Genomic DNA, 129,017 nt, shown 5'->3' with positions numbered 1-129,017 from the left:
TGATACTGAGCATCCCTCCGATACCAGTGCAATAAAAATAAATATATAGAAATAATTGTATTATTTTTTTAAACATCTGTATACTTTTATTGTTTAATGTCGTGTTTGAACTTGTTTTCGTTCTTTTAGATTTAAATGAAGAATACAGCATTAAAAAGTGTGATTGCAAAATAGCTTTAGTTACACTCAGCTAGCAGCACACTTGTTGTTTGCTTAGGTCACAGGAAAAAGGCTGTTAGTTTCTGTTTGGAAGGAGATGAAGGTCGTTTTTTGTCAGGGTTTATGAATCATGGGATCACAAGTGCATTGAATGGCGTACTTGCCGATACCCATTAGCGTATTTTAGACTGACCTGTATCGGTGTCAGAACGACTTTTGTTTGCAACCATCAACAGAGATGCGTTTTGCACATGAAACCTTTTAATGTTAGTGTCATGCACTCTGTCATGTTTTCATCTGAAAACTACAAACAGCAGAATAATGTGGGAGTTGTAGTCCATGTCTTCATGTAGTGTTCACAGCAGAGGAAGTGCATCAAAACTCAGTCAGCTCAGAGCTGAAGAAAACAAAAGTCCTCCCATGATGAGCACCAGCTTCACCCCCATCGACTCCCGTGCTCCTTCCCTGAGAACTGCTGCTGCTGCTGCTGCTGCTGCAGGATGCCGTCCGGCCCGTAGAAGTACCCGGAGGAGGACGGGGGCAGGCCTCCGAGCTGCCGGATGGACTTGCACATGGGGCAGGGGTAGTCGGACAAGCCCTCGATGTCCTCGAAGGCCAGGTTGACGATCTGGTCGCAGCAGGGGTCGCAGTACAGGTGTCCGCAGGAGAGGCGCTTCAGGCGGGCCTCGTACGAGATGCAGCACTGGCAGTGAGGCACGTCGGGGCCCAGAGACAGAGAGCCGGTCAGGGAGCTGCTCTCCAGGCTGCCGCCATGACTGGAGCTCTGCTTAGTGGGAGACCTGAAGAGAAGGAGAACCGGTCAGGTGGAGACTAGAGAATCACAGTCGAGCTGAAATGAGTTTAAAGGGCAGCACAATTCATGTGCAGCAGTTTGCCTGCCAACAAATGACCCATTGGTGGGTGACTGGATCTTCTATTTTTGTTGCCGTGGTATCCAAACAGGTGGTGTTGTAGTCTGGACCATACTAACCAGAGTGATCTGAGACCAAGACAGGACATTTAGGGATCGAGACCGAGTCAAGACCAAGACCATTAATAAAATAATCATCATCATGTGTGCGGCGGGCGTTCCTGTCGGGTCTTTCTCTAAGTCCGTAACATCTGGGGTAAGGTTGCGGACATAACCGTGGGATAAAAATCCAACTATGAATGAACTGAAGTCCTTCTTTGTTTTAGAAAAAGGCCTTTTCCTTCTACTCTACAGTGATGACGTGACAAACAGCCTATCAGTGGTGGTCTTGATTTAAAATCAGGAGTCCACCCAGTCTGAGACCGAGACAAGGCCGAGTAAAAAGTGGTCTTGAGACCAAGACCGAGTTTGTGTACTACAACAGAAACAGGTATGGACTTTGTTTGATTTTTACACGTATCATATCAAAGTTTAAAATGCGGGCGTCATGACAACCCTATTGGCCTGTCGTTCGGACAGAGAAAGCTATTAAAAGACCTCAGAACTGGCTCAGAGAGATTCTCTAAAAACTAATCCATCACGAGAGTTGTTCTCATAAAGCTGGCAGGCCAATAAACCAGCTGATAAGAACTGATCACAGACAGCGTGAGAACACCTTGCTCTGGTTGGAGGGCCCCCCCCCACATACTCGAGAATCGCCACTGTCCAGAAGAAGACTTTATGACACCTTTGTTTGAAAAAACCCAAAAACCAAAAAAAGACTTCGAACTGAGAATAAAACGAGAAAGAGGAGGCCAGTTATCTCTCCATCAATGGACTAAACCAGTCTGGATTCGGGACTTCCTGGTGCCCTCTGTACACAGATTGAACTGATTTGCTTCTGTGAAATAAAACTAAACAGGTAAAACAAGACCTGAGGTGAGCTCAGGGAGGGCGGAGCTAAGTGTTGCTTCATCATTTTTTTAACTGATGGAGGACTGAGATTAAGAGAGAAAAAAACCTGCACTGTGAGGACAGTGTGTTAGGCCGGGGCTTCCCATGCCAAGGACCCCCATATAGCATTAACCACAGGTGGGGGACCCCCTCTTTCATCATTTCTTAAATTCCTTGGACATCACGATGGAAAAGAAATATCAACCTTGAGACCAAGAACATAAGCCATACTTTATGTGAACTGTCTCATACTGACTAGTTTTTGATGCCAGCTTGGTCTTCTGTGGTTTTGGCGCTCAGTCTTGTTCAGGTCTCCTGCTGGTCTATTCTTTTAGTGATGTTTCCAGATAACGGGGAGGCAGGTACAGCTAGTTTTCAGAGGAGCAAGAATCCTCTAAAAAGACTGACTAAGATTTATTTGCTTGTTTCACAAAGAATGTTTTTTTATTTGTGTTCCATTGTACTCCCTTCTCTCCTCAAAGTTTCGGCAACACCCCTAGCACTCTCTGGCGACGCCCCAGGGGGTCTGGACCCCCACTTTGAAAAAACACAGTGTTAGATTACTGTTAGTAAAAGGTGCACCTGTAAGGAACACTAATGGAACCTGAGCAGATGTGCACTTATTTAACCTAAGGACTATTTTAATGTGTGAGAAACTCAATTACATTAATTCTGACACTTGGTTCCTTACTGGTGAGATTACACATTTAGGCCTACAGTTGTTTTTGTCACATAAAATGGACTTCAGGGCCTTAAATCAGAGCTAATAATGAGTCAGAAAAACCAGTTGTCATAACAACAGTGAAGTGAAGGTGTCCAGAAACCTAACTGTGTCAGTCTTGACTCACACATTAATGTCTTCAGCGTGATTTTTTTTTTTTTTTTTTTTTTTTAACAATCAAGAATCATACAAAATAATTAGTTAATCATAAAATGTATTCATTTTTAAAATTGCTAAACTAGCTACGGGAGCCGATGTCAGCCAAAACTGAGGACGTTTGTGGTCTTTAGGTGACGAAATCCAGGTTTACACCTTTAATATTTACAGTCTATGTTTTATACTCACCTTGTCGACGATGAATCTTTAAAGCAGTCGAAGCTGAGAGCTGCGAGGATCCTCCACAGCAGGTCCATGCCGGTTCCTCTCATTTTAACATCCAGATTTCATCGACCTGCTTTCTGACCAGCGTCATATTTGTTTTCTGTTTTTTTTAAGAGAGTACGACACACCGCTGCTGCTGCGTCTCTGTTGTCTTCAAACACACACACACAAACACACCAAAAAAAAAAAATAAAATAAAAAAAAAAAATAACCATCCAGCACCACCCCTCTCCCACGCCACGTTTTTGTTAAATAAACGAGTGGAAAGGAGGAACCACCACCATCATCGTCTTCATCTGCAGGCATGTGAGAGGACGTAAACAAAGCGCCACTTTCATTCCGTGTCTCAGTCTGAGCGTGTTTGGTTTGAGGAGGTTTCGGTGCTTTTCTCCCTCCGTCGTGTTTCTCCGCTGCACCACCAGCAGCAGCAGCTGTAGCAGTATTTACAGAGAGTGACCACACGGGGGCGCTAAATTTCCATCTGCATCAATCAGAGAGAAAATCACGCACGTCTGACTGAAATCTCACCAATGAGCTCGAAGTGGAGCAGGACATTAAAATACTCATGAGGATAATTAAAAAAAAAAAAAAAAAAGCGTCACACTAGGAGCGTCATTACAGTGAAATACACCTGACCTCACTACACCTCTGGATTTAGACCCCGTATAGGTGTAGGATGCTGGATTACATACAAAGGCTATTTATTATCCGTCACTTGTGTGAATGTCTTACTTTAGCTTTACTGTTGTCGTTGTTGTTTCAGTTATTACAGTAATTGTAATATTGTATGTTGCTATGTAGGCCTAAAGCACTTTGTGACTCATGTCAATGAAAAGTGGTGTAGGCCTAAATAAACCTCATTTTACTAACTTGATTTATATTTTCTTTGGAATGAATATATTATATTAGATACATTGATTCTTCTGGTTGACTCGGTCTTAAGTAGCATTACCTCAAAAAGCCACCAGATGGCGACATGTATTCGCCTTGAATCTGAAAAACTGAAGAGAAGCAAACTTTCTCTTTTCTCCATTTTCTCTCCAAGTAACTACAATATTTCCACCTGTATGGATTGGGTATTCAACATCTGCATATTAAAATCAGAGGCCTGAGCTGGACCTTTAGGTGCTCATTAAGTCACCCACAATAACGACAGCATCAGGCCCACGGTACTAATCACATTAAAATACTATAGGCCTATAGCCACATGCTGTCATTGTTAAAATATCCTGAAAACTGGTATCCACCTTGGGAAACCTGCCAGACACTTACAAACAAACTACGCACACACACACAATAAACTCACAAAAAATCTGATTCATTACCATAAATCTTTGTATTGCACGATCTTTATTAGCATATTACAAACTACAAGAGAGCATTGACGCCTAAAGGGCAGATTACAGATCACCAACACCCCTACATAAATGACCACATGGTATCCCCCAGAAGCTTTAAAGTTGTGCTCAGCTGCTCCGTGGTCAGTTTGTCTGAACACCTGAACCCTCAGAAGAAGAGACACACCTGAGGTGAGCGACCTGAAGACTTTACAAACGTCATCACAAACTGTTTGTGAACGAGGTCAGAAAGCTGCAGCAACACTTGTAGTTGGTGAAGAAGATGTGACAAAACACTCTACATCTCCCTAGCGCATAACACCTGTGCCACATGTACACAAACATACAATTGGGATAGAGTAAACATGACTATTGACAAAGACAGTGACTGAGTGTACCTATGTGTTTGGTAGGTCAAACAACATCACGTAGTGCGCAAAATACTTAGATGTCCTTATGCAAAGACTCCATTCATCTTGTTAAAAATGAGGGTTAGCGAACCAACATGCTCTCTTATGATTAATGTTCACATTAAATGCATCTGGGGCAAGATGATCTCATGATAAAATGTCCCTAGATCATTAGATTGATGTTGGTGATGATTCAGGCATGAGTTAAGTTCCTCTAACTTATGAGATCTGCAGATTTATTAGACATTAGCAAAGCAACAAATGTGAGATAGGTCCAATCAGTGTGTTTCACTGCATATATTTTAATGAATGAATTATGGCTGTAATGAAAAAAGAAATAAGAAAAAGATTGACCTTTTCTCAGTCGACCTGAAAGTGTCTTCTGTCAGCACAATGTCACAGGTATCTGGTGTGTAGGCTTAAATTGGCAATCAGCACTGGACCTGTTAGACTTTAGACTGATAGGGGATAATGCTTCCCTTAAAATCCTAAATAATAGACTATAGAGCACCAGAAGTCACTCCCAATTTTCTTATAAATCAAATGGAGTGAGAAGTGGACTCATATACAGTTATTTTGTTCTGGTAGCATTATCTGATACGGGTAGTCTATGCTATCATTTTGTGTTATGGTTATGGCAGCAGACAGGCCATCTTGACAGAACCGGATAACCAGTTCTCCAAATGGTGTTACACGCTATTCTGTCCACAAGAGGGCGCTCAAATACACACAAACTGAAAGACCTGACAGTTCGATTCAGCATTTTCTTTTACATTAACAGCTGTTTGGTAAAATGTTTATGGTGAAAAATTCTTATTTTTCATTGCAGCCTTTAAGATGAGTATACCTCATATCTGCTACGTCACTGAAACATTCAGTAATTTGAGATCAAATTGTTGATCAAATCAAGATCATATCAAATTGTTGTTAAGATCAAATTGTTACAGATTGTTACTGTCTGTCTCTGTCTTTATTTCAGTTGAATTCCTGCTCTCCTCACTTCTCTATCCTGTCTTCTATGTAATCTGTGTATGTTTGGAATTGTGTTTCTCTTGAATTGGTTTCACCTTTTTTCCACAATAAAGTTAAAAAAAAGGAGAAACTCATCGTGCCTACCTGTCGATCAAATCATCTGCTCCCCTAATCATGCTAATGTAGGCCTACTGCATGAGTGACTCTTTGCCTTGTTCAAATCAAAATGGATGCTGTACAGTTTTTAAGGATTAAAACAAACGACCTATAGAGATCAAGACCATGTTTAGTGCCAGATTGTAAACATTTTAATTTCTGCTGCAAAATTGACTTTTTATTGGGAAAACTTTGTTTTTTTGTAGCCAGCCTCAAGTGGACACTGAAGGATCGGCCTCACGTTTCAGCACCGGAGGCCGTCGCTTGGTAGCAATGAAAATATTTAAGCGATCAAGTCCACATGGTAGAAGATCCCAGAGTACATCCCGGCCCTGCTGAAGCTGATGTACAGTATTTTCTCTCCTAGGAACGCCCAAAGAACAGCTTGGAGACGTTAGCCAGGACAGGGATGTCTGGACTGACCCGCCAACACATCCAACAGATCAAGAAATCTGACCAATGGATGACACTCCTCAAGTTAGTGACTTATTTATTTTACTACAAGAGCAGCTAAATGACATTAAGTGAGCTACGGTAAGCTCTCAGAGGAAACATGCTGTTAGTCTGGAGCTGTATTGACTTGGAGGTTAACGAGCTGTGTCACATCCTGGTTATATAGACGGTCCTAATTGTCCTGTGCACTTTCATACAAAGCCTTCTGTGGTTTTATTACCACATTTATAACAGCAGATAAGAGCGGGCGGAGACAAATCATTTAATTGGCCCTTACTGCATTCAGGAAATGTGATCCTGTTTGTAAATGTTTTTGTGTTCCAGTCAGGTGTGACCTCATGCTTTGTTGTTAATGCAGGTAAAGAGGACACAAAATAATCAGACAGCTGCAGATAAACACACACAGACTGAAGAGCTTGCTGTGTGTTTCTGAAGGTGCATGTTGGTTTGTAGAGATGTAGAGGATGTGGTTTTGAGGACTTCAGTCGGGTCAGCTGCTTGGACGCTGCAGGGAAACAATCAGCTGTGTTCATCTGTCAGATTACAAACAGGTTCCTGTGCAGGACAGAGGATGGAGAGGTCGCGCCTATATCTTTCCTCCTCTTTATTCACGTCTTTCTTCAGCTCTTTGTGTAGTTTGAAATATTCATGGTGATGGATTCATCGATGCCAGTAACACATGAAATCCTGATGTATTGGTAGATTCTGGAGTATGATTGATGCTGATTTTTGAGCTGATTTTTACAGACATGATAAATGACCGTTTCTCTTTGGCCCGAATTCATTTATCATTTTATACTAATTCACAACAAACAAACAATTTATTCTTTGAAGCTGTCAGTATTTTGGCATTGCCTTTGGACGTAGCTGTGTGTCCTATTACTTTGCTTATCTGTCCTTTACTTGTGGACGTACTTTCTACCTAGGAATCCCTCAATTTAAATCTCAATCCTGTCACTAACCCGGAAACTTGGCAAATGTCAATATTTTTCTAGCTTCAGGTCCCACCACCATCTCCGTTATGAAACATCACGACACAAATGACTGATATATTTCAATCAATCCGGTTTATTAAATGATGAATATGCGTTTTGGGCTTCAGATGGTACAAAACATGTGACATAACAAAGAAATGGAACAAAACAAACATGGTTAAAAGGCGCTACAGAGACTTCTTTTTCCTGGCACATATTAACGACCCAATAACAAACTGCTCCAAGACCCTCTTTTGGGTCCCGACCTAGCAGTTGAGAACCACTGCTTTCGCTTGACTTTGAACCTGCAGTACAAATGTTTAACTATCTTTATATATTTTTGTACTTGATCTGCAGAGCATGGGTATGTATCTCAGGCTGTTTCAAACCACATAACAACTCCTCACTGTACAATCTTTGTTTTTGTATTATCTTGGGAGTGGTGACGTTTAAATCCTGCGACCAATTGTGAATGTGACCCCCTACACAAAGAGTTGTTATAAAGGCAAAAATTCTCATCATATCGTCGGACTCTAATTCTTCTTCCACCACAGCTGCGTTGTTTTCTTTGTCATGTCTCCTGAGACAAACCGAACTTTGAATGTTAAATGTTACATCAGAGGAAAATGGCTGCTTTGATTACAAAGAGTAGCAGAAGAAATAAAAGATATGCTCAGCCTTAGAGCTTCTGTAAGGTACTTTTGATTTCTGCAAATGTGATGCCCCCTGTGGTACATTTTATGTATTTGCTGATTTAATCTGTAAATGTTTCAGTTCTTCACAGGAGATTTAAGTTTGATTTAAAATGAAGCACATTTCCCCCGCTCTCCTTCCTGATTCAATTCATGGATGACCTTTGAGTCTCTGCAGGATTTAGAGCCGGCTCTGGAGGGCCCCGCTGTTCCCAGCCCACACTAGCCTTTGGTCGATCAGCAGTCCAGGTTATTTATAGGCGTAAACCACCTCAACATCCTCCCTCCGCCTGGATAGATACAGGGTTTCGAGGAGAACACAATCACCCCCCTCATCTTGCTAATGTCCAGCAGGATGTGGACCTCCCTCTCTTCTTGGCCTGCTGGTCAGGTAATGTGTTATCCAGGAAACAAGTGGAGTGTTCACCTGCATGCCAATGAGCTCGTCTACCAACAGCAGAGGCTAGTATGGTGTTAAATGCACTGCAGGGACTTGAACGCGTCACAAGGTTGTTTCTGCTCCTATACAGTTGTCTGTCTGTGTGTCTTCTTTACACACAGCAAAACTGAAATCTGTCAACCGGGGGTCCAACATGTGTTAATTGACAATCAGATCCATCAGTGTTGGGGAAGGAGTATTGAGAGAGGAGCTTTTATTTGTTTTCTCCATGCATCACAACATCGTGAAGAACAGATTTTCTTCAGACGTAATTGTGCAACTAAAAGACCACCACCCCACATAAGTCACTGTCTTGGTCATGTCTCTGTCTCGGTGCACTCTGGTCTCTGGTATGTCTACAGTCCACTACAAATCAATGCAACGGTGTACAAGGCAGAATGAGAAAGTGATTCTCAGGGAATCTGTAATTACCTTAACACAGCTTCCAAATAAATACAAAACAATTATACCAAACTCAAAGCAGTCCCTGAGCCCAATGACATATTTGGTGAACAGAGGCAGATTGTCCAGTAAAGGACTAGAGAAGTCAAGTACAGTACAACAGTGTGCTGGTGAACTCCTAGTTTAGGTGTCCAGTGGTTAATACTTAATAATAAAACATACAGGAAGTAAAACTTTCCACAGCTGTGAATGTCTCTCATTGTCGCTCAATCAGCTGTTGGATCGTTGATTACAGTCAGACAGACGGGCGGAGGCTCTGCTGTTTGCAGATAGCCGCCTGTGAGTCCAGCTGATCAATAGATGACCCGATCAGACAAAAGCAGCTGAAAGCCTGGAGGGAGGTGAAAGAACTCGTCTGATCATGATGATAATCTGACGACAGCTGCAGCGTCAGTGAGGGTCTGACTGAGAGTCTGAACGGCTGAAGGGACAGAGGGTGAATGAATGAGGTCAGACCGTTTGAGACCAATCAGAGACGGTGATTTCAGAAGAAAGAGCCAGGCTTTTATGTTTATTTCCAAAAGGCATGAATGGAAATCTTCACTGAGTGAGTTTTTAAACAACCGCTCACTGATTTGCTTGAACGGTTTCCGTTCATTTTCTTAGAATGATCCAGTTTATGTTTTCTTTTCATCAGGCAATAAAGCAACACCATATTATATAACACTTTTATCATTTTTAAATCACCACTCCTCCAATGATTTTATTTCTGAAATATTAATATTTAGTCTAGGCAAATGTGAGGAGGAAAAGTTGAAGATAAGAAGGAAACGTGTTTAACTTCCACTTAATGCTATGTAATGTAACTGTCATGCTTGTTCTTCGGTAATATAACAAAACAAGCCAACACAACACAACTACATTACTGATTTAAAAAAGCTCTATTTTCTTGCTCCCTGCTCGACCTAATTCATCACAACACGGCTGCTCGTTACCTGCTTTTACTGGGAGAGGAGGGCGGAAATGAGTGACACTGACAGAACTGATAAATATAAGGATTAAATGAAGAAAAGATGGAAAACATAAAGCTGTATGCCAGTTTTCTTTATATATTTGGTGGTAGAATTGGTTGCAATTCTGTTTTCAGCAGAAGTAATAAGCTCTTTTCATACGTACAGTAATGTAGTTCAGCAGCTTGCGGTGAAGATAGTGGAACATTAAGCAGGTACTGGATATCCTTTATTGATGTGGGCATTAACAGAGCTTTAAAAAAAGGAAATATTGGACTTTATCCGGTCGCTTACTACCAAAGTATTAAATGAAAGCTTTGGATTGTCTGCTCAGTGTTTCCTGTAAAACAACAAAGGAACAGACGATTTATTGATAGACATTTTAAAAATGATGGAGTGAAAAAAAAAGCAGAATAGGGAGAAGGACAAAAAGGAAAGAGTAAAAAGGGAAAGGGAAGGAATAACAGCGAAAGACTTGGTTAATGACTGTTAAATAAGGGTTTAGGTTTAGCATGATGACTCTCATGAAGGCCTCAATACATCAGTCTAACGCACATGATTGGATATATCAAGTATTTCTTGTGAGGAACATTAAATTAACATATGTACAGAATTCATCTTGGAATAGAAAATAACCTCAAACAACTCTGTTAATGTTTGGTTCTTCCTGCTGACCTGTGGCTCTCATATTAATGATTTCTATGTTCATTAACACTGCAGTGACATTTGTATCATTAATAGGATTTCAGTTTTTTTCCACCAGGGGCATCCTTGATTTTTCTTTTTTTCTTTCTTCTTCTATTCTAACATGGCCAATTATAGGCACGAGCCAAAGCACGTGCAGGGAGAGGCTCGTCTTGCACACTTCGTTGCACCAGCCATTGGGTGCATATGGAGCAAATCACAGTATGAAGCACAGCGAGCATGAGCATGCATGGACGGTGCGTCTCTCTCCCCCCCCACACACACACACCTGATTCAGTGCATCATCCCTTAGAAAGTGTGACGCAAATTCGATTTTTAGGCCCTCAAATTGTTGAAATAATTAGCAGCCAGAAAAATACCACCTTCATCTTGTGTTTTCATGCAACCTTGCAAACCCCCCTCATCCCTGTGAGAGGAATGGTGTCTGCTGGAGGAGGGATGGGAGCAAAGGAGGAGGTGGAGGAGGGGGCGGTGTCTCCATCCAAGAGGGATGTTGTGTAGTAAGTGAAGGGGGCGGAGGAGGGAGGGAGCAGCTCTGTGCTTCTACGTCAGTGTACATCACAGGGACACACAGGACAATTTTGCTTCAGGTACTCGGGGTGACTCCCTGCACAGAAAAATCCCAACTCCGGTCACCTTACAAAGCTCCGACCTTCCCACTAAAAGGTAAGAAAATGATGACTCCTCTGTGGATGCGCATTTTAACCCTAATCTTCCTGAAATGCGGTAATTCAGCCAATTTCCTGTGCTGCTGTCGTGCATCCGAAATGACGATAAAAGCCAGATTTGCACGTCTAGAAGATACAACTCGACATTTATTTAGCACTAAAATCGAGTTAACGGGCCTCTGCTGCGTAACGCGATGACCCCCAAACCCGCACCCGAGGGGAACCAAGAAACAAGTCGACCTCTGATGGGGGGAAAATGTTCACAATTTGTTAGAAATGTTGCAGTGAAATAAGATTGTAACGTGGCTGACTGCGGATTTTTTGGCCAAATGTGCGCCGTCGGTCCTGGTCTTGTTGGGAGGTCTTGTGCGTTAAAAGACAACCATCATCCATCAAAGCGCAGAGGATTCACCCTGAGTAAGAGGAAGCAGAGAAGGAGGAAAGGCTAAGAGGTTACGAGTGTTGTGTTTTCATGTCTTTTAACAGCACATATGTGCAGCTTCACACCTTCGATCCAGTTTTTTGATTCTGGTTTCGTGATCGATTCTGGCACCGATGCCCTTGCTCACCATATTCCGCGTTTTCTCTCTTCAACGCACACGGTCATAAATGGGTACATCTCTCCCTTACTGCACTTATTCTTAGATTAAAAGAGTTGTCCCTTTCTATGTATTGCATTCAATTTGTGCAACATCAAGCAAAGCTCAGTAGCATCCGTGCAGCTGGGTATCCGGTCCTGCGTCGTGCGCCAACATGACCTTGTAGAAACCCAGCGGGGAGAATATGATGGAGAAAGAGTGATGAGCAGTTTTTTTTTTTCTCCCTGCTTTTCCTCTGTGGTCTTGCTTTGCGGTGGTTTCTGTCAGTGGAGCTTCAATGACTTTGCCCAAAGAGGAAGGATATTTGATATTGTTAGTTTCTCTTATTTTGAAGAAGCATGATGAGTAAAATAAGGCTGCCTGAAATTAGATAAAGCACGGATTTAGTATATTGTGTGTTTGTAAGTGATGCATTGTAAACTTTGCATGTGTGATGGCTCGTCCCTGTGGCAGCCATGATGCAGCTCAGGCAGTTTCTGAGCTATATATGCACCCAGCCCACACGAAAGGGTGGCAGTGAAGAGAGCAGCTACTCATGCAAACCTGCAGGATTCTGACAGTGAAAAAGATGAATGTTTTTGATTCAAAGCTTGGCACACTTTCCGACTCTTAATTAGCAGGTACCAGCTTGCATTGGCTTCATCTTTCCCTTGACAATACAGTTGAGCAGCTCCTCTTTAAGAGCAGTAAGAAGATCCATGTCACAGTTTTTTTTGGTCTTTTGGTAAAACATTGATCTTCATTAAATGTGCCCAAAGAGGATCCACTTTTAATTAACCGTTCTGCTGCAGTAAATACTGAGTTTTTTTTCACTTCATGTAATCCATTATCTACACCTGTGCTGTGTGAAGCGCTTTTTTTGCTGAAGCCTTTGGACATGCAGGTGTTGGGTGGGCGTTTCCTCTAGGGGAGCGAGCACGTTAGAATATATTAACAGAGCTGAGCAGGGGACCATATAAACATTGCAGATCATCTTCTAGGTATTTTTCTTTACAACTGGGGGCTTGATCAAGGCTCCCGATTTATGTGCTCACACTGAACAACCTGATTGTCAGGAGCGACATGAGAACTCACACTGTGTGAGATAAATCAGGACGGAGCATTTAGGATTGTCCATAGATCCATATATATTATAGTTGTCTCATATACACACACCTGCAAAAGCGCTCTCACTCTCTCTCACACACAGATACTCAGTTACACTGATAGAGCTGATAAGCTTGGGCAGCTAAATTATAACAATTACTCCCTTGAGGTCCACAGATATTTCCTGCCAACGTTTTTTTTAATGATGGAGGGTGGAGGGGGGAAGATGGATTAAACAGGCATGCATGCTGTTGCCATGGTGATTTCAGATGCTGTCTGTTGGTTTGTGAAGGCACAATCAGAAAAAAAAGTCCTGGAATTAGGGAATCGGCTCATGGCTCTGTTCTCACTGTGCAAGTGTGTGAAGCGGCACATCCCTAAAAGCATCATCAGGGTCAAATCATCTGGCCAGTCTGGAGCAACTGATCGTGCCTCAGTGTACACTGCAAAACTGGAGAATTCAAAACCAGACGTAAAACTCAAAAATCTGGTGGAATCGGCTTTACTTTGTAAGAAATCATGATGGCTATTTTAAACTGTTTTCCAGACCTTTTTAGGGCTAAATGATTGGGAATGAATCCAGAATAATAAGCAGGTTAATCAATACCTCAGCCTGTGGTCTAAGCCTGAAGAGAATCAATAACATGTTGAATTGTGTGGTTAAAATGTCTCTGCCCCGAGGCCTCACTCAGCATCACACAGCACAACAGAAGCAGAGTGACTCTGCATCTGTGCTGCAGGTGCTGCTAACGCTCCCATTAAAAGCTGCGCTCACACAGCTTTAACACACAGGAGCTCCATTTGACGGCAGGAGGAGCTGAGGGAGCTGCTCTGTTTGGTGTTCTCATTTTCTGCCCACTGCCCAGCTGATTGGGCCGCGCTCCGGTCCGTCCGCAGAGATTAGCCCTGTCACAAGTTACAACTAGCCCTCCCTGCGGCTGGGAGCAATGGTTCCCTGATACATTAGCATAAAATCTAAAGAAAGAAAAACAATTGGTGGTGCAGCAGAGCCCAGCTATCCGCCTCATCTACCTGGAGTACTGTATTAAAACAGTCAGATTGGTCTATTAGGAAACACTCAGTCATTCTTACTGCATGTTTTGTTTTCTGGACTGATCTGTTTTAGGCTGCGATGCTGCTGAAGTGCTCCTCTCTGCTGAAGATTTATTGCGAGACTGAGAGGAAATCAATGGTCGTTTCTGTCGTCTCCAGATGGGAGGGTCGAAGCAGCGATTAGTGTCAACCACATAACTCTCCATTAACAACCGACAGTGTTTCTTCTATACGACAGAAGGCTGTCTCGTGCTTCTGTCCTCTGCTTTTATAAACAAATGTATACAATTAAAATTAATTGGCGGCATCTGTTACTTGTTTTTATATTTGTTATTTCTCATCAAAAAATAGTAATGTAAAAAAGATATTAGAAAGGACCACCAATGTAACTGTAATCTATATCAGGTTAATGGTATAAGGGCAACAAGCTAATTATTGCTGCTAAAAATGCTATAAATTTTAGTTTTTTTCTTTAAAAAATTGAAATTGCATAAAAGGATATAGATTGAATTGGCAGGCTATTTAGTGAGCTATACTTATTTGCTTTTATTTCCTGAGGTTATTGATAATAATGCTGATATCCTGTGTGATAAATATGGAGCTCATGCTGGACACCCATTAGGCCCCGTGTCCACCTAGCGTTTTTTCCCGTGCAGAAACGTGCTGGCTCTATGCTAAGAAGTGTTCGCATTAAGCATTTGTGCGCTGAGAAGGAATGCGCTGCACGCCCGTCCTGTCTCTATGACAACAGTTTGTTGAAAACGGCCGCTGTATGATCGACAACGCTATGTTGCTTTTTACTGCATGTTTTCTATTTATTTATTTTTCCGATCAGACACGTAGCAAAGAGGATGTGGGTACAAGACACGATCCGTAGGCTGTAAGAAGCATACATGTGGAAAAGAGCACCAGCTTATCAACAGCTCCTTTCTGATAAGTTTAAAGATTTTCATCTTGAGCGCTTGGAGCGGCCGCACAAAAAAGGTGGAGTGCTTGGAAAAAGAAGCTGGGTGGACATGAGGCCTTAGCTTAGCCTAGCAAAAACAAAATGGAATCTGTACAAAATCTAACTCCATGTAAAACCCCCCAAAAATTACATTCTTTGTTGTTATGGATCAAACAAATTACATACGTATAGTTTTAATACGTGTTACTTAAGGATGCTGGCAGTCATATTTTAGCTGTTTCCCCCTCAAGACTTATGCTAGGCTGAGCTAATAGCACACTGGCTCAAGCTCTCTTACCCAAAAAGTTATGGGAGTTCAACCTTAAAAGCAAATTTCCCTTTTATTACTAAACATCCTAATCCTTTACACTGTTAAATGTTGTGTCTAACTCCCTTGTTTTTGTATCTAATTGCCCTTTTATGAACTATGACTAATTAAACATGTGAAATAAAGCATCTCCTCGTTTACAAGACTAGCGTAGGGTAGCTTGATGTGGATGTGATAATGAGACGACACACTGCAGCTCCAGCAGAAAGACAAACAGGCTTTGAGGCAGAGTGAGTTAAGAGCAAAGCTTGTAGTGACAACAATATAATTCACTAAACCATAAAGAGCTTCCGCAGAGCAACTGCACAATGAAGTGGTTGTTAGTGTAACTCCAATGCCTCTGGGAATTTTTCACAATAATGGCAAATGTATAGAAGGCTTAAGGCTTTACACTTTGAACCTGATTTAAATATATCAACATCTACTAGATGGAAAGTGTGTACACCAAATGATGCTTTTTAACTCCTGAGGTTTCATTTGGCACCGCAGTCACATTTTATTGTCATGCATTTTGATTAAGACGTTCCTTTTGTCTTTGCTTGATCTGTAATAACTTTGGTTAGCCCTGACTTCATTATGTAAGTGAGCAACGCCGACAGAATCGGCTTGAAACATGAAACATAACTCTTGCATAACCCTACGAGATACATTTACAATTTGTTTTATTATTGTTGTTGTATTTTAGGATCCCAATTAGCATTTACACAAGCTAATGGCGATGCTATCTCTAAATAAATGCATACATTTAAATGAAGTTTACAGCATGGGCTAAAAAAGCCATTTTGGTTCTTGTAGATCATTTCTTTATTGGTAAAATCTGCATGTAGGGGTTCATTCTTGTTTATATAACTTATTGTTAGTAAAGTAAAGGGTGTTGGATTTCACTTATGGGCAGGCGTGTTGTAGCTGTTTCCCAGGACGCTAGGCTTCACTAAATCACATCTTTGGACTTAAACGTTTTTTTGTTACTGTTGTTTTCATCATGTCCTATGGGAGGCTTGGCTTCACTTGAGCTACATACCTTTACTGAACTAAAACTGTCAGTTTGTGTTGTTTTCATTGTTTGGAATCAGCGAGCTCAATGACGAGCGAGGTGAGCTACATTGGCATGTTTCAGCAACCAAGATATTAATTCAGCTGCTCCAACGCCACCTCTCTGCCTGCTTATTTTAGCTGGAATAGTTGGTGTTAGAATTTCCTGTACGTCGTCCGCCATGATTGGGCTTCATAGCACCTCTTCAGAGACCAATGAGTGGCGTCACTCAGACTACGTCCATATTTATACACTCTATGTAAGGGATGCAGACTCAGGAAATGTTAAGGTACTGATAGCTGAAGGGAAGGGGGAATAATGTACTCCTGTAAAGTTGGCAGCAAATTGCAAGCTTATGCACATCCTCCCCCCTGTGAGTCACACTGTTAATGATTATTTCTTCATATTAAATGCAGTTTTACATGTTTGAATTGCTGGTTCTGAGTGGATCCAACTCCAGAGAGACATTTTGAAATGACTGCAGGTTACAACACTTTAAACGTGTAAACCAGAGGTGATGAATTCTGATGTACTAGACGTTAAAAGATAACATTAAATCGAGCTGCTGCATGGGGCTGTTAACTACTACATTGTGCAGAACTGTTTTTCTCTGACATGCTACACTGAACTGCACCTCTCAGCTGCCCTCAGTCTGACTCCTTCAGTCCATTTTACAGCGAGCAAAGCCAAAATGGATGCAGAGAGCTGACGTCACTGTGTTTGACATGGTGTTGCTAGCCGCCTCGGTGCCACCAGGGTGACGGTGCACACCCAGCGCCCAAAAGGGGGAATAATGACGGGACTCATGTTAGGCTGCAGATTCTCCCAACGGGGACTCTGCAGCCAGGGAGGAGCAACGACCCAGTGAGCCTAACAACCAATCATGACACCCTCCTCTCTGGCTGCTGCTCTGCCATTAGCCTGGATGGGCCTGGAGCCGTGCAGGAACACGGTGCAGCTGAATAAAACTGTCACTTCCTGCGTGGCTCTGTGCAGATGTCGCCCTGTGGTCGGCGAAGAAGAGCAGGAATTGGAGCCAGGCTTCCGTGTGAAGAGTTTTTCTTTTTTATCGCACCTATACATCACTGCTGAGGGACGAGTCGGCTCGAGCACCTCTGTCCTTGTGGCCAGAAAACAAGACATGAATAATGGATGGATCCCTCACACAGCTCTGCGGGACTCCCCTTGAGGCTCAGGCCAGAGTAGCTGATAGAAAAGTGATGGATGAGGACGGATGTGAAATACTGGTCGATTGGTTAAAATACACAGTTTCCACAGGAGGCTTTGGCTGGACCAGGAAATTACTAAAAACTTGTGTTTGTGTTGTGTATTGTGTGTGTTTATATATTTAAAATGATACCAAACGTTACACCCAGTTTTTCTTAATTGGAATTTCAATAATTCCATCATTTAGGAGACTCTTTAAGAGATTGCAAACTCATTTCTGCCATATTCCCGGACTTGTTTTGTCATGTTGGTGAGCTAAAGTATGACTGAGTTTGATGGGAATAACATGTCTGGAATTTATTAAGATAGATATATAGAGAGAGAGAGAGAGAGAGAGAGAGAGAGAGAGAGAGAGAGAGAGAGAGAGATATATATATATATATATATATATATATATATATGGCAAATGTTGGACAAATAAATAAAAGACCTGGTGATAGCGCTAAATGAATGTCATCTTGTGTATGGTAATCCATCCAATAGCTGTTGAGACATAACACTCATTGAAATGGCAGCCTCCATTGCTGGGTTTCAAAACCCTGCTTTAAAAACCAGTGGGTGACTTTACTGAAACTACATCCATGTTTTATAAAGTTTAAGCTTAGGAATATGTATACATATGTTTCATTACAGAGGGAGATATTTTTTAACCCAAAGAGCCACCCTGCTAACACGTCTAAAGAGGTATTTAAAACAGGGCGTGTAAAGCTTTCATGAGCGGCATATAAGTTGAACAACCAGGTCTGTAGTGTGTCTCATCTCCTCTGTCAGCAGTTTAAACAGCTTGTTTTCCGATGCTCAGCAGTATGACCTCTACTATGGTTGAGGTTATGTATATTTATATAGACAGCTGCCTTGCTTTTCTTTTCCACCTTGGTGAGCTGATCTGAAGTGACCATACGGCTGAATTTAATCGCTCGGTGTGGCCTGGGCTCAGAGTGCTTTATCGTAGGCGTAGCTGTTTGTTAACTGAGTCTTGTGGGGGAAAAATCCTCAAACAGAGCGAGCGTGTAGGCCGTGTTGACCCGACCCAGATTGCAAAACTCCTGATGCACTCATGAGAGCAGAGAGGACGCTCCTACTGAGCACTCAGGAGCTATGCAGCATGAATATAAAGTCAGATTTTGATGTTGTGTGCTTCAACAGTCCTTGTTAGCATGTTGGTGGGCTGTGCAGAATAATGGATCAATAGGCATGTTTTCTGTTGTTTTTCAGTCAGGATAAAAAGCGTTAGAATACAAAACTATCCTAACAACAGTTTTTTTTAGCGAAGACTAGAATGAAGTGAATGCAGCAGTATAACATCATCCATGAATGCTGAGTTTTGCTAACCTTGAGTTTGACATTATAGATCATAATTCCAATGGTGGAAAATGTTGCCATGACGTCACACACACGATGGGTGGCCCAAATGTTGTTATTGTGTCTTACTGTTCTGCTCCAGGTTTAAGTCATGTTAACGTCAACAAATCTGAGCAATTGTTTACATCTCAAAGCTTCACGATTGATAAGAAAGTACAGAGACGATGGATACAGAAAATCCGCTAACGTTAGCATTCAGCCACTTCCTGGTTAACATTTACGTTTCAGGATCACAGATATGATACTGTATGAAGGGCGTTTATTATTTCTAGATATTAATGATCATTTAGAGCAAAATTATTTGAGCCTGAGGTATATCTTGCTGGATGTAGCTTGCTTGCTGGGAAGCTAAAGATTAGCAAGGGGTTGGAAAATACCATATTATCACAGTATGGTAATATATCCAAATCTATTTTATTAGCTGGTTTAATAGAAAAAAAAGGGAACACTGACATCTTGGATGCCATGTTAGTACAATTAACCACAAAGCAGACCATATCATCTGAAATCTCCAAACAGCATCAACAACACAAAAATCCACCCACTCAAAGTGGACAGACCCTAAATGATGCATCACTTTATAAAATTGAGCGGGTTGAGTTATATCAAAATGAATTCCTGGTTAATTTTTTAGATGTATTTTTGGGCTTTTTGTGCCTTTATTGTAGAGATAGGATGGTGGATAGAGTCGGAAATCAGGGAAAGAATCATTTAAGGATACCTTTCCGATAGAACAGGACAGCTGTCATTAAAAGTAACACATGAACACTAAGATTCCTTCAAGTGTTTGTGTCAGCGTCCGTCTGCCTGCACCCCCCACCCCCCCAAAGCTGTTAAGAGCGAATGACCTACAAAACCAAAATCCTTCCTTTTTATCAGATGAAATTAGTTAATTTCTCCTCTAAAGTCTGACATTTTAACATGGGGCCTAACGGGGATGACTCACTTTTGGAGCCAGCCTCAAGTGGACACTCGAGGAACTGCAGTTTTCTGGTCCTTTAGCATTGACCTTATTTTTTTAAGCCCTGGAGTCAGGCACATTGTTTAGAGACAGCTCTGCTGTAAAGTGATCATGACACATGAGTCACAGGCGCGTTGGGGCTGAGTCGAAGTGCTGATGTTTTTCATACCACAAGGCGTCTCTCTGCAAATTGGTTTGGTGTCGCTCAAAGGAATGAGAAGAGTATTGTTCAAAAATAATCAACCTCAGTCATTCACTCTATAGAGAAAATATTTTAGGAATAAAACTTCTACAAGCTCATATCCTGGAAAAATACTGAATTAGACATTTTAGGGGATGAATTGTTTTTCATGCCAAATTTGAAATGTACAGTATGTACTCTTTGAATTTAATTCAGTGTCTTCCATTGTCGGTGTGGTCGTGATCAGGATTGTGCTGCTGAGCCTCAGGGACGATTTATCAGAGGAGAAAATCACTGCGGGCGTCATGACGAGAAATCAAAGATGTCAAGTGAAATTAATTCAGCTCTGCATGACATTATCAGCCATCTGCAGGTCTGAGGACTCACCATTAAGGGAATCATACCATCTATACCCCTCTCTCTCTCTCTCTCTCTCTCTCTCTCTCTCTCTCTCTCTCTCTGTTTTCTATCTAATTCTCACTTTATCATCTCTGTCACACTCTCACTGCTGCGTCTGTGCTGTCAAAAGAGCATCAAGATTTAATTCAGTGTGTGAATGAAAGTGGAGAAAAGTATGGAGCAGCAACAGAAAACTCCGGTTCAAAGACGGTGTGTAAACTGTAAGACTGGGACTAAGAAACACGGATAGTAAAAGTCTGTCGAAGAATTAGACAATGTGATGTGTACAATCTGGACCATACCCTGCAGAGATTTTTGCAGAAGTTCAATAAAATTAGGGTCCGACTGATATTGGATTTTTTGGCCTACACCGATATAAAATTCAGATATCGATATATCGGCCGATATCTTTCTCAGCTTTATCTTCGATCTTTAGATATAGATATACACAGACATTTTATGCGTTGATCCCTCAAATTATTTTTCAAATTCACAGATAAAAGTAGCTGATACAATAGTCACTTGATACGCTAATATCGACTAATATTACCAGCAGGCAGATTAATCGGTCGGGCTCTAAATAAAATCGAAACATATAATTGTGTTTCCAGTTCTGTACAATAACTCCAATAATCTCACCTACCAAGGCCACCCGACAGCTGGAAGCAACTAAATCTGTATCTCTTGAAATATGATCAAATTGTGATTCCTGATTTACTGTCATTTTTATCTATAATGCATATTTTCCATATCATGATGTGTATTCAACTTGGAAAACACCCTTTGATTGATGGAAAATTGATCAACAATTACTATCTGGTCATTAGAATCCTGGTTTATGTCTTTGTTTTTTCTATTCTGTGTGATTGACAACTGATTGTCTTTTCCTTTTAGACCATTAGTCAGAGAAAAGAGGACACTTAAAGGCATCACTGCAGACTTGAGAGTTATGACATGCATGTTTTTTTTTATCATTATCTGACACCGTGTTGAGGAAGAACAAAGCACAGAAATGATCCAAGGATTAGTTGGTAATGATACTAACTTGTATGTAGAGTTCTAGTTTGCATGCATGAAGCTGTGGGTTAGTTTGTATAAGGTGTGAATCTACGGGCTGATGAAAGCTGAGGTTATATTTGGAGATGGGAATGACTCACACTGGCAGAAAACGAAAGGCTGTTAATTGGATTCGGCTTGAACAGAATGTGAGAAATTCAAATTGAAAATAATCGACCTGAGGAACAGAGAGTAAAGAAACATTTCAGAGGCGGTTTCATCTTTCAGCAGTAAAATCGAGATATCTGTAGCGCTATTTAAAACACATTAAGCCCAGAGAATATACGTTTAAATAAATTCTTTCTGCTTTTGAAATCTTGCTTTCACACCCTGATGTTTGTTTTCACCAAATATCCTGAAGTCTCTACCGTGTCAGGGTTGTTGATGCTTCTTCCTGCTGTTGCTTTGGGTTTGTTTGTCTTTTGCTCTGCAGAAAAGATTGTTCAACATTGATTTGACTTTTTACTGCCTGTCACTGCTTGATGTCTACAAGCTCACAGATGTTTTCACACAAGTAGAACTATGACACACAACACAGGATACAGCAATTGATTGTTGGATCGGGCCATATTTGTGCTAATAACTTAGTAGTAGTATTAGTCTGACCTCATCAATGCTCAGACTGCAGGTGAGAAAAATAAAGAAGAAGAAAATATAGTCGAGCTGTCAAAGAGATAAAAAGAGCAGAGCGTGTGGTGGTATTGCATCAAAGACAGTTTTATTCAGAGGATGTTGTTTGATGGGTCTAAGGGTTTAAAGGTCTCAGTGCTGTATATGAACCGTTCACTGGTTTCTTCTTCCTCATCCATCTTCCCAGAGCCCGGCAGCCTCCTGCCAGCAGCTGTCTGCTGCTAAACGGCGGCGCTTGCATTTCCACTAAATAAGATATCCCGCTACTATCATCGGGTGCCAAAGCCTGACGTCAAAAGGAAAATGTATTTCGAGTAGCTTCTTTTATCAGCTGCTCTTAACGTCTGACTTTTAACAGTGCAACAAAGAGTGATTGTGAAAAGCTCAAGGCTATCAGCGAGACTTATGAATGGCCGTAATTCACTGGTGTTGAAAGAACGGCCTTGTCAGAGTCGGACTAATGCGGTTACAAGTCCCTCAGTGACAGCAGGAGATCTACTCTGCTGCTCTGAAAGGTAAATAGTCAAACTGTGGACAGACTTTATACCCTCTAACTCTTAGAGCTTCTCTACTCAATCATACAATATACTTAAAATGCTTAAAGAAATATCTTCTCAGTTTTCACATCAACATAAAGCTAACGCACACACCCAATGGTTCATCTCACCATAGTTTCTGCTGCTTCTGGATCTTTGTGAGCCTCCCTTTAGCCTCATATGTTTGTTGCACAAGTGTTTGTGTAAGTGCGTGCGTGTGTGTGAGCGTGTGAAGTTGTACTTCCCGTCCCTCGTGTGTCTACTCTGCTCACTGGAAGAAAATGAGATAACATAATTAAGTCTTTCATCAGCAGCGAGCGACAACGGGCACTTTTGCTCGGTCCTCCTCCCTCCAGAGTTTTAATTTATTATCAATTTACTCTTCATTGAAGACGCCAGAGCGGTCTGCAAAACCACTTTGTTTCACCATAACTCTTTATGCAATGAGCGCATGTATCTCTCTTTATCCGAAAACGAAATTAGTCTCCATTGAAGACCATTTGCATACAAAACTGGAGTAAGATGTTTTTCTATATTACGCTCATGAGTGACGATGGAGCTTTTTTTCATGCGGTGCTGAAGTGGCCACAGCTGCACGGTAACCCTGCATGTGCACGCCAGGACTTGTTTGTTATTCATAGGCCGGGAATAAGTCAACACCCACTGTCATCTCAGCTCTTGAAACGCTAATCGAATGTTGATTGGCTGCCTCGTTGCATTTAGCTGTGGTCTTGGTACAAAGGTTGTGACCATGGCGACGCACCAGGATCACCCAACCGGCTGTCTCCTCAGCGAGAAATGGAGAAGTGATTGAGTCTCTGTGCAGAGAGGAGCGATAAAGATTCCAGCTGTCCGTCTTTTTGAAGTTAGAGACTTGAAATGAGGATTTATTAGCTAGCTGAAGAGGTAGAAGGTGATACGGATACAGAGAAAAAGGATCTGCAGCCACACTATGAACAATGTTGTGTTCTTATTTGAAATGACCTCTTAAAACACTCATTCCTTAGGGTATTAACAGCCGTCATTATACTTGATCAAGGTAGGCAGATCCCTAAAAATATTAATTTAAATATTAAGTTTCTTACCCATGATTGTTTTTTATTATAACTTACTTAAGTCTAACAGTAGACAAGGTTAGATTTGAAGACTGGTTGGGATGGACTAAGGGATTCAACACAACACTTTAAACCCAGGAGACCAGGGTTTGAGTCACAGAAATGTATAATGTAACCCCAGCCTGATCTTCTCTTAAACCGTCTTCTCTTAAATACTAAATGGACTTGTACATCGCTTGTCCGTTTTCTGAATACTCAGACACAACATGTCACTTTCACCCACTCACACCACATGCTCACTTCAGTGGCAGAGGCCGCTACACCGTAATTGCCGTATATCATCCACTGATAAATCTTTATTATCTTAATCAGGGTTGTGTGCTTTTCGTTTACTAAATGATTGAACTTCATCACCCTCGCTACTGAGGCGGTTAAACCAATTATTGATATTTTGGCCTTCAATGCTAGTCAAATGTTATGCTCGCCACCAGACGGAGCTGTAGCCACGGACCGGCTGTAGCTCCTGTTCATAGGTCTTCTCTCCCCGCTCTACTAACCGGATGTAAACAAGCACCACCTATGCTCTTCAGGTGCTGACGTTCACTTGAGTGTATAAGAATGTCAAACGAGAGATGCATAATGGTGCCCTCTGCTGTTTCAAAGAAGGTATTGCAATTCATTTGTCAGCGTACCGATGTGACCCTTGACACGTTTGAATCGATTTATAACTGCCTCGTGATGCATCGTTACATAGTTAAGTTAAAATCAGGATTTTCTAAAGGACGTAGTTCACAGAATACATTAAAAACTATTCTTGAAATTAAATTCAGCTGTTTTTTTGTCCGTACCCCAAGGCAGAAGACAAGAAGTCTTGTGGTAAATATTGTTGGAGGAGGACGCTCATTAATATTTCACATAAAACGTCACAAAGAGTAAAACCTTCAGGAAGTCAAAGTGGATCAGTTTTGTACAGTATGATAGTGTTTTTAATTTCTACTGTGGTGTGAGGGTGAATATGGTTTCACTGCAGTTGACTATTAATCCTAACAATGCATTGTAACAGGAGTGATGATGATGTCATTGCCCTTCACCTGTTCTCGTTGTACAACATATTTACAAGCCGTAAATCCTCTTTATTTGTCTTCTCTTGTGAGCAGTGTATGCTGGGTAAATGCCAAAACTGATGTCGATGCAAACTGAAGTAATTGCTTGTTTTTGCTAGCTGCTGTCATTCAAAATTAATTCTCACACTGTTTAGTATTTTCAGCGTCTAGCCAACTTTCCATGAATATTTAAACACACCACTGATTCTCCGTCCTTCTCTTATTTAGTTATGAAAAAGGCAAACAGGGACATTCCCTCTTTTCCTGCACAGATCTTATCTTTAATGCATTCTGCCTGCTCTGTATGTTCAGTGAACCATTGCGTGTAGGCAACAGAACATGCACATACTCTCTGCGCCGTCATGTAGACTGAACTACAAATGTCTTGGGGGACGTTGAATTTGAAGCCATGGGGTTTGCTACTCGCTGCTCTTCTGGCAGCTTGTTTTTTTAGCGATGAAATCCAATTTTCTGCAGCAGGATGGAGCTGAGAGGAGAGAGAGAAGGGCCGACCATCATGGCTGATGGTAATGCGCACTAAACGGGGAAATCACTTTCAACAGGGCGTTTAAAACATAGATTAGATAAGTGAAGCCAGGTATTTAGACTCTTTAGGGAACCTGTCCACTGTATTTCACAGGAGAAATCATCAGGGATTTACTTTTTACTTCTAAACATACGCTTTTTATGGTGCCCGTCTTTAGTAGTAATTAGATGCGTAATAAAGTATGAAAATTAGCTTTTGTTTTGGCACATTCTGACACTGCATCAGATTTGGCTAAAATGCAACAGAACATGCGAGTCAAGCTGAGACCATGGCTGTCATCCAACTGAACACATACGTTTGTGTTTAACCTGTCTGCTGTGTGAGCGAAGACTTGTAGGTTCTTCTTTCTCGTTAAAGGCTCATGGTTGAATCTCAATCATGCAAGTGAAAACTAAAATGCGCATTCATAGGATCTGATCCAGGCCGAGGCAAAGCACCAAATGTCTTCACAATATTTTCTCAAGATGTGACGCTGCCATTCAGAGTGACAAAGTGTGGCAAAAGAGCTGCAGCTTTCTTCCAAAGATGCCACAAAATGAGTAATTGTCAGATGGATAAATGTATAGATGGTTTACTAAATGGTGTCAGATTAGCTGCAGGAGGTCTTGCAGTCTTCACTCATATAAACGGAGTTCGGGAACATTTGTTAGGCTGAAACTCTTAAGCAGCAGCACATCTCTTTTATGGTGCTGCTGTGAAGTCAGGGAGTAATCGAGCCTAACCTAAAGGCAGCGACTCTGAGGAACACAGAGGTCCATTTATTCCCCCGCCGCCTGAAGTATTCATGTTTTTCATCCTCAAAATGTTGCAGTTCAGAAACTTGTAAAGCCCCTGCCTGCCTGAGGTCATAAAGGGAAGAGACATTCGATCAGTCAAACCTGCTGGTGTGGTTTGTGACGTTTGCTTTACATTTCAGTAGAAATTCAGACAATGAAGGGAAGAACCCTAAAAACAGATACACATTTTTACATCACTGTGCAGCCTGGCTCTCAGAAAATGTCATTAGGCTTTACCGGGGCGAGACAGGAACGACGGGGGAGTGCAGCGCTGTATGTGTGTGTGCATGTCTGACTGTGCGTGTATGTGGAGCTCCCGTTGTGTCGTGCTCTCTCCAGCTTCTTGGACACCGTAAGGAAATATGAATTCAAAGACTGGGACAACGATATCACACCACTGCAGAATCAGTATGAATATCTTAAGGCGTTAGGAGGGTTGATGGGTTTGTTAGTCATCGTGCTGTGAAAAGCGCTTTAGTAAACTTGAAAGGCTCGGTAAAAGCCTCATATCATATTTATCCTCCTTATGTTTCAGTATGTTAGTCTGCACCTTGATGTAAAGCTTTGAGATAATCTGATGTGATTTGTAAGAATTCAAATGATATTAAATCAAAAATCAGATTTATTTTTGTTGCTTTCATTTCTGACATCTAGTTGCATCACGCTGACTCTGCAGACATTACACATTCGGCTATCATCGGATCAAAGCGATACCGAAATAGATTTAGCTTCTGTGATCTGTATTTATTTAATGCTCAGTAGAAATCCTCCTGGCTGAGGGGAGATCCAAGAAAACCCCATCTTCTCTGGTTTCAGCATCAGCTGGCTCTCAGTGAGCACGTTCTTAGAAACGGAGTCGTCCCAGCAGACCTGCGGGTCGTGTGATGTTAGCTCGGCAGCACTCAGTGTCTGTTCAACCCCCTCGAGGCTGCGCAGGAAGCTTTCAGAGGTTCCCTCCCTCCTGCCTTTACACCGCCTGCTACCCCTCCTCCTCTTTTTACTAAGCTGTTGTTGTCTTGCTATAATAAGATTGCGTCATGTTTCACAAATGTTGTAAAAAGACATTTTAATGAACACCAATAATAATAGGGTCACTGAGGCGGACATTGCTGCAGGTCTATTGGATATTTGACTGTGAAAGTAAACACCTCGACTCCATCATGCCTTGTATAAACTACATGGCTCATTGATTTATTGATCAGTACACTGACACTGCAGTCTGATCACTGCATTCATGTGCTCCTCAGATGGTCTGCAGTTTCCTCGTTCACCTGCTTTCAATTCTGAACATTTGAATTTTTGTAACAACAACAAACAACATGGATGCTACAGAGAAGTTGTGCCAACTATTGCATATTTCTCATTCTGATTCTGTTCTTGTTGCCAAGGAGTCAAGAAGGACGGCTCCCATTCTCATTTAGAGTTGACAATAATTAACTAAGAGTCTTTAACTACTGCGGATGAAATCGAGGTGTCATTTCAGCTGGAAATAGTGGTAAACTGCTTTTGTCCACATTTTTCAGACTCCAAGGATGTGTTTTTTCAGAAATAGCTAAAATTGTAAATGTAGAGTCCAACTGTATAGGCTATGTGGTGTGCTACAATGGAGATCTCAACAGCATAGCTAGTATAAAAAGCTCAGTTCTTTTATTCTTGTATAGCCATTATTCCTCCTACATTATGGCATGTATTAGAATATAATGATCCATATATTTTACTTTAAAAGTATCCTCTGATATTAGCAAATATCTCATTTTATGATATTTCTCCTGAAGCAGGATGTTTGGGAGGGATAGAAGTTAAATATTTGGCAGGTTTGGACCGGTGCAAACAGGGAGGATGACTCAGAAAAACTGGATGTTTGCCTGCATTGCTCTTGCAATACCCTCCCCTCGCAGATATTACTGTGGGCAGTGGATCAAGGAGAGTATGAATATTTCACATTGTGCGGATCGCCTCTCATTTTGCTTTAAAATCCATGAAATTGGTGGTTTCATTGGTGCTGTCTGCTGTTGGATTTTCTCTTTCCTATTGGAGAAGGTTCTGGGGTTTTTTCAGATAATCATTTATGTGACTCATCAGCTGTTTATAGGAAGGACAAGGAAAGGGATGTTGTTGGAAAACTAATGGAGCAAGTCATATATTGCAGCGTGTACAATGATTTTGATAGGAATTAAAAAATAAGGCAAGGATAAAATATAGATGCTTTTAATCTTAACTGGATAAAAAATTGTGCACAGGGAGAAAAGGATGAACATTGTGTTGCCTTTGGGGTGATTCTACATTCTGCAGTACATTGTTTTTCAGTGTTAATGGCCGTGTTGTTGGGTGCTGCTAGCTCCCTCAAGCTGAACATTTCCCCCTCCCCCCCATGCTGAGCTGCTGCTGCCGCTCTTTAAAGACACTATAGGAAGCTGCTAGAACGACTTCAGTGTTGGCTACAGCTGCATCCAGACCCAGAGACCGGCTCGCTGGGGAAACATCGTCTGTGTTTGGTCTCATGAGTATACACACATGCAGGAGTTATGGTATTGTAGCAGACAAACCGTAATAGTGTATCGTCTGGGCGGCCTTGGATGGCTCGAGAAGAGATGAGGGCTTTAGTAGATCAAGGTGCAGTTCGGTTCAGAGTCAAAACACAATCTGTGTAAAAGCCGAGATGTGTTGCAAAAACTGCACTATAGTTTCTACTGGAGCTATTCTATTTTTATCAGATAGTTTTTTTGGACTGCAAATGGAATAACAACACATTACCCTGTCCCGTTCTGTGTTTTTTGCAGATTCTGCTTTGTTTACGTTAAAGCTACAACAGGAACAATTCATATCATAGCATGTCAAATGCTCCCTGAAACAAACATGCTAATGGTGTTCTCCCTGCTGAGTTTGTTTGGTCCATTAGTAGTGTAGCTGCCGTCTTCTTGGCGCAGCATGCTCTCACCATGGAGGCAAACAAGGGCAGCATCACACTGACTGACCGAGTGTCGTGGAAAAGAGCAGGGTAGCCCGCTGATTGATTCACAATAGCTCTTTTTGTGCTCTGTTGTGTTTCTCTGTACTATTAGCTTTTTTTTACGACTCTTTTTTTCTCTTCTAAAGTAGGATATTAAAAGTAGTGATTAGAAGAGAGTGTGTGAGCAAGAATGAGGAAGAGAGGATGACTCATGGACGAGTAAAAGTAAGGAAGATCATTTCAAAAGTGCTGAGACAAACTGTAAATAATAGACTTAAAAAGTATGGTATGAAAACAAATGATCCTTGGGAATATTACTCCAGGGAATTATTCTGTTAGCATATCTTTTTTAACCCTCTTACTGCCCTCTTACCTAATGTAAGGAAGCCCTCGGCGGACATGCATCTAATCATTTGAGTTTTACTCGTTTTCCTGTGACTATGAGTACATTTAAGAAATGTTTTTCGAGATCTTGACTTATTCATCTTGATTTCTCAGGATAGCAAATCTTATTTCCCAGTGATATTGACTTAGTTTAGTCTCTTTCTCTAAATCTTGAGAAATTAAGCCGTTATTTTGGGTAACCAGCATTGTTATCGTGAAATAACAAGATAAATATGTTTGAGATCTCGAAAAAACAGGATGAAGAAAACGGAATAAAATAAAATGCATGGTTGTAAGGCTTTCGTACTAATGAGCTTAGTCCTTAAATTACAATGCATTTCACAAATTTCACTTGATGGGGCGGCAGTTGTTCAGTCTGTAGGGACTTGGGTTGGAAACCAGAGGGTCACCCGCTTTACTGTATGTCCCGGTGCGGACGTAAAATAGAGAAGTTGTTCTGGTAGCTGGAGAGGTGCCAGGGCACTTCCCGACTACTGCTGAGGTGCCCTTGATCAAGGCACTGAACCTCCAACTGCTCTGGTGTGCTCCCTGTGTAGCAGCCCCACTCTGACATCTCTCCACTAATGCATGTTCACAGGTCCTGTGTATGTGTGTGATTCGGGCCTATGTGTGTCTTTAAAATAACAGAGTGTAAAACCAGAATTTCCCCTCATTGATTAATAAAGTATTTCAAAATGAAATCAAAAATCAAAATGTGTCGAGGTCAGAATGAAAAGTCTTTAGTGTCCGTTCATGTCAGGTTTTAATGTGAGTTCACAGGTTGTAATCATGTGTGTCCTCAGTAGGAGCTTCTATAAACACTGACCTATGCTGCACCACGCTGCAGCCCTGCTTGTTAATTACACATGTCTGTGCCGCAGCTGGATCCATTAAATGTCGTCTCTGCGGCGTGCCACTGTAAATGCCACGCTGTGAATTGTGCTGAGCTGAGGATGAGATAACTGCTGTTCAGTCAATACAGGCCACTGAGCTTCTGCACTAAGATGTCAGGCCCTTAAAGCTGTCATGTCCTTTCTGCTCGGCCATTAGTGCTGAGCCAGATAACGTGTCCTGCAAATGGCAACGTCGAAGTGAAAGCCAATGGTCCTTTTGTAATTCAGAGGAAATTGGCTGTGATGTAGATCTTTTAAAAATGTGCTTACAATGGATGTTTCTTTCTCGCAAGCTGTCAGTGTGATGAATAGTTCTAACACACAGTTTGTTTTTTTTGTTTTTTTTTTTGTTCACAGGATTTGATTTCCAAATCCACGCTGGCCAAAGATCAGCAGTGCAGAGGAGCAGGGAGCCGTCCGTGGTGCTGAATTCACCAGCTAACAGAAATCCCCATTTCACACTCATGAGCTTGGACCGCTCGTGATAGCCCCCGATTCCTAGCAGCGACTGACCACCACCCCAAAATCCACGATGGAGGACGATGGTCGATACAGAGACGGCCGCCAGGATTTCATCCGTGGCGCCAAGGACATCGCCAAGGTGGCAAAGAAACAGGTTGGCAAGAAGGTGGGGCGCGGCGTGGACAAAGTGGCCGATGAGTACAGCAAGCGCTCCTACAAACGCTTCGAAGAGGAAGACGATGATGAAGACTACGGAGGCGTGCCGAGTAACGATGGTGGATATTACCGCAACGACAGCCGAGCCAATGACGACGAAGGTCACAGTGATTCCACTGAAGGACACGACGAAGACGATGAGATCTACGAAGGTGAATACCAGGGAATCCCAAGGGCCGACTCCAGTAAACCTGGCGGTATGGACGGGGTGACGGCGCCGGCGCAGCAGTTCAGGGATCTTTCAGCCTACGAGGCCGAGAGGAGGAAAGACCAGGAGGAGCTGGCCCAGCAATACGAGGCCATCCTGCAGGAGTGCGGCCACGGGAAGTTCCAGTGGACGCTCTACTTTGTCCTCGGGCTGGCGTTGATGGCAGATGGCGTGGAGATCTTTGTGGTCGGCTTCGTGCTACCCTTTGCAGAGAAGGACATGTGTCTATCTGAGCCTAACAAGGGCATGCTGGGTAAGATTTACTGATATCATATTAATGCTTTCAAGTAGAAACAAACAAGAATAATTTTGATCCCCAGGGATCAGGACGCTGCCGCTTCAATCATTAGAAGCTGTCAGCTTCTCAAATATTAACAACAGGAGTTGGGTGAAGTCGGAAAGGTCTTCACCAAAGCAGCGTTTTAAACCCTCATGTTTTACGACCAGCTAATTGATGAACCCATCAGCTGTTGTCTGCCTCCATCAAAGCATTTAAGAGTGATGAACAATTCGGATTATTTACATAAACAAGACAGATAGTTGTGCCAAAACTTCCTTCAACCATGCCTGCTGAACAAATCCAAAGACATCCAAAGTTCTGCCCCTCTCCTACAGATTTGGTTTGAAGACATGACAAAATTACTCTCAATGACGGAGAGAAATCAGTCAAACAAAAGGAATTAAATCCTACCTGGATACTCTACCAACGTACCATTCCAAAAAAAATAACTCAATAGCAGGAAATTATACATCCAAGAGTATAAATGACAAACAAATTATCTCTGTGTGTTGCAAAGCCAATGTTTGAAAAAGTAAACCTAATACCCAATTTCTACAAACCCCTGAGCTACAGTCTTGTGCCACCCTGAAGGGACACAGAGGCAGACTGCTCAGTTTAAACTGCAGCCTCCTTGCCTTTGCATCTTTTATGCGCTTCAATGTAGATAATAGGCAGATGGTGATTGGAGGAAGTGTGAGGAGGAAAGAAGGACAGACTGAACACAGACAAGGTTTATTGGTCCAGAGGTGTTGTTCAGGGGGAATCTTAAAAACCACGACTGACCATAATTACTGTAAAACAGTTTTAAAAGACACAACAGCACATGGTAAGAGATATTACACACAGGACAACTTTGCTTTGCCAATATAGTCAGGATTGCTAATTTTTCACTGATACTGATACACTTCTACAGCCTCCTTAACCACCTGAGAAATCCTTAATTTTGTAGTTGCAACAGGATGTGTCTTGAAACTGCCGCCATGACAGACACGACATGTTAATCATTGCCATGGAAACAACAGAAATTACGTCAAAGACCACTGCAAGAGGAAGGGGGAATTGCTACTGAAAGCTGCCGTACTGTTGCTGTATGCGCTGCTGTGATAAAAACGTCGTGTGAGTTATACTTGGATACATCGTCGGTAAAATTATTCTATTCCTCAGGTCGGTTTCACCTGGTCGTCATGGCAACGGTCAACTCTTGGCAGATGAATTTAAATAATGTGCGTGTAACAGAACTTTTAACTTTTTTAGGAAAGCAAAGAAATTTCATCTCTAAACGATTATATTTATGACTATCATTCATTCATGTTTGTTGCCAAAACACATCACGATGACCCTTATGCCTTTGCCTTATATATAGATATATATATATATCTATATATATATATATATAGATATATGTATAGATTGATAGTACTGACTCGACCTTAAACACATCATAAAGTAACCTTTCCTCACCTCATTTAGGTAGCTGTCTAGTTTTAAATCCCGTCTGTTACAACACTTTTTTAACTAACATTTGGGTGAGCTTGCTACGGCTGATTTGATTGGTCGAGGAGGATGTTTGTCACCTAGGAGCCAGAGTTGATTGAGTTTTTTTCAAGCAGAAACGAGAAGGGCTAGTTTGATTCACGATGCTGATGTGTTCAAAACCTGTTGGCTGGCAATTCAATTACATTCAAGAACTTTGTCAGAAAATCAGATAGACCTTGACCTGAGGACTTGCGTGGCTCGATAGCAGCATCGATAAGCTCAAAACCTTATTGATTTTTATGGTTTTGAAAAGGACAGAACTGGGTCCTTATGGATCTAGATTTCAATCCATTCTTTATTTGCTGTTGAGCAACTGTTTTCTTTCCGCTCATCTTCTGTCTTTATGTCCTGTTGCTGTTTCTTTTCATCTCAGTGAGTGTATGCCACCGCCTCACGTTTTATCTTGGCAGTTACCTTTGCAGCTTATCCTCCAGTAATTGCTTTTCTGCAGCCTCGTTGGCAAAGGAACCACAGCTATTTAACATTCAACTGCCCGTGCAGTCTGTGATCAGCCGTTGGACTTTTAATCGAACTCTCGGCCAATGCAAACACAATGTCCTCTGCTTCACTTCAGCTGGAGGGTGTGAGGGGGCGTGAAGGTGACTACATGGGCTCCGTGTTTTGTATTCCTCTTCCTCATGTTTGTCTCCTTAACAGTTAAAGCTGTTTTTGTGTGTGTGCCGTGAGGTGGGCAAACCCTTCTTGATCATTTCCCATCCAATCATAGTCTAAACCTGCTTCACTGCCAATTAACATCTCTCATTGGCTGCCAAGCAGAGGGGAGGGGCCAGAGTACTCTTTTTTTTAAAAGAAGCTGTTGATAATGAGGAGATTGGACAACAAAGTTGCTGTCAAATATGGACAAAGCTTGAGTGACATCATCCATTGGTTTCTGTAAGGCTGGTTAAGAAGTCGATCAACGGCGATTGCCATGTTGGAAATGCTGACTCATTCAAACTCTGGTTAAGCTAATGACAGGCAAGGAGGTGAAGCTGAGGCAGGCCATAAGCTTCCGGACAAACCACTACAACCATAGACTGTAAATATTAATGGAAGAAGCCTGAGTGATGTCACCCATCTATTACCACACCCATCGTCATGCTGGAAATGCTGTCTCACCCTAACTTTCAGTCAAAAAGAGCCGGAGCTGATCAGAACAATATCGTTGATTGTACCAGGCTACAAACATGTTGATTGCTGATGATGTTGGCTTTATTGAATGTGGTGTGTATACTATCTTTGATGCTTCTGCAGCCCACTTCAAGCCGACACTTGACCAACTGCAGGATTTTACACTTCTGTATTGGCTATATTTTTCGACACTGGAGGTTGCTGCTTGGCTATAACACGGCTGCTTGCAGTTCAGATCAGTGACGCCCCTAATCGTGTGCAACTCTTATCCTTTAAAAACAAAATGTGTGAGTCGTAAAAAATAATTCACCCCCTACAATGTGTGCCGATAAAGACATTAACTAATCAGACCAAAATTGTTTTTTGTAGCAGGCTTTAAACAGGTTCAGACATTTCGATTTGGGTCATGTATGAAACTTCTTCGTCTCTCTCAAGCGGGTACGAGAGGAACTGCTGAGTTTTGCACTCCGCATTGGCTTAATGTTTAAACACCAGAGGTTGCTGCTTGGTTGTGATTAATCTTAACATCCAAAATAAAAATAAAACTATTGAAATTTATATTTTTGCCATTTGTTATGTCCTCATCTCAAATGTATGATTTGCGATAATTGACAAAATAATTTGGTCAAAATGTGTATTGATCTTCATGAATCCAAATAATAGTGACAAAAAAGATCAATATCACAATGTAGGACATCAGATGTTCAGATGTTTTATGTAATTTTGGTGAATGAGGTGAGATTACATAACTTCTATTGAACTGACCGAGTTAGTTTGCACTGTTGAACTGTCCTGCTGCCACATCGATGAGCATGGACTGATGTCTCCCTGCAGATGGTGAAGCCTGACTATTGATCATCTGTGCTGTTTAAATGAACATCATGTATCCAGCATTAATGCCGACTGGAAGGTTATTGTTTAATAACAGTGACGCTCAAAGCTGCCACAGCGCAGCCTTAACTATTGTCCCTCCTGCCAAACTAATTCAGATTTATCCCTATTTTTTTAAAGGTCACAGGGTGTGCTGAAAGTGCAAGATGTTTGGATCCATATTTTCTCCTTTAACCTTTGATACAGACATGTTTCCTGATTAAGTACAATATGTTCTTTTCAGTTCCATTATCTGCTGCTGGTCAGTGAGCTGCAGCGCTGCATCAGCGGGGAATGTTTGTGCCATGTGTGCGTGTGTGTCCTTTTTCCTGTTGGCATTTTTGTGTCTATTTGTTTGCTCATGTCCAAAGATCTATTTAACAATCAAGTTAAACTTAGAATATTGTGCAGAAATAACCTGCAGGTTTCATGAAGTATAAGGAAATACACATGATCTGACATGAAAGTATGTCACCGTTCCACCCATGCGGCAGCAGTTAACGTGCATTTTAAGCTTTATTGGTTACTGGGTTGTGTGATTTTCACAGAGAGCCATGCATAGGATGAGGTATTGATTGCACTGCTGACATGTTCATTGACCGGCGTCTGTGAGGCTAAATGTGTCTGTCTGCTCAAACATCCATAAAATTCTGCATGTGTGTTACCAAGGCATATTTGGTCACCTTTTTTGACCAGATACATTTTAGGAACCGCTAGTAGCACCCTGCTCGAGGATCTCAGGCTGCGGTCAGGCTCATAGGGAGCTAGCAAATAGCAGCTATAGAGAGAGGCCTGGTCATTTAAGGCTTCAAGATCCTATAATCAGTTCTAAAACTCACAGGTAGCCGGTGAGGAGAAGCTGCTCTATTTATTAATCAGCTCACTTTGTTAACTTAATCACATCTTTTTTATAGTCCCTCAAGTGGTCAAAAATGAAACTGAAGGTTGACATGTATCTTTCGAAACAGATTTCTGCATATAAATACAGTACAGTATAATGTAGCCTATCAGAAGATGGCACTTTGGTTTAAGGAAAGTGTAACAAAGGGAAGCAATTCAGTTAAAGATATTAGAAAAGTAGGAATGTGATTGATATTTTTTTCTTTCGCTCATTTTTTGTGTCGAATAGAGTGCAGTATTTCCCTCTAAACTGTGGCAGGGTAAAAGTAGAAGCAATTCAAAACACTGAAGTACAGCCAACCCTCTTAAATTTGGGTGCTTACAATATTATTTTAAGTAAATATACTTTGTTCACAACAGGTCAGGTACATCCCTCCCTTCTTGCTCTTTGGCTCAGTCTGTGCTATGGGGGAGCCAGTAGGGAGACACTACCATCCCCAATTCCCTCCCCCTCTTCCTCTTTCTGTTACGCAACATCCCTGACTCATGCTACAGAGCCTCCTTTGCTCATGCCTCTCTGCATCCCATGATTCTTCTTAGTGTCCTCAACCCCACCCCCACCCAATGCTCACCCTCTTCTCCCTCTCAACGAGGTCTAAATGGAGCTTTCTATGCCGTCACAGAGCGAGCCACTTTAACTTGACGCACTGTGGCGGAATCATACATTGTGTGCGTGTATTTGTACTGTATGTGTGTGACAGTGAGCTTCTGCACACGTGTGAGCTGTAATCGGCTGCAGAATATTAACTCCCTCACAGCAGAGGATATCGAGATGTACCCAGTGGGGGGGATTCAGATGCAGAAATAAAGAAAAGACCCTAATCTTTTCTACTATTTAAACAGAATTGTGTGTTTTAACGTGGATTCCTAGCATTTTAATGTATTTTTAAAAGGCCAACTTCATGACATCTTTCATGCAGAACAAATTATTTCAAAGATGAGCAAATTAAAAACAGAAAACTGGATAAAATAATCCTTTATTGATCCCCAGAGGGGAAAATTAGGCTTTTAAAATGTGAGCAGTGATGCCTGTGGTGCCTGTGGTGCACATCACTGAGACACTTTCACATTCAGCAGAGAACCGCTGAGTGGTTGTCATTGATTTGTCCTTGCTGTGAAGCTGCAGAGGTTGTATCTGCATGCAGCGTCGGTTCAACCATCATGTGAAGATGAAGCTGAGGGTTTTCTTCTGCTACACAGGAAGGAGATTTCTAGAAAAGTGCAGGATAAGCAGAAGCCTTTTGAATGTCAAGTACACTTCACACTGTTGTGCCTTTTTCTCTTACTGCAACAGTTTTGTGGATTAAGGTAACATAACATGTGTTATGCATATAGACTTCTGCACATTATCCTTCAGATATGAAGCCCTTTCTCTGTTTGGTGCCTCTGTGGCTGCCATCTTTGCTCAGCTTCAAGCTAAATGATGTTCCTAGGGGTGGGACAAAATAATGTTCCCCATCAAATAATGCTCCCCGGTACAGAATCACTTCATGTTACACCACTATCCACTCCATATGCAGTTTAAGAAAAGGGGAAGAACGTTTCATAATTTTTATCCAAATTTGAAACGCACAGTATGTAAAATCAGCTGCAAGGAGTCTCTCAATCAAAACATTAACAGAGATGATGACAAGGCTAGCGGGGAATCATTGGAGTTCTGTTGGCTCCCCAAAACAATGTCTGTGAAGTTTGATCATGCCTATAAACCCCATTATATTTCAGCCCTGATCAGAACAGGCTGTTTCTGTGTCTGACCACGCCCCCTCTCTGGAAGGCTTTGGCTATGGCTTTCGGAGTGTGATCCACCTGGGGGAGGGTTTACTGCCCTTTGTGATGTCATGAAGGGAAAATCTCCAAACGGCCTGTTTGAGCACACATTTTCTGAAAAGTGGAGCAGGCAAAAGACAGAGAGGATGGCCTTTTCTCATAATTGAGGGATTTGTTGATGGACTAGGGACACATATTGGTGTTATAAAAACATGGTAAAGTGTATTTTACATAATGTGTTACCTTTAATAAACATAATCAGAAACTACATATCAGTGATACAGAAGGATATGAGGTATGGAGAGAAGATGGTTTAGAAGAACTACCTGTGTCTTATCAGTGTTTTTTCTCTGCTCCTGTGGGAGACGCTTGCAGGGGGAAAAACTTTTGGAAAACCAGGTTAGACTCTGCAGCCTGCTGCTATAATTAGCCGTTTCCCTTAACTAAATCGTGGTGAACATTATTCCAGACTAGAATCAGTGTCAGTGTGAATTAAGGATGCATGTTTTAGTGTTCAGCTCGCTTTGCAAAGAGGAATATACAGGCCACGAGGCGGCAGATGGTCTCATTTTATTCACCCTGCTGGCAATATTGTTCGGTTTGAATTTCAAACATGGAGCGGTGACTTAAAAGGCTCCGTACCCTCTTATTAGTGTTTGATCTGTTTTTTTGGATTGAAACTGTTATTAGACATACAGTGTTAATTTCTGTCTGAAATGAACAGGAACATGAGCAATTTATTTCTCAGTCTTATCAAGAGTAACCAACAGTAACAGAGTTAAAAGAGTACAAACCCACACTGTGAACAACGAATAAGCACCTGAGTGATAATTTGATTAAATGCAAAACAAACAGGAGATACAGAGATGTTGTTATTTATTTTCCTGCTCTTAATTAGCAGAAGCAGTAATGTGAGTGTTTCAAACCAATTGAAAACAGATTAAAGGGACTCTGAGCATGAGCCAATCAAAGCTTTGTGTTTATTTGCATGCTTGTTACATTAATATGTAACCCTAAACTGTAGGTAGGTGTGGATGTGAGTGCCACTGGTTGTTTGTTTCTGTATTCCAGCCCTGTGATTGACTCGCGATCAGTCCTGGGTGCACCCCCGCCTCTCGCCCCAATGACAGCTGGGATGGGCTCCAGCCCTCGAGCAGAATGAGGGAGGTGTGTGTATATCTGAAGAGAGCATTGTTTTGATCTCAAAATCTGCTGTGAAAGTCGCCTTAGTACAACTTTTATGTAGCCAGATTAAGACTAGAAAAAGTGCTTTACAAGCTCAAGTCCATTTACAATTTGAATGACTTATAACAGGTCAGAGACGGCAACAGATACTGACTTTTTCCCTTTTTTGGTCAGAGCATTTGATTTATTAATTGCTGTCGTGATTTGAAGACAGTTTCAGCAAATATAGCAAAAATGGAATGCCTATACTCTCTTTAATCAGTGGCTGCATTGTTTTTATTAAAACATGCATTGACCAATTCATCAGCGCATAGTGAGGCCGCTGCTTAAACAGTTTTTACATGTATTCATGGTTTTCAGTCATCAGCAGTGAGGAGTGTGATGTCTGACCGGCCGAGTCCTCTGATGGGTGATTGCATCCTCCTCCAGCTCATTCAAAAAGCCCCGTGCGTTCTGGCAGAAAAGGGAAAACCGGCTATTTATAGCCCCCTCTACCCTGCCCCCCCTCCCTCAGCCAACATGTACACAGACACACAACCCTGCAGTGGAACACACTTTGTCTTTCCATGTTCGTACACAAACACACACACACAAGCATACACAAATACACACACTACCCTGGAGCCGTTTGGAGCTCTGTCACAGCTCAGACAGGCCACCATCCTCCCCTTCTCTTCTCTTCTCTTTTTTTTTCCACTAACTCGTCATCCTCTCCTCCCCCCTCTTCCTCTCTGGAGTGCGGAAATGCTCAGTGGTTTGAAGACTCCAGCCTATTTGTCTCTCTCTTTCTGGCCGCCCCTCATTTTGTTTCAGACAAACCAAATAGGATTCAACAGTGTCTTGTATGCATTCTAAAAAGGATTCAAGAGAGAGCTTTACTTGGTTTGGAGTTGGCGCACTAAAACCTTTAACTAAAACTATTGCTTTGATAATAAAAAAAAGACACTGTGACGAATGTTGAGGTTAAAGGGCGATTAAGGTCTGAGGAGGTTTGAAATGTATCAGATGTCATAAAAACATTTAAAATATACAATTTACCAAATATTATCCCCAAACTCTTGTATTTTAAAAAAGTATATATTTTGGGGCTTCTTGTGTCGGAAATCAGGGAGAGAGAGGGAGAGTGGGTAACGACATGCGGGAAAGGAGCAACAGGTCAGAATTGAACACGGGCCGCAGCCTCCGCACATGCGCGCCAACCACTGCAGTACTCTTGTACCTTTAAGTAGATTGGTGCTCTCAGGTAGAATCCAATGAAAGTACTGGAGTACACAAATCACTTGAGGCAAATTTATTTTTCGGGGCAAAGCTAGCGGAGGTAACGTGTGGTGGAGGTAATGTAATCCACAAATTACCCTAAAATGTCGTCTCTACCTTCTCCATAATGAAATCCTCAGGAGAAATGTGTTGTGTTTGCGTCATGAATGAATTTATCTTCCCAGAACCCCATTACTAGTCATGACATATGACTGTGCAAAAAGAAATCCCCATGCTGACCCCTTGTTTCTGCAAAAAATAAGATCCTGCATGTGGTAAATGGATAGTGATATTAAGCTTGTATGGCGCTAATCTAGTCTTCAGAATACTCAAATAGCTTTTACACCACATTCACACAATGTTGCTATGTAAAGTGAGCATCAGTATTAACTAACCCCATTCATACACATTCACACGCTGCTGACGAAGCAGCGGGAGCAATTTGGGGTTAAGTGTCTTGCCCAAAGATACATCAGACATGTTGCTGAGCTGGGGATCGACCCCCGACCTTCCTGTTGAGAGAAAAAACGACTCTACCAACTGACCAAAGCTGCCCATATTGGAAGTAGTTTCTTGACAGGATCATTTGCACCAAATTAATTAGCCTGAAGTGACTCGTATGCTCCAGAACTTTTTTTGGATTGTGCCTGAGAAATGGAGTCCATTTAATTATAATGTGGACGTCTGTTCTTTTTTTTTTACTGAATAAAATACTGAATTTAAGGTGTGAAATTATTCATTAAAATATGAATTAGCAGAATGTGTTGCCTTTAAACATGGTTCTGACATTTGAATCTGCTTGCTGCTGTTATAATATTACTTTGAAAAGAAAATGCCAGATGTTCTGTTAGCCGCAGGAAAAACACTTTGAGGTGCAAAGAGTCGCAGCTGTAAAAGTGTTTGACACCCTTTGCCTCGTTTCTGGTGTTTTGTGCCGCTCAATTTGAGGTCACTCCAGTGTTGTCAATACATTGAAGCTCACATAAACTTAGCCTGCAGCGTCTGGTGAAGGTGGCAAAGCTGTTTGGGTTACGGTGGCCACTAAGGGCCATGCGGTAGATTATGTAACAAATCAGTCGGGCAAGAGGGCATAAAAGTTTCTTAATGAGTGCGTATCCTTTTCATAAGGGCACAACTATCTTGTGGAATAAAAAAATAAAGGACATGCTGCTGTGTAGCGACTGCCTTGTTTTTTTTTTGCATTTTTGATGATATTTTTTTCTTCCTTAAACAGTTTGCAGTGAATCTTAGTTAGTCTTAGTTATATGTGTTATCTGGAGGGGCAAATTTGAACATATGTAAGTTCTAACTTACAACAGACTTTACGCTCTTCTAACATTTGAAGTTGTTGCATCAGCTGAGATAGTTCCAACGTAGGCAGAAGTGAAGTCATCGAGGAGGAGAATGAGGGTTTAACCGGCTGTTTAGCGCCGTTAATGTGTTCTCCGTGATAGATTACATCCCTCAGAAATGTTTGATTTATAATCACGCTGTCAGTTTCCATGAGCAGAGATCATTCCATCTGTCCAACAACAGAGTACCGTTAAATCACCTTTTTGTTTTGGTTGAAGATTTCATCACTCAATGTCACTTGTTTTTTTTTGGATCAATGACAGTGAACAGAAGTTATTTTCAGATGCTGATCAGAGTCACTTAGACACATGTTGCAGCACTGGAACAAACACTTCTAAAAAATGCTTTTCACTGATTGGGAAGGGAAGTCCAAGGCAGGAAGTGAAGATGTCATATCTTTATTTTGTTTGGTTTGAACACACCACAAGTTAGAGCCTACAGAACATACTGTAGTGTGAACTTTACACCATAACTTCAGAGACAACTGAAATCTTCTGGGATTGCCTTTCACACTTCCACTCAGCAGGAAATTGTGTCTGCTGTTTTCTCACCGCTAGGAAATACTCTGTTTCGTTGAGGACATAGGATGCACATGCAGGAAGAGTAGTCTTCAGTTATTTTTGTCATTTCTGTGTTAATATCACTACAACATGCATAAGGCTGTTTCAACAATACAAACACGAGTAGATGACATTTAAAGAGACGACTGAGGCGACAACTTAAAGAGGAAAAAGCAGGAAAATCTCACTCTACCTGAACAAAATCATCACCCAGCCCACCTGCTCGACGTGAATGTTCAAGATATTTACCTGCTGTTTTCACGCTTTGACACACTTTAACTTTATGCAGAATCTTTACTGAGAGGGATGGTAGGAAAAAGTCTGTATAACATTCGGGTTAACAGATTTGGCTGTTTATGTTCACACTTATACCTCCTCTGGACAATTTCAGGAGTGCAGTGCATGTGTGAAAGTGTCTGCAGACGAAGTTGAGCTCGAGGCAGAGAGAGGCAGCAATAGTGATCCAGCGACGGTGAATGTTAAACAGCCTGACAGTTCAGCAACACAGCAGATAGATTCTCCGACAGCTGCACATGGGGAGATACTGACAGTTTGGTCTCTCCTGGTCACTGTGGTTTGTCTGTCTGTCTGTCTGTCGGCCTGTTCTTCTGTCTCTCTCTCTGCTGCTGCATTGCGGCGACGGCTAAGAGCCCAGCAATCATCTCTCGTTGTTGCTGCTATGAGCTGTTCTGTCAGGAGGAGAGGCTCACAGCTGTCTCCATGCTCTGCCAAACACACACACACACCACCCACGCATTGACAAAGCAGGAGTCCACACTAAGAGTACATGAGAAAATGGAAATGTTGACACAAAACACTCTCACAGGAGTTTGTATTCAAACCCACTTGGGAACATGGAAACACACTCACATATGCACACAAAGAATCCCCTGCAATCGATCAGAGGAGGGAGTGAAAGTCACCTTCTTCACATATCCAGCACTGCAGTGTTTACACAGAAATACACAGACGGACAGAGGGAACGAGGGATGACTCACACACACTGCAAACACACAAATTAAAAACACTTTAAATGTATTTTTCTATCTAATAGAAAGGGACACCCCTTTTCATATCATTCCAAAGCAAAGACTTCCAAACGACATGCTAAACTGGGATTTTCTTCTCCTAAATATTGTATTTCTTCTGAGTAATAACCATCCTAGTTTTTTTTTTGTTTTTTTTGTGAGACAGTGATTATCTGTCACAGTTTCTGTTAAAGCCTAAGGCCAGGAATCACTGTATGATTGTAAAAAAAAAAGTGGTGGGGGAATGTCTCTCACACTGTTCTAAGATACATTTTATGGTGCGTACAAATTTCAAGTAAGCAGAAAATAATTCGACCAGATGGGAGCAGCAGATCGGGATGTGATTGACCGTCGTGTACGCTGGACAGCAAACAACATGCAGCCGTGAGACTCAGAATTTGAGTCAGAATCAGCACAAATATGAGTGCAAAGGACGGTATGCAAGAAGAAGATACATTTTCTTGTGTTTTGACTTACTCTGATCTTTAGCAGAATTCATGTGAGCGGGGATTTTCAAAGATGCATTAAAAAGCACAGATAAGGCAGAGTTGCCTCATCGCAGTGCATCCTGGTTAATGTAGGCCCCTCCTGTCACAGCTCAGAGAGCAGGTGACTGTCTCAGCTTTCTCGCTCAATAGAGCACACACTGAGGAAATCGTTTGCTTTAACTGACTACGTTTATCATCAACACTGATTGCACATCCAGATACAAAATAAAACGGAACATTTCAGGTCAGTGAGATACGGTTGAAAGCTCGGGAACAAGTGAGCCGTGAGTGGGCATATTTGTTTGTCGATTGATCGGCCAGCGTTTGCCAGCAGTAATGAGGCAGTAATATGGCACAAGATGTTCAGTTACATCGATTTTAAATGGTCTGAATGCTGGACTCAGGTACAATATAAGATGTAGAAAATTGGACTGGATTGAATATCTGGAGAGATTAGAGACCAACATTAAGGGTTCAATGGACAATAATATAGGATAGATTAAAGAATAGTTTATTTTTGCAGTCATTGAACAGAGCATAAGATTTGAACACAGATGTCACAGCCTCCTTATTCATTCAGGGTGATCTCACCAATAACTCGTGTCACTGCAGACTCAGGCAGCGTGGAGACTGCTGACGGGATGTCAATAAGGCAGCAATTGCAAAGGGAGCAAAGTGTGTGTGTGTGAGTGAGTGTGTGTGTGTGGTGGCGCAGAGGGAGAGAGGCAGGCTTGGATAAGTTCATGAGTTGTGAGTCATGTTAGCACCTCGGATCAAACGGCTGGGTCGACACACTGCTGTTTGTTTCTGTTAGCAGCCGCTTACAGAGACTTCTAGTAACCGCGGGAAAGAAGGCACCGGCTTTATTTACATTCATCCTTTAAAAAAGATGATTGTTTATAGATCAGTTAGACATTTTAACCTCTGTTTGGTGCTTTTTTTTTTTTAATGCTCATTGTAAAGCTACAGCCAGTGGGAGCTAAGCTAGGCTATTAAAACTGCCGGTGTCTGTCCAACGATATCAAATCCAATTACCAGCGCTGAATTCAACCAGCTGTAGAATAGATATTCTTATGTAAATGATGAATGTTTCACTCCCCTCAGTGTTCACCGCATAGAAAGCTTCCTGCTCATGTACCAGCAATCCGTATCCTGTGTATTGGAGAAAGTTATCTACGCTTTGAACTTTCACCAAAACTGATCACACTGACTCTTGATTTAAATGCCCGACTGTGTCGTAAAGCCCTCTGGTGACCCCCCCCCCCCCCCCCCCCTCTTAATTTCCACATACTCCGTACCGTCAGCGCCTCGAAAGGTCTAGCTCTAGTCAATACAGATGATGCAGCAGACCGAAACTGGAATAAAATAAAACCCCAAAACATCCATTTAAATCTTCAAGCTTTACATTCAGTTGACTAAAGGGCTGATTTGTATTATCACTACTTTTAAAGCACTCCTGGGTCTGATTCCAACACATTTTTTTAGGGACAGAACTTCCATCAAAATATTAAAAAAGTGAAATTCAACCAGCAGACCTGAACAGAAATCTGTCTATATAATCTATGTAAATGTGCAATGTTCTAGGTTATAAGGCTGTCGTCAGTGTACTCTTGACCACACCACCTCGCTCACCGTTGTGATATACGAGTCAGGTGATTCAGCTGTCGCTCTGTTTTGTGTTTTGTGTGCTAACTACTGGAGTAGCCCAACAAAGCAGCTAAATCAGCTTAAGAGTGGAAGTAATATCAACGAATTACCTGATGAATAAAACCTCATTATCATGTCCTTTGTCTCTCTTCTCTTCCTCATTATATCTCCCGTTACAATCCCCTGCCATTCCCCTCTTCTTCCCCTCCTCGTTCTTTTCCTCCACCCCTCTCTCGCTCTCTCTCTCTCTCTCTCTCTCCTTCAGGTCTGATCGTGTACCTGGGGATGATGGTCGGAGCCTTCATTTGGGGCGGCCTGGCCGATCGGATCGGCCGACGGCAGACCCTCCTCATCTCCCTCTCCATCAACAGCGTGTTCGCCTTCTTCTCGTCCTTCGTCCAGGGCTACATCTCCTTCCTCTTCTGCCGCCTGGCCTCCGGTGTGGGGTGAGGACAAGAATGAGTCACACATGCACACACACACACACACACACACACACACACACACACACACACACACACTGCAGCCAGGCCTGGAAATGAAACAGTCACGACCGCTGTGGTGCATCATTTGACTTGACAACTAGAGCAGTACAACATGTCAGAGGACAGATACAAATGCTGTGTTTTTAACAGAATAAAATCCCACCCTCAGATTCTTGGATGTTTTGAATGTTCTGGAGCTGTTTTCCATTTAAGTGTAGGAATGTGCTTTTCGATGGTCCCAGTTCCTTCAAATGGTTTTGTCTACTTGCACTTAAGAAGGTAATTTCATTAACTAACATCCCGAATCTCCACACGATGAGCCTGAACTAAATGGTTTTTTTTTTGTAGAAGGGTTTAATGGCGCATCAGGTCTTCTCGTCTCCTCGTGTTTCTGCTTGTGTGGCTGAATGCTGGTGGCTGTGGTACAACGTCAGCAAAATGGCGGCCGATGCTCTGATTTTCAAACTCTGATGGGAAAACATGACTTCCACCAGACTTTAGATGTTTTAAGTACAATATGTAAATATTACCTTATCTTGTTTGAGCGACACTATAACCTTAACATATGTATCACATCATGATGTTGATATTTTGTCAGTTATGCAAAGACATCAAATGTGTACCGACAAAAGAAGCAAAGCCTCGATAACACATCTTATTTTCGATGATTTGCACTGTTTTTGAGCTACTCTGCATGGCGTGCCTCTTTGGATGACAGTGTCAGTTTGTCCAACACTTTTTTTTTTTTTTTTTACCCAAATCTGTACAATGTGTCTGTCTGCGTTCAAACGTGCAGCTCATCCCAAAAACTTCAGCTCATGAGTATTGTGTGAACAAGACTTAATAAGCAATCGTTTGCACACAGATACACCAAAATGAAATGTGTGATATAGTGAACATGACCCATTTCATATCTGCATGTTAGCACATGCACTCTGAGTATGGTAGCATGCTAATATTAGCGTTTGGCTGAAAGCAACTGTTGTGTTTTTATTGATGCTTTATAATAATAATTAAATGTATAAAGCCCTTTCAAAAATGATTTTCAAATTGCTTTACAATAAAATAAACAGCAAATAAGGCAAGTTGTAGATAAGCAAAAAAAAAGAATAATTTAAATCCGTTATTATCAATATAAAACTTGCTAGCATGTCTGTTGACTATTGTTGAAACTACCACTAGGGGGCATCAAAATCAAACATTTGAATTATTTAGAAAACGATTTATAAATGAAATTATAACCTGGAAGTCAAAACCTATTTTCTTCTTTCTTCAGTTGATTAGTTTGTAAAGTGTAGCTCCGATGAATGCCCAGCTCAGCAATCACAAAACAACAGCTTGAAACTCTAAACTCTCTTTATTGTTTTGAACTGTGAATTGGGGCTTTTCTCTGTGGCTATTTCTGCCGTTTGCAGCGTGCTGAACTTGTCCAAATTGAGTCATCATGTTAACCACACTGCCCCATTTTAACTGGCAGAGCTCTGAGTTTGAACCTGTTCCCAGAATCTGTTCGGGTCGTAAACTGTTGTGATGGAAGATGTACAACGAGGCCGTAAAGAAGCCGCTATGGATCGCAGTCCGCTGGGCTTTAATGGACGGCTTTTAAGACTTTAATGTTCATTCTTCATCAACCACAAGGCTTTATCTGACTTTTGTATATCACTCATTCTCCCTCCTGATGCTTTAACTTTTGATTGAAATTCATGTTCTCCACAGCATCGGCGGCTCCATCCCCATCGTGTTTTCCTATTACTCTGAGTTCCTGGCCCAGGAGAAGCGAGGAGAGCATCTGAGCTGGCTCTGCATGTTTTGGATGATCGGCGGTATCTACGCCTCTGCCATGGCCTGGGCCATAATCCCACACTATGGTGAGAGACACACACAGATCACTCGGTCAGGAAACCATTGTCAGAGTCAATATGTGCATGTTAGTCAGCGGATTAGTCAGTAAGTCATTTTTATATTTTTTAGTTTACATGAAAACGTAGAGATGGGATGCTAGGGCTGTTTGTCAATCAACAGTGGAGAGAAGTAACTAACCTCCTTCCCTCACTAGTTACAGGAAGCTTCTCATGCTCACAATTCAGGTCTAGCAGCTGCATCTCAGCTCATCTTTTCAGTCCTCTCCCTCTCTCCTCCTCTGTCAGGCTGGAGTTTCCAGATGGGTTCGGCCTACCAGTTCCACAGCTGGCGTGTCTTTGTGTTGGTGTGTGCCTTACCCGCTGTGGCGGCCATCTCTGCCCTCACCACCATGCCTGAGAGCCCGCGCTTCTACCTGGAGGTCAGCTCGCTGCACACTCAGACCTTGTGGAAAATGTTATCAGAATGCCTCTTCACTTCATGAATACATAAAGAGCCTTGAAACAGAAAGCATCAGTGCGCCTGCAAATCAGAAGACACCGTGCTGCAGACAAAGTGCTGCATACTCGTTTTCCAGAATATTTTGAATAGATAAATAAAAGTGCGTGTGTAAATCTTGGAGCAGACTAAACAGGGGACTGTAATGTGAAAAAGAGTATATCTGAAGTCTTTTACCTTTCACTGTGTTTCGAATTCTGACAGAGTAAAGAGTGAACTGGAAACTTGGAGATAGATTTTGGGATTCGTTGATGAAGGAATCATTTAAAGCTGTTTTACAGTATAAGGTCTCCTGGTTTGTTGGGTATTTTTTGCTGTCCAGTATGATTCTGATCCCAATATTAAACTTGGATCAAAATCATTAAATATTTAACAGTATTTTCCATCCTTTTTTATATCTCAGCCACTTTTATCAAACTGTAAATACATCAACATATACTTCCCTTGTTTTATCAACAGAAGGTATTTCGTTGTTATTTTTGCCGCTTACACACATTTCAATCAGGGGGACTTCAGTAAGAGTGAACAATCATATGAACAAGTTTAGGAAAGATAAACGTGCAATGTCTTTGGTGATTAGACGCCTTCATGTTTTCATGTACTTTTCATGGACTACCCTTTTCATGAAAGGGTAGTCAGACAGACAGCAGGATAGGAAACCCCCTGTTGGAGTCTAGACACTGGTGGTGGTGGAAGTATGCAGGATGAGTGATAAGGAATTAGGAGGAGCTGGTTATGGACACTGTTGAGACGGTATGGAGGTGACTGGGGCTGGAGGAGGGTCGCAGCGATCAAACTAAAACGACAAACTGACAGCGAAAGAGAGGAGATCAGATTTTTCAAAATATGACGGCAGCAGGATGATTGGTCAAAATAAAGTCCTTTCAGTTTGCGGTTTGCTGACAGTCTTTGATGGCTCTTTCTTTGGATGTCACTGAAGTTCTGTACGAGACTGAGTTGGTTGTCTAGCGTCACTCCAAGATATTTGAAACTGTCACCTATTTCCACTGTTTGGGTATTGGTCTTTTCCAGTATTTATGCTAAATTGGGCTTACTGTTACTCAAATCAACGGTCCATCATTCAATCCCTGACCAGAAAAAAAACAACACAACTATTAAGAGATGCTAAAATATTGAGCTCAGCTTAGGTTAACAACGGCTACTGGTAAAAGAGACACAACTATTACATTTGTTTTTCATTTTTCTCCTTCAGAACGGGAAGCACGACGAGGCGTGGATGATTCTGAAGCAGGTCCATGACACCAACATGAGAGCCAAGGGCTACCCAGAGAGGGTCTTCTCTGTAAGTGACAGCAAAGAAGAACTGCGGTCTGCATGCAGTTAAAATTGTCTTCACACAGGGCATGTGTTGCTGCCTGCAGGCTGATACAAAGCAGCAGGTTCTGAGCTCTGTGCTGCATAAATTAGCATATTAAACATTTTAAACAGACTTTCTTTAAACTACTGTAATCTCTTAAAGCTCCCAGCCACACGGTTTGTGTTAATGTTTAATGAAAGGTATTAGAACAGGAATGAAAATCACAGTGTTAATGCTGAGATTCAACTTCGGGTGAAAAGGAACCATTCAATTGTTTGTGATTTTTGTTCCTTAACTGCAGAGCCGTTTTGCTAGATGGTTTGAAAAATATGGGAACAAATAATTATAATTAAAACTCCATGAATTATAATCAGCTTCTGTAAATTTTAGCTTTACAAATGAAACAGAAAAGAAAAATGGGACTATGATAGATCAATTATACATTGTGCATATCTGTTATCATACATTCTCCAATGTGTTTAAAGCATTATTGGCCATTATTACTCCATTTTGTTTTCTTATTACCTTTTCTAAAAGTAATAAGTGTAAATGACTAGAAAACAGTAATTGATATTATATATCTAATGATTGAATGTCTGTTTCCAGGTTGTTGTTTTTTTGTCCTGCACCTGTATCTTTTCAGTTGCATGTGTGCCCACTAGTTTTTTTCTCTTTTTGATGTTTCCAGGTGACCACAATCAAAACGGTGAAGCAGATGGATGAACTGGTGGACCTGGGCGATGGGGCCGCCTGGCATCAGAAATGGAGGGTCAAGCTAACTACGCTTTTCCACCAGGTGACAAACCCTGACATGTTATTTATCTTACAGATTGTTATTTAGGAAGATTAACTGCTGAGATGAAACAACAAGGTGTCACAGTGAGGACGGACAAGGACCAAAGAATCCATTTATGTTGGCAAAGTTGCAGGCTCGTATGAAATCCTGTTTGTTTTCAGAATGAAACCTGACCAATATATAATATGCGATGTCACTTTGTTAAAAAGAGGGAGTTCACTGCTTGCTATGGTTCTAGTCCTGGTGTGGATCAAAGTATGAGAGTTAGTCTGGTTGCCAGGTCCCTTGAGCAAAAAACTCCCCGTGTAGCAGCTGCACTCTGACACCTCTCCATGTCCACAGGTCCTGTTTGTATGTGTTTGTATTTGTGTCATAACGGAGTGTAAAACCAGAATCTTCCCTCTGGTAGTGTTGTACTACTCGAAATGGGACCGGTCTCGAGACCACTATTTGAAGGTCTCAGTCTCGTCTTGAGCTCAGGCTGGGCGGACTCCGGATTTTAAATCAAGACCGGTCAAGACCACCACTGCTAGGCTACTTTTTCCACGTCATCACTGTGATTAGAAGGAAAACGCCCTTTCTAAAAGAATGAATAACTTCATTTCATTCATAATTTGATGTTTATCCCCCCGAGTCAAGACCGGTCTCGATACCTGAATATCTTGGTCTTGGTCTCGGAGCACTCTAGTCTTCGGTATGTCTTGGTCTTGGTTAGTCTGTCTTGACTACAACACTACCCTCTGGGATTATTAAAATATGTAAAATAGATATATTTTATAAATCTATATTTACCTGAACTGACATTAGGTGAATGAAACGATGCAATAAGGAATTCTAAACCTTGTCATTTATTAACACATTCACCAAGTGAACAAACATTAATGCCAAATGAAAGTTGGGAAGAACTTTCTGAGTTTTGACTTTATTTATGTGACAGTCAAAGTCTTCATCTTTTGTGGACTGTGTGTATTTAGTGACAGGATTTGTTTGCTTTATGACTAGGAGGGGATTCTGGGAGTTTTGTGTTGATTTATTGCAGCTGCTGCTTGTTTTCAGAGATGTCTGGTGTATATTGACTTTTTATTTGACTGTGCTTGCATATTTATTGTTTTCTCTTTGTGCCTCCATGTCTGTGTGTTTGTTTTCTTTCCTTTAGGTGTGGAGTAATTTCCTCACCATCTTCTCTCCAGAGTACCGCCGCACCACCTACATGATGATGGCCGTTTGGTTCTCCATGTCCTTCAGGTGAGATGAGGTTAAAGACAGGGCGAACCCCGGCAGGTTTAGATCAGTTCTTTGACATGTTGAGTAAATACTACCGCTTACTCAACATGTTCAGTTATTTGCTGAATCCAAAAATGCTCACAGCAGTAATGTGTTGATGGCTTTGCAGGTATTAGGTTACAAACTCTTTCTCAGATAGAGTTTACATCTTGTTGATGTGTTCTGCACTCTTACCCTTTCTGCCTCTCTCCTCGTCCTCTGCCTTGTCCAGCTACTACGGTCTGACAGTGTGGTTCCCCGACATGATCAAGTACCTGCAGAAACAGGAGTACGCCTCGCGCACCAAGGTGTTCGTCAAGGAGAAAGTTGAACACGTCACCTTTAACTTCACCCTGGAAAACCAGGTCCACCGCCAGGGAGAGTACTTTAACGACAAGTGAGTCAGCCGGGGAAAAAAAAAACATGCATCCCCTCAGACTCATCGTGAATTAAACCATCATAAGGATATCTGAATAAATTAAATATGTATCATATCTTCAATACTTTGTGTGTGAATATCTTTGATGATAACCGTTTAGATAAATGTATGAAATCTGCATGCCTAGCATTGCTTTGGTTGCATGAAGTTTCTGCAGACTTGTTCATATTTAATCGGCCGGACTGTGATGTTTATTGATGAAGACTTTGCGTTTTCATTTTTTTGATCTCTCTCCACTTCCAACTCCCATAATCCATCTGTTCACGTCTTGCATCATCCCTGCCTGTAACTCTATGCAGATTTATGAATTTAAAGATGAGGTCTATGGTGTTTGAAGACTCGCTGTTTGAGGAGTGTTACTTTGAAGACATCACCTCCAGCAACACCTTCTTCAAGAACTGCACCTTTATCGCCACCCTCTTCTACAACACAGGTAGGAAACACACACACGCACACACACACGCGCGCGCACACACACACACGTACACACGCACGCACACACACACACACACACACACACACACACACACACACACACACGCGGAAGGTGTAATGTTTGGTGGGGACCTATCGGCTTGCATTTGTGACATCATGACCCATTTAAATCAGCATTGTAAAAAAACTTACTTTTTTTCAGGATCTAACTATCCCCTTTTCTTTTTGTGTAAATTGCGCATGTCTCTGAATAATTGTAGCATGTTTTACATTTACAGAGACTCTGATTTTACTAAAAAAGAAATGCCACCACAAATGATACGCAGATGTTTCTCATATGGGAAAGTGTTCTGTCTATAATAATCATTTATGGAAGCGCCTTATTGTCTGTGTGATATGAAACCATGGTCACGTAAAGTTCTTGTTCTGTGGGATTTTGGGGAGCTTCTCCCAAAGCTGGCTGCTGCATCTGATGCTTCCTTCTTAAAGAAGGGTGCTTCTTTCTGCTGTGAGTGTGTGGAGTGGTAGAAAGGGGGGTCCGGTTTGAGAAAGGCTGTAGGCTCTGCCCCTCAGGCTCCTGCAGCACGAGTGGCATTAGGATCCCGTATCATAATCTTCAGAAAACACTGATTTTTACTTAGTTTACCTTTAAAATGTTCTACACTGGCTTCCATTTGATGCAGATTTATTTTGATTGAAAAGTAAAGTCATGGGAAAATGGAATAAATTCTTATTTGATGATTTTGTGTAACTCTCTTTGCCTGAGATACAACGCACTAATAACAGCAATGGCAAGATGGCGGCGCCCACAAATCGAAACTGTCGAATTGCTCTATACAATCTGTGGTAGTTGATGTCAGCCTATAATTTAGTATCATTACAATAGGACCTTATGTATCCATCAATATTAGGATAAGGTGCATGGTCAGTTTGTTCCTCTTTATTTCTCCAGATATTTAAAAAGGAAGCAAAATCAGCTCCAACTGTTTGTGCAAATGGCTCATGTCATTGTACTTTCTTTTACCCTCCTCTGACTAACTGAATGATTTTACACTTAATTCAGCTTTCAGAGCTGCAGTGTCTCCTAGCAACCCAGACTGAATCCTTTAATATTTCATTTTACAATACTGGAGCTGTCTCTCATGTCAAACCAGGGCATTGATTTTTTTTCCACTGATATGTCAAAAAAGGAAGTAGCTGAAAACTCAATCCTGTGCATTTTAGACAATGACATTGTCGACTATTTATCTGCAGCTGTGTCCGCACATACATCACTCTTGCATACAACAGATAGAAGCCAGACCTTCCACCCCCTTTTGTTAGTTGTTTGCAGTCTTAACACACGTAAAGTGATCACTCACAGCTGCTATCAGTGTCGGCCAGAAGTTCCTCATTATAGAGGAATTAAAAACATGCTTGCTTATGGACGCTTAATTGAGCTCCCTATTTTAATGCCACAGTGACCCTTATTGTCAAACTGCAGCATAATGGGAACAAACCACATGATGGATAGTTTGGCCAAAAGGAGATGGCATTATGTTTGTCTGAACTAAATTAGGTTATATGAGTCATTTAGTAGCCTATACAACTTTACATCAAAATATGAAGTTTATTCAGATTATCTTTATTTTGGACATTTTTTGTGAATTAAAATAACATGTGGTGCATTGAATTGGTTGTGAATGCATCCTAAAGCGCTAATTCAGGTGCAATTATTTGCGCCAAAAGGGATGATTTTTGACTCGTTAGTTTCAAATCAATGCAGAAAAGCCTTTTTGACTCAATATAAACCATAAAGCAGGAAATTGCAGAGTTATCAATGAGGGCTTCATAATCCTGATGGACAATGTTTACATTTCAAGAAGTTGCTTTGTAATTATGCTTAACTGGACTGCTCTTTATTGATACAGATTCAACCATGCTCCCTACCTTGTTTGTTAACCTGATAACCAAAACGCTAACTGTCATAATCAAACATTTCTGTGTTCACTCTTTATCAATCCTCTTTACTTTCCTCCCTCTCTCCCTCCCTCTCTCTCTTTTCTCCACAGATCTCTTCAAGTATAGGTTGGTCAACAGCAGGCTCATCAACAGCACGTTCCTGCACAACAAAGAGGGCTGCGTGCTTAGCGACGTCAGCGATGAAAACAATGCCTACATGGTCTACTTCGTCAGTTTCCTGGGCACCTTGGCTGTGTTGCCTGGCAACATTGTCTCTGCGCTGCTCATGGACAAGATCGGACGGCTGAGGATGCTAGGTAATATGAACGCAGAGGCCCATTCAGCATATTAAGCATGGCGGATGTTTTCCTCTGACTGCTCGCTCATGATGGGAAACTCAAGTTCTGGTAAAATGATGAACTGCTATGTGACCGAAATCTGGCAAATATTACTATTAGATGATAAGCAACTGAAAAGAGGATACATAGTGAGAGTTCACAGGGAAATATGGCAATTTCAAGATAAAAAAATATATAAGATAACACTTCAGAAACATACAGCTGAGTCCCAACAGGTAACTTTGGCATGAAACCAATTCATGGATAAACATAACAGTTAGCCAGCTACCTTAACATTTTTGAAGTCATTCCTATCTAATCATCACATGCTCTCAAAAAGTCAGGTGGTTAAATGCTGCACTAGCTTTTGTGTAACATTAGCTTTCGAAGTGATTCAAGGTCCTGTGAGGACATTTTGGTTTGTGTCTATTTTGGCAACCCCTGTTTACAAATTGGTCTATACTGATTATGTCCTGTACATCTGTTGGTAGCGTAATTTTTTTTTTCTTCTGATTTCTTTTAACGGTCAAATCTAACACGTATCAAGTATTTGCTATAGGAATTCAAAAACAGGCTGTTTTGGCAGCGCACTTTTGACAAGTTTGTCTTACGTCCACCCACCGGCAACAGAAAGCATTAAAAATAATACAGAAACAGCTGATGGTCTCCTTTACTTTTGAAGCTCATATAGCTCACTATTAATTTCAGTGTGTTTCAGAAGCTGCTTCGAACTTATGAAAGCGTTACAAATTACGGAATAGAGTATTTGGCATGCACAAACTGTAAAACAATGTTTTATTCAAAGGCCTAAATTTTAACCCTATTTATTACACCCAAACCCACACAGGTACAGGTCCCAAAAACACAATGTTTTCTTAATATTGTGTTCTTTCTTCACAATGGTCAAATGATTTGGACAGGGCACTGATGAACTGAAGGTGTTTCTTGTCTGTCTGGTTTATATGAGAGGCTTGAACAAATTATGAGTTGATAAAGGACTCCAATCCTTGCTTATTTATTCTTTACCGTTATCTTTCACCCGGTGTCTCTCTCCAGCGGGCTCCAGTGTGATCTCTTGCGTCAGCTGTTTCTTCCTGTCCTTTGGCAACAGCGAGTCGGCCATGATTGCGCTGCTTTGCCTGTTTGGGGGAATCAGCATCGCTTCCTGGAACGCCCTCGATGTGCTGACGGTGGAGCTCTACCCCTCTGACAAGAGGTAGGAAATATAGGCATGCCCTGAAATCTCCCTGACACTGTAGATTACGTGTTAAATGCTGTCACGAGACTTGCCCGTCGATGATTGGCTGGCTTACAGGGATGGATGACATTGTGTGATGAACTCATTGGTCGTCCATGTGATGCAAAGCATACAGCAGCCTTGTTGCCACCTAATGGCCTGAGAGGATCTTTTCCTAGCTCTTCATGGTCCCGCTTAGAAAAGCTGAGTTTGTAAACCCACATTTTAATTCTTTGAAAATAGCTGAATATAAAATACATTTAACATAATCACAAAATGAACCAAAACAAGAAGATGTTTCTTTGTGTGTCCATCTGTATCAATTTGGAAATCAGCGTTTGAATTTTTATTCTATAAGCTGTTGCTCCACCTTGTGGCTAAGCAGACACCCTACAAGCAATAATGTTTAGGCATCAGGGTGTCTCTCTTTTCACTTTAAGGTTAAGAGAGATCAATTCTGCATCTCAACACCAATGGTTCATTATTCTAACAGAAAATTCCCTCTGAGCTGGTCTGCTGAACACGGTCAGCCGTTGCCATGCAATGTAATATGTACTAACAGTGCGGCTTTGTGTGATTCCCCAACATTTCGTCCCTCAGCTATCCTACAAATGCAACTATGTGGTGCATTACTGTGCAGAAAACAATAACACAAGTAAATAAAACCTCAATAAACAAACCAAAACAATGATCTGGACATCAATGAAAAGGTTTAAATGGAATATAAAATTATTAAAATCATCAACAGGAATTCTATTTATTCAGTAATATACAGTAATAATCAGCCTGTCAGGCAGTTTACACAATAATTAATACTACTGTATAAGCCAGTGAGAGATTTGTATATATGTCTGACAATCAATCTGTGAAAGATTCTGTAAGACTTTGAAACTCTTCTTAAATGAGGCGTCCTTTTAATATACGTACCAGCAGTGCAGCACATCATCAGTAAGGCCCCGTGTCCACATAGCGTTTTTTCCTCAGTGTTTTTTCTCAGTTGTTTTCAATGGGTAGAGATGAAAAGCGCAGCGCCACGCGTCTTTCACAAGCGCCCTGCCGTTTTTGTGCTGCCTCTCCGATTGCTCAAGTTGAAAGTGTTTCAACTTTTCAGAAAGGCGCTGTTGACATCAAAAAATGTTTGATATTCCCTGTATTTTAGCCTCCTACGGATCGTATCTTGTACTCACATCCTCTTTGCTCCGTGTCTGCTGGGGTAGAAAACGATCTCAAATTGAAAACATGCAGCAAAAATGAACAGAGCTGTGTCGGTCATACAGCGGCCGTTGTCAACAGACTGTTGTCATGGAGACAGGACGGATGTGCAGCGCTTTTACTCTCAGCGCACGAACGCTTCATGCAAACACTCCCGAGAGCACAGCCTGCGCTTTTCTGCCCGGAAAAAAAACGCTCGGTGGACACGGGGGGGCCTTACTGATGATGCTGCTCTCTGATGCTGTGGAGGCAAAGATTTCTCATTCGGCAGCTTTGGCTCCTACACTGTGTGTCGACCTGAGGAAAAGATGTGAGCGAGGGATGCAAGGATTAGGACACACGTAAGCCATGGACTATATTAAACACGTAGTCTTAGTGACGTCGCCCGTTGGTTTCTAAAGAGGCGTTTTGAAGCCCTGTGCTATCTTAACCTAACTTTTAAATGTGTAAAATGCAACATTTTAAACAATAATATTAAACAATATTATAACATTAAACAATAATATAACATTTTAAACAATAATATAGCAGTCAGATATCAAATATATCCTAACTAAATATGTTGGTGACCAATGCCTTTCTATTAAAGAGTGAATCCAACTTCCTTATAGTCAGCGCTTCCTTAAAGTTGTTTATGTTTCACTCTGAGTCTCGAATAAGTGTCATACATGTTTCTTTCACATGAAGCCCAGTCAGAACTCTGAGGGAGGGGCGGGACAGCTTTGTTTTGGTTTCAGAGACTTGTGCTAAAAGTGTGACATTTACTGGACATCTACTCTGAGAGTCTCATATTAAATCAATCTATAAACATGCAAAGAGCTGACCTGAAGGCAAATATCTACAATGTGTGTACAAATAATGAGATAACAGACTATAGTGTGTGACTGTGTACCCTCTCTGTCCCCTTTCTCTTTCTCAGAACCACAGCGTTTGGCTTCCTCAACGCCCTCTGTAAATTAGCGGCTGTTTTAGGCATAAGCATCTTCACCTCGTTCGTTGGTATCACCAAGGCCGTGCCCATCCTCTTTGCCTCGGGGGCGCTGGCGGCGGGCAGTTTTCTGGCCCTTAAACTACCGGAGACGCGGGGTCAGGTGCTGCAATAGTGTGTGTGGCGCCATCAACTTTCCAGGGGAGCAGAAGAGTTTTCGCCACACTGTGAATGAAGAGCTCAAGAGCCCTCGAAATCCTACCCTCTAACCCCTCACTTCACAATGATAGAGTAAAGTAAGTGCACACGCCTCAAGACAACACAGAGGAGCGACATAGATTTGCTGTAAACTTTGATAGGTCCCCTTCCATGCAATAGAAGCTGTGTCAAACACCTCGAGCTTCAATAGATTGCTAAATGTGAAGGAAGGTTGCTCAGTAAAAGAGTGATGTTTAATTTCCTGTTCATAAAATAAAATGTTTAGATTTGGTTCCCAAATTAAAGTACATCCACCTGGGGTTGGAGGTCAGGGGACTGGGGTTCTTGATGATGAGCCATGGAAATAGACTCATAGAAACGACCACTAGCCATTGATGCGAAGTTCTCTGTAGTCACCTCCATTCTCCTGAGCAAATTCAACTCACCTGTCAAGTCTCGAGTACTCTGCCATTGTTGGACACAGAATCAAAAATGCGACATTTTCTGCCTTGATTTGAAGCATTTTTGACTTTTCTGGGTAAAACCAAGACTCAACTCTCTTGGCTTTCTCTCAAAACAAAGACCTCTCCTCATTTTTTCTCTCCTAAAGGTCTTGTGTTGGTGTACAGACTTACTGCCATTTTTTTTTAGGCGATAGAACATTCCAGGTTTGCTTTCGTTGTTGTTAGAAAGTGACGAGGAGATCAATCGAGGCCCCCCTTCTCCCTTTAAAACATGGTTTCTGATCACGTCACGATACATTCAAAACAGTTCGATGTATGTTTCCCATGCCACGTCTTCAATTCTGTGCTGTCACGATCGCCATTTCATCTCAACAATCAAGCCATTTGTTAAAATGTACATTTGAAGCACAACCATTAGCCAGTGTGAATGTCCCCTAACATTTTCTTGACTTGATGAAAATGTTCAGAAACTCGCAGTCAGTCACCATTTTTCATCATACTGTGTATCCCTTTGTAAGAAATGCCTTGTTGGTACCCCCCCCTCCTCCCCCGTCCCGGTCTTACAGTGCGTTTGCCTCTTATCAAATCTGTTTGGAGGGTGATATGCATGTCATAAAGTACGTATGTAAATTTATGGAAAGTTACATTTTTGACAAGTTTGATTCTCCAATTGATTATTCTGGATTCATTTGATGTCATTTCTTTTGACATTTCCATCCCACAAAAGACAACACAGTGCTTTTACTCTGCAGTCCGTAGCAGTAAACAGTCTTAGAGCACACTACCCAAAATAAAGACGATCCTTTATCTACACACATAACACACATAATAACACATTACAAATGGAAGAAAAGCAAGTAGTCAGGGGGTCAAAAAAATAAAAAAAACCTTCACCTTCAGCTTTTATGGTTTCACTGCAGGCACGAATTGTGTTAAGTGTGTAAGAGATGACAGATAAACTATAATCAAAATATTTGTGTGAACTGAATGTTTATATTGATGTGAGTGTGCTTCTTGGTGCAATATTGAACCTCTGTGCAATATTGAGATTTTATTATTTGAATATGTCTTTTAGCATTTCACATTTGGCTCAACTTTTCTGGTTTGTGAACGGTCGTGTGGGGTAGCTGTCTACGACTGATAACCGAACATGGTGTGATAACATACTGGAGGAGGCTTACCTGTTGTCTGATCTTTCAGGCTTTCTTGTTCCAAGAGCAGAGAGTAGCATCAACGGGATGTTTAGGAAAAACTGCTGGAAAAACTCTGCACCAAAATTTAGAATGGCAGCAAAGTTTTCCTACTTCCGATTTTCATTTTCTTAATGTGAGATGTGTATGTACTGGAACAGTGGTGATTTATTGCAGTCTCAATGATAGTCCATGGGGTATGGCTTTGGAGTGCACTGGAACGTGTGTTTACTTGTGCTTTATGATACTATTAAATGATACCAATGTAGCTAGATATAACATGAGATTCACCATAGAGAACTCACTGCCAAGGGCTGCCTGTCATCCATCCCACAACTTTAAAAGCACAGTGTCGGCAAAAATGACAACAACATTCCCCTGAACTAACAAAGCACGAGTGATGTGTTCACAATTGCAGGGTAAAAGACGACAAAATCCTAACATGCAAGATTGACAATAAAGTTCTCATCCAGACTGCCATTTTGTAGGATAGCAGCCATACATAGACTCAAGACAGTTAAATAAATAGACGACCCATTGCACTAAATGTACTCTGTCGTACATGCACAATCGTGAACGCCTTGAGTTCTTCAAGAAACAATCTGATGCAGCCTTGCTAGAGAGGTGTATAAAAAAAAGAGCAAGGTGTTTAGCAAGAGCACAAAGACCAAAACCAACCAAATGATGAGATTGTGAACACGAGTGCAGTTGTGAACATGGGTGCTTTGAGCTTTGACGACCTGCCCCCGTACATTTGAAACCCTCTCCCTGATTTATGTCCACAATTTGACATCATATTCATTATCTATGAGTGTGCCATCTCTCGTTAATTATTGCCAAATATTTTGTATGGCCTCAGTTTACGCATTACAGCATCAGTTCTCTGTTATAGATATGAATATATGTAAATAAAAATACTTATAGTGTAACTAATAAGATAGCTCTTCAAAGCTTTGTACCCCTGGACATTTGCAGTCAGTCAACTTTGATCTGTTACTATCATGCAAAGCGAGAACAACTGGACTCATCATGTTGAAGAAGACTTTTCCCGATTCATCTGAGAATCTGTCTTCCAGAGTCCGGGGTGCTCTCTTTTTGAAACCGCATGAAGTAATGGCTTCAGGAGCCAAAATGGCCAGCACATGAGAAAGGAAAATTAGCCTAAATTCCCCCTTTTAAAAGCACATTGATAATATATAAAAACGCACATTTACTGTACAAATATAAACGCTAAGCATCAGCAGTCCTACTCTCTGTATGTCGTCCTGTTTCACCCATGAAATGAAGAACAACGATGTCAAGATAACTGTTGTATTTGTTCAAAATGGATTGCCGTTAAAGCGCTAACCTGTCTCAGTGACTCAGTTCAGGCTCCTTCTAAGTCTAAATTGTCTGGTAGATACATATCTTAGCTTATGTTACAGGGTTTTTTTTGTATAATTAACTTGTTGCGTGAGCAACGGTCAATTGTGAGTGCAAAAAGTTAACAAAGCAATAAGTGTTTGGGTATTTGTCTCCTGTTCTCCTCTTTGAAGCTATTGGGAATCGGAGCACATGACTGTATGCTGGCCTTGTCCTCTAAAACGCTGAGTGTTGGCTTAATAATGACACCGGACTTAACAGCTAACATGTGTGTGTACTCTCTAAAACAACCCGAAGTCTTGAGGCTTTTGTCAATAAGATTGCATTGCCATTAATTAAATGTAACAAAGAATTTATCACCTTTGTCATTGTACTGTGCTGTAGAAACTGTAGTTGATTGTTTGTAAGTATAGAAACTGTTTGTGGAACCATGAATATATAAAAAAAGTTATATAAAAAAGTGTAAATGAACAATGATGTATGTTGTCTTTGATTTTGTGTATTTTGTAAAAAATGAGGATGAAATATAAGTAAATACATCAATGTTAAATACCGGTTATGAATCATAGTTAGCCTAAATGTGACGACATCAGTTCTGTTTAAAGGTGTGTGAGGTTTTTTCTTATATTTTCTCATTGTTGATTTTTGATTGGGTTCGCACTCTGCTGTGTGTCTGACCCTTTGGAATCACAATGGATAACAAAGAACCATGAAGAATAAACAAGTGCAAAAATACTAAAGTCAAGCGTTGTTGTTTCTTGTTGTCTATAAATTTTGTTTCACATTTTTCAACAAGGTTAGAATCCTGCTGCTGCAAAAAAGTATTTTTCTACTACATGTCAAATTCATATCATTATTGCTACAACACCCCTCAAAGGGAGCTCAAACACGAGTTAGCACTAGAAATTGTCTTACTCTGTAACAAATGAGACGGGTGTGTTGATGCAGGCTATTCATATCGATCAGATGTCAAGCTTTTCACTCTCACTCTGGAAGCTAAATTGCTGCAATAATAATGTTGTACTGTTGCGCTGAAGGTTGCAAGAATTAATGTAGGAAATATGACTTTTAAATAAGTTTTGCACAGAAGATAATATGTGCAATTTTTTAAAGAACTTGTTCTAAAAAAAAAAAAACTCATAGTAAAGCTGTTGGCAAACAATTTCTTCAGGGGTTGTCTGAGTTACATCTTGTCTGATTGCTGTAAGACTTTGTTCGTTCTTTGTTCCATTAAGAAAATGTTCATTATTGACAGTTTCATACAGTCTATGGTTATTATGACATCCACCTGCAGGTGAGAAAATCCTATTACCCTTACAGTGTAATCTCAATTCAATATCGTTTTGTGAATCACAACATTAATTTACAGTAGACTCTTCATTTTCTACCTTTTCCACTTACTTACCCCTTCGACTGTCTATGATAATGAATAGGTTACTTCCTTTTCCTCCTTTCAGCTGCCGCACTGACAGCACTGCAGAGCTGCACTGTCTCCTAGCAACCAGGAATTAAACCTAATTCAAAATGTGTGGCTAAACAATAAAAACATTTTTTTATAATACATATGTTTTTTATTTTTATTTTTATGAAACAAGAACACAGGATCCTGATAGAAATAAAAGATTTATAAAAGATTATTCCGTCGTATTTACTGAAGTTCGTATTTTACGTCAGAAGGGGGCAGTAACGCTCCATGCTTCCGGGAACACAACCTTAAGCGACATTGCGCATGTGCGACTTCTGTGTACTGCGCTCAACCGCTTCTGCTGCAAGGTGAGTGCCGATGTTAGAAACATCACTTTTAGCGTCTTAATGAGTCACTCAAAAGGTGTCTGTTATAATACAGACGTGTGTGTTGTATTTTTTTAGACCTTAGCGGTTCAGAGGCTGCGTCACATTGTCTTATTTTACTTAAATAATGCGCGATGTTTACAATGAAAACTAACAAGCTAGTTTCTGGTTAGCTCACCATCTGTCCCAGTGAAAGCTTATTTAGGACTGAAAGTCGTGTTACCGTCTCTGAAAGTGACTGTTTTACGCCATGTCAGGCTATAAGTGATTGAAAGTCAATTGGTTCTCTGTTTGTTTAACTTATCTTGACCATGGTTCTGCTGGGGCTGAACAGTGACATAAATCATACCGTAAAGGTTTGTTCATGAACCTGTGAGCTTTAAATCTGCAGCAAATTGTAGATTTCCTGCAAGATGTTGGCAATAAATTGATTGTGCTCCTTATGTGTATGGAAAATAGTATTAAAAAGGTGCATTTTTGTGTGTTATTTCACTACATAGCTTTGTTTTCATTAAAAATAATAACTTGTATTTATGCCCTTCTGTTTATTACAGGTGGTCTCCTGCCACATCCTCTGATGCTGCCCACTGTCCTCCGCTGTGCTCGGCCCATCTCTACCAGTCTTACCTTAAGCCGACCTTTGGCCCACTTCAGACCACACATGGACCCTGACCCGAGCCGGCCCGTTGAGAGAGCTATCAGAAGTAAACTGACCAACACACTCCAGCCTGACTACTTAGAGGTACACAATGAAAGCCACATGCACGCTGTGCCCCCTGGCTCAGAATCCCATTTCCGGGTCTTGGTTGTCAGCTCCCAGTTTGAGGGTCTGGCGTTAATAAAGCGCCACCGTTTGGTAAACGAAGCTCTGAAAGAGGAGTTGAGTAGCTGTGTTCATGCGCTTGCCATCCAGGCAAAGACACCTGAGCAGTGGGGGAGCAACCCCGCCCTGGCCAAGAGTCCTCCCTGCATGGGGGGCTCGAAGGGAGACCACACAGTGGAGGAGAAGCTGAAAGGAGGGCGGGAGTGAAGGTCGGCTTATGAAGCAGTTGTTGTGACTGAATTTAAAAGACTGCAGGTGAATGCTGTTGGACAGAAAATACACAATAACTTATCTTTGTCAAATGCAGGTAACAGTTGTTTTCCCCATAGAGCTATCCCTTTGTAAATTATACTTCCCTGGCTTAGTGGAAGAGAAAGTTGCAGTTTTCAATACAGAGATGGAGCTTTGTCGTGATTCTGTCATAATAAAAGATGAATTCAAACATGAATCACCAGTGTGTTTTAAAGGTACACTTATCACAATCAAAGAACTGATTCAACACCCTGTTCCACAATGAACTCCATTTTGACCAAAAGAATGAGGCTGATACATCCAGTTAAAGTCGTGAGAAACGGGTCTCTCCTACTTCGTGTAAAAGGTAAGTTTGTATGTTTTCAGGTCTGTCTGAATCCAAAACTTAGGTTGCACGTGTACATCCAGGTTGATACCATTTGGTTGGGGTGGGACCATCAAGGGACATAATTTACAGCAGATGTTATTACAAATAAAATAAAGGTTTTCACATATATGATATAAAGCTTTTTAATTTTGTATATTCAATTTATCGGTTTTGAACAGAGGTCACAACAGGTCAGATATGTGGTACCTTGTTTTTTTTCAGTAACCCTCCCTTGAGCCTGAAATCAGGGTGCAACGTCACAAGCCTTTCACTCTGTTAGCTAAAGTATCGGTGCTAGTTCGATGGACAAGAAAAAAATGAATAAATGTGTATTTCAAATGCTGAAGGCAAAACTATAACAAGATGACCTACTACAGCTGCTAACATTAACATTTTGCAAGCTTGTATGTTGTTTTTTAAAGCTATTCTTACCCACAGTCCTCAGCTCAGTGAAATGCAACTATATTAGCACCTTTTTATACATGACAGCATGCAGCCCAGAGTGCTTCACCACAGAATGATGGACAGGACATGAAAATAGAAATTGAATACGATAGATAGATGCATTCCTAAAAGACCAAACCAGGAAACACAGTAATAAAATAATTCAAACAAAACAAAAAAAAAAAGCGACAAGATTTGTGGGAATCAGAAAACTGTTGGATACATAACACTGACTAAGCCAGAGAGAGCATGACAGGGCGACTGCTGCTTGCAATATAAAATAGAAAAATGTTTTTTGAAATGCAAAGTTGCTGTACATAGGCAGCGTCAATAACACAGGCTGAACACAAGAGGGCAGTATGTGCACTTAAGTATATGACAAAGTGAGCTGGGCCGTTGAGCTGATGAACAGAAGACGTCTTCATTATTCTCCTTCAAGTCGAACATCAAATGATTGTTCATATAGTCCAACTATTCAAACTCATCTAGGTTTAAATTAACTCGTAACCACATTTTAAGAAAAATGTAACCATTTTTTCAGAAACCCACACACCTTATTGTGTAGCAGTAAATCTAATTTATTTAAACAACAACCCACACAACAACTAAAAAGTACAAAAGCAGTGATCAGTAGTCAACACGTGATTGCTTCACATATTTGTTAGATGATTATTGTTTAAGATTTTTAGTGATTGGCTGGAAAAAAAGAGAACAGAAGTACAAAATGTTCGGTCATTTGCGCTTGTTGTCAGTATGACGCACTCTGGCTGTTTGTGTGTGTGTGTGTGCGTGTACATGTATGTGGGTGGGCGTCTATTCTTGTCCTGGGGTTGTATGTGTCCCTGTGAAGGTCTTCTTGTCCTACCCTTAACTCTGATGACTCAAAAATCGCCCCTCAAGCCTGCGTGAGAGCGTTAGAATAACAAAAAAAACAAAACTGAAGATCCTTTGCCCCAATTGAAATGTCTTCTGTGAGATTAATTTAACATCCTTAAAGAGCACGATGCTCAGATTTGGTCCAAGACAAGCAGAAAATCCCACCAAACACACACCACTGAACCCAGGCAAACTTTGAATGCTTTGCTGCAAAGCTATTCAAAGTTATTGTTGGCTCATAAAGACAGGCCCGCAGTGGAATGTGGTGTCACCTCAAGGTAATGCGCGTCGTCTTCTACAATCATCCTGCGCCTGGAACTGACAGCCTGTCAGGCCTCACAAAGGGCCGCGGTGAGGAGGGTGAACAACTGGTGTCATTGGTTTGGAAAAAAAGGAAAACAGTAACACAACCACTTTATGACCCCTGCTCACCCGTTAAGAGTCGGGCCTAAGGGGGGCAGGCGGCAAGGTCGCGGCAGTGGGAGAAAGCAATAAGCTGGGCTGTTCTGCCCGGGGACCCGCAGACTGTCTCTGCTCATGAGATTTACCTGTCAGGATTCCAGGTGCTGTTATGATAGAGAGGGTAAAAGACGTCAAGTCGTCAAAGGTGATGAGGTGGAGTGCAGAGACTTGTCCTAAACTTAAAAGCTTGGACTGTTTTACATGTGTGAGTAGTACATCACCTGTTTAGTCTGTGGCAGGTATACAGCAAAATGATAGGGTCGCTCAGGTCACCTCTGTGGATTTGGACTTGTTTTGGCCAGAGGTGAAATTGCTAGCGCCTTATTGACGAGCTTTGAGTGTCCAGTTATTCCACGATGTGTCATTTTGCTTTTATGTTGAGAGATGTTGACAACTACTCTTTTTTTATTTTATTTTTTGGAAAAGCCTACTGCTGCAATTAAGATCCAATGAGGAGAAAACTTCACTTAAGTTTGTTTTGAACCTCGTAGGGAGGAGAACATTCAATGCAGAGTCGTTTTAAGGTCATCAGTCAGAGTGATGATAAGACTTGAAGATGAACTTTGTTCTGCTGCTTCTCTACATCAGCAGGTTTTTTTAAGACCAGTAATCTTCCACTTCATTGGTGCTCAAGTCAAGTAAAGGTACTTCTACATGATTAGATCCTTTGAGTTCTCTCTCCACCCTTTGGTAATGCTTCATGCAGTTGTGTGAAGTTGGATAATATGAGAACAGATGTTATAACTCAAGTGTTGATTTTAAAGAGAACAGCTGGTTTGAGTTGCAGGGTGGCCCTTTACAATTATCATGCAAAAGTTTATGTATCAACAGGCCTGAATGATTTTAAACACTTTTAAAACAATATATGTTCTTAATGATAGTATAGCATCCTTCTTTAGAATGAAAGGTCGTTTGAATGTTTAATATTTTAGTTTGAGTAGTGCACTCGGGCTCCTATGAGTCATGTTTAAATTTAATAGCATGACATTATCCTTTTTTTCCGCTGATGTCTGAAAGTGTACAAAGTATTTAACTGTTTATGAAATGCAGTCCAGGGGTTTCCAACCAAGGGCTCTAAAGGGTCAGAAAATGCAGCACACAATTAGATAATTTTTACGCAATGTTTTGACTCTTCTCAATTCTTTCTTTTTCTTATTTTTTTCCAACAAATAACTGACTTGACTAGAAATCACTGTGTTATTTAAACTGCTGAATATTTGACATGAGACTAAAGATGAGGATTATCTCGACACCCAAAAAATCAAACTTCAACGAGATACTAATAAAAATCCAACACACCCGTTTCTGAACACTGACATCAAAACATAGAAATTGCCCAGTCATGTTTTTTTCTTTTTTTAATGATCAAAAAACAGCAAGCTCCTCCACACTGTTGACGTTGCACAAACACATCAGCAATGTTTCCAGTTGTCCCCAAGCATGGAGGTTTGATCCATTTAAAAATCTCAATCATCACTTTTAATCCAGCTGAACTGACCTCTGAACTTTAACAAACCCACCCCGCTCGCTCTCTCTTTCACTTGTGGCAACTTTTCAATACGAATATGAAGATCTATATGTTTTGTTTTAGTTTTAAAAAGGTCCACACTATTCAATATCTTCAAAATATTGGATTTTCTGTTGTTTTATAACGTGAATTTAAAAAGTATTGAAGCACTGAACATTTTGACACCCTTAAAAGGGACCCTGACTGCTTGTGTAGAGGTGTCAGAGGGATGTATTTTAGCTTTCTTGTGTTTTGGATTTTAATGTTATCTATGTGAAGGATTCTATTTAGTTCTCCACATTTGATTAATCCACAGTTTCATCTCATTCAGAGTTAATTTACAGTGTTTACTTAGTGTGTACAGAGGCACTTCCACCATGTCCAGACTCCTGCATGGTATGATGGATCTGTCTCCGGTCTCAGGTCTGGCCCATAAGGCCGGGAGGGTGCAGCAGGTCAGTGGGAACCCACCTTGGCAGTGCTGCTCCTGCGTCAGAGCCCCGGGACAGATGGTGCCAGGCTGGGCTGAGACTCCTGGCAGGGCAGGGTTCCCGCGATGAACAGCCGCTGATTTACGCCGCGGCTCCGGACCCCGGGCTGGGGTGCGGGGGGCTCCTTCTGCGCAGCTGACCCCTGCTGGTTGCAGGGTCATCTCCTGCGAGGAGGGAGGGGGAGAGGGGTACGACAAATGGGTGTCTGGGAAAGGGTGGTTTGGTCATCCCAGGGGAGCGGCTTGGTCCTCAGGCCCCCTGGTCAGCTGCAGGGTCTGTGCAGCATGTGTGCAGGGAGAGCAGCCTGTTAAACACATTTCATTTAACCCCCCCAAGAAACAAAAACAACCATTACTTTTATTGTCTTTAATGCTAAACCTGATTCCGCTGCACACAAGAAATGTCTTTTCCATCCATGAAAACCTTGCAAAGTCTTAGTGGTGCAAAATTGTAAATAATCCTCAAAGAAAAAAGTAAATTCTTACAAAAAAAACCTACTCAATTCACTTCAATCAGTATTTTGTGCATGCATACATTTACACGTTTGTGTCAAAATGAAAGTGGCACCACTTATGAGTAACATTTCAAAAAAGTGTCTCTCTTTTTTAGTGAAGAGCATTTAAAAATCATCAGTCTTAATTACAGTTAAATCTTCTCAGATTTGCCTTTTGAAGCTCCCACGCTGCTGGGCTGATTAATCTTTAGCTGGATTAATGTTGTGAAAAAAACACACAGTTGAACTTAAGGTGATGATTATGGGCTATTAAGGCCTTTTAATTGGAAAGCCCCCCCCCCCCCCCCCCCCCCCCCCCACCCCACCCCTTCCTCTCCACACCAACTCTCTCTCTCTCACCGTTCCACCAACTAATGAAACGAGTGAATAGGCAGCTTGAAAGGGAAGGACAAAGGCAGAGATAGGCAGAAGACAATATCTTTGTGTGGGAGAATTAGTTACACTCAGTAGTCTAAGTATTCAAAGCGCACAGCAAAAAAAAAGTGTGTGTGTGTGTGTGTGTGGGGGGGGGAGGTTAAGAGGGGGATTAAGAGTAAAGTCCACACAGGTGGGATTCTGGGAGGGGGGGAGGGGGTCCCATGACAGGACGTTACCTCGTTTGATAAACAACAGCCGGGGCCCACAGGAAGAAGGAAGGGAGTTATTTTATAGGTGGTATTAAGTGCTCCACCACATCAGGTATTCATTAAGGTAAATCTCCCAGGTGTGCTGTATATACAAGTCGAGTTCAACTTCTGAAGAGGGCGGATTTGATGCAAAGCAACATGGACTGATTGATATTCGCCGTGGACAGTGAGGGTGGGAACGGGGCTGGGGAACAGAGTTTTTAGTCTACTTGACATTTTCAGATTTTGTTCAGAGCAGAGAAGCAGATTGAACATCTCTCACTGTGTCAGAAAACAACACAGAATCACAGGTAGTTAAGAGAACATGGCACTTTTTTTAAAACTATTATTTGAGCTTCTTTTTTACTAGACAAACGTATTCTAATTTAGATAAAGAAATATGATCCAATGATCACAAGTTATTTTACTGACTTTACTGGCATGTGATTTATCATTTCTGTTAGCTGCTGAAACATAGAATTTAAAATTGCTTTTTGGAGGATGAAGAGTCTCAAAAATGTATCTTGAACAAAAAACTGGGATTTAACTACATACGTTAACTTCCTCGTAGCTATTGGAGTTAAACCTGTGCAGAAAACGATAGTATAATAGTTTGAAGTCTCCTTTAAATATTAAATTCAACTGGCAAGATTAAAAGTAACTTATATAAACTGTTAACACTTTGAGTCATGGTGTCTTATAATTTATTTTCAGTTTGATTAGAAGTCGGAGAAAATGTTGTAAAAACTCAAAATGGTACGTTAAAGGGTACTTATTATGAAAAATTCACTTTGACAGTGTTTTTGAATATATATTTTGGTAACCTGAGTGTCTACTGACCCACAAAATGTTAAATAAACCCATCCAGTGATTTTTTTGTGGTCTGCATAAGTCTTACAACACAGAGAAAATAAATGTGCTCTCCTTGTGATCAAAAAAAAAAATCCCCTCCCCTCGCCTGGTATCTCCACCATGGACTCCACCCCAAGCCTAGAGCAAAACTTTTGCGCATGTCCACCATTTTTATTCTCGCTAAAGGAGTGATTTCTATCGTGAAAACTCAGGAGGGGCTCATTGTATTTAAAGAGACACACACACCAAAACGGAGCGTTCTGAGAGAGCTGGTTTATACAGGGTCACAAACCTCCTCTGGTGCTTGATTCATGTTATATTTTGACCAAAGCACAGATGTTTCATTTAGACCACAGGGGACTGTTTGAAAAGGTGGAAAAGGGGTATAATATGTCCTCTTTAACAAAGATGATTTAATCAAAGTGTGAATAGAACGGATATGTCTTAATCAAGTTGACCCAAATATAAAATGAAGACGTCATACAAAGTGCATGTGAGAGGGATGAAAAGGAAATACTGTGTTTACAAACAACTAAACTGTAAATACATGTTCAGTAAACTGAATATTAGAAGTCAGTTTTTGTTTTAAATGTATATTTAAATGTTAATCAATTTATCTTAAATTCAGTCAGTCATTTAATTTCAAATCTTTATTTAAGCCTTTAAAATCATTACAGTCTCCTTCATTCACAATGATGATTGATCAGTGATTTAATTTCTCTTGGAATTGATGAACTCTAAACTGTCTGTGTTTTGTTTTTTACTGTTTACCAGATTTGTAAAAAGTCTCTGAATACACACAAGGTCATCAGACACGCCGACTGATCTGGTCTCTCTCCAAAATGACCACACAGAAACGAGACACCACTGAAAGAAGTCTGGCTCGAATCAGCTGACGACAAAGAAGAAAAGTGAATTGTCAAAGAGAGTAACCTCTATGTCTTTTTTTTTTTTTGTTCACGTGTGTGTATGTGTTTTTACGTTCCTCTTGCACAGCTCAGTCACAGCCACATGATCACGGCAGTAGGCGAGGAGTCACAGGAGTTTTTCCTGGGGGTGTTGAGGCATGGGGCTGGTTAGGCTGGTTTTTGGGCCAGAGTGCACAGGCCAAGGCCTTCGCCCTGAGCCCTGCACGCTGAGTTACTGACACGCAGGCAGCTCCCCTTCCCTCCCCTCCAGGGCACTAACCAGAGGAGTGTGCATGTCAAGACAGATGGGTCACAGATAAGGCTCTTTCAAGGCCTCCTCTCTGGGCTCCCTCTGCACCCTCTCTCAACCTCTGTGATCTTCCCACTCCTGCTCCCTAGCTTTGAACCTGTGCCTCATTCCCATTCCACCCTCCTCCGTCTCCACTATCTGTCAATCATATCATTTTTTTGTGTGTGCGCTGTACGACCCAGTTCGGCTAGTTACCCTACGCCTCTTTCTCCTCGTAAACTCCTTCTGACCTCTTATCAACTTTCATTCAACGTTTTAAACAGCCCGTCGCATGTGAAGCAGAGCTGAACGTGCTCGATATTCCCTCTTTTTGTGTAAAAACTTTCCCCCAAATCGTCCCTCAGACGCTCACAGCTGAACCCTGACACATGACTTTTCTCTGCCTCCCTGTTTCGCTCCTTGTTTAGCACTCAGTCTCAAGCAGGATTACATTCACTTAACCCCCCTGGAGTACCACACACCCCATATGATCATGTTTATATCTCACACACAGCCTGGAGCTATTATCATATCACCGTATTATGTTATCGCTTGGCCCCCCTGGGTATTACTCAGTGCTGATGTTTTCAGTCGAGAGGTTGTAAGTTATTCAAACACCCGTGTTTGGAATATTTTGTGGGATTTGAATGACAGCCAGCAGTGAAAAAAGGCTGCAGACCCATGAAGCATATGATATTCACATATCTGTTTTTATAGTGGCTGCAGAAAGACACTCGTAAACCTCCACTCCGACATGTTTATCATCATAAAACCAACAGGAGAGTTAACAGAGATTGAGCACATTTATGGCTGAGCTTCAAATATCATAAAAAGAGAATTGATTAGCATCTGGTTCGCTCATGCGGGCAGTGGTGTCACTTTGCACCTGCTGTACCCCGGTTTTAAGATGACATACATAAATATTTGTTAGTCTATCTCTCAGCTTTAATTTTAAAAGAGATGCTAGCTGTGTGGCTCTAAAGGACGCATGTCTGTCAATTTGTTGGTCCACCAATCGGTTCCCGTCTCAAATATCGAAACAAAAACTGGACTTACCGCCAAGGAATTAGTGACACACACTTCTGGCTGCAAGATAATTAATCTTAATAACTTTGGTCACCTCCGTCCTTTCTATTTAGCTCAACAGTCAAACTTTTATGGATGAATATTTTGAAACGATTTGAAACGATTGGGAATTAATTGGAGTAACTTAAAGGAAGAATGTACGAGATTGGACACATAAATACAGCAGAAATCAAGTTTATCCTCAGTAAATATCTCTCTGAGTCATGACTGTCTACAATGAGTGAGAAGCCTGAGTCCTGCCAGCTGTGTTGTTGTCAGAGCCGTGTTTACATCATGTTTACATGGACGGGACGGCCTTTTGTAAAAGCTGTTCTAGTCGAGGACTAGAGAAAAGAAGAAGAACATACTCACTGCTTATTTGGATGTCATGTAAGTGTCTTTAGATCTCGGTCATTCTGTGTCAATTTATGTTTAATTTGAACCTATGAGCTAACCAAAGTGTGCTAACATTAGCCTGCTAACACAACAATGCAGACCACAGGCAACTGCAGCTCGAGCCTAAGAAATATTTTGTCCGCCGCCTGCGCTTAATGGTGCTTAGTTATGGTGCGTTCTAATTGATAACTCCTTCGTGTGAATGCAAGTGGAGAAGGGGTTGGAGGTGTGTCGCTGGAGGAGAGCGGAGGCTTCAGAATAGCGGAGGTGTCGCCAAACAGCAGTTTGTTTTGGTTTAATACTGGTGCTCAAGGGCGACATCTACTGGATAAAAAAGTTGCACATTCTTCCTTTAAGACATCCATCTAACCTCTCATTAAGCTTAAAGGGATACTTCACCCGTTGAAACATGAATCTGTATTGACATTGGGTCATATATGTTGTAGAAATGTGAAATAAATTTTGAAGTTGGTGCCTTCCTGGCCGAGAAAAGGCAGAAAGTGTCTTTTTGGCTCGTGGATGAAAGACACCAAATCCCAGAATGCACAGCACTGCAGGCCACTCCCACTAAGGTCCTCTAATTCAGAATCAGAAATACTTTATTAATCCCAGAGAGAAATTCGATCGATACAGTTTCTCCAAAATATACGGTATAGCAGTAGAAATATAGTAATAAAAATATTTACAGACATATTTACTTCAACACATAAGGCCATTTCCTCAACTGATTCCGAAATTTCTTCCAGAATTGATCTTGGAAATTCCTGGCAGAAAACAAACTCTATGTCTGTGTCCATAGGAAACAGTGAGAGCACTGACACTACCAGTCCGCTCCAGCTCGAGCTCCTTGTCCTCACCGCCGGCGACAGGCAGGCGGTGCGTCACTGGAAGCTCCTTTTCAGATTTAGAAATACAAAGATTTCACATCTCAGGGGAAAATGAGGGTGGGATGCACGGCCATTTAAAAATACTACCAGGTTTCTAATGATACAAAGCTTAATGCAAATGGGTGAAGTATCCCTTTAACAGCCTCACCACCATGTGACTCATATTAAATGTTTTTACCTGACGGTACCAAAATGTTCATCATCAATAATAATTTTAAAAAGCGTACAAGTGAAAGCGTACATAATGTATATTGCTACTATTATTTTTTTACTATCATATCTTTCCTTTTATATTTGATTAATGTAAATATGAATTTTTTTGAACTTTTTGCTAACTTTTGCTGATTCTACGCCTCTTTTTTTAAACTGTTGTAACAACCACATTTCCCGCAATGGGGGATTAATAACTTGATCTTGTCTTAAAACTGCTAAATAGTCTTATTAAGGATCCAATAGAGTAGACCATCTTGGTGTTTGTACACACTGATGTTTTGTGGGCAGATCTCAACTGGTGGCGGAAAGTTAGCTAGCGGTAGCTTACTGACAATTCACATCAGAAAAGTTTTCTTTTGGGCCTTTTTTGCCTTTATTGGTTCGGACAGCTGAAGAGAGACAGGAAATGTTGGGAGTACAGAGTGGGGGATGACGTGCAGAAAAAGGATGAGGTCGGATTCAAACTCACAGCTGCTGCAACGGGGACTATAGCTTCAGTTCAACATAACCTCTAGACTCCCCGGCGCCCCCACATAAAAAGTTATTCACTATCTGGACGCCTTCTGCAATTCTTTTAATCATTTAGAGCAGAAGACAAGTTGTCTTACAGTGATAAGCTAACCCTCAGCAATGGAGTGAGGTTTCTGCTTCACCTGGATCTCCCTCCGGTGAAAAACTTTATCGACAAACGCATTGACAAACTGAAGTTTTCCAGAAAGTTTCAGGAATGCATATGTGAAAGGGGCTAAATATCTGATTGAATTTGTTAGTATGTATCACTTGGACTGAGTGGGCGTGCTTTTCTCTTGTTCAACATCATACTTGCTGAACATTAACAGGTCACTTGCGGCTACGTTCAGGCTCTCAGAGTCGCTAACGTTGGCAGCTGTTGACCCTTTTGGTCTTCACTTTCAATCCATCTGAAAAACGTCTATTGCTGGTAATCTCATAACAACATGCATCACTTTTGTATTGATTGTTTCCCATTGGCCTCTAAGAGGATCATTCACCGATGCCTCCTCTATAGGGCGTCTTTGAGTCCTATATTAACCCATAAGCGATATTGTTGGAGCTGCAGTTCGGGTCAGAAGGGTCAGCCATACGCAGGGCCAGTAAACGCAGGGTTAATCTTAGCTCTTCCAGATGTACCATCCATCTCAAAGGAGCTGCGAAGGCTCCACTCGGACTTCCACAAACCGTGATCTATTGTTCATCTGTCAGCAGCGCCGTGATATATTCTATCCTACACTCGTGGACAAAACGTACCCCGGCGATTATACAAGCGGGGCCATTCGCTGTGCAGAAACGCCAGCCCGCTGACTGTGGACACCAGGCAGCTTGACCCCAGGGTCTCACACTTCTTTGTTTCCACTGACCTCTGTTTCTTTTACCCCCCTCTGTCCCTCCAAGTCCCCCCCCCCCTCCTTTCCCTGAGTCCTTCTTCCACACACTCTTCACACACATACAAATAAAGAAATGCCCCCCCCCCCCAACCTATTTTATTAGCACTTTGAAACCCAGGCCTTTTACAGGGGAGTGGAGGGAAAAAATAATAGGAAGGGGCTTTAATTAGGAGAGTTATTAGGGCTCAAATAAAACAACAGGGTCAGAGGGAAGAGCTGGGTCAACTGGGAGTGTGTGGGCTTTGATTTGAGGACTTTGTCATCTTTGGGTTTGACCCTCATATCTTCAGAATAGGACAAGGCTCAGGGGCGCCCTGAAGAGTGTCGTTGTGCACGCTTTGTCTGGAGTGTGTTTGTAGCGGCAGGAACTATGACTTACTGAAGTGTGAACGAAGGCTCTGGGTTTTGTTCACTAAACACAATATCACACCGGCAGGAATGTTGTTCTAAAGATCAGCTCGCCTGTGATTCAGTCGTAGACAAGAGGAAGCAGGCCAATGATAATCATAGCTGTGCTGATTTTCTGAACAACAGCACAACCTGAAGAGTGATCCTCATAAGCTTCCTTTACATGGACACAAATGATCAGAATAGAAATTCTCCATGGAAACACTTTAAGCTGAAGAAACTGATCCGATCAAAAGTGATGGTTTATGCCGATCTTCATTCCAAACAACATCCATGTAAAAAATTGTTCCAGACGTGTCATCCTGGTTTGGGTAAATCTGCTCTTACTCCTTAAGTTTGTCTCTCTTCATCTCATATCTCCCTGTTTATTGATTGTCGGACGATACTGCTGTGCTTGAAGATTAAACGAGAAAACAAAATAAATGAGTATAATTTGCAGTTCAATTTTAATTAAGAAAATACGGGGGCGCTGATGACATAGCAGTTAGGTCACATGTCCCTTGTACAGAGGCTATAGTCCTCCAAGAGGGCCTCTTTGGTCCGAGTCTGAACTGCGACTCCTTTCCCACATCTTTCCCCACTCTCTCAACCCAGCTTCCTACTCTATCAACTGTCCTATCGAAATGTTTTAATAAAAAAACAATCATCCAAAATCACAGATGTAAGAGAAGTGGGAGAATTAAATCCCTGATGCACAGCGAGTGGTGAGCGGAGGGGAAACATCTGGAGGCGACGTGCAGCAACAGCAGTGTTTGTTTACAACACAGGCAGAGTCAATTTGCACGGTCACTCTGGCGTGCTTTTCAAAACCTACTGATATAATACCGAGGAATAAACACACAGAGGGACTGTTTGAGTTCAGCTTGAACTTGAGCTCACTCAGGAGGAAAATCTTTATTGACACACACACACATTGACAGGAATAAGATTCGGTTAGCTACAACAGTAGATCCTTCAGTCTGACATAATTTTTATTCAACAGTTCTACAGTCTACATTACTCAGCAGTAGGGCATGGGATGCTTTTACAAATACTGCGATACACTTTTTAGGATGGCTGCTGATGTTTTGAAGTCATTCCTTTAAAAACTGAACGTCCTCTATAGATGCTCATAAGCTAATTGGCTAGCTATCTTACAAGCTCACACAGACATGACAAAGACTTGCCTCTGGTTATCTTCTTTCAGGACGGGTGGAACAACAGATGGCTTATTTCTCCATTTGTACATTTTTCTTCATTTATTAGCCTGTTCAGTCACAGAGAGACTGATGGGGGATGACACATGACGCAGCGTTACAGCTTTATTTATAACCTGAAAGACTCTGGGCCTTTGAGAAAACAAGGCATACATTGTCAGCTGTTTTTTTCTATTGGCTGCTCTCGTCTCATTTCAGCTTTCTTTCCTGTAAACGGACTTGACGACACAATCTTTTTTCTTTACCCAGCCCTACTAAACAGTAGGCTAATACACAACAGATTATTATTTTCCAGTACATATTTCACTTGAGGGTTTACATATTTACACAGAACAGCTTCTCTAAATAATCAAGCTATAAAACAGGAGATGGAGTGCTGATGTACTGAATATCAGCACGGCTGGCTGCACGCTAAGTCCTCAAAGTAATCGCAGCTCTGCAGTTTGTGTTTTTGCATTTGTACAGCCAGAGAAAAATAATATGAAAATGTTATCTGGTTATATACTGTATAGAGAATGTAGTCCTCCAAGCGGGTGGCCCGGGTTCAGGAGGACCTGTGGCTCCCTTCCCGCATGTCATTCCACACTCACTCTCTCTCTCCCGGATTTCTGACCCTATCCACTTTCCTATCCCTAAATAAAGACATAAAGAGCCAAAAGATTTAGCTTTGAATAAAAACAGAACTAGCTCTTCAATTTGACTGTATCTGGACCATTTTTTTAATTCTCCTTTAAACGGCTAATTTGTATATGTAGCCTATGGAAAACAAAGTTAAACAAATATGAGGTACAAAATAATTTCCCCCCAAATGGATAAAGAAAAAAACAAACATTCAAAATGAATAGTCACTTAAACAATACTAAGGAAATAAACAAAAACAAAGACACTTTTTGCAATGTTTAGTCATTCAACCATTGAAACAAGAGTCTGTTGAGTGTAGCGTAGATGGCATTTGTGATTCTGAGGTTCCAGCTTGATAATGTAGATGCGTATTTGACATTATTAGTGGTATTCAGAACATATGAAGTGGAGTGATACAAGTCTAAGTGCCGGCATACTCTAGATCAGCATTCATAGAAAGTCTGTTGTCCAATGAAATGTTTGTAACTGTTGTATCGTTCTAATTCTGCTGTCTCTGTTTCACGTTGTGATGCACATGATGATGCATGCAGAGCCCTTTAGAAATCCCCAGCCGTGTGTGTGTGTGTGTACATGTGTGTTTGCTTTGTGCCAGGTGTGCCATCCCATTTCTTTGTGATAGGGCCGAGAGGGGATTGTGACATGGAAGCCCCCTGCAATTTCCTTTACTCAACTCTTTACCGGCTTCCGACGCTGCAATACCTCAGTGTTCGATTCCCTTCTGTCTCCTGTCTCATGTTCCCCTCTCCTCCACTTCCCCTTCCCCTCTTCCTCTCCTCCCAGGTAGCTGCCCTCTGCGGCTTTCTGGCTGTTTACCAAACACACCAACGGCCTCCTCCTCCCCTCCTCCCCCTCCTCCTCCTGCTTCCCTCGCTCCTGCACATGCATGTCTTTGTTTGTGATCATCTGAGTAGAAAATGGTTCCCAACTACCGGCGGGGCTGCAGTGTGAGACAGGAGGCCTTAAGTGGTGCTCGCTGGAGGGGGGAAACAGGGGCTCAGGATGCCGCTGAGTGAGTCCATCCAGCTCCTCTGTGGGGGGAAGTAAAGGGGTGAGGGAAGGTTGGGGAATGATTAGCGAGAGGAGGGGAGTCTGCAGAGCTGCACAAAATGAGACTGATGAGCAGAGACAATTCATTTACTGTAAAACTGACTCAACAACAGAAATACAGTTAACTCTCATCAAGCATTATGTGCAGTGCAGACAAACCATCCTAATATATTTGAGGAAGAATTCAGTGTTGAACCATGGGCTGTCTGCAAGCATTTAAGGCCTCATATTTGCTTTTTTATATCTTGAAATAAGATTATAATTTTGACTTGTCAGGTGAATGTGGTGTGCTTTTAGAGTGATGAAATATTTTTGACTAGAAACGAGATAATTACACTTGGTACAGCACTGAGTTTTTGCAGTGTAAGACATGATTGCACGCTTTTTTTTTTTCAATGCAAAGCACCCGAAAGATGCAGCCCTTCACACACTTAAAACCACACAAATGATCCTCAGGGATTTGGATCAAAAAGCAAACAAAGGGATCCATGATGCAGAGCTATGCATGTCAGAGAGCGGTCCCAAACAATATTCAGCACAAAGGATTTAGATCTTTATCTCTAAACTTTAGCATCAGTCACAGTCAGAGCCCACCGCTAAAGAGAGAGAAACTAGTTGACAGATGTGCGAGACAGATGTGTGTGTGTGTGTGTGTGTGTACGTATTAGGCAGAGACATAGAGGGTGAGCGTGCTGCTGGATGAGATGTAGGTATTATAAGTGGCTTGCTCCGGGATGACCAAGTAGGTCAAGAGAATCAAGGCGGGAGTGAAGGGGCTCACAAAGCTGTGAGGGGAAGGTCAAGCGTGAAATCCCTCCCGCCTTGCCACTGTGACCCCCCAGGGAGGAACTCAGGACAAGCAGTGAGGCGTGTGTGTGCAGTCGGAGCAGAGTGGAGTGGAGACGTGGGTATATTATGTGGCATTTGTGCCATGCAACTACAGTCTATGAAACTCTATGACCAACAAGTATAGGTACCTATCTGCTCGTTCGCTAGAAAAAAAACACAATCTTGTGAGCGGAAACACAACTAATTTATATACAGTATGTTTGAAAATGTGTATGCATTGCTACTTATATTACTTACTTATAATACTTAAATATTTTGTTTTGGAAGTCTTCTTCTTATTGTCTTTGTTAAATTGAAATGTTCAGTGAACCGTCACTGTCTACCTATCTTTGCCGTCAGTACGTTTTAAACGCGCACATCAAACACTGACCCCACGACGTTGAAACAGAAGTGCATTTATGTGCAGCAGGCTCATGTAAGAGAGATGCTGCAGGTAGGCTGTGCTGCTCAGTGCTCTTTGGATTAAGGGGGGAATTCAGCTTTAAACAGCTGTTGGCACATGTGTGCCTGTGTGAGTGTGTGTATCTGCTGAGCCTGCACTGTGCACATCACATTTATTTTAATTTCTGTTGTTTATTACAACTTTTTGTTGCCAGGTGCTTGAAAAAATCCCTCTTGCTGATATACCTGCCTGTCAATCATAACCTGTGCCGTCTATTTGGTCAAGAAATTAATTAAATCAGAACTATCATAATTGACTTTTTGCAGAACCCACGAGATTGAGTTTATTTGTTTGAGTCCAAATCACTCTCAGATCAGCTTTTACAAAGTTAAACAACAACGGTTTATTTTCCTTCTGACAACGAATTGATATTCTCTCACTTCATTTCTTTGGGCATACATTTTTTGGTTATCAGTGTCTTCTATATAAAGGCTTTGTAACTTGCTGTTGTCACACACACACACACACACACACACACACACACACACACACACACACACACACACACACACACACACACACACACACACACACACACACACACACACACACACACATGTCAGACATCCTTAAGGACATTGTATAGTGTCATTTGATTCACCTCAGTTATAAATTGTATGATTAGAAAACCACAGAAAAAGATGTTCATTTTGGCTCTTGTTGTTTTTTCTTTGTGGTGTTTTGTTTAAAGTTTTGTTTTTAATTAATGAATTACAGTTCCCTCTCGGGGAGCGTTTTCCACTGAGTTGCTTTCGCACAGAAAACTGACTGCCAAAAGGCTGCTCGACAAAAAGTTACAGAACAATTTCAGGACCCAAATTTCAATTAATATTTACTTGAATCATTTATATTTGGACATTAACATGTATTTGCTCCATCATTTCCAAATAAAGAAGGATATTCTCCTGATCACTGATGACTCGTCTTTTAACTCCTAATAAAGCCACAGGTAATAACTCATGAACCTGTTGGCCGCTTTCACAGAAAGAGGTTCTGACGTCTAATTTGTCTGATGAGTGTATGTGTGCATTTTTGTGTGACTTTGCGCCTGTGTGTGTGTGTGTGTGTGTGTGTGTGTGTGTGTGTGTGTGTGTGTGTGTGTGTGTGTGTGTGTGTGTGTGTGTGTCTTTGTGTGTGTGTGTCTTTGTGTGAGAAAGTGAAAGATTCCCTCTTGTGCGCCCTGCGGTCGGAGGGCTCATCCTGTCACACCCTGTCGCCTTCATGTCACTGCTGCACAGCGGATGCTTTTTCTCGCACTCTCTCCACCTCAGCGCCCGGCAGCAGAGAAACTCCCCCTCGCCACACCACTCACTCTCCACTCTCGATAATGTTATGAAGTATTTCTTCATGTGTCCGATTAGTTTAAACTTTGCTACCATCAAAGAAAAATGTCTAATGAACTCGTTGGAAGAATTCTTGCAAAGTATATTCTCATTAAATATCTAGAAAAAAGTATACTGTATACACAAAGGCAGCACAACAAAGTCAGTTATTATGAAGTAACCCTTCACACAGTCAGAACCTTTTTCTACCCTTACTCTTACCATCATCCGTCTGACGTTGCCTCCACTGTAAAATATTTCTGTATTGAAGGCTGAATTAATTCCTCCAAAACCAATCACTAGAGACTGACAAACATCTTACATCATTATATGTGTTACTGCTGTTTAGCCATGCAACACACTAAAAATAGAACATGAAACTGAAGTTTTTGGGGAAGAATGAAACATGCCATCTCTGAATACATGTCTCTGGATTATAGCAGTCAATTTCCAGTGGTGAATATTTTGTGTCTTGTTGAACTTTGACTTTAAAGGAACTACAGTATCCTGTCAAAAGGTAAAGCCAGACAACCTAAAACACAGGGACCTGTTATACGCTATAACACATTATCCACTGAATTTCATTAACCTCCTCTGAGGAAGAAGGAATTATTTCTCAAAAGAAGAAGGATGTCCCGAAAAAGAAAATCATCAACCCTACAAGTATTTCTAAATAAGCAGTATAGCTTACACAGGGTGCGGTCACACTGGCCATCCGTACCGTGCCCAAGCACTCTTCAACCCTAAAGTCCAGTTCCTTTGGCCAGTGTGACCGCTCTGTGCTGTGCTCAGGCATGGTACACTTGTGCTCGTGCATGAAGCAGTACACAACGCTGGCAGCCTTCATTGTGGAGAAATCCAGAGTTTCATGGCTGTATCTGACTAAAATGACACAATATAAGCCACAAAGTAGCTGTCATGTTCTCTGTGTTGTTCTCCGATGTGCGGCAGCGGACTCGGCCATGTGTCTTTTGCGTCTTTTATTTTTTTATTTATGGCTGAGTCTGATAAAAATGACTTAAATTAAGCCGCAAAGTCAGTAAAGTAGCTGTCATGCTCTCTGTGTTGTTCTCCGATGTGCAGATGCGGACTCGACTGCGCGTCCCTCTCTCTCCCTCTCTCTCTCTCTCTCTCTCGTCCGCCTGTTTGTCAACTGAGCATGCTTCATAATAACATAAACCATGCATGTGTTGTATTACGACGTTATGTACAAGAGGTAATCGTGCTTTTAGGCACGGTTTGTCCTGGCCAGTGTGACCGAGGGCCGTACCGGCCAGCGTGGGAATGGCGCAATCGTGCTTGAGTACGGCACGGTACGGATGGCCAGTGTAACCGCGCCCTCAGTGTCCCATTAGCTACCAACGGTGCCGCCCACAAAGATGGCTGGGCCCCTGACAGACCAAGTTAATGGGCCCTCCCTGGACCTCTTTTAATTTGGATTGGTAGATTTAGCGCTAGCCTCCTGGCTAACATTTTACCTCCTGGGCCTAGCTTAGATCAGTTTATGAAGCTAACTGAAAAAAAGTTTGTTGAAGGCCCTGGTATGGTTATAAACATGCAAACAATACTTGGTCCGCCCACAATGTTAAGATTGTAAAAAAAGGAATGCTCATACCATTTTAAGAAGAGAGGGTTAACATTTTGAAACGGGGGAAAATAAGCGTTTTTGAGGAAGGACATTTCGATTGGCTGTATATCCGTTGTATGGGGATAGATGACAGTAAAAGTTAACCTGACTTGACACTATTGAGACGGATAGAATGTCATTCTGGCAAGGAATGGCCTGATGGTTCCTCCAACACACTAGTGTTATCCACTGAGTACCCTACTTTAAATTAAATAAATATACCTTGATGTGTGAATTGTATAATCTGAGAAATGTTTTCTAAAGAGCAGCCTTTTTTAGTTTATTTTTGGTGTCTTTTTATGCACTTAATCGAGAGATAAGACAGTGTATAGTCAGGAATCAGAGAGAGAGGGTGGGGAATGACATGCTGGAAGGGAGCCACGGGTAGGATTCAAAAATGGGCCACCCTCTTAGAGGACTACGGCCTCTGTACATGGGGCGCCCTCACTAACCACTACACTACCGGAGCCCCAGAGTGGCCTTTTTCATGACATGTGGTGAACAGCTCAGTTGAAATTCTTCATCACTTTGACGTGAACAAGCTTTGTCTTTTGTATTTGGAGCTGCCCATGCATTCAGGATAGGGACTCAACAAAGGAAATAATCACTCAGGATTAAAATGGGATCAAGACCTGAGGTCATGGGACTGGGATGAAAGAGGAAGTATAAACCAGGACTCCATCTCCAACCAATCAGAATAAACATGAATCATTAAGTCGTCTTCACTCGCTCAAGGTAATTTAGCTTCCACACGCTTAATTACTAGCTGATTCATGCAGCTCTCTCTCTCTCTCTCTCTCTCTCTCTCTCTCTCTCTCTCTCTCTCTCTCTCTCTCTCTCTCTCTCTCTGTGACAGTGATACATCATCATCGTCACAAAGACAGACATTACATAAGAGCAGAGAGATTGATTTCCCCTGTGAGGAAAGGTGTTGCTCTGCTCCAGGCTCACATAATGAATGGCCACTAACCTTTTTTTCAGCTCCTGAGTGACAGCGTGTAAGTGATGACTCGGAGGTTTCCTTTAACACACACACTCAGAGAGAATCGCAGACGTCAGAGAAAGATGTCCGCCTGAATATTTTGCATAACTTCTGACTTTCATTTTGAAAGTTTGTGAGATTGTTAATGTGTTGAGTATGCGTCATGACCTTCTGGGTGTTTGAATCATTTCCAAAGCAGGTAAAGAGAGGAGGTGTTTTTTTCATCTGTCAACAGCTGTGAGCTGTGTGTGAGGGTGAGTTAAGTGAGGTGAACAAGCTTCAGTGTGTTAACATTACAGAATTAACAGTTACTCTTTACACAGATACAAATTTAATTAATGCTTATGCATAATTCATGACAAGCTAATGCACAAGTTAATGCAGAATGTATCAAATCAAGTCAACGGTATTTATAAAGCACATTTCAAATCATCAATGTTGACCAAAGTGCTTTATAGAGAAAAAGATTAAACATGGAAAAACATCCTCCTGTGAGCAACAACTTTGGAAGATTTCAGGGACCAGTTGCGCTGAAATTTTCTAGAAATTTCAGGGGTCCAAACGTAAAAAGTGCACGGTGAAAAAGTCCCCGTCCTGATGCAGACTAGGAGGCATGTTAGTTACATCTTAAGTGGTAGAAACTGACAAGTTTGTGCTCCTCGTCTGAACACGTCTGAAAGCAAAAGAGGTGATTTCAAGAGGCAGGACCATAATGTGATTAAGAGCAGTGGTTCCCGACTTAGGGGTCAAGACCCCTCCAAAGAGTCACAAGATACATCTGAGGGTATTTTAAGATTATTGGTGTGGGAAAGATTTGCCTTTTTGTTTCTCAACTTTGTTATTTTATGATAATTCTCTACTTTCACATCTCTAGGCCTCAAACAGTGAATGATGTTTAACCATCAAAGATACATAAATAGATTTCAAAGATGCACAAAAACCCTGAAAGCTTCCTGACATTTTCAGAGTGAGCCGTATGTGTGAACGTCAAAAAGCCCAGATTTTTCCCTCCGACTTTTCTTGGGATTGTTCCTTCGACCCCCTATGTGACCTTTCTGCTTGAAGTCCGGGTGAGCCAATGTGAAAATGCAACAGGAAGTATTCAAGAAAATTCACCTCAAGCGAGTTGGAGGGGTTGGTGACATTTATATCCCGCTACCGTCGCACGACCGCAGACTGTATTATGTGTGATCTCCTTGTACGTAATGAGACTGCTTCATTATGTTTTCTATCTTCCGATTAGTTTTTCTCCGTTCTCTTGTTGATATTGTGATTGGCTCAAACTAAACATAGCATTGATTTAACAGCAAACTTTCAGAAACATGTGTGAACAACCAACCCAGGAAGATTTCAAGGACAGCTTCCATACATATAAACGATTATACCTAAAATAGACAAAGAACTCCAAGTAGAGACTGATTTCAAGAATACATAACAAGACAACATTTAGACAAGAATTTAAGCAATGAATTGCATTTTTATAACAAGTTGTGTTTCTTTTTGTTTTAAAGAGAAATTCCTGCACACTACTCCTTCTCGGCATCACCAATGTATGAGAAAACATCACAAACATTTCAGCCCCTATGAACCTTTGTCAAGTGTATCCTTGTTCTTTAGAACAAACTACAAGAGTAGTGTGCAGATTTTTTCTTTTCAATGTGTTCGTTTTATTTCCTATGCACCTACAATACCTCGTGAGCTGGATGTACAAACACCTCCTTTTATCACATTGTTCCTTTTTAATTGACATTTTACAACCAGAATCAGGTTGGTTGACGTTTTATTTTTGCCTTGGTCATATGATGCATGATGCAATCAACATGAAGGAAAAACAACATAAGGAAACATCAAAAGGAAAATAGATATTTCCAATAAAGACTCTACGATAAAATTTAGCAGAGTCAGTTGTAGGGAAATGTTATAAATTTTGACTATATATAAAGAGAGTAGTAGAATAGAGAGTGCAAAGCTCAACAGCATGAAGTAAAGAGAAATATTCACTATGTGATTAATTTAAAGAACCATTGACTCTGGTTGTTTAATTATTGTAGTTTGGTACAACATTTCCCTCATGTAGTTTATCACAGTTGTACAGTGATTTAAATGTGAACACCATTGACTAAATGTACATCCTCATGTGTACAGTACATGTAACAGAGTGAATGTGTGTGTGTGTGTATTAGTGAACGGGAGGCGGGTCTGTTGGTGGAGCAGGTCAGCGGGCAGAAAGGCGGTGGGCCGGGCCGGGAGCAGCAGCCCCTCCCGGGGGTCAGTGCAGAGAGGATGAAACCTGTCATTAAGGAGGTGAGGGGAAGAAAGCTCTCAGCGGGGGTGGGCATTGTCCTGAGGGCGGGAGGGTGGGACGGCTCTTTAGTGCCTCAAATAACACGGCCCCCGGCGGCCATTGTAGAGGAGTGAAAGGACCCAATGGGGGGGTCATAGGGGTGAGGGGGCAAACCTGAACAGTGGTCAGTGGGAGAAAGGAGACCGTGGGTGAGGAGGGGAGAAGGGGGGATGGGGGGGCTTTATACAGTTGTTTCCCTCTTTCTTTGTTGACAGCTCATCCAGAACCAGGTTCCTGTTTTCTCCTGCGTGGAGCCTCCGTGCATTCAAGTGTTTTTGTTTATGAGATCAAATATCATGAGCATGTTTTATTTTCTGTTCGGTTATTTCTGCATATTTTCCTGGTTTGGCATGTGTTGCTGTGTGTGTTGGTGCTTCTTCATCCCTGCAGTAAAGGGGGGTGGGGAGGGGGGGTGGACGAGTGTGCAGGTTGAATAGCAAAGGTTGACATCTAAGCCAGAGCTCGGTGCAGAGTCAGGACCTTTCACTCGTCTGAAGTGTTTTAAGGGGACGGGTCATGCAGATAATGGGGAACTGAGAGAAAAGACCAAAGAGCAAAGCTTTCCTTTTTTTTTACTGGAGGTCGTGAACGCAGCTTTTGACGGCCTGTCACTCCTCTGATCACCTGACTACAAATAAGACACAAAGCTTCAAGAATACTGCTTCAGTTGGAGGTTTTAATTTGCAATCGAGTCTCTTCCAGGTTCAGGAAAAGTGAAGACGTTGAATTGAATCTAAGGCAGAGAATTGTTGTTACGTCTTCTGTGATTTGTCTAGTATTTTTGTGAAAGTAAGTCATTGTTTTATGATGGATTTCTTAATTCTGGGACCTTTAGACTTTAATTAAGATGCAACATACTTTAATGTGGGGAAAAATCTATTTCCCTTTTTTAAGACTCTTGACAATGTTTTCGGTTTTCTTTCCAAAAGCCCAAATATAACCCCTCAGAGCATGTATTATTCCAAAAAGTATTTCGTGTATTGACTCTTTTTCTGTTTTCATCAAAGCAGCCACTTCTTTGCTAATGATGTATACTTTACTTTAAACCCCAAAGCTGTTCCCACAGCCAGAGAGAGCTAATAAACTGATAAACTGAACCAATTACTGACTCCATTAGAGGGCTTTCATCCAATCTCAATACACTGATGACTTTAGAGGGCCAATAAAAGTGCTAGGTTGTGACCTTAACGTTAAGGGACCCAAACAGAACGAGAGGGGACACACAGGGGTCAACTACATCTCACACTTGTCACACCCGGGAGATAAAGTGTGTTTACATCTCTTTCCTGCATCAACACGGATCACACTGCCGGAGTTGAGGCAAATTGAAACGTTAGGAAGTCATGAAAAGGCATAAACTAGAGAAACATAAAAAGATATATAGTATTTAAATGTCTGTCCTTTAGAAGGTCAGCACAGGTTTTTTGTCATCACAGGTTTGAAGTTACCTTTAAGTTTTACAGTCAAATGACATCTTCAAATTGTTTTTTGGTTGTAGCATGAAAGGAAATCATTATGCAGAGGAGTTGTAAAATTGTGATTTGCAGGTGTTTCAGGTGTGTATCAAGAAGGCAGCATTAGCAGTGTATCAGTGAGGTGAAGAAGTTAGCAGCAGACCTCACAGAGAGGCCAAAAACTGTTACAACCTGTGTAAGAGGGGAAAATGGAGGGAAAGAGGAGGAGGAGGAGGAAAGAGAGGCAGGCCTAATCACTTTCCCTGCTGACTTCACAGGAGGGAGGGAGGTAAAGATTACAGCTCCGGCAGCACATTGCAGCCGTCCTCCTCTCCTCCCTCCTCTCTTTGCGGCCTTTTGAAGGAGACCTGGGGTGCCTGCTAAACCTTACTCCCACCCCACCCCTCGCCCACTGGGCTATTGAAGGAGTGATGGATGGCTTCATAAGGAGACAAGATCCATCTCTCATTCACAAAATCTCTGCCTCCTTAAAAGGACTCTTTCATTTTCTGTCTGCCCCTCTCACTTTCTCTCTGGTGTCAGGGATACAGCTCCCTCATTTTTCTCTTAATTTCTTCTCTTCTTTCTGTTGGTCACCTTTTCTTTTTTTTCTTTCCCAGTTTCTTCCTTCTTACTCGAGGATGAAGGAATGTTCCTCTCTCCGTCTGCCCGAGGCTTTGGACAGATGTCTAGGCCTTCCTTTCCCAGCATTCCCTGGGGATAGTAGGGACAGGTCTTAACACCCTCTTGGAGAAGGGAGGAGGGCGAGGGAGGGAGGGAGAGAGACAGAAAGAGAGGGGGGGGGGTTTGTTGTCCGAAGGGTCACGTATTGGGAGTCAAGTGATGCATAAGTAATGCTTTGTTTGGACTGATCTGGGGGAAGGAATTTACTGGATTTGCCTGTAATTGGGTTATTTTCCTTTGAAACGGCTTATGAAACAAAGATCGTGGGGTGAAAAGGTTAATGCATTATGGGAACCAGCTCAAACGTCAGCGAAAAAGAACAAACAAAAAAACCTCCTTCTTTCTTAAAATGAAAGCCTCACTCAGAACAATATGTTAAACCAAAAGTACATCTTAAAAACATCTTAGAAATGAAGACACATTCGATACGTTTGTTGAAGATTTTTGGTTGCTTCAGAAAGTCAGACTTTAGCTGCCAATTATTAATCTGAACTATACCCATAACCCTGCCTTTATTATTGTAATGATATTTTTAACTTTATTGTCACTAGCAGTCCGATTTATTGTGTTTATTGTATTTATTCTGACTAATGGCGAACTCACACTCGGCAATCTGTACTGAACCCAAGACCGTTTGACCCTTAAAGTCCAGTTTGTTTGGCTAGTATGAGTGCTCCTTTCTTGGCCCTGGCGCGGTGCGGTTGCTCATGCACAAGCACAAGCAGGGGTATACAAAGTGGGCATGACGTATCGACTAATCGTGAGACCTTTCCTCTCAACAGTCATTTTAAACAATGCCGGCAAACGGCAAACTAGCCAGTAAATTGTAGCTGAGTCAGATATCTGGGAGAAAGAGAGAGCGGGTAATGACATGCAGGAAAGGAGCTGCTTTATTTTAAACAGGGCAACGTTTCACTCATCAGGATAGCTCTAACATTTACTCCGTTTTTCTCTTGTTATGGTCTCGGAAGAATCTTTGTCTGTTTGCATGCCGACTGGAAAAAGGAAAATCTACTATCGCAGACAGTCCAAGTCACAGTCTCTGGGTAAAGTGTTGAGAAGAATCAAGATGTAACAGGACATTTAAGCGTGTACCTTGTCAGTGTTCATCTGTGCAGCCTGCTGGTCTTCTTCTCTTCCTCCTCGGCCAGTTGGAGTGACAGCACGCTGTGTCGCGCTGTGAGGAGCCATTCAGGCCTCACAGCCTCCTCAGCACAGGCGTGAAAATTGGCTACATTTAATCAGCCACGGTGGAGGATTTAAAGAAGGGGATCAAGAGAGCTTTGTCTTAATGGATTGGCTACAGTTTAGGGGTGCGGCACACCGAGTTATACCTAGTTAAAAGCACATCATTCGCTAACAATACGACTCAAAACACATGGCACTTCCCTTGAACGTTCCCGCATGGATCTTTCTCCCATTTTCAAACATGGAAAACATGTTTACTCCGGAAAACGTTGGAAGTTATTCTGACATTTTTTAAATTTGTGGGGTTAGACTCAAAGATGATTTTGATTGATTATTCACTAAATCATTCAATCCACATTCAAAAAACAGAAAATTAGGGAATAAGTCAGCTTTTGTGTATTGGAAGTACATCAAATGACCCACACACACAGTGGACTGATTCTTACCGTCTGTCTGTACATTAAAATTTCAAGCTTACGGCCATGGCAATTTTTACCAACACAGTGCGGCCATACAAGACGGAGGCGACATTCAGAAAAAGGGCCAGTGCAGTCAAACAAAGAAGTAAATCAAGTGTCCTGACACATGTTCAGCAGACAGTTTGCCGTTTGTCACAGCGTCTGAATGGAACTTAAAGCAAAGTTGTGGACGCATCGGGGTGATCGGCATTGCTCAGATTCTGCACAAGAGGCCTTTTCAGACAGCTGCAACACTGATTACATTGTGTGCAGGCCAATCAAAGGGGAAAATGACGAGAGCAGTCATGCCGGACACACACAATGCACAAATGGCAGCGGTCAGATGGCGGAGGAGAGAGGTGGTGCTCCGGGATTTTTAAAGACGCATTTTGGGATAGAAGGTCAAACGTATGGGAAACTCTCTCACACCCGACACATAATGCATAAAGACAGACAGATTTGTTACATCTGATTGAGTTTAATTCTTTAAGTGAGATAAAATATAATAAAAAGGTTTAGCTTTGAGGTCAAACGACTAACTTAGCTTCTCTGTTAGAAGAAATTCAGAAATAAACAAGAAGCCAACATAACGTCACATTAAATCCTGCAGAACTATCGGATGAATATAGATGATGTGTTTTCTTTTAAATATCTTTACTGAGCATGTAAATATTAAGGTTGAGGATCAAAGACTGAATGACAGAAGAAAGTTTTGGAAACCTTCAGGAAAGTCATGCAGAGGATCTTCTGACTATGAGAGAAACTAAAAAGCGTATTTCTGCCATCTTAAAGTTTCTGTTAGGAAATATGAAACAGACCGAAACTAATACTGATATCACTAAATTACTTATAAAAGCAAACAAGACAATCAGCAAGAAATTGGACTATTTCTATATGAATATTTTTAATGTCTGAAATCACTGCGGTGGGGTGGGTGTCTTGTAGGGCTTTCACACTCCTGAAAAACTCCTGAGCTGTATGTGTCTAAGTTGCTCTGACTTGACTTCAGTTTGCTAACCACTGCTAAACAACAAATGAAGAAGAAGCAGACACAAGAAGATAAGTGTAATTCAACAAAGCAAGATGACACAGCAGAGACGACCTGCCTGCTACTTTAAATCAGTTGTGTGGGGAAACTTTGGTTTCCTAGTGAGGTGCCAATCGCTGAAGCTAGGCAGAAGAAAACAACTTATCCCGGCTGTTTTTAAAAAGCCTCTGGATGTGAAAGCAGAGCTGGTTGAAGACAAAGCTCATACATTTTTGAAGTTTTGAGCACATCTCCAGTACAGGACTGAAGCGCAGTTACAACGTCCCGTCATGTCAGCACATAAGCTGGTGTGTCATCCTTTAATGGGGTACACAAGCAGTGATGGAGCACTAATAACTGTGCACCCACTGTTTACTGACAACAGCTGGATAGACCTCCTGTGGCACTTAAAGCTACCTCAAAGTGACCATGCACTTTACCAACTTGGAGGTATCATTATGCACCGTTAAGAGGAGCAAAAAATAACCGGCAAGACTCACAAGTTGGTCATAAATATGACACATTGCTCCCAAAGGCTCGTATTTTATTTCACATTGTATTTATTCTACATTTTTTGAATCAGAAGGTGTTATTAATTCCTGTGTCCCTCCGGGAATTTATGTTGCTTTTTTTCCTGACGAACTGAACTCGTACTGAACCGTGACCCCAAAACCGGGGTATGTACCGAACCGTGACCTTTACTTGTACCGTTACACCCTGAATGAGAACATGACTGGATGTTCTGATTTAACAACCTCCATTCACCCGTCTGAGGGACACACAACAGTTTAACCACATCATCAGCCGTTTGGAAAGTCAGTCAGGAGAGACGTCTGTAAGCAGGTGGGACTCCAAACACACAAGAAATGTTATTTACAGAGACGCAAAACACACAGTGACGGCGCGTAAACATATAGTCAGGGGGCAGATGACAGAAACACATGTTCTGTCACAATCTGTGCCTCTGACTCGCTCTTCAGCCTCTTCCGCTCTGTTGATGAAGACAATGAGAAGACTGTGACGACCATGATGATGATGGTAATGATAACAAGCACTGGCTGTTATGTTGTCCTCTCACTAAAACCTTCAAAAGTTGATAGATTTATTGTCCCTCCTGCGTTGACGACACAATGAAGGGATTTTATTTGAAGAGTCTCAAACACTTATCACATAAATCTTCTACCTTCACATGAAGAATGATTTGATCATGTGCTTCTCGGGCACCAGAGAGAGTTTTTGGCTTCAAGCCGTCCCAAATGGGAATCAGTTTGTGTGTGTGTGTGTGTGTTTGTGTGTGTGTGCGTGGATGCTCATGTGTGGGAGGGCTGCTAGAACAGGGGATTTTTTGTGTTGGGGAAGAGAGAGGCTCGGGCACTTCATCTTCTCTTGTGTGCACTGCCAAAAAGGCCAGAGGTCAAAAGTCAGGGCGATTGGAGAATTCCGTGCTGCATGCCGACAGATCGGGTTTCAAGGGTGGGGGAGGGTTGCGGATCACCCTAGAGGGATAGGTGCTTGTGTGCATGAGAGTGTGTGTGTGTGTGTGTGTGTGTGTGTGTGTGTGTGTGTGTGTGTGTGTGTGTGTGTGTGTGTGTGTGTGTGTGTGTGTGTGCGCATGAGTCCATACGTTTATGCATGCATGTGCTGTGAGCCTGCATGCTGGAATACATGTTTATGTGAGAGCTTGTTCGGGCAGCGCCTTTTTTTAAAAAAACATCTCAATGCAGCTTTAGCTTAAAGCGTTTGCAACTTTCTCTTGATGTTTACTGCTATGTGGGCGACGTCTGGAGGAGGCTCACCCATCATAAGCCAACACCTCAAGTCCCTGACCTCAGTGTCACATCGAATCCAGCTGAAAGACATCTATTCCAAAAATGCTTCAGATCCATTTTGGGTGCTCAATTTGTGACATTTACTTTTATCATGTTAGCAAAGTTTTTAACCATCTGTATTTCTTGTTATAGTGCAGCCCCGTGTTGCTCAACTGATTCTGTATTCTGGCTCTATTAGGCCTCCATAACCGAGCAGGAGAACATGATATTTATTGATCCACCATTGGGGGAAATGAACGTGTTACATGCACAAAAACCCAGTGGTAACATTTAAAAGCAAGAGTCATGACATTAACAACAATAAGAGGAATATAAAAAAAGCACCAGTTAGATTTCTATTTTTGAAAATATGACAGCATAGATATAAGTCATGCATGCTGCAGGTTGTGTTCCTGCAGATTCAGGTTTTCTGGCACAACTTCCAAAACTGCCAATGTGCATGGAGCATGAAAGGCTTGAAGAAGTCAAACAGCTCCAGCAACGCTTGCAGTATGAAGATCAACTTTATTAACTTTATTAGGCAGACGTGTTTCGGCTTGTGGCCTTCATCAGGGTCATCAAGAAAGCTGGTTGAGTTCCTATAATGGATATAAAGTGACTAAAATGGGTTGATTGAAACTTTAATTTAAATGCTGATGTCACAGGGTCATATGTGCCTTTATCTTTTCTTCTCTTGTTGTAAGAATCTCACAAAACCTACACGTTTATAGTCTGAATGTGGCTGGCAGACTCTTCAAACTACATAATTTACTCGTGTTGTAGCTCAGAGCCTCTCGTCTTTATTTCTTTATTTAAAGTTCCTTATGCGCTCTTTCCTCTCCCTGAACCCTGTGGAAGAGGTCATTTTTTTTGGCTAATGTATTATTCTAGACAACATTATTATTTTTCATAATCTGTTGTTTATAACGGTACTGAATGTCCGAACATATTATAATGTCAGAGTGTGTGTTCGGAGTGATTGCTGCTGCTGTTTATGATGCATACAAAGACTCTCAACACTATGGCTCCCAAACATATACTTATTTATTTGATGTGTGCATTTAAGAAACTTGATGTTTTGAGCCAGACTGGTCTCTTCCTCAGGTTCTGTACAAAACAAAAACAGGTTCAGGTGTTAGTTAACACAATTCCCATGGGCATGGACATCAAAACAGGGCAAATTAGATGGAGCTTCTAAGCTCCAGGAACCTGGAATTAATTAAAATGTGTGATGTGATTGCTGCTGCTGCCTTTACGTTTCTGCAGGATAAGAGTTAACTTATGTTGAGTATTTATTATGGTTATGTAGGAGATCGAGCAGGCGGTATATTATTATTTTTTCACTATCTGTCAGATATCAGTGCCATGGCATCTTCTGTCTCCATCTGACACAACGCAGAAGGTCTCATGTTCAAAAAAATCATTAAATCAATTAAATCCGACATGAGCAACAGTGGCAGGAACAAACGTCCTTTTAACAGGCTGAAAACCTCGAGCAGCCATCCGTCTCAACTGGTTTAAACAATTTCTACAACATAATTGATGCAAACCTGCATTCTCGTCAGCCAAAACAAAGAGCCTTAACTGAGTTTACTGATTGAACAACAACAAAAATCTTTAACACCTCGCTCAAAGAGTTCAAACTGTCGACTCAACCGCAATCAATCCAAGGAGACACATCCTGGGTTTAAACATTTAGCAGAAGGTGAAGTCATTCAAATGTTTGAGATGCAAAGGAGTACAGACATCAGCGACTAGCAGCTCCCATTGTGGCCTTTGTAACTGATCATTAACGAACATGTGCTCAGGGCCTCCGGTGGCTCCCGGGGAGACCGGACTGATCACCACAGCTGTGTTTCTATTGTGATTACCCGTGGTGCCGAAAAATAACACAACACCCCCGGCTCAGGCTATATGCTGGAATTTATTGTATTTACTTTACAAAGCAGAAAAAGAAGCAAAGGCTGGGAAATAAAAACTGCATTGGTTCAACACGTTAGAACATCGAGGGGGATAACGAGAGCGCTTTTATGAAACAGAAAAAAGGGAGTGATTTATGCTGCTGTGATGTAAACGTTTCTTTAGGGATGATAATGTGACATGAAAACTGAAGAGAGGGTGTGAAGTGACTCAGTGTGAATCCTCTGGGGAATTGCTGCCCTAAGCATTTGACTGTTAAAACTCTTAAAACAAAATGATAGCCTTGTTCTGCAATTAATCAATTTAAAAACATAGCTTAAGTCTTCACTTTTTACATTTTGACTGTAGGTCTCCCTGCAGCAGATCATGAAACGTCACAAAAAAGTCGAGAAACAACATTTTACAAAAGCTTTACATTACAGATCGCACAATACAAGCCCTTTGTCAGCTGTTTTAATGTGACAAAGAAACTTGCACAACTCCCTCATGGCTCCTGCTTTGCCTTATATTCTACCGAACAATATGTGAATTGTGGATTTATGCCTCTGGCGCTTTGCAGTTTTTGTGGTTTTTGTGGTCGGCAGAGGAAGTAACATACTCTGACTGTGCAATGACAGCAGCTTCCAGAACAAGTCATCCTCTCTATTTCTCATTTGGTGTTTTCAGGAGGTCAAAAATTTGTGAAATCTCATAGAACAAATATGCAAGAATTGCTTGCAAAATATTTTATCACCATAAAAAGACAGATTATGGGTAATGGAAGTGCTAACTTAAAATGTACAGAAAAGTCAGTATTAAATTCTACAGAGAATCTCAAAGTTTCCAAAGATACCAAAAACATCTTAAATATTTCAATCAGTCGGATGTTGCAGCCATGAAAAACATGACTCTAGTCTTGAGTTTGAATATATCACTCAATGTAAGCAATATAATGCCTCAATGAAACTGATGCAGATGACTTTAAATTACTCTATGGGACAGTGCAGAGGGAATTTAATTGCCTTGACTCTGTGCTCTGAACATATTACAATTGGTTAAGCAGGAGTATTTCACATATCCATCCCCCACCCATCCATCCATCCATCCATCCATCCTTCCATCCATTCCATCTTTCCGGCCTAGTGACATATTAAACACCTCCAACAAGTTCTGGGTCTACCTCTTGGCCACCTACCATTTGGACATACCCATGCAGGAAATCTCTAAAGAGCAGCGCCCAGGTTTGTTTGGTCATCCTAATGAGACCCTATCTTTCTCTCATGTTGAGCCAAGCCTTGAACCTACAGAGGAAAAAGAAAACAGGATGAGCTAACAATTAATTAAGGAAGAAAATTGGCTCCTAAACACCAAGAAAATGACTTGTGAACAAACTTTTGTTCAACTTCTTATCAAGAATTCAACAATGGACCGTGGACTCTTCTTGGTGTTAGAGACAAATTGCTCACAGTGAAACTTAATCCTCCATTACCCACAATTCAACTCAACAGGACCTTTCATAAGACCTATTGTGGTAGCTGAATTCTCAAGTCTCATTCAAGACATCTCTGATAAAATGACCTTTCAAGAGGCGATATAAAGGGGAAACAGGACGTTCACGGGTTAAAAACTCACACATCAGAAAGTTTTTGACATGGCAGACTGCGATGAGATTCTGTTTCCTCTAAGATCGGAAAAATGACAAACAGTCAAGTCAAAGATTATTTGTAGAACATATTCAACACGGACACCTGTGTATGTCAATCACTGGCCAATCCTTTCATTCTATGTGAATCTGTATTTGTGTGATCATTCATTTAGGACTTCCATAGTCACAGTCTCCTCGAGCTTTACACTTCCAAAACAAGCTGGGTACTTGTGCTTTGTGTCATGCCAGCAACGTCACTCATGCAGTAGCATGAACATGTCTTCCCCTTACACACTCTCTAACACTCGACTTCTTTTACTTCTCTTTTAGAGGGGAAGTCGACACTTAAAAAACACTTGACACTGAAGTCTTTTTACAGAAACATATCCTCCCCTACCCTTTCAATTCTACACTCTATTTTTTTTTACAACATGGCCAGGGATGATGAAAGAGCGCAAACGAGTCATTGATGGATCGGATGGAGCAGTGTAAACGTGGGGTTTGACCTCCCTGCCCCTCCCTCGTTCCCTTCCCCGGGCTGTTTGAGCAGCATGTTTGGATCAGGACCGGCTCCCAGGCCCTAATGGAGGCGACTCATTTCGAGGGGGCTCGTATCTTTGATGCCCGGCCGGCTAACAAAGCGTCCTTTCTGCAGCTCGGAAAGAATTGGCCAGCAGGGTTCCTGCGAGAGGGGAAAATGTAAACGGGGGATTAGCTGGACTAATGGCCACAACTTGTCGTTGATGTTAATTATCGTTAATTAGGACCCCCTTCATTTAGCGGCTTGGATTGAACTGCTGGTGTTTTTCTAAACGTCCCGGCTCATGTGTCAATTTCTCATGCACACTTTTTCACACTTGCACACACAAGCCTGAACACTTTCTCGTTAATTTCAGCAACTCGTCGGTGCTAACACTCGTATGCTGACGACTTCCTTCTGTTTGTTCTTTGCTTGTTGCCAGAGGTCATTTGCTGTCACCACAATGACTCCCTTTCCCTGGGTTTGATCTTTGCAGCCATTCAGCCTCATCTTTTCTAGTGGTCAAGAGAAGAAACCACTATTCCACCTCCACTCTTTGCTCAGCGTTAAAGCCAACCGTGCCCCTTCCCCCTCCCTCTGTTCGCGTGTGTTTCTGTGTCCATTGATCCAACAGAGAGACAGTGGTGGGATTTGGGATCTTTTTTGCTTCTGAGGTTCCTCTGCTGAGACATAATCGGCCACTTTGTTGGGTCGGTTAACCCTGTATAATCCTGGAGGCCCTTTAGAGCTGCGTTGCCATTCAGCTTGCTGGTATCTCTCCCCCCTCTGCTTTGTGTCACACATACATGTGCAAACACACACATTCAGGACATAGAGAGGGCATGCCCTGCACGCTACCTGAGGCTTGTTTTCACTCTGACATGCACGGCCACCCCTTCCAAACGGGGCTTGCTCTGAGGCTCGATGTCCCAGCAGGATTCAGTGGTGTGAAATGAGGGGCCCACAGTTTGCTGCTGGTGGGAGTTAAGAAAGAAGAAGGGGGGTCAAAACTGCTTCTCTCTGACCAACACCTGGTATCACTTTATTAACCCTCTGCTGTCTTGACCCCTGAGAGCCAAGGAACAGCAGGGCCAAAGGGGGCCGCGAGGGAGAGCGAGAAAGGGGGGGGGGGGGTGTGCAAGGGGTGTATGGACGTCACTGCGCAGCCTTTGAAGGGGAAGCGATGCCCCTGCTGCGGAGCCCCTGCGATGACTTTACCAGTACTGTGACCCCCCTTGACCCTGACACCCCCCTCTGCCTCACCCAAAACCCAAACCACTCGCTCCCTGCAGCTGCTGGTTCCCATTGGCCCGCCATGGGCCGCTATGAATGAGGGAAAGAAGGAATAGACGGAGGGAAAAAGAGCAGAGAGAAGAAGGGAGAAGGATGGGGGGAGAAGGGGGCCGTGCAAAAGGTCAACTGTTGGTCAGAGGTTTTTATTGGGAGTGCAGGAGGGAGGGAGCAGGAGTGGGAGTATGCGTTAAAGACCACCGTCTGAGATTTTAACTGCAGGGAGGGGAATTTGGCCTTTTTCCACCCCAACACACGTTTAGCAGAGAGAGGACAAGCTCTGTTAGCTCGTGGCTAACGCTGAAGAACAGAGAAGTTAAGTGAAGTGATGCCTCGGGGCACCTCAGGGTCATTTCAAATTCAGCTTTAGTGCACAATTTTGGGCATTGTTTTCTGCATGTTGACGGGCGCTGCACAGCAACCGTGCAGCAAAGTTAACTATCAGAGTTGAGAATCTCATCAAGTCACACGCATTGCTTATTCAGGGTATGGAAGATCTCTTGGGTCATGTAATTACTGTCGAATAGTAGGCCTGTGGAAATTCCATCACAGGGACGTCATACTGAAGGATTAGAGCTGATCCAATCAGAGGTTACGATCCATCCAAGGCGAGTCTGAAAACCCTGTATGAGCCTCTGATTAGCTGCTGGCACAGTCAATAGGGATTCATGATCCACAAATAGAAGCTGTAGGAACAAGTTAGCTCCTCTGACCTTTTGTCAGAATTACCATCAAGATGCTTGCTGACCAGTTCATAATCTCACCTGTACTGGTCGAACACAGATGAGCTGAGACAGAAGAGTAGGGATTCAATTTCAAAATGATCATCATACAGTACAATAATCCAAGAGTTAAAGGTGTTTAAATTCCTTGTCTGACCGGGGGTCACACTATCTTAAGTGAAATAGAACCCCCACCCTCTATGATTTAAAGGTTCAACATTCAAGATACAAGATGTTTATTCACACTCCGGTAATACTAATCCTCTTATGTGATATTATGACACTTGGAGGCTCCATTGACAAAGGGTACGTATTGAATATAAAGACATACATTACAAATAAAAATATGGGTTTTTAAGGATTATATGTACATTTATTTTCTTTCTTTATTAGAATCCCCATTATAGCACCAGCACTCACATCAGCTATTCTTGGGGTCCTACACACACCCAGACATACACACTTATACACATTTAAGGAGGGCATAAATAAAGTCAAGAATTAGTGTTGCACACGGGGGTTTATAAGGTTTTATTAACTATTTAAGTTTGGTCAAAGGCTTGGGGGGGAAGAAGCTGTTCCTCAGTCTGCTGTGATTTCTTTTTAAAAGAACTTAGTCTGACCAAACTCAGTTTAACATTTTCTGGAATAGAAAGTTTTGCATTGTTTACCTTCAAAAATGAGATTATGACATGGGTGTACAAGCAGACATTTGTGATGTCACATCCAGTTTGGAAGGATGTGTTATTCATTTCGGAAGTTGAGAGTTTTCAACAAGGCAATCTAATTGAATTTATTGAAACTATTATAATACAGAGAAAATCAGAAATTAAATTATTGTAAAATAAATCTTCTGGACCCTTACTGATTTATTTGTATTTTTTTAAGACTTCATATAAAGGACAACCAGATTTCTACATGTTGGGATCAAAGTCCTGTAATGGCTCCAAACTCATCCTCCTTGAAAGAGACGTGGCGCTCATTCAACTCTCTCAGAAGCCATTTGAAGATGACCCCCCCCCCACCCCCCCACCCTCCCTCCTCCCTCCGCTATCTCCAGCGTCTTTGCTCTGAACTCGCCTGTTGTCCTAATTTTCCCTGGCCTCCTTATCACAACCTGAGCACACACAAAGATGACAGCTCCCTGCGCACAGACACAAGTTCTCTAACGTACACGGCAGTCATGTTGGGCAGTCGTCCAGACTCTGCTCCGTGACCAGGAAGACATTGTGAAAAACAAGGTTATCTCCTGACTCAACCCCTGCGGTCCAGTGTCAGCGTTGCGGCTCGCCTCGACCGGAGAGTCACAAGGGCTCTGCCTTCAGCCTGGGTCTAGAGGTTAATTTATTGCCTGATCGCATGACCACAGTTTGGAGTAAAAAAAAAAAAAAAAAGGGGGCAGTAAAAGTTGTATTAAGAAGGTGGAGGAAGGATGGAGAATCCCTGTCTGCCTAGAGTGAACAAAGCTTGGTTAAGTGCATTGGTGACAGTCTGAACGCCTGACAGAGTTACGGAAATGAGTCATGATTGGATTCAACTTGGGGATAGATGTATAAATAGATGCATAGAAAGAAGGGTAGATGGATAGACGGATAGATGTAGAGATAGATAGAATTTGTACTGTGTTTTTCACGTTGCTTTACAGAAGCTGTTGACCTTATGAAGTAGCCAAGTAGAAATCTATTTAACTGCCTATCCCCTAAAATAAACATTGTACAGATACAACCAGTTAATGAAGATTAGCTTGCTAAGCTAGCTATGTTTACAACCAAATCACAGAAAGACATAGAGAGATTGATGAACAATGGATAGCTTGTTCTACAGATTGGATTTTTATTGTGTTATTTATGTAGCAAGCTAGCAAAACTAGCCTAACTATTCCCCTTGTTTCACATTACTTTGTCCTGATCAAGGCAACAATATGTAACATTTTTATCTTAAAACAGTAGTTTTAAAGTCGATTTATCAGTCGGCTGTCAACATACAGAGCAGCATCTTTCCCATGTCCACAGATCGGCCATCACCTGTTTAGAGCACGATGTAAGTTTAGCAGCGGGCAGCACTAGTTCACAAAGTAACCCCACCTCGATACTGTTTGATACACCGGCTAAGGCTAAGAGACGGGGGGGAGGACAGTGACGCTGAAGCTAAGAAGAGAAAAAGAGAGAGACAGTTACCCAGGAAGAAGCAGAGTGTACCATCCCTGCAGATATTATTCAGAACAGATTGTGATGTAACTTTGGGCTGCGCCGTGTCGGTGTCATCGTTGTCTCATGTTTAGCAGCTTTTACAGGGTTCAGAAAGTCATCTAATCCAAGTTATGTCTCCGGTTTCAAACAAATAAATCAACTGATCCATTTTACACCAAAATTTATTTTTTGTTGATTTTTCACAACACAGCTCCTCTGCTTGTCAAGAAATGTGAGTAGTCTGTGAGGTGGAAGCGTAACAGATATGTGTATTTTATGACAGTGCAGTTGCACTCAGAAACCTTTAGTCAGCGTCAGAGTGCACCTAACCAAACTCCTACATAATGTTTAAAAGATGCAATTTATTAATCAGTGACCTCTAAAGGCCTAGAACGAAACATTTTGTTACATTTGGGCAGAAACAGATTAGCTTGCTATGATAGCAAAACAGATTTTTTTTTCACATGTTGCTTTAAAACTGCTTTTGACCTTAACAGCGGTACACAAGCTAGTAAATAACACCTAGCGTACTGACAACCAGAGAGTCAAGGTCTGCACACATAATTTCTTATGTCTATTTAAATTTCTCGTATTATGCTAAATGCACTTTGCCATGTTTTTTTAACACTAACATGTGTCCCCCTATAGCCTGAAACTTCAATATTTCTGTTTACACACTAAACATTTATTTACAGATTAAATAGATAAACTAGGTCATAGTGACCTTTAGAGGCGTTTAAAACATTTCTTAATTTGCACTGAGCAAGATTAGCTCGCTAAGCTATGTAAATGTATAAACCACCTTTGATAGATAGATAGATAGATCTTTTAAATGTCTCTCTTTGTACCTCTTACTCTCTGTACTCTTTCTTTCATTCTTTCTTTCTGTCCTTTTTCTCTGTAGGCATCTTTTTATGGAGCTGACATTCCTGGAGTGGTCGAAACAGAAGCCCTTGTTTAGAGGCGAAACCCTCCCACCCTCTCCCCTTTTTTCATCTTCCTAGTTTTGGAGCCCTGGGGTCAAAGGTCGAGACCCCCTCCAGCTTCAGAGACATGTCAGGTCATGCAAGCCACATAGCATTCCCTGTATAGCCCCCACCACCCTACCCCACCTCTGCCTCCCCCTCCTTCACCCCAGCAAAAGGCCCGCTGCCTCCTAACAGTGACAAACCCCCCCCCCCCCCCACCACACACACACTCCCTCCTTACACAAGAGGTGTGAGAGTATGTGCGGCTGAATGAGCGTGTGTGTGACATTTTGAGAGCTAGTGAATACTTGCGATCACTTGAGGATTTTTCGTCGTTGAAAGAGGATTGTGAGAAGTTGTCTGAGAAGTGAAGTCGAAAATGTAGCTCTTAAAATTATGTTTAAGGAAGATTCAAACATAAGCGATCTAATCTGGTTAATCTTAATAGCAATCTTTTTCAAATTAAGTTTTGAATTAGTGATATTTAAACGAAAAGCACTACAATATCAGAAAGCCAGATTGATTTCCTACATATATAAAACATGAACGTCACAGAGGCATCATCCATTGGTTCTTAAAGAGAAGTTTTGATACTCAACTATGATGGTCGCCATATTGAAAATGTTGGATCCAATTAACTTCTGGAAAAGCTAAAAATTGGCAAAGAGTCGGAGTTAAGGCAATAGCCTCCCAGCCTGGCAAACCGCTACAACACGCCCACCTGTCAGTCAAACCACGCCCCTAATAATAATTTTAAAAAACTCTTAACGGCTTGATAAACCCTAAAACTTAAAATAAAAGCCAATCCCAATTTAAGGCCCAGTCCCTTTTATTATATGTCGCTGCAAGTTTTTACATATAAAGGCAGCTCTCAATGAAAGGCCACCCATGTGTGTAGTGCTGATTAGTTTGCAGATCAAAAATATCTCAACAAGGGTGTCTCCCTTTCTCCCCCAAAGTGCAGCAGGTCAGTATGGATGGACTGTCTTACCATGTAAGCAAACAGTTAAAGACCCGTCTCATTTTGACGCCTGTCCCAAATAATTTGTGCCTTTATTGTAGAGACAGGACGGTGGATAGAGTTGGAAATGAGCGAGCGAGAGAGAGAGAGGGGAAAGACTTGTGGATCGAAGTCGAACCTGGGCCGCCCAGTCGGAGGTTTTTTAGGGTAAACAATTTTTTTTTCAAATACAGGAGAAAGCTATAGAGACCAAACCCATTTAGTAAAAGGCTGTAAATGTGTTTAATGCTGCTTTGAAATGGGTGTTTTAATATATGCTCTTATAGGGTTCCCTTGGATTTTGGAGCCAGCCCCAAGTGGACACTCAAGGAATTGCAGTTTTCTTCACTTCGACATTAGCTTCATTTTCAACCGCAGAGGTTGCCGTTTCCTAAAAACTGATCTTAAATCGTTTTATTAAAAACATTTCTCTTCTGAGAAGTTGTTTGCAGTGTTCTGACACTGTGATGAATTCAAAACGCAAAAGTAAATAAACTCAAGTTGCTGGGATTTCATTACAAACTGGTGATGTGTATTGATGATGTTTTTATGAAAACATTTTCCTGTGTGAAATGACAAAATAAAGTCTCGTCTGTCAGGATTATAAACTACGGTTCACCACCTTTCTGCAAAAGACGCAGGCACATTAATGAATTCATACAAAAATAGGAAATAAAAGTCCATAAATTTAGGCCGAGCTGAATTAAAACTGTCAGGAAGCAATTAGGAAAACACCATAATTCCTCGAAATGGGGGCCAAAGTTGAACAGATAGCAAAATACGTGTTAAATGAAAATAACCAATTCTGGGAGTGTATCGCTGCCAAATGTCAAAGGTCTCGAGACTCGCCGGGGCCTTCACTCGTGTCCTCTTCGCTTAGTCAGCAAATGGAACCAGCGCCATGCATGATCCCACCAGAAACGGGATGACAAATGGGTTTGAGATGCACAAACAGGGCTGAGATGTAGTGCAGAGAAAAGGGTGACCCTTCAGAACAGATAAACAAATAACTAAATAAATCCTGGGGACACTGGGGGTGAGGGAAGCTTCCCCCGAGGGGTCAGAGCAGGAACAGATAAATCTCCCTTAAAGACGCCGTGCCTCTCCGCAGTTAACCTCTTAATCAACCCCAATCGGCCAAAGGAAACGGCTCTGAGTTTCAGAAACTCTCAGCTCTGTGTCTCTGCAGCGACTTGACACCCTCATATATTTGCACAAAGTGAATTAAAGCAGTTTGAGAAGAAAAACAAGGTTCTGTTTGCTCCTGCATACTGAGGATTTAATCACAACATTCTCAAAGTTCATCTCTCCCTCTCTTTCTGTACACACTTTTTCATTTCAACTACAATGTTCTTCTTCCTTGTCCGTCCGTCAGCGAGCCTTTCCACAGCAGATTGACCTCCAGCGAGCTCCAACTGCATCCTGATACTATCTGTCCACCAGATCCTTCCGAACAAACATGTCATTCTCAGCTTTGAATTTCTATTTCGGTAGTTCGCTCAGGTTACACGTATACCTGCCTCTCTTGATGGCTCCTTTCCTAAATGGGATCATATTTAGCAGCGGCTGAAGCGGAGCGATGCATTGTGGGCCCCGGTGTTGTCAGGTGGTCCATAAATTAACAGGAAAGGCGACGGCCTCTGCGTTTCCTAGGCCATCCGGTGCGGTCATGTTTACCACCTCTTGCCCCCGTCCTGACACCCTCGTGTGTCAGAGCCCCGACCTGCAGCAGTTGGTCCAGACGTCCGTCAAGAGAGAATCAAACACAAGACACAAACCTATCTATGCATTATTTTAAAGATATATTAACGGGAAAACATTAGTTTGATTCGACAACTGAAAAAATTCACAGTAAAATATTGTCCTGGAAATTTAAAAAAAGACATGCACGTCCTATTGGATCCAGGTTGATTTGGTTTCGGTCTCAAGCAATGCAAAACCCATCAAGGGATACGAGCTCATATTTTTTTGTCTTTCATTTTTAAATTGCAGGGGCTTTATTGGCAGAAACGTTTATGAAAACTATTCAATCAAAGCACAATTAAGTCAATATGTGGACTTCAAACAGTGCTCACACACTCTAAACCAGTGGTCCTCAACTGGTCAAGCTTCAGGACCCACCACCAACTCATTCATGAAAAACCATGACCCAAATTTCTGATAAATCTTTTTACCAACTAATGACAAAAAAGTCATTGGCTCAGATGGTACAAAACTTGACAGAGAAGAAACGGAACAAAACAAACATGTTTAAAAAGCACTTCATAGACTTGTTCACAGATTTTTTTTTAAGCATACATTCTAATCTTGACCTACTGAAAATGTGTCCACGACCCACTTTTAGGTCCCGACCCACCAGTTGAGAACCACTGCTCAAAGATAAAATGTAATCTCTCCCTCCTATGAGAGAGTCACTCTTAATATGACTCTAACATCAGTAAAGTGAGGATTTTTATTTGGTAACTTTTATTTCAGTTGTTATTTCCTTACACTTCAGGGGAAATAACAATAGACAAAACTCACATTATCTCCCGTCTAAACATAGAAATATTCCTGAATATGAAAAAGAAAAAAAAAACAAGTGTGTTTTGTTTGTTCAGATACTTTTTCCTGTTTGTTATGTCACATTTTAATGTAAAAGTCCACGGGGCAAACTTTCTGTACCATAATACTAGAATACTTCTGCAGTTCAGTGTATGTCTTTAAACTTCTCTGACTTTCATTTAGCCTTAACATGTGTGCTGAGGTTTCAATGCTGAAATAGATGGAAGTCGAATATAAGCAACAAAACACATTGAAGTCCTCCTGTTTACTGTCATTATGATGCTGCAGAGATATGGATGTCTCTCTCACTTTAAACGGAGAACACTAAGACAGAAAGTAAAACTACCTCCTTGAAGACGTAGTGACCACAAACATGTCAGAGCCTGTGTTGTCTTTATTGATTATTGACTATATTTGGACATCACACGTTACCAAACCTGCCTGTTGATCCTCATTTAATTAACCCTGTGTTCAGAGGAGCCCTGCTCATATTCATCATGAGCCTGCCTGTATAGAATTACACTCTAATTATTAGGCCCCCAAACCCTGAGGTGCCCTCGGTCCCTGCCCTGCAGCTCGTGGAATCTGCTAATAGCGAGTCACAGGGCTAATTGGGAGACAGGTAAGGTTACATGTGACAGCAATTAAGCCGCGCGCGGGGCCAAGCTCGTGGCCTCCGGCGCTGCACTCAAAAGCCAGAAGTGCAGTTGAGTCATTTTAGCGCTTTTTTTTTTTTTCTTCCTTTTTGTGCTTTTTCGGAGAAAAGTGGGGATTGGGGAATTACTGTTGCCTGTCTTTGTGTAGAGGTAGAAATGATTATTGAAGAAGCTTGTAGGTGTCTGTTGTCGTGTTTTCAGCTGCTGCGCTCTGCTTACGTAATTATTGCGTAACAACGGTTTATGATCAGGTTAATGATCAGAGGTTTCACTCACCTTCTTCCTCTTCTTAATTTTCTTCTTCGTCTTAATCATCTTTTTTATTTTTAATAAAGGTTATTTTTCTTCTTTGTTTGTCTTCTCCTTCATTTTCCCCTCATTTTATTTTCATTTTTTAATCGTTATTTACCATTTTATTATGATTTATTTGGATGTATTTGGATATAATTTTACGAGCTACTATTATTATTATTCGGTTATGATTTTATAAAGCGGATCAGATGGACATTTTTTACTGCGTTTCAAATTAGGAAGATAGATAGATAGATAGATAGATACTCCGTCCCTCGGTGAAATTACCTTCACGTGACAAATACAGACCTGATCTGGGGAAAGAATCAGGTCCACGCTGCTCCCCACGCGGAGTAAACCCCCCATTACAGAACAACAGTGTCACTGTTAATTAGTGCAGCGGCCTTTTGTGCGCTGCCACAGACTGTACAACACAACAGAGCGACAAAATCAACACTTTCTCTGCTGTTAAAACGTTCAGCGAGTTTGTGCAGCCTGGTGAGAAGTTTGGCACCTTTTCTTCTTCTTGTTTTTGTAGTTGTTGTTGACCTCGTGGAGCCAAGAGGTGTTTGGCCACCTAATGTGTGACCTTTAAGGAATACATAAAACATGTATTAATTTCTGCAAGATTGTTTTCTCAAACTGTAAATGTCTGCGTGTGCGTGCAAACAGCAGGGGGTTTCTGATGGCAGTCTACATCAGTGGGATGAATGCTGTGGACAGCTGACCTCAGATTGATGGCATGGCTGCACGGAGGTAAAACGGTTGGTAAACTGTGACCTCCAGTTCATGATCAGAGGGCAAAACAATAAACAAGATATGATAAGATTCTTTTTTTTGTTGTGCAGAAATAGCATGAATGTTTATTTGTTTTATCTCTATGCTTCACAAGCAGACAGTCAAGGTCCACACATAATTTCTTAGGTCAATCTTAAAGGTCTCTCTTCACCATGTGTCCATATAGCCTGTCTGCAAACCCCCCCAATTATGAGAATTTAATGCAATTCATGTAAGGCATGACTGAAGATATTAACACACTTTGAATAATTCACAGTTCAGCAAATACAGTTTTCTGAACAAAAACATTAGGTGAAAAACTCTTAGAATAATCTTGTCTTCCATTTTCCCCTCATTTCTAAAACCAGAAGCTGAAAACAGATAGTTTGGAAAAGTTCAACACTGGAAACATGATGTCTCTTACTTTAATTTAAAGTAGGTGCATTTTAGGTTTCACATCACCAACGTGCAGGCTAGTTTGATGTCCTGAAGTGGACTTCAGGACATCAAACTAGAGTTTTAAGGTCAGACACTTAGTGTTTAAACACACCTCTACATATTTTACACAAGTGAAGGTCAAACATCCAAATCACGCGAAAAAAGAAACGTTTTTTTTTAGGGAAGGGGGACTTTAAATACCTTCCCTTCTCTTCATAAAGATGCATTTTTATAAGATCCAAATAAAAAAATAAAAAAAACTATTTGTGTCCCTTCACCTAATTGTTTAGATTTAGAAGCTACTGTCAGAGCTTAATTAACTTATAAAATGTATTTCTTTTAACACATCAATAACAGGATAATTCTGTCCAGTCTGAAAGCACAAATTAGACTTTAATTTTGCACCGGGGCGATGGTGTAGTCCCTCTTGAAAGCTCTCGTATCACAACAACCGCTCCTGTCAGTCAAACTCACCCTTAATCGACTGTCGTCCAATCAGAAAGCTCCTTACTTTTTAACGTTCTTTTGGGACCAATCACAGCCGGCACTTCTCCTTTCACCTCTCCCTATGAGGGGCGGGGCTCTGACCTTATTTGGCAGTTATGACCTTACATGGAGCGCCACCAGGGGGGCAAGCCGTACGAGGCAGAGCTGCGAGTGACACTTTCCCCCAAATTGTAGCTTTGACTCTGAGAGGAGGGACGGGCAGTCGGGAGGCAGAAGCGAGACAGTCGAGCGGCAAAGCTTTCTGTGTCTGTGAAATCTCTTCTTCGCTAAGGATATTTCGGCTGTTTTTTTTGTTGTTGTTGTTGGGCGAAATAAACATCTCACGCTGACGTAAATCCAAAACCCCTTCTCACGCGCGCAACAATAAGAGCAACCAGGACTGACTTCTCCTCGGGACTGCGCTTTACTCTCACTGCAAGAGCTATCTGGGACCCCAACGATTCCCATGAAATGTGGTCAGTATTAGATCAAGTGTGTCAGTCTAGAAGAGTTGATCTGAAGTGAATCTAAAAGCAGCATCGAGCGGAGACAGGCTGTATTGACCAGCGATTCCCCCCTCCCCTCCCCCGTGTGATTTTTCTTATCTTGACTTGGAGAGGGAAGCGAAGAGTAAGATACATTTTTTTTATTTTTTGAGCCTAAATACGGACGTTTCTGGCTGACATTTGAGAGAGGTTTCGCTCTAAGGGACAACGTGTTTATGGATTTCTGCGCAGTGAGGAACATCGGGAGTTGAATGCTACGATCTCATGCATCGATCATGTTCATACCTCGCTGTGTCTGTGAACTTTGATAGATGTTTGCAGGACAAAAACTCACTACGATAGAGAAAAGGTTTAATTAAATCAGCTAAAGTAACTCAGTTTGACCTCTGGGGGAAGCGGGAAGCGCCTTTTCGTCCTTCCCCGTGTTTTTCTCCCAAGAAGTCAGGACGAGTCTCTATCACTCTCTATCTGCTTCTGTGATTTAAACAAAGACCAAAGTGTTTGGGGATAGCATGGCAATGGTAGTAAACCAGTGGTCAGAGAACATTTCTGCAGATCCGGGCTCTCAGCTCCAGATTTGCGGCCAGGAGCCCGGCGGGGCACCGGGAACCCCCAACGGTTCCACCCCGGGGAACGATGCACTTTCCGGGGATAAGCTCCCCAACGTGGACTGCATGGTGTGCGGGGACAAGTCCAGCGGGAAGCATTACGGCCAGTTCACCTGCGAGGGATGCAAAAGCTTCTTCAAGCGCTCCGTGAGGCGGAACCTGTCCTACACCTGCCGAGGGAACCGGGACTGCCCCATCGACCAGCACCACCGGAACCAGTGCCAGTACTGCCGGCTCAAGAAGTGCCTCAAAGTCGGCATGAGAAGAGAAGGTACGGCCAGAGCAATATGTATGTGTGAGTCATTTGCAATTTATGTCAGTGTAAGAGACGTTTGTTTACAAAACGTAATTATGTGCGTAAACTTGTAATGTAGTTAAACATAAATCTCAACAGGCCATTAAGTCTAGACTCAGCCGTAAAATATCTTTCTGGTTTAAAACCAGTCTTCACATTGGCTAATGTCTTTGCTTCCGGTGTGGATTCATTTATTTTATTGTTTTTATACAAATGAAATCTTGATGACAAAGTGTAAATCCTTAAAACATCTAATTTGTAAAGAAAGTCAAGACCAAATTGTGGAACCGAACACAGCTAGAAACAACGTTTACAAACTTCTGGCTTCAGGATAATGACACATTAAACACGAAACACTTCTGTAATTTGTCCTCTCACATGTCCAATTAAAAGTGCTGGTGAGAGATTTTGTGCGTAAAGCGCAAGTTTTCACGCCTGTTGCTCTAAATGTTTATTCCACAGCCGCTGTTGTTATGGGTAAATAATCAGTCACCACCTGCGGCTCCACAATGCTTATTCCACATTCATTTACCAAATCTACCGCATTCACTGTGCTGCGCTGTGTTCTGTGAAATCCCTCCTTTGTCCCCCTGTTTTAATTACGCTGTTTGCTCACCGACACCCCGAGCCGCTATAAGAGGATGCCGCTACATTTGTTGTATTGTGTTGGATTAACAACGGGTCAGTTAGTGCCAAAGAGGAGCAGTGCAAACGTGTTGGTGGAGAGGGGCGCTTCCCTTATTAATTATCATTCAGCGGCGACGTCCCATTCAGGAGGGATGCGATGGTGCATATTTAAAATGTGAAGCAAATGGAGCCAAAAGTTCTTTCTTTGAACATCTGCGTTGGCAGGGATTCATTTTTGTTTGTGTGCGCACTTTGGATCAACTCCAACCACCAATAAATCATTTAGAAACCTCCTGATCTGGAGACATTTGTTAGATTTAGAGACATTTTTTTTTTATAAAACAGGGCAGTGAGATTGACTGTCTGTGTAATGCCTTTGACAAATTAATTTAACTCACTTTACGCTTTGATATCCATCAGTAAAGAGGAGTGTATTGTCTCCTTCGTGTTAAAGGGTTCGTTTCATCCTCTCCTGACCTCAGTTCCCCTCAAAACTCGGAGATAAAGATGTCACACTTCGCCTCTTGTATTTTTCCCTGTCAGAGGACAGAGCAGGGGCAGCTGCAGCAGCATCCCGGAGAGTGAGTAATCTTGCTCAAGGACACTTAGGCAGAGGTTGTCGAAGGACACAAAGTGAATCTCCACAACACAACGACCCCGCTGCCCTTTGTTCTCTGAGACCGAATGTAAACACACAGGCGGTGGAAATACCCGCGTCCTCCTCAGAGCTCAGAGGAGATGATCCCTCAAGTGTTCCCGCGATAGTGCGCTGCTTTTCCTCTCCGGCTGTGAGCGTGTGTGTGCGTGTGTGTGTGCGCGTGCGTGTGTGTGCACTGTACACAGTCTTACCTCATGTAAAATACCCCCGAGTCTCAGCACACGGTCGTTTTCTTTCTGGCTGAATGAACCCGAGGAAATCGCCTGACGAGCCGCAGCGTGTTTACTGCAAAAACTACAAATTCAGTCATTCTGGTAACGACACTTAACTGTAAAACTTTGACATCCAAAATGGTGCAACATATCAACACAAGAGCTCTTTTTCCATGTATATTTTCAAGTCATACAATTTTTCTTATGAAGAGGCAACTCAATATAATACCTGAAAAGTTAAGTTGCATGAAAAGTACAGATTTATTTCAGGCCTTTTTAGGGAATATGTTTAATGCATTCAGTTCTTTTAGCAGATGTTTTGTTGAAAATATTTTTTTTCCTTCCAGTGGTGACCTTCTAGCCTTGAAGGCAGCACATGGTTCATGAGCATGAGCCTTAAGAATCCCATGAAAAGGAATTTGCCTTGCTATTTAGATGAGATAACATTATGCTGCTGTGCAAACAGTCAGTACTCTACACTGCAAAAACAGTCACCTTTAATAGTCTTAAAATGTCCTTGTAAATTTTAAAGAAGGTAAAAAATGTCTGTGCTGCAGAAAATTTGGTTCAAGCAATTTCCCCAAATATTCTGGCATTGTGTTGAAATACGAGCAGGGGAGGATACTCCACAAAAAGAATAAAAACATTTGAAAACAGAGTGAATCATGCCAAATGTTTCAAAAGAAAATAAGCCCTTTTCCCCTGTTGACTTAAAAAAATGGTTATTTTTTGCAGCGCTGGCTTATAGTTGTGCGCAAAAGGCTTAAATGTGGAGCAGGTCAACCAACATTGACTGAGCTCATCTGCTGGTGCATTTGAGGTCACTGGGATTAAACGGTGTCCTTAAATCCTCTTTGTCGACTAACTTCTGCGATCACTCGTCCATTTAGGACGATTTTTGTGAAAACAGAGGCACAGAAGAACTCACAGCAACTTCCTTTAAAAAAAATGGAACTAGGCAGCTTTGAAAAATCTCACTATGTTGTTTTAGTTTGAAATTATGTAACTCAGCTTTTCAGTTATCAGAAATCACAACAACAGAATCCTTGAATATTTGTGTGAACATAAATATTCATGACTGTATTGTTCAAACAAATCCTGCATCATTATTTAATTGTAACATGTACAGTAGATTAAGCACGGCTGCATCCTCCGATGCAAAGATTGAGAAGTGGGATTGACTGTGAAAGCACTCGGCCCCTCCGGAGGTCATACATTAATCATGTTCTCTTTGCATTATTCAGCCGAGTTCAGGTGAGGTTGTCAAGGAGATGCAATGTTGTTATTTCCATTAATAATAATCCAGGTAAAATATGCATTTGGTACCCAGAAGATAAGTTTCAAAAATACCTTTAAAAAAAAAAGCAGAACATTTGGATGATTCACACATGAAAATGCAGTTTGAGCAACAAGCGTTAACAAGGTTCTGAATTATTGAGAGGCTTTTTTTTTTAAACTTTTTTTGAAATGTATTCTGACATGTAGGTCAAAGTAATGCACTATATTACTCAGCAAAGTAATCATTTAGTCCAACGGCAGCACAACTTGTTTCTATAAGTATTGGATGACTGCTTCTGTCCACAAAACAAGTATTAAGGCTGCACAGGTCGTCTGGGACGAGTCTGCTGTCTGTCCTCAGAGTCCGGACCAAACATGGAGAAGCAGCGTTCAGTGTCTATGCTCCGTGTATCTGGAACAAACTCCCAGAAAACTGCAGGTTCTAAAACTCTCAGTTCTACCAAGTCAAGGGTGAAGACTCACCTGTTTACTGCTGCCTTTCATTGAATTATTTCCATCACATTAACATCCATGAGAAGATTCTTTGGAAAAGCATCGTTTAATATCACTAACACCGCTGCGTGACTTCCCTGTTTAGACTAAATTAATATTTATCTCCCTGAGAAGATGTGCTAAAACTTTCATGATCTGACCGCGTCACATTCAGAACTTCTTCTGCTTTCAAGTGAGTGTGTCTTCTTTTTCCTTTTTTTCCCTCCCCCCCCCCAAAGGGGACGTTTGACCTCTTTCTGCAGACTGCTGCGTACGACATCATATCATTTGTTGGAGACTTTTATCCCGAGCACCTTTCAGCGCACCGTGACAGTAAACATTTCTATGCCGGCCTCAGTGGGAGTCAGACCTTTCTAAAAACCCTCAGCAGTGTTAGTGTCATTGTCTCAACACACACACACACACACACACACACACACACACACACACACACACACACACACACACACACACACACACACACACACACACACACACACACACAACCTCGGCTTGTTTCTCTGTCGGAGCGGTGTTTCTGGGGCTGAATAGGAAGCAGGGAGGCAAAGAGAATCAGCCTGACAGATCCTTTGAACTGGAGTGAATGTTTTAATTTTGAAGCAGCCCACGAGGACGAGGTTCTGACTGCAGCGAGGACACAAATACACGTGACGAGGTTTACTGGGCTGATGTAGGCACGCAATCACAACACCGTCCTGTCTAATGAGCCTGTCGTCAGAATCAAACATCTGGACAGCTGTAAGAAGAACACCTGGAACATGCAAACATGTGCACAGTGCCTTGCAATAGTACTCATTCAAGTCGATTTCCACATTTTTTCCAACACAGAACTAATCCTCACATGGCGGTTTTTCACTATTTGCCTGAGAAAACGAGCTGTTCAAGATGTAGACATTTGTTTGATACACAATAACCTGCAGACGAACCTGAACTGAGTTCAGGCTTTTATAGGAAAGCACTCAAAAGCTTTTTGATTATTTTCCCATCTTGTGAAGGGGTTGTTGCATGGCTAAAAAGTATTCTTAATCAAAAAATGTATCCGTCTGTCCAAAAAGAAAAATATCAAGGCATGTTGTGGGATTGTGTAGATTTTTTTATACTTTTAAATACAAATGTATATAGTTCAACAGAAGTGAGCTCACAGCATTTTACAAAAAGAGCATACCCTTCTCTTTATCTTTTTAATATTATTACTATTTATTTATTCACCAATGAGCAAGCACCTGCAGGCTACAGCTGCTTGAGCCGAGGAGGAAGCGTGATAGAGGGATAAACAGGAGGAGAGTAAGTGATAGAGACAGACAAACTGCAAAAACTCAAATCTTAGCAAGTACATTTGTCAAATATTCAGTCAAAAATATTCACTTACACTTAATATTAAGCCACGTTCACATGACAAGTCCACATTAACATCTTATTACAAGATTTTAAACCCAAAAAATAAGGCATGTATTGCTTGTAATAAGTGTAAAAATATCTGCCAATTTGGAAAGATAATTTGACTTGTTAAGTGCCTTATAAGATAAGATATAATATCTAATTCAGACTATTCATTTTAAGACACTAAACAAGTACAGTTTTCTTGTCCCATTGGCAGATTTTTTAGCTTTTAATATTTTGAAATCATTTGTTTGTTTGGACTTGTCAGATGAGTATTGAGATATTTTTGACAAAGTTAGACAAATACACTTGTTAAGATTCAAGTGTTTGCAGTGAGGTGGGACAGACAGTAGCAAAAATGATAACCGATAATACAGATTGATGAAATGCCATTAATATTAATGCTGCTACAGTCCTACTCAGATTTATACCATGTCATGTTCCCCCTTCCACTTCTAAGTTAGGGACTACTTTGTGTTGTTCCCTGACAAATAAGCTCAATAAAATCCCTTTAAATATGCAGATGCAGCATGACAACACTATACATGGGAGTGAAAACTAAAGCAGGCACCGTAGTCTGTGAAGTGTTAGTGGCAGTCTAAACATCCGCTTGTAGCACAGGACTCTAACACTCAACACGCATGTGCCGCAGTGCCTCCTCTGACCCACAAAACACCAAGAGCAGCAGAAAATATAGGTCAACCAAAACTAAAACATTAATAACAGACGGGCTGGAGTCAAAGTCCAAATGTACGAGCCGGCCGGGGGGCCTCTGCAGCGAGTAAACACTCCACTGCTGCACTGAAGTCTAACAGACACTGAGTATTGACTAATCCATACTCCACAGTGGGCAGTTTAACGGCAAAAAACACGACTGTCTGACCTGCTTTGGCTCTGAAAACCTTCACTTATCCCGGTAATTTAGCTATTGACAAATTCTAATACTTAACCCCTGTCAGCACACTCGCTGGCTCAGTCATTATCAGAGGCCTCTCAGAGGAAAATGGCTCCCATTGACGCATCCTTCAGTCCAGCCAAGCCCGGCGTCCATTAAAGTGATACGCTGGATTACATGATGCTATCTCAAAGGCTAACTTCATTATTACATAACGGCCTGTGTGTGTGTGTGTGTGTGGGTGTGTGCGGATGAATGAGGCGGTTTTTAAAAGCTTTGGACGCGTGGGTGAGAAGGCTTCATGATGAAATAAAATACCTTCTTCCCTAAAGGTTCCCTCTTTCCCTTCACATCATGAAGTCTCACATATATTAGTCAATCGCTGACACACTGACTGACTCTGGACTGTTTTGCTTGTCGCTTAATTGGCTCAACCTACTTTTGCATGTCACTCAGGTCACTTTTAAAAACACATACGCTTGTGAAGAGGTGAATTCTCAGTGAGGAGCATTAAACCTCCTAACCAGGCTGCTGCGGCTTCTTCTTTTTCTTCTTCTTCGCTCTGACATGCACTCGCTCTCTAACACAACACTGCAGGGAATCTGAGCGCATTTATATTTTAGGCAGACAGTCGATGATCTTATCGGTGCACTCTGAGAGGGAGCGCAGCAGCAGGAACAACAGTCGTTGGAGAAACGGGAGGAAAATGTCACAGTGCGTCAATAACAGCTGCAACTGACTTTTTATTGCTCACCCCTGTTTGTGATCAGCAGTTTCATATAGCCACAGATAAAAGCTTGTCAGACCTTCTATTCCCTCTCTTTATAATATCAAATATGATTTTCACTCATGTTTCCTCTTAAACGTTATGTTTTCCAGATTTACTCCTTGTAGTTTCCAGCCGTGCAGTTACAGTCATTTTACTCAGTGTTTAAGTTTTGACACTCGGTGCCCTCACACACAGGGGCGGATCCAGACGTTTTGGAATGGGGTGGCCCAGCTGGGGTACTAAACTTCTGAAGGTTGGCATGAAGCTTGTGTGCTAACTGGTCAATTACATTTAAGGGGGGGAGTCCACCCCTGGCCAGCCACCACATAGATCCGCCCCCACAGAGATAAAGTACAAAGCAGCAGTCTCAAAGATCTCAGGTTTGTGCTCTTTGGCGGCATCTATGGTGATGAGCTGTAATTGCAGGTTAGCATTTGAACATCAATTAAAGCAACATCCAAAGATCATTGTGTCATTTGGGATTCAGCTTTTGACTGCTCGTCTACATCTGATCAAATGCGAAACTGGTTTCTTTTTTAGGGGGGGGATTTTGACTTTTTCCAAACTATTAATTGTCTTAAAAGGCATCGATGTTCAGTCTGTAAGTTTGGCTTAAGTTACCTTTTTACCTTTTTTTTTTTACTTCTGCCTTCTGTGTTAGACCAAAGAAAAGTTAGTAGACAGATGTTTTTTTCTTTTCAATTGCAGGGACACTTAGGTTGTAATACCAAGAAGTTTATTAGTGGAACAACCCCATAATGTTAACTAATTCTGCCCGAGACATTTATTTAATTGAAGATCTTTCAGGTAAAATCGTTAAGGAATGGTTTTAAGTGAAAATATGCTGCTCTGTGTTGCGCTCTTGTGTGGAGTGATACATTTTAAAAGTGTTAAATATGAATGCTGCACGGATTTGGTTTTATTAGATTAAAAATCATCTGAGAGAGCGTGAAATGAAGCTAAAGAAAATGATCTGGAGCTGGCGTTGCAGCAGAAGTCTCTCGAGGATATCTCCTAATCTTAAAAACCTAAAACACATGCATGACTACACAACACGAGGGATAAGTGGGAATATGTGTTTTTGGGTGAACTGGCCCTTTAAGTGTTTTTCCCGTTTTAGTGTCAAAATGTTTGGTAGCTAACGGAAGCTACAACAGTTTGCCATCAGCTCCCATCAATCAAGTCTTGTTAATTCTTTTTCTGTACGATAAAAATGATACTTTAATTCGTGGTTTAAAGTAGTGGGCTACATGTCTGGATAGGTCGATACATAAACATCTAAACTCACAGAAAAGACCCTCACATGTTGTCCTGATGTGCCCCCACTGTGTTGACAATAAAGCACAGAGGGAGGAGGGGCTGTGTAAGTGTAAATAAGGATAGCGTGAATCAGAGTGCCGGCTGAATTTAGTTTACTAATTAATGCAGGAACTGTCTGAGAGAGAGAGAGAGAGAGAGAGAGAGAGAGAGAGAGAGACTGAGGCAGCACTGCGTCCACACAGCAGAGCTTGCAAAGTTCCTCACGCGAAGCTCCTCTGCCCTCCATGTCTCTGTCTCTCTCTGTCTGTGTCACGGCTCTCCCGCCCGCTCCCGCTCTGCCTCCGGTTCTTCTGCGCTCTGGTGCTGTTGTGTCTGTCACGTTGGCTGCATACCTCGGCTCCTTCATGTTTGACAGTCAGCTAGGGAGGGGGGGGAGGGGGGGGGGGGGTCCTCTTTAGGTCTGTTCTTACACATGTCTCTGTAAACATCAAAGAAAGAGCGTAAATGACTACATTATTGTGCTCCATTTCTCTTCTTTTTTTTTTAAAAGTTTAATCCTCGTTCCTTTTAGAATCTCCTGTAAACTTGATAGTTTCTGAATTAAAGCTACCCAATGAGCAAGGGTCAGACTTGGACCACTGCAATGTCCGCCTCGACTGTAGGACAATTTTATCATCAGGGATTCATTTCTTGACTGTTATAGATTATAAAGCTCCATCAGTCTTACCCGTGAACAACATAACTGGTTAGCTGAATCATGCGAGGCAGTTTCCTTTCTAAATTAAGGAACAGAGATTGTTGCATAGAAATGTTTGCACCCTTGGCAGACTCAGGTGTCCTAAAGCATTGAGCTTTGACTTTATTGCCAGAAGAACAAATGGATAACAATACTTGAAATTTGAACTTATATGATCAGTGGCGATTCTAGGAACTGTTAGGAACAACCAGAGTTCACCTCCGTTATTATATTCCGGTAACATTTCAATGAGCTAGTTGAGTGTATATGAAGTGTATATAGCGTAACTATAGCTTGTTCATTTCAGCCTGCTAGCTAAGCTAACAAGTCGACTGCTGGTGACTCGACCTCCAGTGGTGCACACCCGTCACCCGACTTGGTCGTGCCCAGCGGCGCCAGCATAAACTAACATGTTTGGATTTAATGCTTATTTTTCCAGCTTGTAAATAACAAAAGCAGAAATCATTGGTTCCCAAAAACCAACATGATAAATGGGAGAGAACAGTCCAGAAACACAAGTTAGCGTAAAAGTTGCTACCATGGTGTTAAAGCAATAATGACCACCCTAACACTTTTCTGTCAAACATCAAGCTCTTTGTCTCTCTCTCTCTCTCTCTCTCTCTCTCTCTCTCTTTTATCTCCACACTCTCTCCTGCCCGGTTTACACATTAGCTCCTATCTGCTCCTATCTGACCCTCTCCCTGCTGCAGAGCACTGACCTGCAGGTCAACGGTCAGGGCCAAAATAAAACCAGGAGAGCCTTGGGGACCTCGGTGTCACATCACACGCTGCCCTCTGATCTGGATCACACCTTTGCACACACACACACACACACACACACACACACACACACACACACACACACACACACACACACACACACACACACACACACACACACACAGACACACACACACACACACGTCGGCACACACACATCTCTCTTTTTCCCCTCCATATTTTTAGCTTTAAAACCACATGTTCAGATATTTAGTTGATGGCAGAATTGTCTGATGTTATGAACCTCTTTAGTACACAAACACACACAAACACACACACACACATGCACACACTCATGTTAACTTCGGGTTCAGGCAAGGTAACATGTTTATTTTCTGCTCGCCAATGGAAGCTTTAGAAATGGAAAAGCTACTTATTAAACGCAACTGTTCGACTGAGCCAAATCTTTAATGCCTCTGTGTTGCCCCGGCACGGTGACCTTTAAGTCCAAATGTTGATAGGCCTTAATTGTATTTAGCTGCTGTAATTCCACTAACAGTCTGACCCAGAGGCTAATCCAGGGCAGCAAGGCAGCGAACTGTGCACTCCGCCAGCTGCCATTTGCTGAAGCGGCATTTTGAAAGTCGCAGCTGAAATGTCCCATGGTGCCTCTGTTTGCATGCACTTTCCTCCTCTGCCTCCTTCCCCTGCCCTCGTTTTATGACCTACCTACACGGCACGCTGTTTTGTTTTGGGTTTTAGGGATTTATAGGTCTTTTTTTAGTGCCTCAATTTTTTTTTTTTTTGTCAGATTGAATTAGTCTGTCACGAAGAATAACTTTGTGTATGGTTAAGTTTTCGAGCAGTTTTTGTCTCTCTCTCTGATGACAAGCAAAGGCAATCACATTAAGCTCAGCCTTCGTGCAATTAAAATGCAGGAATCAGCTTATGGCAGACACCCAAATTGGACTCCCATCCCCCCCCCCCCCCTCCCCTTTATTCTCTCTGACCCACCCTTGTTTCCCTTTTCCTTATCCTCAGGCATCTGTTTCTCTCTAATGTCATTCCTGTCTCTCCCGCTCTCTCACTGCCCTCCTCTGTGTCACGATACGACATCTCTCTGTCTCTACAAATGTCTGTCCTTCTCCTTATTTATTCCTTTGGACCTTTCCACAATCACTATGTTCTCTCTCCCCCCCCCCCCGCTCCTCTGTCTCGTCATCCAGCTGTAGGCGAGGAAAAAACAGAGAGTTATGTGTGTGCGTCTGAACGACTTGAGTGCTGTGCCTCTCAGCCATGAGTGACCCCCACAATGAGGCTTTTGAAAGTCAAGTGGATCAAGTAGATTGGCCACCATCTGCAGGACTTACCACTGATCAATATGAGAGCAGATTAAAAGCTGTGAATTCATGTATCAGAAGCATAATAATAACTGCAATGTCATTGACTTTCTACAAATTTGTCCCTTTAAAAAGTCAGGCACAAATTTTCTTTACTACTGCATTTTTTTGGACTCCCAGAGAAGCAGAAAGCAGGCTGTTCACCCCTGAAGAATATATATATTTTTTAGGTAAAAGACATTAACAAGCCACGGCAGAGTGACAGTTTTGGGTTGTGACAGTGTTCTGACTTAGATATGGACAGTCAGGGAGGAGTCTGCCCTCCCGAGGAAAACTGCAGAATCCCTCAAAGTGGCCTGAAAACGACATATGCTCACATTTAAGAGACAAAGGTCCCAAGCAGGCAGCGGAACTATGACTGCAGTACGAAACCATTTAATGATGTTATAGAGCGACAATGTCTGCAAAGAAGTTGATGAGTTCCTCTGAACAAAACATCAGATTTAAAGTGTTTATTTTCCTACTAACAGTCAACATTTATTTCTCTTAATTATGTTCTTGACGGATCAGTGACCTTTATCAAGTATTTACTATAATAACCTTTAAGATAATGGTCCAAGAAGAATTGGTAAAAACTGTCCTTGGGTTGATTTTTTTAAATATACTCGTCTTATTTGATTGTCTTGAAGCTAAGAGTTTTGCATTATTAAGGGGCTGGCTGATTTCACTGACAGGAGGGCGAGTTGCAGCTGTTTGTCAGGCGTCTAAAAGAAGGCCCAACTTGAATCCCCCGCCTGTTACTAGATTGACGGAAAGTTAGGGTCAGCATTTCCAATATGGCAACCCCCATGTTTAGGGTCTTCAGGGACCCATGGGTGATGCCACTGAGACTGCATGCATGTTTTAAACAGTCTGTTTGCAGAACCAGTCCATGATAGTGTGCGCTGAAAGGAGCACAGTGAATTTTTGGCATAGCTGTACTTGTTAAGTACTTAGTTCTCTCTGCCATTCTTGTGTGACCAGCTCGCTAACTTTAGCTTGTGAGAGACTTAATTAGTTTTGGTGTGAATGAAATATCTGAAGAAATGTATTACAACCACAGATACTGTGTGCCTTTAAAATGAATGGTAAATGGACTTGAGTATGTATAGCGCTTGTTTGGTCTTCTGACCAATCATAGTGTTTCTACACTGCAGGTCACACGTACACATTCACACACTGATGGTAGAGGCTGCTCTGTAAAGTGTCCATCAGTATTAGCTTATACTTATGCTTATACTAAAAAGGACATGTAATGGTTTTGTAAGGCACATCTCCTTTTAATCGTTTTAAAGAGCCGTGACAAAAACAGACTTGTTCATGTATTTTGTCTTGTTGAGTTTTCCGCCAACCTTTATAACTTATCTGACTGACAGCGGCAGCTCTGCATACTTCAGCCTCTAGTCTTTTACTTCACACTCAAGCACCTCAGGGTGACTAAAAAAAAAAACCATGTTTGACCAGGTACTCCTGGTGTAAATTGAAGCGCTCCTCCAGCCCTCTCTTCAGCCCTGCTGCTCCAAGCAGGGTTTCATTTCCTTTGTCTTATGAAATCCTGCAGAGACAGACGCGTGTGGCTAATCTGACAGCCGTCCTTTGCAAAGCAACGCAAGACCTTCTGGAGTGCGAGTGACGAGGAATGTCCCATTGTGCAACGTCGTCTTTGTGACATGCAACACCTCTGCGTCGACCACGCTGTTTGCCGAAGGAGAGCACATTCTTTTACGGGGAATGCGGGTTGACACAAGTTCACAGGGAAAAAGTAGTACTTTGAGGTCAACACCTTTTGTGCGGAGGTATTTTTTTCTGCTTGGAGGACAGGCTAGAATTAAATGCATTTTTATCACGCTCTTGAGTGATTTGACCTCTCGTTTTTCAGACGTGCCATGCTGCGTTCAATTGACACAGCTGCTGTGTGTGAGGTGACAGGTGATGCAGAGTTTAAAAGCATTTTCCAAGCCCCTCTCCCTCCCTCGCCCTTCTTTCTTCCACCCCTCCTGCCTCCACCTGTCTCTATGTAAACCACCGCTTTCTATCTGAAGCCCCATCTCAGGCCGCATTCAAATATATTGAACTCTGCACCCCTCCTCCCCCTTCCCCTCCGCTCTGCGACCTCAATCTACCTTTTTTCGACTTATCACCTCTCACTCTTTCCTTCCCCACCTTATCTCGCCATTTCAACCTTTTACCTCATTTTTCTCCTGCACACGTGGCCCCCTTTGCATTTTCATTCCCTCTCACTTGCCCCCTCTCTCTCTTTCCCCCACCCTCTCTCTCTCTCTCTCTCTCTCTCTCTCTCTCTGTGTAACAGTAGATGGAGTTATTAGTCAGACAGTGGGGATGACTGAACAGGTGTTTTCCAAATGGGCCTTTGAGCACTCGCCGCATCATCATTGCTCGGGGGGGGGGGGGGGGGGGGGGGGGGGGTTATTTGTGTGTATGTGTGCGAGAGCTTGGCCTCTGCGTGCCCTTTTCGCCTCAGGCTGAGCCATTTGCCAGCAGAGGGAGAGAGGGAGGGGTGAGATGTAACCGTACGTAGTCATGTGTGGTGTGTGCATAACATATGTAGGTGTGAAGAAGTGTTATATCTTTACCAGCTGCTGCTTGTCATTACTCATTGATGCACAACAGCGGTGCAGAATGGCCTTGGCCCGGTCACTTTCCAACGCTCCCCTGAAAAGACGAGCGCTGACATATTTAAGAGTCGGAGAAATGTTCCCGTCTCCACACTTTTCGCCCCCCTTTGACCCCATTCTGCAATGCCCCCCCCCACCCCAACCCGACAGATTTGACATGCCCAATTTCACTCTTTCTTCTTTGAATTTCTCTCTTCTCTCTACTTCTTTTTCTACAACAGGCTTTCAGGTTTCACTTGTTCACTTAATGTACAGCTTTTGGATGTAGACCAGGTTTAGCTCTATCCAAATCCTCCTAAATCCTAAAAGTATCACAACAGCCTGACAGTAGGTGTTTATCTCCTGCCTAAAAGTATCGGCTGGACTGAGATTAAGAAACACGTGAAGACAGTAGAAAAAGAAACACTCTCAAATGTTACATAACTGATTTTTGGAGTTCAGATTCTTGTGACTGTATACTCATCTTTATTCTGTCCTGTTTTTTCATCAGCTGTACAACGAGGACGCACATCAAACTCTCAGACTAGCCCAGGACAGTACCTGACCAACGGCACAGACCCGTACAACGGCCAGCCCTACCTGTCCGGCTTCATCTCTCTGTTGCTCCGTGCCGAGCCGTACCCCACGTCTCGTTACGGGGCCCAGTGCATGCAGGGAAACAACCTGATGGGCATCGAGAACATCTGTGAGCTGGCGGCGAGGCTGCTCTTCAGCGCTGTTGAGTGGGCAAAAAACATCCCTTTCTTCCCCGACCTGCAGCTCATGGATCAGGTGAGGCGGCCACTTTGACGACTGATTCGAGACATATCACTGAAATATCTGACTTATAAAGAAGCGTTTATATTTTGAGATTATGCTTTTATACTTCCTCACCGGGAGTTTCCTCGCAGTCGCTTAGCGTAGCTTAGCATTAAGTGTTTCAGCCTTTCACACTTTCTTGCAGAGAATTAGTTGACGAAGTTGAAAACACTCTTGTTTATGTTCTAATTATGAAACTACATGCAACAGATCATTTGTTTAGCTTAGCACAGCAACTTGAAAAATGGGGAAACCTCAGTGTGGCTCTTTCTAAAGGTGTAAGAGATAATCCTACCAACACTTCTTAAGGCACAAAAATTGTCAAATTTTTTCTTCTTTTTAAAAAAAAAATACTCGAAAAATGTTTCTAAAAAAATCATTAAGGGGTTTCTGGTGGGACTATTTCCATCTTGGCGCAGAAACTTTTAGGTGTGTGTCCAAACTCATGGTGATGACATGATTTTGAGACATTTCTGTACATAGCTTTATGTAGGCTAGCTGTTTCCCACTGTTGCCAGTCTTTATGCTAAGCTAGCTAATTAGATGTCACCTGTAGCTTCATTGTAAGCATTTAGACACAAGAATAATCAAGTCCATTAAGTGAGTTATTCTGAAAATAAATGGATAAATGTATTTCAGTTAATATTAAGGTTTTTATTTATAAAACAAAGAAAACAGACTTATCACCTAAATGCTAAAAAGATGAGTCCGGGGTATAAATATAGCCTTTTAAAATTGTAATTGGTCTGATTTGGTCACTCTATTAAAAATGTAGAAACACACAAGATATTTCGTGATCAAAATTAAAGAAAACTAACACCAACAGCGACGATGTTCGATCACCAAGCAGCTTTGTTCTGATATCTCATCCTCTGTTTGCCCTTTACAAAATAATTGAGCTTATAAATAAGAAATCAAACTTCACTTTTTAGTCTTCTTTTTCCTGATTTGTGAATAATCACCGATACTTAGCTGGCATTTAAAAAAAATCACTTGTGTTGTTATTCACTGTAGGCAGAAACAGGCAGTCGTGACATTTAATATGAATAGACCTGACAGCAATCCTGCGCGTGTAGATTTATACCAGCTGTAAAGTCTTGGCACGGAGTAATCGCCTGACCTATAAATATTCACATGCACCTTGAGCAGACATAGTGATCACAAATATGTCATGCTATAGTTGCACCATATCATGAATATATCATTAAGGTTCATGTCAACATGCAGACTAGACTTGTCTTGTGTTTGTTGTTCCATTTGTTCTTAGCTTTCTATAAAGAGACTTTCTATTTATTTTACAGACTAAACTACTAAACTATCAAGAAGTTACAACACAAGGAGTGCTTGTTACTCAACAGCTGAATCTTAAAGTATCCTAAAAAGATTAACCAGGAAAGACAAACTAATTCCAGCATAAAATGATTTGTAACTTGTAGTAATTAATAGGGCTGTCAAACAATTATTATTTTTTTAAAATCGTGATTAATTTCAAGAGTAAGGAGGGATTTAATCACATTTCTAATTGCATCTTTTAAAATCCATTATTCTGCATTTAAATAACAGTATTTGTCATGCTTTTATTCTGTATTTTTGTACTGGCTAAAGCTTATTTTATTTTACTTCTTGTTTGGATAGATACCAGATTTTATTTTGAAAGAAAATAAGTTACTTCCTGTAGATCTAAAGTGAAGTCGCTACATATTGAAAAGTACATTAAAACAGTTTAAGGGAACAATAAAAAGTGAAATGTTTGATCTTAAAAGGTGGAAAGCATGGCTGCCTGAGATTTTATTTATTTTTTTAAGTGCAGAGAGACATTCAAATGCGCCTTGGTGTTGTTTTATTCCATCGCTCTGGTTGCATGAAGACACAGCGGTGGATTAACTACGGTGCCCTGAAATGGACAAAAGGAACACGATAAATGCGATTAATAATAATGAGTCCATTAATTTTGGATGACAACTGCATTACTATTTACATGTTAACTCATTATGACCCTGGCTTTCAGTGAACTGTGGTTTCATCAGATTGAATTTATCATCAGTTGTTGGGATGCATGGATAACGGTCACTTCCTGCATAAAGTTAACGTTTACTCTCTGGTAATGTGATCAAATTCTGACCAGCTCCAAAGTAGCTTTAATTATTGGATCGTCAGGATAACTTTACAGTTCATTACTGTGCGTGCTAATGAATTACTCTTCTGCTTGGGGCAAAAGGGGTCCAAAGTCTGCATCTATAAGTGCAATTGAATGATTCCTAAACATGCTATGACATTTTAAAAACATACTTCTATTAGATTCATTGTACGACAGATTTATGTTTTTATATTGAGGATTTAATTTGGGGCTTTTTGCCTTTATTTGATAGGACAGTGGATAGAGTAGGAAACAGGGGAGAGAGAGAGAGTGGGGATTGAAATGCGGTCAAGGAGCCACAGGTTGGACTCGAACTCGGGTCGCCCACTTAGAGGACTTTAGCCTCCATACATGGGAAGAGACCTAAACGCTAGGCCTTCTGCGCACATCAATTGTTTCTTAGATATCCTGCAGACGCATGCCAGAAGTAAGTGTCTTCCATTATTAACACTTTTTCTTATTTGTGTCCTAGGTGGCGCTGTTGCGTATGTCATGGAGCGAGCTCTTCGTCCTCAACGCTGCGCAGTGCTCCATGCCGCTCCACGTGGCCCCTCTGCTGGCAGCAGCAGGCCTGCACGCATCGCCCATGTCGGCAGAGCGCGTGGTGGCCTTCATGGATCACATCCGCGTCTTCCAGGAGCAGGTGGAGAAACTGAAAGCCCTGCAGGTCGACACAGCCGAATATTCCTGCCTGAAGTCCATCGTGCTCTTCACTTCCGGTGAGTTTCAAAGAAGCACAAGTAAACTGTGGAGAGTCACTGCATGAAATGAAAGCGGTTTCATGGGCCAGTAACATAATGTTGAAACAGGATTTAACTTTTAGCAGGGAATAGAGTGAAGGTTTCAACGTGATTACAAGTTCATGACCCAATAATGTAAAATCCACTGCATAAGCGCTTGTTGTTTTGCTGCAAGCCTATTCATACTGTACCACTGTTTGTGTTCTTTCATCCCAAGCAAACTTATCCAGCTTCCAGTGAGGCTGTCAATCATTTCACTCCTAGAGACAACGGCACCATTTTCAAGTTTACTCATGGATCGACACAATGACTGACTGAACGTTTGATTAGTAAAGTGAAGTTTAAAGTTACGATCTAGGTAAAATAAATCATGATAACGCACAATAAGTCCAGCATCGGAAATGGTTCCTGACACAGCCTATGCTTTCAAAGACAATCAGAGAAAACCGTTAAGAGCATTATTATTAGAGAAAATGCTTGCTGAAAGTAAACTAAATATAAACAATAACTTTATTGTCAAATCTTAGTATGATTAATCGATTAGAGTTCCTCCCAAAAAACAAATATCAGTTATTTTTTTTTAGATTGAATTGGGTTGATTTTACTTCAGCTGACTGAAAAATATTCAACATATACACGTTATTAATGGTCCCCTTACTTTAAACTTTCCCCTCTACTCAGACTCAGACTCAAGGAGGATTATGGGTAGAATCTGATGTAAACGTAAACATCACCTCGATCTTGTGAGTAACTTAACCATTGCTCGGGTAGAAAAGGAGGACTTAACAGGCAGCTGATCTGACGTCTGTTGGCAAAGGAACACTGTGGTAATTTGTTTATTCGTGTGTACAGGTCGACTAAATCGCAGGGTATCAAAGCACATGTAAACAGATTAACCTGAGTTAGAGAGATGGCCAATCGGAGGGTTATCTAAACATGACCAAAGTTGTGATAAATATGGTTCTTCATTGTGTTTGAACAAACAAAAGAAAATGTATGAATGCAGCAGCCACAGCCAACCACTTACAAGCTAAAACTACAAGAGCTAGGATTTTAAACCAGTAATATAAGCTTTTAGCCTGTTTCTAGCTAACTCTTAAATTGTCAGCTAAAGTGGCTGTAAACTAACCATAGATATTAACCTAGCTAATGGAAAGATTATCAAGGAATTTCTAGTGCTAGCTTTAAAGACTTAGCCTAGCAGTTGAAACTTAATGACTCATTAGATGTGTTTTATTTTGATGTCTTTTCAATATCTTTTCAGTTGTTGATCAAACGAGCAGGGTGATAATGATTTATAAGACACGAGATGTTTTGATGACATTAATTCAAGCATTTGGGCTTCCCAACCTGAGCGTGACCTCAGAGGAAAAACACTGCTGTTGATAGCGGTGATGCACATTAATGCCTAAAAAGCTAGCTGATAAGCTCACTGAGAAAGACGGCATGAGGTTTTGCAAGCATTCATTCTTTTCTGTTACAAAAATGGCTGATTGACTGAAATAAAAAAAAATCTTTTTCATGGCTGATTTAACCACCAAGAAAAAAAGTTTCTCAGAAGGTCTTAACACCATGGAACATTTTTTTTTCTCTTTCTGCTCTGTTGGAATCCAGTTTGATCTCACAGACAAATGAAGCAGGCTTCAACTGTACTTAACCCACAACCTTTTCACCTCCACTTAGCCTGACCGAGACGTGACCTCTAACGCTGCAGCAGATATTGTCTCATTGGCTCCATATGTAAATGTTGAGGCTACAGTCAGTCATGGTCTCTGCACTCCATGAATTCGACTGAAATTTGATCGCTCTCATACAGTGAAGGGTAGCTGCAGTTTCATCCTTTGTGTAAAGCAGCTCAAGCCTCACCTAAATAATTGTTTAAGCTCTTACCTAAAGCATTTATTTTTTGTTTGTCTCTTGCCAAACTATATTTTTAAACAAAGATGGATGCCATATTTATCTAGATACACAAAATCGTCCTGAAGTCGTTAATCCATTTGTTCACTACATCTTAAAAATGATCACTTAAAATTGCTTCCATGGAATATTTCATGCTTTAATCATTTATTTTTATAGTTATTTCTCAACCTTACCTGAATTAAGCCACCCTTTTTTTCCCCTTTGGGACAAAAAACATGCCCTCATGCTCGCATAGATGTGTCTATTTGTGACTTCTATCATCTAAATCTCTATAAAAAGCACAGGGGACTTCCGTATACACCCTCACCTTGTTTTGCAATGTTCTCCCCACTGACTGCAGACAAATAAAATCCAAATGTAACTGTTTTACATCTTGGAAAACCCATGAGATAGGCATTGTTTTGATACTGTTTTCATCCAAACCCCATTGAGGTTTATCTCAACAGTCACTGGGCTCCATTGCCAGCCAAAATACTGTCACTTGTGGGATACTTCACTGAGAGATCATGCTTTGTGACCCAAGGGGAAACGGATTGTGAAGAAGCCAACACTGAGATGTCTCTTGTCCTTGTTTTTCATTGCATTTCCCTCTTCTTTCCCTC

The 129,017-nt window shown here is 41.7% G+C and overlaps 3 protein-coding genes across 4 annotated transcripts in view; all 3 read left to right on the top strand.

The window, feature by feature from the left end:
* Nucleotides 1-11,184: 11,184 nt before the first annotated feature.
* Nucleotides 11,185-62,045, top strand: sv2a (synaptic vesicle glycoprotein 2A). Its single transcript, XM_020644495.2, has 13 exons — nt 11,185-11,341; nt 30,806-31,587; nt 45,602-45,782; nt 47,538-47,689; nt 47,969-48,102; nt 49,393-49,482; nt 50,186-50,293; nt 51,450-51,538; nt 51,789-51,953; nt 52,295-52,428; nt 54,482-54,688; nt 55,766-55,925; nt 58,078-62,045. The coding sequence occupies exons 2-13, from the start codon at nt 30,981-30,983 to the stop codon at nt 58,259-58,261; spliced, it is 2,211 nt and encodes a 736-aa protein (XP_020500151.2). The 5' UTR covers nt 11,185-11,341; nt 30,806-30,980; the 3' UTR covers nt 58,262-62,045.
* A 953-nt stretch (nt 62,046-62,998) lies between these two features.
* On the top strand, nt 62,999-64,362 carry bola1 (bolA family member 1). Its single transcript, XM_020644529.3, has 2 exons — nt 62,999-63,073; nt 63,646-64,362. Exon 2 carries the CDS (start codon nt 63,669-63,671, stop codon nt 64,119-64,121), a length of 453 nt encoding a protein of 150 aa, XP_020500185.2. The 5' UTR covers nt 62,999-63,073; nt 63,646-63,668; the 3' UTR covers nt 64,122-64,362.
* Nucleotides 64,363-108,542: 44,180 nt separating this feature from the next.
* The window catches only part of nr2f5 (nuclear receptor subfamily 2, group F, member 5), a 24,789-nt gene continuing 4,314 nt past the window's right edge, over nt 108,543-129,017 (top strand). The window contains exons 1-3 of one of the 2 annotated variants that reach the window (XM_020644521.3): nt 108,543-109,733; nt 123,311-123,591; nt 126,228-126,474. In XM_020644521.3, the coding sequence (XP_020500177.1) occupies nt 109,367-109,733; nt 123,311-123,591; nt 126,228-126,474 (895 nt within the window). In that variant the 5' untranslated portion in view covers nt 108,543-109,366. Of the gene's footprint in view, nt 109,752-123,310; nt 123,592-126,227; nt 126,475-129,017 lie in introns of both variants that reach the window. The other variant, XM_065958141.1, reaches the window with a different exon arrangement.

This window comes from Labrus bergylta, chromosome 8 (assembly GCF_963930695.1).
Source record: "Labrus bergylta chromosome 8, fLabBer1.1, whole genome shotgun sequence".
Lineage (NCBI taxonomy): Eukaryota > Metazoa > Chordata > Actinopteri > Labriformes > Labridae > Labrus > Labrus bergylta.
The sequence above is the reverse complement of the archived record's forward strand: the minus strand, read 5'-3'. Positions and strand labels throughout refer to the sequence as shown.

What these genes read in the sequence shown, in the direction of transcription:
- bola1 (XM_020644529.3), top strand. Translation starts at nt 63,669, where the DNA reads ATGCTGCCCACTGTCCTCCGCTGTGCTCGGCCCATCTCTACCAGTCTT.
- sv2a (XM_020644495.2), top strand. Translation starts at nt 30,981, where the DNA reads ATGGAGGACGATGGTCGATACAGAGACGGCCGCCAGGATTTCATCCGT. An exon ending in GCCTAACAAGGGCATGCTGG is followed by an intron (nt 31,588 to 45,601) that starts GTAAGATTTACT and finishes TCTCTCCTTCAG; the next exon opens with GTCTGATCGTGTACCTGGGG. An exon ending in CTCTACCCCTCTGACAAGAG is followed by an intron (nt 55,926 to 58,077) that starts GTAGGAAATATA and finishes TCTCTTTCTCAG; the next exon opens with AACCACAGCGTTTGGCTTCC.